Raw genomic sequence first — 144,179 nt, 5'->3', positions numbered from 1 at the left:
TGCTTTTGAAGTGTGGTGTTACAGAAGTCCCTTGGACAGCAAGGGGATCCAACCAGTCAATCCTAAAGGAAATCAGTCCTGAATATTTATTGAAAGGATTGATGCTGAAGCTGAAACTCTAATAATTTGGCCCCCTGATGTGAAGAACCGACTCACTGGGAAAGACCCTGATGCTGGGAAAGATTGAAGACAGGAGGAGGAGGAAACGACAGAGGATGAGATGGCTGGATGGCATCACCTACTTAATGGACATGAGTTTGAGTAAACTCTGGGAGTTGGTAATGGACAGGGAGGCCTGGCATGCTGCAGTCAATGGGGTCACAAAAAGTCAGACACGACTGAGTGACTGAACTGAACTGAACTGAACTGTGCTAATTACTCTACCATATGTAGGAACTAAACTGGGAATCGACATGGTTTCTATCTCCAAGGAGCTTATAGTTTCGTAGGGATTTGATGCAAAGAGGGATAAAATATGATGTGACAAGTCCTGTAAAGGGGAATACCATGGGAAAGCACTTGAACCAAACTATAGGGGTAGTTTACTACCCCCAAACTATGAGAAAGGGACACCTTGATTGAGATTTGAAGCCCAAGGAACAATTTGGCATCATGGAGTTATTATTTATTATTATAAATAAAAAATAAATAATATTTTAATATCACTCTGCTGGTGAATATTTCAAGCAGAAGAAATAATGCATACAAAAGCCTCAGAGTGAAGTCAAGATGCCATCCCCAAAATGGAAAGAGATGGAGAGGATAAAACTCATGCAGGAGAGTGGGGAGAGTTGAGGCTGGAAAGGGAGCCAGGTTCTTCAAGGTGCTTTGAATGGGGTGAAGATGTTTGGGCAGTGGGAGACCACTGAATAGATTTTATTTTCTGAAATATCCCTCAGCCTTCTATAGATGGCTGACATGACAAAAACTTGCTAACTATGGTGATACAGGGTGGAGTTGGACTCATGAAGGAAAAACAGGAGTTGAGGGTAACTCCCAGACTTCAGGCTTGGGTGACTGATGTCAAGACAAGGAGCCTAGGAGACTTCCTCGGTGGTCCAGTGGTTAAGACTCTACATTTCCACTGCAGGAGGCATGGGTTCCATCCCTGGTCAGGGAACTAAGATTCTTCATTCTGCATGGCATGGCCAAAAAAAAAAAAAAAAAAAAAAAAAGATAAAGAGCATAGGAGGAGAATCAGATTTTGATTAGCATTACTTCATTTCTGTTCTGGTTATCTATGGGACATCCAAGTGCAGATAGGCATAGAAAGCTGGATTTATGGGTTTGTTGCTCAGGAGAACAATCTGGGCTGGTGATGTGATATTTTTCAGAACTTCTAGGGAGAATTTCTAAATTACCACAACACATCTCAGAGTCTAATACTTACTTCAGTGTACCTCAGGAGATGTTTTCCCTCCTTCTCCCCCAATTCCCAATTAAAAGGTATTGTCCTGTTGATCCACTACCTTTGATGGTTTCTCAGCTGTGACAGGGCAAGAGAAAAGTGGTTGAAATGGTGAGAGGGAATGTGATTACCCAGGCAGAGTGTATGGAGTGAGAAGGGTACCCAGGGCAACACTCTGAAGACCCCCACATAAAATCTAGTGGCACTCCAACTTATATACAGCTGGGGGCAGGTGTAGCCTTAGGGGCCATCCAGAAGAGGTTAATTGCAGCCTCTTCCAGCAGAGCTACATAAGGTCAGACTCGGCTCTTACTGCCTTTGAGTCGATCCTGATCAAGGACGGGAAAAGTAAGTGGTTTCACGTCATCACCAAGTGAGTCTGGATTTAGTTTCACTCCCACTGACTTTCGCTTCAGACATTTGTAAACTCACTACCATGGTAGATTAGTGACGTCAATGGCTCTAATTAATGGCTTTCCTGTGTCCAAACCCTTTGCCCTATAACTTTGTAGTCCCATCCTACTTGGATGCTGGACTTGGACACATGACTTACCTTGGTCAATATGATGTTTGCAAATGTAATATAGGTAGGGGCTGAAAAGGTGCTTGTAGGTTTCAATGTCTTCTCTTGATCTTCTGCCTTCCCCATGATGAGCAGACTAGCTTTCTCTTGGATGCCTGTTGAAGGCTAGTTCTCTCTTGTCTTGATATTTCCTGTCTCTGTTGCTTGACCCCAGCTGCTGACTTGAGAAGATACTTGGGCTACCCTTTTGCAGAGATGTGGGAGACAGATGGAGGAGACCTGTGTTGTTACAGATGAGGCCATCTTATAACATCCAGCCTCCAGACTATGGCTGGTTCACAGTAGATACGTGAGTAAGTGCAGCCAAGATCAGACAAGCCTAGCCCAGACTGGCAGAAAGTAGACTCCAATCAACGGAAACAAGTAGACTCAAATCATAAGTCTGTAGATGACCTATAGACTTATGAGTAATAATAGATGGTTATTATTTTAAGCTACTACATTTTGGGATGTTTCATTACACAGCAAGAACAAACTGATATAGAAATGGTAGCTAACTTATGCTCAATCATGCAACAAACCTTTGTGGGGTAACTGCTTTGCTCCTGAGGGCCTGTGGAAAGCTCTGCAAAGCCTTTCCCATTGACCACTGTACTGGTTGTACTTACACGATCAAGGTTCTACCTCTGTGTCCTTGTCCAGAGCTTCATATCCCTACTAGAATGTGAGCTGTCCTAATACTCCACTGGTTTGGCTGGGGGCTCTTTTCACCCCTACTTGCCGATTTCCACCTTTGAATGGATGAATCACTTGGAATCAGTATACCTCATATAGATTTCTTATCGCCTAGCTGTCCACTGCTTTGCCAACCTGGTCACATTGGACCTGCTTGGTAATCAGTGGACACTGGCCTCAAGTATGCACCTGCCTATTGCCTTCCTTTGAACATTGCAATGATACCTGGATGAAGAATTCTCTGTTAGTGTTTGCTCCTTGGTCTAGTGTACTGTGGCTGCCATAATGAAGTACCAAAGACTGGGTGGCTTCAACAACAAAAATTAATTGTCTCACAATTCTGGAAGCTAGAAGTCTGAGATCAAGGTGTTGGCAGTGTTGGTTTCTGCTGGGTCCTCTCTTCTCAGCTGGTAGACGGCTATCTTCTCCCTGTGTTCTCACATGCTCCTTTTTCAGTTGTGTCTGTGTCCACATTTTTTCTTTTTACAAGGATGCCAATCATTGGATTTGGACCTACCACAATGTCTTCACTTTAGCTTAATTACTTCTTTAAAGATCATATCTGAAATACAGTCATATTTTGAAGTACTAGGGTAAGATTTTAACATATGAACTTCAGAGAGACCCAATTCTCTCCATAACATCCATCATGCTTGAACTTGGCTTTCCTTGTCTCTTCTGTCCTAGGTATCTGAGGTCTGAACTTTGTGGGCCTTCAAGCCACCCAAGCTGTGACTGTTAAGCTTACATGTATATTGTCCCCTACGTAGAGTCTCTTGATCATTGCAGTTTTGAAGTGACAATGCTTCAATTTCTTCTGTTCATGTCAGGGACCCATACATATGCTCACTGAAAGGAAGTGACCCTGATCTGGGAAGATATGAGATGCTCATGTTCATCTAAAACTTTCTGGGGACACTGATATCCCATGGAGTAGTTGAATAGCATCGGTCTGAAAGCCAGAAGTCCAGAAGTTTCTCTTTCCTTAATTTCACCCCTATGTGCCTGTACTTGCGTGCACATATGTGTGGGTGTGCGCACATCCATATATACACAAGATGCATGCTAAACAAACAAGAGCCATCCACAGGCTGTGGACATATACACGTGTGACTACACAGAGCGCGCACACCCATGCACATAAGAACTTGTACAGCCCCAGGCAGTCCCTCCACTATAGATAGACACATATAAACAAGTGCGCACAAACACACATGTTCCCAGTTCATAGTGGCTGCTTCTCACCATAAAGTAGGTCCCTGAATTTATCACAATATGGTGTCCAATGTATATCTAAATTTGGAGTCCCTATATGGAGTTCTCCCTCTTGATATATCTAAAATTAAATACTAAGAGAGGGAAAACCCAAGCCGAGAATAGGAAACCATACATACAGATTGCAATCACCACCCAATGTTGCTGGTGAAGAGAAATGGATGTTGAACACTGAATGTTAAAAATTGTGTTGAATTAGATAAGAAAATCCCATGTAGACTTTGTTAATGATTCATAATCAGCTAATAAGCTCATCTTGAGGAGAATAATGATCCGTGGACCTGTTGGCTCGTTTATCACTGTGTTTTACAACATTGGCAAAGAAACTAATTAAATCCCCGCATCATTACAGAGAATCCCTTTTAATAGAGATACAATGATGCACTAGAGGCTACAGATTACACTGCAAATTGTACCAAGAGATTTTGGACAGCGGGTTTTAATTAACATGTGAGCCAGAAGCAGCTCGCTTAAATAATAATCGGTGCTGGAACCATCTGTATGGAGGAGCCAGGCAGTAGGAGGAACCAGGCAGGGACCGAGGCCCAGGAGGAGAGGAGAGCATCAACCAGGGCTGGGGCTGAGATTGGGACAAGTTTTAGAGTCATAGGTTCTGGGGAGAGGGGAGAGATTGAGGCAGGATTCAAGTCCAGGAGCGGAGCGGCATGCAAAACCTGGTGCATGTCTAGGTAAAGAAAGGATGCAGCCTTTGCTGAAAAACAGCAGTTGGAAACCAGGTTGATGATGATGGCAGAGCCAGATGAGCTCTAGACAACCCTACCTCATGAGAGAGACCATGGTATGAGTGAGCATCCTTCATGGACCACTGTCTGGTGTGGATTCCATCTCTTGGCAGTTGGCTCAGCGAATTGCTAAGATCTGCTGTAAGGTGGGGATGGGCTGGGGGTAGGTGGGCTAGGAGGGACCCAGTGCTCTAGCTTCTGCCTGGGAGAGGGGACTCCTCAAGTGGCCCAGCCATTGAACCTTTGGTAACTGGAATCCAAGGCTGTTCCCACGTGATCTTCTGTGGTCTGGCTTTCAAAGAGAAACCTCAGAGGACAGACAGAAGGGCAATAGGCAAGGAGGCAACTGAATGAAGAATAAAGCAGGGAACTGCCTGGCCATGATGTGTGCATGCATTCTGGGAAGCGAGTTCTTGGCAAACATAGGGAGAGCTTTATCACTTTAAGCAAAAGCTCGTATTCTGGGAGGCCTAAGCCACTCTTCTGCAGAGGCTGTCCCTGCTGAGCTGGACTTGCTGAGGGCTCAGGCCTGGGTGGCGACTGCCCGGGTCACCCAGCAGCTGCTTGGCCTTAGCTTGAGTGGCTTGTCATCAATTTCTCTTGGCAGTTCCCAAGTGTGTGTACATTTTGTTCCCTGCTCGGGATCCAGGCTTCCCAGACTGAGAGGCTCATTGCCGAGGTGGCCTGTGCCACAGGCAGCATCACAGTCTTCAGAGAGGCTTTTCTGACAGTTGTGGGGAAGATCAAGTGCCTGTGCAGGCAAGAAGCAGCAAAAAATTCTCCCCGACTTCATGTCCTCTCGGAGAAAAGAAGCTGAAGGCCTCCTCCACGGAGACTTGTATATTATTATTTTTTTAAGATCAGCAGCAAAATGATTCATAAAACCTTGGAAACAGATTTCGTGTAAAGCCTCCAAGAACAATAGCTCATTGTGTACCCAGACTCCCACCCGATATTCTGCCAAAGGCGTGAGGCGGGCTCCTGCGAGATGGAGCTGCACCCAGCACTCATTTTCCAGCCTGCGGTTCTCCTGGGGTTCCATGGCAACACCATGAAGATCAACCCAGCATCCTTCTAGCATCCCCAGGCAGCACTCACCTTTGCGCCCAGGCCCTGGGATGACTGCAGGGCTGGGACACCATTCAGACAGCGGAGGTACTGCCAGCCCCATGCACACTGGCTAAGCTGACATCCTCCACCTCACAATCCCTCTCACCATCCTTCCACTCTTAAAAGTGAGAGTACTGAGCTACTGGGCCCTCCTCCTCTCTCTTCTCGGCCAGTGGTCACACATTGCACAGCCTTCCCTTCTTCTCCATCTCCTTACTTACAGTTGGGCCTGTCTCCCACAGTACACATGCCATAGAGCTCAGCCTCGGCATTTTATAGATGAGGAGAGGGAGGCAAATGTCAGAGAAGACAGTGACCATCATCATGAACGTCACAGTCGGGAGCAGGACCAGAAGGGTCCACTCACTCCCAGGCAGGCAACAAAATGTGTTCTCTTGTCTCCCTTTCAGCCACCTCTTTGAAAAGTCTCAAGGAAACTGGCACAGTGTCTTCCTATCTGGTCTCTCTCTCCCATCCAACTCCCTTCAGCACATCTTTGGGCTCCTGCCATGATCTTGTCACCCTGATTCTGAAGCTATCAGAACCTCCAGCATCACTTATTTATGTCTGGACTCAGGTCCGATGGCTTCAGATCTGGAAGGGACTTTTAAGGTTAGCTGATCCAATCTGTTCATTTTGATGGGAAATTGGGGCTCTGGGATGTTGAGGATGGATGGAGGGACTTGGTGGTCTGACTCTTGGGAAGAACAAAAAGTGCTGGGTCCCAGAGATAGGCTATACTACAGGATTGTTACAAAATCTTGGGCTTCAAAGCCTTTTATCCCTGGTCTCCAAAATCACTGCTGATGGTGGTTGTAGCCATGAAATTAAAAGACACTTGTTCCTTGGGAGGAAAGCTATACCAAACCTAGACTTTGCATTAAAAAGCAAACATATCACTTTGCCAACAAAGGTCCAAATAGTCCAAGTTATGACTTTTCCATTAGTCATGTACAGATGTGAGACTTGGACCATAAGGAAAGCTGAGTGCCGAAGAATTGATGCTTTTGAACTGTGGTGTTGAAGAAGACTCTTGAGAGTCCCTTGGACTGCAAGGAGATCAAACCAGTAAATCCTAAAGGAAATCTGTCCTAAATATTCTTTGGAAGGACTGATGTTGAGCTCCAATACTTTGACCACCTGATGCAAAGAATTGACTCATTGGTCAAGACCCGGATGATGGGAAAGATTGAAGGCAAAAGGAGGAGGAGATGGTAGAGGATGATATGGTTAGATAGCATCACTGAGTCAGTGAACATGAATCTGAGTAAACTCTGGGAGATAGTGAAGGACAGGGGAGCCTGGCGTGCTGTAGTCTTGGGGTCACAAAGAGTTGAACATGACTTAGTGATTCAACAACAACATTACAAAAGCTGCTCCTGGCTTTGATCAACAGAAGCAGGGAAGGTGACTGCTACCCCAGCTGACCCCAAACCTGGTACAGTGGAGAAGGGAGGCCCTGTTAAGTTTCTCTGTCGTGGTGCTTGTGGATCAGTGTCCCCCTCCCTTCTCCCTACCAGAGCCCAGGCTGACTAGCGATTCTAGGCAACCAGAGCCCCGCCTTGCAGAGCAGGCAAGAAGCTGGTGGTGGTGGGGACTCTGGAGTCAGCTAGACCAGGGTTTGAATCCCAATCCCACCCCTTAATTCAGCACCAGTTTAGTCACTACGATCAGTGGAGTGTGGGAGCTGGCTCATGAGAGCTGCTGCTTACATTTTAGTAAATTTGTGAACCAGTTGTTAAACACAGCCGTCATTATAAAGATCAGATTATATAAACTTACAGCTAAATAAATTATATTTAAAACAAAGGCAATCAACACTAAAAATGACATCATTTTCTAATTCTTTTATTATCATCTCTAGTCTAGAAATAGTATCCCAGAGGCTCTTTCTGTCTACTGGATCAGTCTGGAGGAAGTGCTCCACAATGGTGTGTTACCCCACGTCTCTTTCCAGTGCTGTGTTGAGTGATGTCACGGTTGTGCTTGGTATCAGCAGTGGTGGGAGTATCTGTACCAGGAAAATTGGCCAACAGCACGTATCCTGGCTTTCTTTTTTACCTTCTTTCTTTATTCGGGATAGCTGGTTTGTTAACCTTTTACCAGCACAACCCTGATTATATTTGACTCTTCGGACAACCCTACGAGGTAGGGATTCTTGTTCTTTAGAGGCTTATGGGTGAAATGATACCTCCAAGGTCACAGCTGGTGGGCTTTAGAGCCAGGAACTGGGCTCTCTCATGTCTATGGCTCCAAGACAAGTGCTTTCCTCTTTTCACTTTCATTTTTAGGTTTAGTGGTGTGTGACTTGATTGTTGCTTCCTTCCAGGCCCCACAGGCAGGGGTCTTCATCTGACCAACTGTGATGCAGGGACTGCAGTGTGGCTACAGTCATGGTACAGGTGGCTGGGGGTCCAAGAGTGGTGGCAGAGGTAAGATCTGGAGGAAGCAGTGCATCGTGTGGAGGGGGGTGGCCCGGCCACAGAGGGAAGAAGAACCTGGATTGAAAACCCCGTTCTTGGCCACTCTCTGTGGATGCTTGAGAACAGTCTAGAGCCCTGGATTTCCCATTACTACAGTTAGTGGGCTTCCTAAGTGGCGCTAGTGGTAAAGAACCCACCTGCCAATGCAAGAGACATGAATTTGATCCCTGGGTCAGGAAGATCCCCTGGAAGGGACATGGCAATCCACTCCAGTATTCCTGCCTGGAGAATCCCATGGACAGAGGAGCCTGGAGGGCTACAGTCCATGGGGTCACAAAGAGTTGGGCACAAGTGAAGCAACTTAGCACACACACACACACACAGTAAGGATAACTCCACCTCACCCAAATTCTTGGTTTGAGAATTAAACAAGTGAATATTCCCAAAGCACCAGGAGTGGTACAAATGAGACACCGTAGGTACAAATGAGACAAATGTTTCCTTTTTCTCTTGCTCTCTCCTCCACCCTCCCTCTCTCTCCCCTTCCCTCTGCTCCTCCATCCTATCAAATCCTCTATTGTCATCAATGGCACCCCACTCCAGTGTACTCTTGCCTGGAAAATCCCATGGACAGAGGAGCCTGGAAGGCTGCAGTCTATGGGGTTGCGAAGAGTTGGACACGACTGAGCGACTTCACTTTCACTTTTCACTTTCATGCATTAGAGAAGGAAATGGCAACCCACTCCAGTGTTCTTGCCTGGAGAACCCCAGGGATGGGGGAGCCTGGTGGGCTGCTGTCTATGGGGTCGCACAGAGTCGGACACGACTGAAGCGACTTAGCAGCAGCAGCAGCAGCAGCAGCAATCATCCAGGCCAGTGTGGCCAGGATGCTTCCCTCTAGAGATGGGAGCTTTTGTTTCTTGGTCCACATTCTGTCTCACCCCAGGGGCAACTTGGTGCTGTTCCTGCCAGCTGTGGGATCCTGTGGTGCTGCAGAGTTCTTAAAGCCAGAGAGTAGAGAAGGTAAGGGAAATCACAAGCAACTGAAGGGTAGGGAGCCAAAGACACCCACAGCCCCATCCTGTGCCCTTCAATCCCCTGCCCCAAACCCCACTTCGCAGAGCCCATTGGTGCACCTAGTCTCAAGGCATCACCACAGCTGCCACCGAGATCCCAGCCACCAAGCTGAGGCCTTCTAGGGCTTCCTCCACATGCAGAGGTTGATTTCTGGGGACCCACATTAACCATGATGTGGCTGGAGACCTCCTGCCAGGTGTCCCCTCGCCTCCGGTTCTCAGTGTAAACCTATCCATGCCCAGCTCCCTTCTCCCACCCAGGGGACAGAAATGTCCTGCCAACCCTGAGCACAGGCCCTGCATCCAGCCTCCCGCCGGGCCCCCCCACCCAGCCTGTTTGGCCAGTCCCCTCCTCCTGACTCATGGCACCAACCTCATCCTTCCCCTCCCTCTCTCCTGATATTTCTTCTCGGATTATGAATAAATGGAACATTTTTTCATCTAAAAATACAACTTCCCTCCCTCAGCCCAATGATTATCCCCATTGCCTTTTTTTCTCTCCTTTTCAGAGCCAGATTTTTGGAGGGGCAGCCCATCTCCACCTCCTTGTCTCTCCCTCTCTCTCTCCCCACCAGGCTCATTCTCGCTTACATGGAAACCCATCTCATGAGGGCCTTCATGTTGCTTCATCTACTTCTAATGGCTCTTTCCAGCCTTTCCAGGGTTTTTCTGAGCTACTGGACACCCTCTCGGTCGCCCTCTCCTGCCTAGAGTCCAGTATCGTTGGGTCTTCTTTTGTAAATCCTGGTTCTTCCCAGGCTCCTCTGCCTCAGCCCTTCCAGCACTTTCAATACTGGGGATCCTCAAGGCACTGCTCTCAGCTCTCCTCTCTTTACTCTTTGCCCCCCTCCCTGAGACCTCTCATCCCCCACCCCCAGGGGCCTCAGCTCCCATTGGTCTTCTGATGACTCAGCAACCCAGGTTTCTCTCTTGAGCTTCAGACTAGCATGATTCCTCAGTGACACTCAGCAGCTTAAACTCAATAGATCTGGAAAGCTATCATTTACCCCTTAAATCTCCGCTTCCCTCTAAATTCTGCTCAGTACCAGCATCTCTCCAGGTACCCATGTAAGAAACCTGAGTGTTATCCAAAATTCCTCTTTCTTTTCTCCTCTAACAGACTACCCACTTCAATTACCCACTTCAATTCTACCTGTTAAAAATCCTTCAAGGTCTTACCTGGTGGTCCAGTGGTTAAGAATCTGCCTTGGAGAAGGAAATGGCCACCTACTCCAGTATTCTTGCCTGGAGAATTCCATAGACAGAGGAGCCTGGCCAGCTACAGTCCATTGGGTTGCAAAGAGTTGGACACGACTGAGTGACTAACACGACTACTTGATAGACCAGGGTCAATCCCTGGTCAGGGAAAGAAGGCCCCTCATGCCCTGGAGCAACTAAGTCTGCGTGCCCCAGCTAGAGAGCCCATGGGCTGCAGTGAAGGATCCTCATGACACGAGGAAGCTCCTGCCTATGCAGCTAAGTCCTGATGCAGTCAAAGACATAAATTAATTTTTAAAAAGCCTTCAAATTCTTCTACTTCTCTCCCACCTTACCCAGCCCCTCTCATTTCTCACTTAGAGTCCAGTTGCCCCTTAACTAGTTTCCACTGTCAACTTACAGCCTTTCTGATTCATTGAGATGCTCCAGCTTTGGGGGGTGAGCCCCAGACTCCCTATCAGGGAATACAGGCCCCTCCGATTTCAGCCCTCACACCTCCTCACCCTTGTCTCTTATTACTTACCCCTTCAGACCTTTGGCTCTAATTGTGTTAAAAAGCTTGTAATCCCCTGAATACAGTCTGGTTGCCCTTACCTAGGGTGTAAGCTTGATGCAGACAGGGATTTGGGATCATCCTGGTTCACAGTCATATCTCTAGCCCCTAAAACAGTACCTCACAGAGACTCAGTGAGTAAATGAAAGAATACCATTTTGTCTTTTCTTCTGGATATCTCCTTCCACTTGTCTTTCCTCTCCTCCGAAAGTCTTCCCTGACCTCCCAGGACTGGCTCTGTGGCCTCCTCTCTCCTCCTGGAGCACCCTTTCCATTTATCACCATAGCACCCACATTGAGTGATTTATTTTCAGAGCTGTGTCTCACTTATTGAGGAATCCCTTCCCCCCTGCTAAGCATAGACCTTGCCACTCTGTAGTATTTGCTAAATAAATACTGGTTGAGTGAATGAAGTGCTGAATGGAGTGGGGGGACCCATTCCAAGCCCCCTCTCCTCACACCCACCATCCTCCTGCTTGCTCAGTGACCACAACTCCCAGCTCAGGCTTCCTCCCCAGTGCCTCCAACGTGGCCCTTCATGACGTCATCATCCCCGCAGGGATGTGAGCTCTGGCTTGGTGCAGCTGAGGACGTCACTGTGGACAGGTTTTCTCCCGGACAGCTCCTGAGGCTTGGTCAGTGGTCTTGGGTCTCTCTGGTGTCTGCCTGAGAGGATCCAACATAAAACCCCATCTTCCTAAGGGAAGGACCCACAAGATCCACATAAAGAAAGGGTCAAGGCGAATCAGCTTCTAGAGGTTGAGATCTGAGACTGGTTCTGTTCTCACAAGGACTCAGGATGTTGCTCATGAAAACAGGCAAGAACCTGCCAGAACTTGTGGAAGGCTGAAACTTAGGGGTGGGCACAGGCGAGTCAGAAGTTCACCCCAGCAATACCAGATATAGGGCTTAGTGAGTCAGTACAACTAACTCTGACCCCCATCTGCTAGAGGAAATGAGGAGGAGGGTTATGGCCTCCCTTCCCCAGCCACGATGGTCTCAGGGACTTTGAGGAACCCAGCCTTGGGGAAGGGGCTTGATTGATGTCAGTCCCTGGGCAGCCTCAGTGTGGTCAGTCCTGAAGTTCTACTGAACCCCATATTCCCTTGGCTTACCCATATTTTGAGTCATCCTTCTAGAACCTTCTCTTCATCTTCAACAGGCTCTTCGCTCCTCCCCTATCTTTCTTGCTTCTCTTCATCCATCCTCCTCCTCTAGACTCCCAACTTTGACCCCATGTCAGCCTTCCCATCAACAGTCTCACAATCTTCAAGCATCTAAGGTGCCCTTGACTGCCCATGGCTGCCTGATAATTTTGAAATTTGGGAAAATTCCATTGGTTCTTTTTTTCTTCCTGGGCAAAGCCAAGAAGCTTTGCTGATTGAGTTTCCTGAAGATGGTTATTGGGAGGATCAATCCGTTTATTCTGAGTGACCTCTGGCTGAGAGCCCAGGTGGCTGCTCCAAGTCTTCTCTACTCTCCTCCAGGCTGAAATGAGCAAGATGTCCTGATCTTCTCAGAGAACAAAAGGAGTAGAGACTGGGCCATCCTTTGTTTCTCTTTTTCCACTTCAGAAATGCTGGGCATCTTCATTGCTTTCCCTTTGCTATTGGCCCAAGTGTCCCTCTCTTATTCTGAGGCCAGTCTCTCTTACTCTTTCTGTTATTCTGTTCTCATCCCACTCTTGATGCCTCTGAGACCTTACTCCATCAGTCACCGCCCCTTTCTTGCATTTCCAATCTTTTCCTTTCAGTTGACATCTTCCTAGAAACTTATAAATGTGCTCAGGTCCTCCTGACCCCCTTGAGTGACTGCTCTATCTCTCTCCATCATTCAACTTGTCACTGCTGCCACTTCCTCACCACCCACTCCTTCCTTCATCCTTCTGCAATCTGGCTTCCACCCCCACTTCTCTATGGAAACTGCTCTTCTAATTTCTCCAACAGCTTCCTCATCTCCAAATTGAATGCGTTCATGGCCCATGGGAAGCACTGAGAAAGGTGAGGCCTCCCTCCCAGGATTGGCTAGGGCACCGGGCAAAGTCAAAGCTGCTAGGAGAGCACATTAGCCATCGATTCACCTGTGAGTAGATTGGTCCTCAAATAACTGCCCCGCTAAGCCTTCCACCTGGTGATTCTTGTGTGACACCATCGGGTCAACAAACAGATGGCCTCCCTTGGTGGCATCCCTCCAACCCACCCATCCAACCAGTTCAGTTTTCTCCAGGCTTAACAGTTCCTTAATGTCCCCATAACCTGCTCCCACAGGCTCCTCTCATTCTCACCAGCCTCATCTGATGGAAGACTGGCTTGATCAGCCAAGCTGGTCCCTGCCCTTTCAGGCAAACTGATCAACAGCAGCTTTATCTGCTAAAAAGAACAAGGTGCTCTTAAGCCACCTAGTGTATGGACTCTGATCAGAAACGTGTCAAGTAGGTCCAGCCAGTTTGGGATCTATGTATAGAAATATCATCTTTGCAATGAGCTTTTATGCAACGGAAAGTCATACAGGACACTTCTTCAAAAGCATTCTGTGCATTTAGGTGCTCTTTTCTTCTTTATTCACCTACTTGGTGAGATGCCTTTTTACTTTTCCCTTTCTTTGGTGCATTTTATCTTTAGTGGGTACTTGCTACATGCTGCATAAATGGATCAATGCATGAATGAGTGATTAACTATTACAAATATCAAGTTTTTCTTTGTCAGTTTATCATTAGTCAATTCTCCTTTGCTAATGCTAAGATTATCTGTTGAACATCAGCCTCAGTCAGTGTTGATCTTTGGGTATATCACATATGAAGAAGTGTCCCTCATGAATAAAAAGTTTAAATCAAAGAGTGCAGCATTTCCCTAAGCTTGGAGGGGTCACCACTTTGTGGATGATACCCCCCTGGCAGGACCATGACCTGAGCTGGAAGAGAGGTCTGTAGAGACACATCCTGCTTGGACCATCTACAGCGCTTCCTTCTGCCAAAGGTTGTTACAGGGGAAGTCACAGGGCTGGCTGGAGCACTGGGCTGATGCCCATCGGAGTGTCCAGCCTTCTGCGGAATCCTGCTGCCTTCCTCCCATTGATTTGGCCGGGATCTTTATTGTCTGCTCAAATGTAATTAAAGAGTCCTCTGATGGTGCCAATTAAAGACTCGGAGGGACTGGAGCGGGTGCTCACAGCATCACATGGTGCGGCACGGTGAAGCTGTAAACATCCATTAGCCATTACAGTTCTCATTAGTCCTTGAAAAACAACTCATTAGTGTCCATAGAACTGACAGGTAAATACAGCTAATGGGCTAAATCTATCAATAAATTCATTGTGTGCAAAATCAGGGTTTCTGTCATTGTGCTGCTTGCGGTGACTAATCAGAAGGTTAAATACTCCTCCTGCAAAAATATATATAAGTTGCAAAGCACTTAGCCTGATAGACTGTGAAAAAATGGCATGTGAGAAACTAATGAAGACATCAAAGGCTTTATTTATACGTAGGGTGGGTTCATTTCAAGTTCAGGTTGCTATGAACTGTCACAGCTGTTTAGCTGAGACTAAATTTTAGAAAGCATATTGATTTGTTTTAATTTAAACGGGGCAGTTTACAAAAGCTGCTTGAATCTGAAGTTATTCCAGAAATGATTGCTCAGTGCATGGTGGTGGTGGTGGGGGCGCGTCTCAGCTTCCGCTGTGCCCCCCGCCCCCTATAAGGCATCTCTGGAGAGGCTGTTCATCCTACAGTTGTTGGAGTAGGGGGATCCTGACAGCATAGGATGGCCGGGCTAGGCAGGCTTTTAGGCCTCATCCACCCCATCCCTTGATGAGGCAGAAGGACAGGCTGAGGCCCATGGTGGCTGGTGACAGGCCCAGGGTCATTTGATACATTAGTGGCAAAGCCCGGGTCTCAGGCCACTGCCTCCTCCTCCTGGTGCTGCCTTGCTCTCTCCAGAGGCACTGGGATGCTGCAGGACTGGGCAGGGCTGCCCTCAGATGAGGGCTGTCTCCCTGGAGATTTGCTCTCCTTCTCCATCTTGGTCTTCTACAGCTATGCTCCTTTAATCTAGAGCTGCCAGAACTTACTTTTCTCTGAATTCAGCTCAACCTCTGCCCTTGGACTTGTGTACTTTGGGGAGCAGCTGAGACCTGGTTGCCTCCTTTTAATCAAGCAACTTCTATCTCCAGCTGCCTGTTCCCCAACTCTCTGCTAAAATGCTCCCTTTTCACCTTGTTAGATGGAATGAAGGACTTTCTCATCCCGAAAGTTTGATACATTAGGAAAGGTTATCAGCTGGTCACCAGCAAGTTCTGTCTGACCTTTCCGCTCTAACCTGCGGGGCTTTAAAATTTTTAATGTGTAATCAGCATAAGCATAAACACAGGGAGATTTATGTAAAATTTTGGCTTTTCAGCTTCTTCTGGAAAATGGAAAGCTCTGGCCACATGGGGCTTGACTTCCAGCCAGGCCCCAGTTCTAGGGCTGAGCAATGGTTGGGGCCATGCTTTCCTGAACACCCCGTGTCCTCCAGCCCACGCCTGCATCAGAGCTGAACAGCACCTCCTCTGAGGGTCACGGTGAATGCCACCATGCACTCCCACGTCCGCAGTGGAATGACTTCGGATTGGTTGTTCTGTGGCATTGGCTCCAGACTCAAACCCCAGGCAGGAGCAGTGAAGTGGCTGTCCCAGCTCCTTCCCCACAAGTTTCTGTTGTTTTAGCTTCTGGCATGGAGAACTGGCCCACAAGGCTCAGAATGATGGGTCCCCAAATCTGAGAAGGGCTTTCAGAGGTTCATAAAAATAGCCAGTACCTGCTCCAGCCTCCTAACCTGTCTCCTTCAGCCTGTTTATGATTTCCTCCAATTCATGCTTCATGTGGCTTCTCTTAAAGATGTAAATATATGAAGACATGGCTTCCTGGCATAAAATCCTTCATCGTCTGCCCCTTGTTTTTATGATAAAGCCCAGAACCCTTTCAATGCCAGACCGGGCTCTGTCATTCTAGCCCTCCTCCCTCCCCTGCCCTCAGCATGCTCCATCCTCCTCTTCCCTCTGCTTCAGCATCAGTGGTCCCTTTCGGTCCTCTAACTAGCCTTGTAGGCTCCCCTGTCCTGACAGCCTGCGCATCTACTGTTCCTTCAACTGGAATATTCCTCCCCAGATTTTTGCACATCCAGCTCCTTCCTTCAGGCTCCTTGGGCTTCTTCCTTTCCTTCAAAATTGCCAAGCTTATCCTGGAGCTTCTGAGCTTCCTGTTCCTTCTGCCTGGATTGTGTTTCCCTAGGTCTTTCCACTGCTAGCTCCATCTCATGGAGCTCAAATCTCCTCCTCTCTGCAGAAAGGGTTTTCTGTGACAACTCCTCCCCCTCCCCCCCGCCTGCCACTCTTCCTCATGGCACTGAGTGTGGGCTCAACTGATACCATTTACTTGTGTCCTTGTTCATTATCCGCTTTACCTTCCTTCAAAGATACAAGCTTCCTGCAAGTAAGGCTTCATCTCTGTTGTTCACAGAACAGCCTCAGGGCCTAGATGAGGGCCTGGACTGGAGCTGCTTGGTAAATACTTGCCAACTGAGTTACATTAGAGAATACGGCTGGCGTGGACCTTCTCAGTTGTGAGTTGAGGCCTAGAGAGGCTGGCCTGATGGAGAAAATGAGACAAGAAGATGAAAGGAAGGTATTAGGAAAGAAGAAAAGGCACTCACTTTACTAATAACTGGGGTATACACATTAAAACAACATGCTACCATTTTTACCCACCAATTTGGCAAAAATTTTAAGTGTTGGAGAGGATCTGAGAAAATGACAAGTTCACTGCCAGGCACTTTGGACAACAGCTCAGTTGTACCCAGGAAAGTTGAAAATGTATGCACTCTATCAATGAGGTGTTGTGTTCCTGCATCTGACCTGGAGCAAGCCGGGTATAAACAGTGATGCACATACAAATGATCGCTCTTTCATTCTACAATTGTTTACTATCCACCCGTTATGGGGTCTCTGTACTGGGGATAGAACGGTAAACAAAAAAGTGTGGGAGACCCTGCCTTTATGCAGCTTGGGTTCTACTTGTGGAGGCTGATGGTGATAAGGGCTGCGGGGAGAGTCAAACCAAGTAAGGTGGGAAGGGTGCCCTGGGAGAGGGGCCGCCATTCTGTTTTGGGCAGTTGAAGGAGGCTCTCTGATGAGGAGACATCTGGGCAGAGTGAAGTACGTGGATATGGCTGTGTGGGAAGGGGGACCAGCCAGTGCAAAGGCCCTGAGGTAGGAGCAGGTGAAGGGAGTTTGAGGCAAGCAAGTGGGTCAGGATGGCTGCAGCTGGGAGAATAGGGGCCAGGGTGGTGAGAGATGGAGTGGGAGGGTTAGGAGAAGTATAGCCAGGGCTCAGCTCATATAGAATCCTGTAAGGCCCTTGTAAGGATTTTGGCTTTGACTCTGAGTGAGATGGGGAACCCTCGGGGGATGTCTTTTTGTGAAGATTACTTTAAGCTGCTGTGTCTGTGTTAGAAATTAGACTAGGGAGGGGGTGTGACAATAACACAGGAGAGGGATGACGTGGCTTGTCGTCACGGAGAAGTATCCAGAGTCAATGCTGGGTACACGTTGGAGGTGACGGGACTGGCTGGAGGGTTGAACATGGGGTGTGAGAGGAAACGAAGGTCCAGGCCAACCCTGTGACTTTTGGTCTGAGCACCTACCTGCAAGAATGGAAGTGCTGTTTGTGAAGGTGGGGGAGACCTCTCGGGTAACAGACTTTGGGTGTTTATGTGTACATTACCTTTAACAAGCTATTAAACATAAAAATGATGGCATCAAGAAGGCAGCTGCATGTGCAATGCTGGAGGGATTGGGTGGGGGGTTGAAACTTGAAAGTCCGCAGCGCGTAGCTTGCATGTCGAGCTGTGGGGACAGAGGAATCACCCAGAGATTCAGTGAGTTGGGAAGAGCAGTCTCAGGAGTGAGTCCTGGGATCTGCCATTGTTTGGAGCACAGGGAGTTAAGAACAAGTCAGCAAAGGAGATTAAGAAGAAATAGCCCTTCTTAGAAAGGACCAAGAAAAAAGGAAGCGCACAGAGTTTCCAAAGAAGCAGTAAGGATGCCACAGGATACTCGCGATTAAAGAGGAAGAGTGAGCCTGGATGTTGCCTGTCAGACGCGGCCATACGGAGGTCACTGGTGACCTTGCTGCATGCTGCTTTAGTGACGCCGTGGGTGAGAAGCTGATGGGAGTGGGATGAAAATATGGGGACTGAGTGAAAGCCACGCTTTGAAAAGTTTTGCTTTAAAAAGGACCAGAGAACTGAGGTGGTGGCTAGAACAGAGTGCAGAAGGACAAAGCTGTTTTTTTTTTTTTTTAATTTTTTAATTACCTTTTATTTTAAAGAGAAATACTGATGTGTTTGTTGGCTGGTGGGAACAATCTGGTAGAGAAGGAGCGGTCCGATGATGCAAGAGAATGAAGAGATAATGACTGAATTATTTGTCACAGCAAAAAATTAGAAACAGCCTAAAATGTCCATCAGGAGAAGAATAGATAAATATGTTATATGCAAAAGGATGAGATCCTCCACCACTGGCTCATTGCCCCGAGGAACGAATTCCAATAGCAAAAAGGGGCCTCAGTGGATGCTTGTGCCAAGGTCCCTTGTACTGTGGACCCCCACTCAGATTGCACAAGTCCCTTCCCGGCTGTGAGAGCGGGGCTGTGTCTGAGGCGTGCCTGGAAGATCTTCCTTCCGTTTGCCTTGATCAGAAAAATCCTCTGTCGTGGTGATGACAAATGTTCTAAATAGCAGCTCTTCACTATGAAGTTGGAGAAGGCAATGGCACCCCACTCCAGTGCTCTTGCCTGGAAAATCCCATGGATGGAGGAGCCTGGTAGGCTGCAGTCCATGGCGTTGCTAAGAGTCGGACACGACTGAAAAACTTCACTTTCACTTTTCACTTTCATGCACTGGAGAAGGAAATGGCAACCCACTCCAGTGTTCTTGCCTGGAGAATCCCAGGGACGGGGGAGCCTGGTGGGCTGCCGTCTATGGGGTCGCACAGGGTCGGACACGACTGAAGAGACTTAGCAGCAGCAGCAGCACTATGAAGTGTTTCATCAATCCCTTGTCCTCATGAAGATTATATTCTAGATAGACATGGCATAATTAATTATAAAAATTTTTAACTTGGGTTATGATGAATGCTATCAAAGAGAGTATCAGAGAGGAGCCAACTCCCAGCTATTGGTTGGCCAGAAAATCTGTAACATCTTATGGAAAAACGGGAATGATTTTTTTTTTCTTTTTTTTGGGTGAAGAAACAATTTGAAACCAAAAGAATGAACACAAGTCAGCTAGATAAAGCTGGGGAGAGAGGAGAGCGAAGAGAAGAGAGGTGGGGAGGAGAGGATTATAAGCAAAAGGAAAGCCTCCCTCCGTTCATTGATTCAACCAACAGTGATCGAGCATCAGCTGTCCTGAATGAAGAAAGCACAAATCCTGCTTTCTTGGGACTGCCATTCTAGTGGAGGGAGGCAGAGACTGAACACATAAATGACCCATGACTTCAGTTAATGACGAGTGCCATGAAAATAATAAATTAGGATAACAGAGTGGGGAGAGGGATTGATGAGAATTATAGTTAGAAAAGGTATAGAGAGGGACTTCCCTGGTGGTCCAGTGGTTAAGAATCCACCTTCAAATGCAGGGGACCAGGGTTCGATCCCTGGTCTGGGAGCGAAGATCCCACATGCCTCGAGGCAACTGAGCCCACGTGTCACAACTAAAGAAGCCCTCACTCGCCGCAAGGAAGAGCCTGCATGCCATCAGACCCAGTGCAGCCAAAACTAAAAACATCTTCAAAATTAAAAAAGGATGCATGGAGAGAGAAGCAATCTCCCACCTGAGACCCGCCCTGGGCATTGTGCCGAAGAGTGTCCCGAGCACAGGAAGGAACAGGCACAAAGACCTGGAGGTGGGAATGAGATTGTCGTGTTTGGGGAACAGCAAGGCGAAGGTTTCTGGGCCTGTGAACGAGGTGGGGACCTGGTGAGACTGAGGTCAGAGAGACAGGTAGGAGCCAGATCTCATAGGACTTTGTGTTTTAAGCTTTTCTCTTCTCCTAGGTCTTGGCAGGGCTGCAGATTCACATGGGCTATTTCTTGGAAAAAGTCCAAGATCCCCGGGTTCTCAGGAAGCAGGTGGGCTGTGGCTAGCAGGGTTTGCCTCAGCTGCAGAGACCAAGAGTTTTTCCGTGCTCGCCCCTCTCCCAGCCGTAGATCTTACCTTATCACTCCCGTCGGTTTAGCACGAGCCATAGACTCCACTCCAGAGGAGAACTCTCACTTAATTAATTTTAGATTTAAAGCAACAAGAAGTCCTTATATTAAAAATGGAGTGGGGAGGGGGGGAGAACAGCTTGTTAATTAAAATGTCAGTTAGGGTGTTCCTGGCGAAAACTATGATTAGTGGGTGTTTCCTTTGGTTACAAGTCCTTGTGCTTTGATATTTCATGTGTGAATATAAAGAACCTCTCACACGTGCCCAGCTTCCAGAGATCAGCTACATTTCATCGTGGTTCCAACAGGCCGTTCTGTTCCAAGAACTCCAGCGAATGTCTGGGATTGTACCCCAAATGGGTCTTTAACCTCTAGCCTCTGAAATGTCCTCTCTCTGTCTCTGTCTTTTTCTCACATGCCATTCCCACGGCAGCCTCTTGCTATCTTTGTCTTTGGAAAACCTACTCATCCTACAGGGATTGATGTGACTTTTTGCAAATCTGTACTAGGTATCCCAGTCAGAAATATGTCTTCTCTCCCTTGTACCTGTTGTGTGACATCCAATGCCCTTCACCTTGGGACATGGAGCCTGCTGTTCTTTGCCCCCCATCCTATTTCCTGACAGCTCCTGAACTTTGGTCCTACCTGTACACTGTCTGTCGTGTACTTATCCTAATTCTCTTGCTTAGGTGTCCCCTTGATCTCCAGGGAGGGATGAATATGGACACATTTATAATATCTTTGTTAGAAAAAAAGTCATTTATTATTTATGCCATTTAGCTCCTTCCAAGAAAACTGGGTGAGTGATTGGTATAGGAAGACTGGACTGGCTGAACTGTGGGGTGCCATGCTAAATTTCTCTGTTTAAGCAAAGGAAGAGCTGTAGACAGACTTCAGGGTGGGGGTGTATATCTGGGGGGCTGACTTCGGGGTAGGATGGGGAAGGGTCTATAGGGCAGGAACCGCCCCCCCACCCTCACCCCTGGGCTGCACAGCAGGAGGTGAATGGGGGCACAAGTGAGTGAAGCTTTCATCTGCTGCTCCCCATCGCTCACATTATTGCCTGAACCACCCCTTCCTCCCCACATGGAAAAATTGTCTTCCACAAAACCAGTCCCTGGTGCCAAAAATGTTGAGGATCACTGCTATAGGGGGAAGAGGCGGTTGACGGCTGAAGAGGAAGTTTGGAGGCCCATGTGGAGGGAGTACAAGTGTCATGGGAGGTTCGTGTTGAGTTTCAGGTGTACTGGGCTATAAACCTCTCTGTTGTCTTCCCATGACATTTTCAGGAAACCCTGTGACTCACTAAGTCTTTGTGGATTTAGGTTAAATTGTTTCTGGAAGGGTAAGGATCACGCACTGTCAAGGGTCTGAGACTCACCCTGCTTGCAAGCTGACCAGTGAGCTTTCTGCAGTGTCATGGATGCTGGCAGGACACAGAAGCCCCTGGAATAAGACCCAGAGCTCGGTGTGACTCATGACAAAAGCGGTAGCTAGGGTGTTATGTTCGTGCTCGTTTCCCAAGCTTCCTTTCTTGCAGGGTGACTCCAAGAGGGTCAGCCAGCATCTGTAGCACGTGCAGCGGCTTTTGTCACAAGAAAGGAACCCCTAGCTTACAGAACCCAAGTCTTTTATAATGAGCGGTAAGCCCAGTTGGAACTTTCCCTGGAGAGAGGTGTATGTTATGCTGGACAACAAACAAACCTTGCCTTGGTTCTGGAGAGAGAATGTCTCCAGTTTTCAGGGCTGTTTGCTACACAGATATATTTAAAGGATTGTCCCAAACAAAGGCAGTTGCTACATTGGCTTACAAAATGTGCAGAAATGCAAGAGACCCATGGAGAATTATTTCCTCAGAATAAAATCTAGTGCTTATGTCTCCTTCAAGGTGGGTGTGGAATGAGACCAGAAGCTGTTTGTGTTGCCTTTGTGACACCTGGGTTATGAGATATCTACTTTTGAAAAGAATTAATTGATTCTATGTCTATCAGTTAGTTATGACCATAGAACATATCACCCAAAACTTGGTGCTTAAAATGACTTTTTATTGCTTGTGAATTGGAGTCATCTGGGAGATTCTGCGGATTTGGCCGGGGCTAGGCTGATCTTAACTGTGTTCTCTTATACTTCCTTCACCCCAGCTAGGGCGCTGAAGAGATTTGACTCTATTCTAAGCGGGATTTATGACAAGGGTCCAAGAGACTGGGCATCAGGGTCCCTGACACTCCTAGGCCTGGGCTTGGAAGTGCTAGATGGTCTTGTCCACAGCAAATCACAGAACAATCCTGACTCTTGGCATAGGAAATAGACTCCTGCTTATATGAGAAGACCTTCAAAGTAACTGCACAAAGACATCTATACTTATAAGAGAGGAAGAGTTGGGGCCATTTTTGCACTCAGTCTATTGCATTTGCCTTTTCTATTGGACTCTGAGCTCCTAGATGGCAGTGATTATGTCCCATTTACATCTCTCTGTTGGTGACTAGCCTGGGCTGGGTGGTCATAGAGAAGGCATCAATCGTGTCTCTCAAATGGATGAATGATACACCATAAGATGAATGAATGATGCACAATAAGGTGGTGTTCTCTCTGTGAACCAGATGACAGGGAGTTCTCTGGCCTCTGCCCCAGACCACAGCTGGCCCTGCCCAGAGTGTGCCTGGTTCTCTCAGCCTCTTCTCATCCCCACTGCTATAGCCTTTGCTTGGGACCTCATGACATCATGCCCAATCTGTTCTGCAGCCCTAGTCCTCTCTGCTGGCTTCAATCCATTCATTTCCAAGTTATCCTCCATATCACCTCCAGACACTGTTCTCAGAAGCACGCCTGACTCTGTCATGCCCCCATTTAAATTTGTGGTGGACTCCCCCAGATCTAGAAGATAAAGTCTCAGCTCTTTTGTGAGGCATTCAAGGCCCTTCACCTTTGGGTTTGGATCCTGCTCTTCCTTGTCATGCATCATCCATACATTCCTGTTCCAGCCACACTCTCTGCCTGCTGTGTACTTGCCTGGATTCTCCCTCTCTGCTCCAGTGTCCTCTTGGCCTCTAGGGAAGGATACTGACCTACACTGTGCTCTCAGACCACTCTGCAGATACGTCCCTTTTCCCATAGATCTGGCTGCCTAGGGCTTTGTGGGGCCTCTGTCTTCTGTGGATTCAGATTCAGAAGGCACCATCACTCCAAGAATTCCTTTGGTGGTTCAGTTACTCAGTCGTGTCTGACTCTTACAACCCTATGGACTGTAGCCTGCCAGGCTCACCTGTCCATGGATTTCCCAGGCAAGAAAATGGGAGTGGGTTGCCATTTCCTTCTCCAGGGGATCTTCCCAACCCATGGACCAAACTTGGGGCTCCTGCATTGCAGACAGATTCTTTACCAGCTGTGCTACAAGGGAAGCCCTCCTGTGGATCCGGGTTCCTTAAAGACAAATGTGCTTCTCCTGGTTTCCTTGGGACCCCACCGCCACTCCACAACTGCAACTCACCCTGGCATCTGTGAACTGTGGGGTCTCAGTGTAGGTTGATTCCCATGATGTTTATTGAATTGAACTGGGATTGGTAGAGAGGAAGGAAGACAGGAGAGGGGAGGAGAGACAAAGGAAGAAGGGCGGCAGGAGACAAAGCCAGGTAACAGCACAGCCACTCGATGTGTCTGGGAACCTGCCCTGCGGCTCCTCTCCTAGCAGCCTTTTCTGGAACAGGTCATAGCCTGTGGGCTGAAGACATTCCACCCTAAGGCTCCTGTTGAAAGTGGAGACCAGGTCTCTGCCCCCAGTCCAAGGACCCTGCCTGTCACTGCTGGGGTGTGGGGAGGGAGCTCTCCCATTGTTTTCAGTTTTCATCACTTGAGTCTCAATTACAAGCATTATTTAAATTTGTCACTTAGTTATTGTTTATTGAGCATTCTTGTAGCTAAGATGTATTTATTTGCTGTGCACTTTGTCTGATTTTAGTAGGTTTTTTTCCCCTTCTCCTCTCTTTCTATCTGTGTTCTTTATTCTAATAATGCATGTTCAGGTTAAAAAAAAATTTTTTTTAAAGCACAGAGGAAAATAAAGCCCCTGGATATTTCATCCTTTAGAGATAAGCACTGTTGACAGTTTGGTGTGTATCCTTTCAGATTTTTTTAATGCTTATACAAATGTGACCCAAATATACCTAAGGAGCCTTTAAGGCCAGTCTCTGCCCAACAGCACATCCAAAATAACCCACAGTGATTCCAGAAGCCTGAAGAATATTGTGAATTGTTATTGTTGGTTTCCTTAAAAAGTGGTGCCGGGGCTTTTTGCAGCTTTGAAAAAGTCAGCTTTAAACATCTCTCCTTCTCCCCCAAGTGTCTCACTCTCAGCAGCTGTGAAAAATTTCTTCTCGCTTCCTCCCACTCATCCCTTCTTTCTTTGGGCTGTGCCCTCCTGAACCCTAATCAACATGGGGCCCTCACCCCAAGTATAGCTCCCAGCAAGTGCTGTTCTTCCGTGACTGCAGTACTTGTAAGACAAAGCCCTCCTGGAATTTAAGAAAAAGAGGCTACATCTCTCTATGGCATAAATAGGATCATGTTATACACGTTGTTCAGTAGCCTTTTTTTTTTTTTTTCACACTCTGCTATCTCATGGATGCATTTTCATGCTTGTGCATTCAAATCTACCCTTTCCTTTTAAATTGGGGACAGCTCCAGGGAATGGATGGTTCATAATTTGTTTAACCTGTCCCTTGCTACCCGATGTGAAGAACTGACTCATTGAAAAAGACCCTGATGCTGGGAAAGATTGAAGGCAGGAAGAGAAGGGAACGACAGAGGATGAGATGGTTGGATGGCATCACCAACTCTATGGACATGAGTTTGAGTAAGCTCCAGGAGTTGGTGATGGACAGGGAGGCCTGGCGTGCTGCAGTCCATGGGGTCACAAAGAGTTGGACACGACTGAGTGACTAAACTGAACTGTCCTTTGCTGCTGGACATTCCAAGACGTTCCAGTTTTTACCACTAAAAGCAATGCTGCAATGAGCACCACTGTAATATTGAGTTTTTATACCTTTCTTTCTTTTTCACCTGTCCCAAGGTTTGATGTTCTAGCAAATTTTATGACAAAGCTGGTTGGTGTTTGTTTGGTTTTCATCCAGCACGTGGTTTCATTGCATTCCTTCTGGCTCCTTCAGGAAACTCTCCCCTCACTCCATGTGATCCTGGGGGTGTTATCTTGATGCCCCATCATCCCCTGGCACTGGGCGGGGGGAGTAGTCACATGACCAAGTGGCTGATTGGAGCACCCCTTCCTGCCAGCCTTGGTGATAACTCCATCAGTTTCCACTGTCCATGTCCCCTGTCTCTGCACTAGCCACAGGCTCATCATCCCTGGCCCGGCCACTGCCACAGCCTCTCTCTGCTGTCTCTGTGTCCAGGGCTGAAAAGTACTCATGCAGCATCAAGGGCTGTCATCGTCCCTGACTCTGTCACTCCTGTGCTTAAAAGTCATCCGTGGTAACTCCCTTTTTCCTATAAATAAAGTCCCATCTCTTTATTTCTATTTATTATTTATTGTACCAGAAAATCATCTTTATTAGGGGGACTTTCAGATTCCTTTTAAAAGAAAAGAAAAATTGGAAGATAATTGCTTTACAACATGTTGAATTGGTTTCTTCCATCCAACAATGGGAATCAGCCGTAAGTATACATAAATACCCTCCCTGTTGAGCCTCTCTCCTCTCTCCCCTCTCCCATCCCACCCCTCTAGGTCATCACAGGGTACGGAGCTGGGCTCCCTGTGTTATATAGCAGCCTCCCATTAATTATGTCCTGTCTCTTTAATCTGTCATCTAGAACCTGCAGGACCTGGCTTCTGCTTACCTCTCCAGCCCTGGGGCTCCCCACTCCCTTTCACACATACCAGATTCCTGAAGGCTTGTATGACTTCTCAGTGTTTGACATGTGTCAAACTGCATTTTCCAGTTTCCATTCTTTTGACCATGCTTTAATTCCATGGAAGCCTCATCCCCAAACAATGTTAAGTCCAATGCCCACCTAAGCGTTAAGTTCCTGGCCCCCAACCTCCCTCAGCACCAGTGAAAAGTAATCACTTTCACCTTCCCCAGGGCTCCCAAAGAGTGTTGATGATCTTCTAACATTTTTGCTTTCTTCACATATCATTAGTTACAAGGAGGCAGAAATCCAGCTCAAACAAGAGGGCAAGATGGTGCTCTGTTGTAAGGACATGGAGCTCTCAGAGAGACCAAACTCTGCCAGACCTCATGGGACTTGAAATGGGGTCCCAGGATGTCATGAGGGGTTGAGGGTGAATCTCCATCTCCCAGTGAGATGCTGTCCTGCCACAACCCTCTCATTGATTTAAACCTGAGGTGGCAGCTGAGGTATAGTACTTGCCTCTCCTCCATGACTGGAATTACTTTCATACTTGTACCTCCCCTGCACCCCCAACCCCTGCCCAGAGTATAACCCAGGACCTGGTACTTTGTAAGCAAGAAAGAGCAAACTAACAACATCACAGCACTTACACATATAACACACAGGGTTTTGCATTTTCACTTTATTCTTGTTAAACCTCCAAATGTCTCCCCAAAACAGGTACTATGATCTCCTCATTTTGCAGATGGAGAGACTAAGTACCATTTTGCCCAAACTGACAAAGCCAGCAAGTTGGAGAACTGGAACTTGAATCCAGGTGTGTTTGAATGAATACATGAACTTATTCACCAACAGAAGGGATCTTGAGGTCATTCAGACTCCAGCCTCTAGACCAGGAGTATAGACTGCCCTCCAGAGAGGTGGCCAGCTATTTTCATCTTAAACACCTTCAGGTTGAACCCACCTTTTACCACTCCAGTGATTTTATCCCCTCCCCAACAGCAGGCCATTCCTCTTTGTGTCCAATCATGGTATGTTTTTTTGTTTGATTTAAAATCTCTTTTGTTTGTCAGGCTTCCTTAGAACTGAAACCAACCCTTGAGAGTCATCTGTTGTTTGGGCAATGACCCTATGAAGTAGACATTTTAAATTTGCACTTAATAGATAAGACTCTCAAGGCCCAAGAATGTAGAGCAAACCACCTAAGGTTGATCACATAGGCCAGACATGGCAGCTCCGGAACCTGAACCTTGATCCTGGATCCTAAACGGCCCCTCTAGCCCATCACTTTATGTCTCCCATTAACTTTAAGGCACAGTGGTCTGTGGGACCATGGAGGAGAGACTTGGCTGTTTCCAACATGGATAAGAAGAAAGAGGAATAATAGCAAGGTTGGGAGATGGAAAGAGCTATGTCTTAGGTTCAGGGTGGAGTGTGGGAGGATCAGAAGGACTAGTCTGGATAATCTGGCTCAGAATCCCTCATGTAGTGGCAGTAATGGTACTGCAGCAGGAATAGTGGAGGGCAAGAGCATCTGGAAGCTAGCTGGGCATGCCTTTCTCTCTGTTTATGTAATTTGGGGGCCTCTTAATGTGGTCTCGAGAGAGAGGTTGATTTGGGCTTCCTTACAACACGGCAGCCTCAGGGTAGTTGGTCTGCTTTCATAATGTTCAGGGCTGCAGGGCAAATGCTTTATCACCCAAGGTAGAAGCAGGATCGTCTTCTATGGCTAGCCCAGGAAGTCATCCAGCTTCCTTCTGCCACATTCCGTCTGTCACTCGTGAGTTACAAGCCTTCCCATATTCAAGGGAGTTGGAAGAGAATAAGACTTTAATTCTTCATGGGGGTGTGGCAAGGTTCTAGAAGGAAACATGGAATCAGAGATATTGTGGCTATCTTCAGAAAATACCACCAGCCTTACTGTCATGATAACTGTGAGACTTAGAGGACCTGAAATTGCCTTGATTGTGTATTTTTGACTTGTTTATTGTCTGTCCATTCTCCTTCACTCTCACTCAACTAGCAAATAAGACCCTTGGATAAAGGGGCCTTTTCTGTCTGGTTCACCTCTGTATTCCTAGTAAACATTTCGTTCAAGCAATGAATGAAATGCTTCAAGGTGGGTTGCCATTTCCTTCTCCAATGCAGGAAAGTGAAAAGTGAAAGTGAAGTCACTCAGTCATGTCCGACTCCTAGTGATCCCATGGACTGCAGCCCACCAGGCCCCTTCGTCCATGGGATTTTCCAGGCAAGGGTACTAGAGTGGGGTGCCATTGCCTTCTCTGATAACAGAACCTGAGATGGTCTCTCAGGGCTCCTCCAGCTCTAGATTTTGAGCCACCACTCAGAAAGCATCACTAGAAGTTCTGAAATATATTGTCAGAATGGTTCTGTGGCCCAGGTTCTCTGCGAAATGATTCATGCTAGTCTTTTGAGTCTAAAAGAAAATTATATTGAAGTTTTCTACAAAGGCCATCTATAAACCCCACCCTGAACTCATCTAATAAACACCCAAAATCACTGCAGATGGTGACTGCAGCCATGAAATTAAAAGATGCTTACTCCTTGGAAGGAAAGTTATGACCAACCTAGATAGCATATTCAAAAGCAGAGACATTACTTTGCCAACAAAGGTCTGACTAGTCAAGGCTATGGTTTTTCCTGTGGTCATGTATGGATGTGAGAGTTGGACTGTGAAGAAGGCTGAGCGCCGAAGAATTGATGTTTTTGAACTGTGGTGTTGGAGAAGACTCTTGAGAGTCCCTTGGACTGCAAGGAGATCCAACCAGTCCATTCTGAAGGAGATCGGCCCTGGGATTTCTTTGGAGGGAATGATGCTGAAGCTGAAACTCCAGTACTTTGGCCACCTCATGCGAAGAGTTGACTCATTGGAAAAGACTCTGATGCTGGGAGGGATTGGGGGCAGGAGGAGAAGGGGACGACAGAGGATGAGATGGCTGGATGGCATCACTAACTTGATGGACGTGAGTCTGTGTGAACTCTGGGAGTTGGTGATGGACAGGGAGGCCTGGTGTGCTGCGATTCATGGGGTCGCAAAGAGTCGGACACAACTGAACAACTGAACTGAACTGAGCTGACTGAATGGGTGTATTAGGACAGAGGAGCCTAGCGGGCTATAGTCCGTGAGGTCGTAAAGAGTCAGACATGACTTAGGGACTTTACCACCACTACCATAGATATATAGATCAATATATAGAGAGATTTATATTTATTTTAATAAATTGGCTCACACCGTTGTGGAGGTTTAGCAGGTCCAAAATCTGTAGAATGGACCATTAGACAGGAGACCCAAAGGAGCTGCAGTTTGAGTCCAAAGGTCATCTGCTGGCAGAATTTCTTCTTACTCAAGGGAGGTCAATCTTTGTTCTATTGATGCCTTCACCTGATTGGATGAGGCCCACACATTGTGAAGGGTCATCTACTTTCATCAAAGTCTACTGACTTATACATTAATCTCATCCCCAGAAAACTGTCACGGAAAAACCCAGAATGATATTTGATGAAAGAAACATCTGGGGACTTCCCTGGTGGTCCCGTGGTTGGGAATCTGCCTGCCAATGCAAAGGACACAGGTTTGATCCCTGGTGCAGAAAGATTCCACACGCAAGTAGAAAGGTCCATGCACAGCGATGTAGACCCAGTGCATCCAAAGATAAATAAATAAATAAAAATTTAAAAAAATATCTAGGCACCGTGGTCCAGCCAAGTTCATATGTAAAACACAATGGACCAATGCAGAGGAAAGACCCAGACCTTGTGAAATTTATATTCTAACTGGGAGGTAAATAACTGCTGAAGTGAGGTGAAGTGAAGGTCACTTAGTTCTGTCCGACTCTTTTCGACCCCATGGACGGTAGCCCACCAGGCTCCTCCATCCATGGAATTCTCCAGGCAAGAATACTGGAGTGGGTTGCCATTCTCTTCTCCAAGGGATCTTCCCAACCCAGGGATCGAACCCAGGTCTCCTGCATTGCAGGCGGGTCTTTTACCTGAGCCACCAGGGAAGCCCAAATAACCACTAATGGTTCTTACCTTCTAGTGCATACGCATGCATATTTCAGAGCCACGCCCTGGGGAATTCTGATTTACAGGCAGGTGGCACCTCTTTGGTCTGACAGTGTGTAGCCTGGGCTTTGATGAAACAGGGGTGGGAGAGAAGTGTGTGGTTCACTGGGGAAGGAGAGAAGGTTCTTCTAATAGGTGGTCATAGTCTGGCCCAGAGAGGTTCACACTGTAAAGATGAGTGGGGAAGGATGTCCAGGCAGCGAGAGCAGAGGAGGAAAGACATGAACTTGGCTGGAGTACAGAGGGTGGGGGAGAAGGTGGTGGGAGACGCAGCTGACAAGGAGCCCATGAGGCAACGTATTCGGTGGTTAAGGACAGGGGTTTTAGAACTAGCAGGCTTAGAACTGAATGCAGACTTGGATACTTAGAAGCAGCATAACTCTGGACCAAGTTATTTAACCTCACTGAGACCTGTTCTCTGCAACTTGGGGAAAAAATCAGGAGGGGGCAGATAAGGGGTATTTTCAAACTGTATTAGGTCCCTATTACTGTTATAAAAAATGATCACAAGCATAGTGTCTTAGTACATCATGAATTTATTATTATACAGTTTGGAAGTTCCAAATGGGACTTATGAGGTTTAAATTACGGTGTGGACAGAGTTCTTCTTTCTGAAACCCTAAAGGAGAGTTCCTTCCTTACCTTGGCTATATTACTCCAACCTCTGCTTCCATCATCCCATATCCTTCTCTGACTCTGGCCCTTCTGTCTCCCTCTTATAACAGCTGTTTTGAGATGATGTTGGATCTACCCAGACAATGAGGGCAATCTCTGCATCTCAAGATCCTTAATGGCATCTGCAAAGCCCTTTTTGTCATATAAAGTAACCGGTTTACAAATTTAGCAGATAGATTGTGGGGACATCTTTGAGGGGCTATTAGTCCACCTAACATACCTACTTGCTTCACTATATGAAAATTAAATGCCCGGTATAAGGTACCTGCTAGCTAGGACCAGCCATATTATTCTTATAGAGCTTGGCATCCACATCAATAAGCTTGAACCTCATCCTGGGAGGTACAGGGAGTACATGGAGATTCATTTCCCTTAAAAACCTTTCAGGTTTTAAGCCCTGGAACAACATGTAGACAGTGGTTTGGCTGGGATGGAAAGCAGGGAAAGGAAAGATACTAAATTTTGGACTTTTTTTTTTTTTGCAATGAGGCTCAGTTCCTTTTAGAAGGACTTGCCATCTCTTCCCAAGATAACCCAGGCCTTATAGAGGAGGGAGGCCTGGACCCAACAGGTGTTTTCAGAGTTAGTTCTTGACGTTCTTTCTGTAAGAAACACAGGGACTGCCATTCTCTGACCTCCCCAGCTCCTTCTTTCTCTGGTTCCCTAACACTGGTTTGATCCTCAGTTTGGCCAAATTTCCAGTCTTTCTTCTTTGATGCTTAGAATCTAGTTAGTGCTTGCCTATCTGCCCAGAGTCTCTAATTACAGGGTGTGGATGTTTACAGGACTGGGCTCTCACTTCCCTCCCCCCCACTCCCCACCCCCACCAACCCCAGCCACATGCACTCATAGGCAGCTCCCACCAAGGACACTGGTTCCAAGAGTTGGCCTCACACACACTCTACTCTGGAAGTCAACCTCCAGATCAGTGTCCAGCATTAAAGAGTCATGGCATTCTCTGTTTAAGATCACCAGCTACCTTCACACAGAGCAAGAGATCTAACCCTAGTTGGCCACAGACCCAAGAGGAGGCGTGGTTTCTCATGAAATGGTAGGCAGGATTTGAGCATGAAAGGATATATATTTTTCTAAGGACTGGGGCTACAGTTTTCATCAGAATCTAAGACGGATCTATGAACCCCAAAGTAATCACTACCACGGACAGACACATCATCATATACATCCTTGACCCTCATTGATGTTGCTTTTCCAAAGGGCTCAGACAATTCTGTGACCCAGTGGTATCAAGCTGAACTAAAGGCGGCTTCTTCTTGGTTGGGAGAGACTCCTGCCTGCTCGGCTTTTGAGGAATCTAATTGCCCAGCAGACCCAGAGCTTTCTCCATTCTGCTGAGCTCCGGCGCTCAGACCCACACTCATTATGTGGAGGCTTATACACGGAGGCCCCAGGAGAGAGGGCTGGCCTGACTCCACTCCAGCTGCTCACGCTCCCCCTGGTCGTGCCCTCTATTAGAACACGGCTGGGCAGACCCCTCGGCCTTTCTCCAGGAATTTGAAGGGATCAGGATGAAGGCTGAAGCTTAGATTTTTGAGCAGAGGTAATTTCAGAAGGTGGAATCATAGCTTAAGGAACCCTCCGGAGAATTTTCCTGATGCAAAGCTAACAAGACATTGTGATAATTTCTCTGGAGCTGGCCTCATTCCAAGTTGGATTTTAAACGCAGATTATAAAGCAAACACCATCCCCCACAAGTATTAAAGGAGGGGAAAATAACAGAACGGGGGCTGCAAAAATGGTCTCTATTGTGGGACCAAAAGCCGTCAATCACGCCAGCTGACAGGCGTCAGAGATTGACAGACAGGCCCTCGCTCCTGACTTCAGTTATCAAGGGGAATGGAAAAAGTGTCTGAGAGAACATGTTAAATTGCCAAAGTCATTACCAGTCACCAATTACCAAAGAAAAGATAACAAGGTGTATTTTAGAAAAATCGATGCAACAACATGCATTTCAATACAGCGAGTTTTTTAGAACTTTTGAAAACAAAACGAACTATTTAGGGAATACACAATGGTTTTCAGTGAATACCAAACACTGGGTTTTGTAAAGTCATCAATATTCACGTTAGATTTGGCTCTGCTTAACGGGAGCAAAGATCAAGCAGTAAACTAACATACTTCGTTTTTTTCCCCCTCTAGTTCCACCCAAAGGACGAAATGATGACTAGGGGGCCAGCTGGCTCTCCTGCAAACGCCTCCAAAGAAGGGCCTGGCTGGTCATTGATGGCACCTCTTGGGACCTTGGACCTGCCCGGGATGCAGGTCAAGGAGGCAGGGGGTAGGCAGCTGTCTCATGGGGTCCTCTGGACGAAGCAGAAATTCCTCATCACTTGCTCTGAGCCTGCTTTGGGGTGAACTCTGGGGATAAAGAGATGAAGGATGCAATTCCTGCCGTATTGAGTCTTACAGTCTGGGTTGGAGGTGAGAGGCACATGACCCCCACGAATTACAGGACAAACAGATGGTTGAGAGTTCCAAACCCAACTATGACTAAAGCGCAACAAGGGAACAGGAAAGCTCGAGGCTCCTGCAGCCCGGAGGGATCAGCAAGCTGCAGAGAGAAGGGAGCATTTGCGCTGATTCTTGGCGAATGAGACCTTCTTCAATTGGATATGCAACACCTGAAAGGAGGAGAGTGCATTTTACTGTGTTGTAGGCAAGGGGCGCCATTGCCAAGTTCCTGAGTTGGAGAGCATCCAGAACTGTGTTTTAGGGAGATAGCTCTGGCATCAGGGCAGAGAAGGGACAAGAAGATGGTACTTGGGATTGTTGGAGTATGTCCTATGAGAGAGGCTGAAGTCCTGGGCAAAGAGAGGGGTAGCAGGGAAGACCCAATGGGCTGCTGCCATGTGGCATGCATGAGTCAAGAGGTCTCTCCCTGGTCTTTGCTCTTCTCACATCTCAGGCCCTGCCCAGGTACCGTGTCCTCATGCTGCTCATCCACATCCACTGTTAGAACACCTTCCTCCTTCTCTGAGCTCCAAGGTCCTGTGTCGAGTTACCCCTCCCCCGATCCATGTGTGGGTTACCCAGTGGCCATGTAGGTCCAGGTTAGAAGCTCTGCAAGGACAAAACCTTTGTCACATAGGTCCCTGTGGCTCTTCCAGTGCAGCCCCCCTCCAGCAGAGGGAAAAAATTAATCAGGAAAACATTGAGCAGAGAATTATTTCATGGTAATGCTCAAGAAAGATCAGGAGACTTATCACAGCAATCATTGCAAAATGAACGCAAATGTCAAATCACTGTGTAGCCCAACTGAAACTAACATAATGTTGTACATCAGCTATATTTCAATTAAAAAAAGAGAGAGAGATCAAGGCTTGTAAATTTGCCCAGTAGGCTGCTAATTTTCAGCTTTCATCCAGTTGGCCAAAGGACCTTATGCATCTGTGTGTGCTCAGTTGGTTCTGACTCTTTGTGACCCCAAGGACAGTAGCCTGCCAGACTCCTCTCTCCAAGGGATTCTCCAGACAAACACACTGGAGTGGGTTGCTATGCCCTCCTCCAGGGGATCTTCCCAACACAGGGATGGAACCCACATCTCCTGCCTTAGCAGGCAGGTTCTTTACCACTGAGCCACTTAGGAAACCCAAATGGACCTTATGTGACTGGTTGAAATAAGACTTACAAACCTCTCCTGACCCTGCAGTGCGTGCAGGAACCGGAGGCAGTAGATTGAGTACCCACAGAGAAGGAACTGCTGGGCCTCAAAAACAAGGCAGTAATTGGTGAGAAGCAGAGGCATTTGCTATCAGCATTGGAAGAAAGCAAACTTCTTTCCATATGATTGGTAGGCAGCATGACCATATCATTAACTGTCCAAACAGGGGCAATTATGAGGGTGTTAAAGGGCACCATTTGCGATTATTACATGACAGCCAATTTAAACTGAGATTGTCCCTGAAAGAACGTGGTGTCACTGCAATGATGAGCACTGCTCCCTTGCACCACAACTACTTAAATTTTACAGATGGCGGAACTTCCACTCTTAGTCTCTCCCAATTCCTCCTCATCTTTCCCAGGATTTAGCTAAATCTGGGTACTTTCTGTTGAAGACTGAGTACAGCTTAGCCCCTGCCAGATCCCCTGTTTTATGGAGCAGCTCTGCTCAGTACCCGGGATTCTTGCTTCCTCCATGGGGTTAACTTTACAGGCAGGCTTGTACTTGTGGAAAAGGCAGAGACTGTCTAGTGACCGGATGGAGGCAGAAATATTAGGAACCTCAGGGGACCACTGATCTAAACTTTTATCAATCTTAGCAAAGCTCTGTCTGTCTGATTTCAGTATCTCCTTCTCGGTTCTTTCTATATGCAGAGCAGAAAGTCAATCTCCCTCTATCAAACCCAATAGCTGTCCCATCCTCTGCTGGGAGTTTTCAGAATTAGATAAAGGCCCTCATACAAGACCATGGGGTGCCAGTGCAGGCCAGTGGGAGATGGGGACTGGGGAGAATCTGTATTAGAGGATCCTTGTATGCGAACAAGAAAAAGAAAAATCTGGGCTGAATTCGTCTTTGTGTCTAAATCTGAGTGTGTTTTCACCAGTCTCTTTTGCGAGGAGCATATGAAAATTAATTATTCCAACCCACACAGCACACACACACATATTTAAATAAACTTTATTGAGAAAATTAATTACACACAGTAAATAAACCCACTTGAGTTTTGACAAATGGATGCACTTGTATAGTCACCACACAGATCAATATATAGAATATTTCTGTCTCTCCCCAAAGTGTCCTTGTCAATCCTCCAAAATTTCTTTCCCCAGGCAACTGGTGACACGCTCTCTATGACTGCAGATTAATTTTGTCTGTTCTAGAACATCATATAAAAGGATTCACACAGTGTGTTTTCTCTGGCATCTGATTCATCCATGTTGTAGAATGTATTGGTAGTTCTTATCTTTCTTATTGCTGAATAGTATTCCGTTGTACAAATTGCCACAGTTTATTCATTTACCTATGGATGGACGTTTGGATTATTTCCAGTTTTAGGCTGGTATATTTGTGTACAAATCTTTGGGTGACCATGCAATTTTCTTGGGTAGGTATTGTTGTGTCCTAAAGTGTGTACTTAAATTTATAAGAAACTGCAACACTGTTTTCTAAAGGTGTTCTATAATTTTTCACCCTCCATCAGAAATATATGAGAGTTCTAGTTGTCCTGCGTAATTCCTAACACTTGGTATTGTTCTTTTAGTTTTAGCCATTGTAGTGGGTCTGAAGCAGTACTTCATTGAGATTTTAATTTGCATTTCTTTGGCGATTAATGGAGAAGGCAATGGCAACCCACTCCAGTACTCTTGCCTGGAAAATCCCATGGATGGAGGAGCCTGGTAGGCTGCAGTCCATGGGGTCGCTAAGAGTCGGACATGACTGAGTGACTTCACTTTCACTTTCACTTTTTGGTGATTAATAGTTGATCACCTTTTTATGTGTTATTGGCCATATGTGTATCTTCTTTTGCAAAATGTTTAATTTTCACATTTAAAAATATTATATGTATATGGTGGTTAATTTTATTTGTTAAATTGACTGGCTTAAGGGATACCCAGATAACTGATAAACATTATTTCTAGGTGTGTCTGTGAGGATGTTTCTGGAAGAGATTTGCATCTTAGGAGACTGAGTAAAGAGAACTACTCTAATTAAAGTGGGTGGGTATCATTCAATCCATTGGGGGAAGCAAATGAAATAAAAAGGTAAAAGAAAGGTGAATTCTTTCTCTTTCTGAGCTGAAACTCCATCTTCTCCTGCCCTCAGACATTGGAGCTCTTGATTCTTGGGCCTTTAGACTGTGGGACTTAATACCAGAAACTCCCTGGTTTTCAGGCCTTTGGATTTGAACTGAAATATATAACTGACTTCCCTGATTGTCTGGCTTGCAGATGGCAGACGGTGGGCCTTCTTAGCCTCTGTAACTGTGTGAGTCAATTCCTATAATAAGTCTCCTCTTACATATTTTAATATGTATCATATTGGTTCTGTTTCTCTGGAGAACCCTAATTAATACTATATATAAAGCAAAGGACAAGGTAGTTTTTATGTCCTGGTATTTGTTGTGATCATAGGCCTAAATGTAGTTTTATGTTTATGATCCATTCAAGTTAATTTTTTGTATGGTGTGAGGTAGGGGTCAAAGTTTGTTGTTGTTTTTCCCATAAAGATACCTAGCTGTTTCATCACCATTTGTTGAAAAACTACATATTTCCCTATTAAATCATCTTGACATTTTGATAAAAAATCAACTGATCTGTTTCTCGATTCTATTCTGTTCCATTGGCTTATCTGTATATCTTTATGCAGATAACACATTGTACTGATGACTATAGCTTTGTAATAAGTCTTGAAATCAGGTAGTATAAGTCCTCCCAGTTTAGAATGCCAGACTATGTATCATTCGTGATTGTTGGAAATAAATGTACTTGAATTAGATGTATAATAAATTGTATACATTATCCTTTCCTAGTGTGGGTTGTTCAATCATTCAGTCAATAATGTGGTCTTCTGAGAATGCTGAATTAAAGTACTCATTTGGGTTTTGCAATAAATAAAGGTCGAGACTGATGACGTCTCCTGCTACAGCAGTCGTGATTCTTTTTGCAAAGTAGATAACTAGCCTTCCTTACAGGATGTTGCCTTTTAGCAAGGTGGATTTCTGGGTAGGTTTGCTCCTCCTCACGCTAGTACATCCAAGGGCATCAGCACATCTGTGGTCTGGTTTCTGCAGCTGTGCTGTGGTGGAAAGAATGCTGGAGTAGCTGGCTGCAGAGCATCCCTCTCTGGCAGTCACCACAGTGCTGCTTGGGACTTTCACAAGGGGCTTGAAAAGACCTACATCAATGAGTTGTCTTCAGGGCACACAAAAGCCCCAGCTCCTGGGTAGGTCCAACCCCACAACTCCTACCCAGCAGATCTGGAACAGCCAGGAGCTGCCCTCAGATGGGGTCTGCCAGCTACTTGGACCCTGAATACACAATAAATTCTCATTAGAGAGTGAATTTGAGTCAGGCATGGCCTGGGGACATACTCAGTATTATTCCACTCCTAAGGGACTACTTCCTAAACTACAATTTGGTTCCAATCCTCCCATTCTGCTTGTTTCCCTGCAGCTGGTGTGTTTAGCCCAGCCCTCAGCTTGGACTACTGTATAGACTTGAAATCAGACCATCTGGACTCAAGTTCTGGCTCAGATACCTACTAATAGAGTGACGTTGGGCAAAGCCCTTCTCATTTTGGAGTCTAGTTTGTCTTGTATGGAATAGACTCTACATCTTCCTCATAGGCTACTGTATGCATATAGAAGTGTTTTATCAATAGGAACCACAGGGTGCACTTGGTAAGAGGGCAGAATCCATGGAAAGGATCATCATGACTATTCTTTTAGCCAAAATGTAGTTACAGAGACATGAAGAATGCCAGTACTTCCTATAGAAGAAAGGATGGCTGCTCTAACAAATGACTTCAACTTGGTGAAGAACAAAATTTATTCTCTCACAGCTCTGGATGCCAGAAATCTGAAATCAGTTTCCCTGGACTGAAATCAAGGTGCTGGCCGGGCTCTACTTTCTCTGGAGGTTCTAGAAGAGAGTCTGTACCTTGCTTCTTCTGGCTTCTGGTGGTCACTGGCAATCCTTGTTCTGTGGTTGCATTGCTCCAATCTCTGCCTCCATCTTCACATTGCCTTCTTCTCTTCTTCCTCTTCCTTTCTCTTACAAGGACATCTGTGATGGCATTTAGAACACATCTGGTTAATCCAGCATAATCTCCTCATCTCAAGATCCTTAACCACAGTTACAAAACTTTACCATACAGATTATATTCGTAGGTTCCAGAAACCAGGACCTTATCTCATGAGGCCATCATGTGGCCCACTGCAGTGTGTATGTCTGTGTGTGTATATGTGTGTGTGTTGATGGGTGTGATAAGGAGCAAGAAAGAAAAGCACATCCTGTGTCACATTGATACAAATCACCTTTCAAGCAAAACATCCTCTCATTCAGTCTAAATGTCTTTCATGAAAGCTTGCTCATGCTCAAAGTTTTCTCCAAATTCCTGGTAGAAGAATAGCTCTTTTACAGATTCATAGAACACAAGAGATACCAGGGCTTTTATGATTCACCTGGGCCAAGAGTCAACTAACTATAGCCCAGGGGCCAAAATTTGGTCCCCTGCCAGTTTCTGAGTTGTGTTTCTCAGTTCAGTTTAGTTCACTCACTCAGTTGTGTCTGACTCTTTGCAACCCTATGGACTGCAGCACTCCAGGCTTCCCTGTCTATCACCAACTCCCAGACCTTACTCAAACTCATGCCCATCAAGTCGATGATGCTATACAACCATCTCATACTCTGTTGACCCCTTCTCCTCCCACCTTCAATCTGTCCCAACATCAGGGTCTTTTCCAATGAGTCAGTTCTTAACATCATGGCAAAAGTATTGGAGTTTCAGCTTCAACATCAGTCCTTCCAATGAATATTCAGGAATGATTTCCTTTAGGATTGACTGGTTGGATCTCCTTGCAGTCCAAGGGATCTCAAGAGTCTTCTCCAACACCACAGTTCAAAAGCATCAGTTCTTTGGTGTTCAACTTTATGGTCCAACTCTCACATCCATACATGACTACTGGGAAAGCCATAGCTTTGACCAGATGGACCTTTGTCAGTAAATTAATGTCTCTGCTTTTTAATATGCTGTCTAGGTTGGTCATAATTTTTCTTCCAAGGAGCAAGCATCTTTTAATTTCATGGCTGCAGTCACCATCTGCAGTGATTTTGGAGCCCCAAAAAATAAAGTCTCTCACTGTTTCCATTGTTTCCCCATCTATTTTCATGAAGTGATGGGACCAGATGCCATGATCTTAGTTTTCTGAATGTTGAGCTTTAAGCCAACTTTTTCACTCTCCTCTTTTACTTTCATCAAAAGGCCCTTTAGTTCTTTGCTTTCTGCCGTAAGGGTGGTGTCATATGCATATCTGAAGTTGTTGATATTTCTCCCAGCAATCTTGATTCCAGTCTGTGCTTCATCCAGGTTGGCATTTCACATGATGTACTGTGCATATATGTTAAATAAGCAGGGTGACTAAGGATGACAGAGACACTCAGAGGGCTCAAACAAAACCTTGTGTGCACCAGGAGACCTCTCAGAGACTGAGCCAGACCAGCCTTTGAGTGTTTGAGTGTCTCCTGCGGAGGTACGGGTCAGCAGTGGCCTGCCGCAGGGGCAGGGGCTCTGGGTGCAGCAGACCTGGGTATGGCATAAGCCCTCTTGGAGGAGGCCACCATTAACCCCATCATAGAGCCACCAGAACTTACACAGGACTGGGGAAACAGACTCTTGGAGGGAACAAACAAAACCTTGTGTGTACCAGGATCCAGGAGAAAGGAGCAGTGACCCCAGAAGAGACTGACCCAGACTTGCCCGTGAGTGTCCAGGAGTCTCTGGCGGAGGCATGGGTCAGCAGTGGCCTGATGCAGGGTAGGGAGCACTGAGCGTGACAGTGCATGGGACCTTTTGAGGGAGGTCGCCATTATCTCCATTACCTCCACCATACCTTGGCCTCAGGTCGAACAACAGGGAGAGAACACAGCCCCGCCCATCAACAGAAAATTGGATTCAAGATTTACTGAGCATGGCCCCGCCTATCAGAACAAGACCCAGTTTCCCCATCAGGAAGCTTCCATAAGCCTCCTATCCTTCTCCGCCAGATGGCAGACAGACTGAAAACCACAATCACAGAAAACTAATCATACTGATCACAGGGACCACAGCCTTGTCTAACCCAATGAAACTATGAGCCATGCCATGTGTTTCTCAGTTTATGACAAAGACTACATGGCCCACAAAGCCTAAAAAACTTCCTATCTGGTCCTTTACAGAAAAAAAAAAAGTGCCGACTCTTGGCCTAGACCAATGTCTTCACCATGTGGATGGGGGAAGAGAAGTCCAGGAGGGCACATGACTTGCCCAAGCTCCCCTGGAGACTTGCATACAGACAAAAAGAGAACTTACTCAGGGATGTGGGTGGGTAGAACCCAGTGCCCCAGAAACGAAGCTCAGGCAGGTCTCAGCTCCCTTTTACAGGGCTGCCCCCAGCTCCTGGGGAGATTCAGGCAAATACTGGATACCTTCTCAGTGAGTGTCCCTAATATGGCAAATAAATGAATGGATAATACAGTGAATAAATGATGTGGTCAAAGTGTATGAGAATCCTAAGCTGATATAGTACTTCCCAAGCCTATGTAACATTGGAAACCTCAAGCCAGGCAGCAAGAAGGATCCCAGAGACCTGACTCAGCATTCAAACCTCTGTCCTGAGGCCAATCTGTTTTTTTTTTTTTTAGGGGTTCCTCCTAAAAGGCCACAGGAAAACTGGAGAGTTTGCAGAAGCAGTTGAGTTGGTGAAGCCCACAAGTGACTCTCAGAGAGGTGGAGAGGGACTATGGGGCCTTTAATGATGACTAATTTGCAGCTTATTAATGCAGAGGTAATTAAGAATATTCATTTTATTAAAAGCCGTTTATTGTAATAGTGCATGCAAATCTGGAGACTGGCATTGTGCTCATGTACCAATCGACACAGGTCTATTGTGGCTCTGTGGATGGCAGGTCGCTGCGTCACTGATTGTTAAGAGTTTAGGGTCTAATTTTAAACCCTTTTAATTCCATTTGAAATAATTGCCCTAATGAAATTCAAAGTACTCAGAGGCAGCCCCAGAAAAGGTGGATGGTGCCCCTCCCCCGCCCCCAGGGAACTGGGCTTTGAGAGCCGTGGCAGGCACCGTGCTTGTCTTGGGGCTACCCTGACTGCCGCCTCTTCCCCTGAGGGGCAGCTGCCCTGGTCCCCTGAGAACCTGGCTCCTGTCTGCAGCACTGACTCCCGCTGGGGAGCAGGAAGGGCAGGCCTGGATGGAGAGGCATTACAGGCGGAGGATCCCGTCCAGAAAAAGTCATTTCTGGAAGCCACACAAGGATAGAGAGGAAGCAGTGCCCCCACCCAGAGACAGTATCCCCATCCAAGCTCCCATGGCATCATGTACATACTAGAACATGCCTCAGAGCAGCTGAACCCAGGACTCATCTTCGGTAGGACAAAACTCTTACTGAGAGCTTCCTGTGTGCCAGGCACCCCATAGGCAATTTACATGTTTGAACTTATCTAATCTTAATAAACACTCTAGAGAGTGGGTTGCATCTTTTTCCTTTTTTTTTCCCACATTTTACCAATGAGGCAACCGATGCTGGGAGAGGACCAGTATCACTTCAAAAGTCAAAGAGGTTAAGGGACAGAGGCAGACGGAAGCTTTTCCATCTGTCTTCTCAGAGGTTATCTGTCCAGTTTACATCATGCAGAGGTGGGTCTGGAACCAGCTTGGGGTAACTCAAGTGAAATGTCACCCTCATGATTATATTACATTTATAAGACTCCATCTGGCTAGCTGTCTTGCTCTCTCTTCTGTTGGCTTAGAAGAAGCAAGTATCCATATTATGAACTGCCTGTGGGGGCACCCATGTGGCAAAAAAAGCTGCAGGAGGCTTGTTTGGGGATGAGGGCTATAGTCCTTCAGCTTCAAGGAACTGAAGTCTGCCAACAACCTTAGCGAGCTTCAGAGTGGACCCTTCCCAAGTCAAACTTCAAGATGAGAACACAGCCCGGCCATACCTTGGTTGCAACCTGGTCATATTCTGAAGCAGGGAACCTGGCCAAACCATGCATGGACCCATAGAAACTGTGAGATAATAAGTGTAGGTTATTTTAAGCTGCTAACTTTGTGGTAATTTGTTAGTGACCAATATAAATGAATGCAACATGTCAAAAGAATGGCAGGAAAAGCAGGGTGGCTAGGATAGTTTTCAATCTTTTTGTTCCTATGGGACATCTTCCATCAGAAACAGTGACCACCAATAACAATGCAGAAAGTTAACTGCAAAAAGGAGACAAGGCCATTGACATCAAGGACATTTTGGATCATGTTGAGAAGGTTGGATTTTCTCCTATAGGATACAGGTGGAGTTTTAAGAGAGGGTGATACAGTCAGATCTGCAGTAGAAAAAGATGGCTTCGGTGGCCAGAACCTAGGATGGGTTACGGACACTGGAGCCTAGGAAGCAGGGAGACCTGAAAGGTATTGCAGTAGTTCAGGCAAGAGATGGTAAGAGCTGGAACCAAGGGAGAAACAGGGAAGATACAGAGGAAGGTACTTTGAGATTTGGAGACAGAAAATAGAACATCCAGTAATGTCACATTTCTTCTGCTCTTAAAGATCTTTAAGAAAGACAATATTCTAGCTAACACTTCCCTTGTGTCCAAAACTCTAACAAAGCTGACTCACGAACTTGGTTTCAGTATTGCCTTATTAATAATATTGCTATAAACAGATTCTGTATTTTAGGGTGCCCTTCCTTACCTGACACATGGCATGGTAGTCTTGCTTTCTTGGGAACAGCTATGATTCTTTTTATTTTGCAGAGCCTCAGAGAATGGCTGCAGTGAAATCACTTCCATAGAGTTTTTCTGGTTAAGTGCCACTTACCAGATCATCTGTCACCACCTAAAGGATTTAGTTTTTCCTCCTCTTTTGCAGAGAAATTACTTGGATCTTAACAAGATCTTACAGAATGAAAGGTAAGTACAACAACAGACATCTCGACCCTTTTCCATCTACTCATCCTTTCAGTATTATTGACACTAGACATAGGAAGTACCAGAGTTAGATGAGGAATAGCCTTACCCTCAAGGCGTTCACAATCTACTGAGAAAGACAGATGTGCAAAGCAAAGAATTAGAGCAAATGATTCCTGCACCAGGGGCAAGCACTGAAGAATCTGGGATTCAAAAAGAAAGGACTAATGCATTACTCGAGTTGAGGAATTTTCCAAGTAGAAAGTTCAACTAATGTAAATATGGAAGGGCATGGAAGGATACAACATTCCCAGAAATGAATTCAGTACATGATTGAAGTCAGGGAGGGAAGGAGAGTTAGGGAACCTGAGGTTGGAGAAGTCACAGGGTCCAGATCATATGGGGCCTCCTGTGTCTAAGAGGCTTGGACTGTTGTTGTTTTTTAAACTTTTAATTTTGTATTGAGGGATAGCTGGGAAAGATTGAGGGCAGGAGGGGAAGGAGATGACAGAGGATGAGATGGTTGGATGGCATCATCAACTCAATGGACATGAGTTTGAGCAAACTCCAGGAGACACGGAAAGATAGGGAAGCCTGGCTTGCTGCAGTCCATGGGGTCACAAAGAGTTAGACACGACTTAACCACTGAATAACAACAATAGAGATTAACAATGTTGTGACAGTTTCAGGTGGACAGCAAGGGAACTCAGCCATACCTACACGTGTATCCATGCAGGTCAAGCAAGAAGTGACAGAACCAGACATGGAACAATGGACTGGTTCAAAACTGGGGAAACAGTACATCAAGACTGTATATAGTCACCCTGCTTATTTAACTTATATCCAGAGTACATCATACAAATGCCAGGCTGAATGAAGCACAAGATGGAATCAAGACTGTCGGGAGAAATATCAATAATCTTGGATATCCAGATGACACCTTCCTTATGGAAGAAAGTGAAGAGGAACTAAAGTGCCTCTTGATGAAGGTGAAAGAGGAGAGTAAAAGAGCTGGCTTAAAACTCAGCATTCAAAAAAATGAAGATTAGGGCACCCGGTCCCATCACTTCATAGCAAATAGACGGGGAAACAATAGAAAGAGTGGCAGACTTTATTTTTTTGGTCTCCAAAATCGTTGCAGATGGTGACTGCAGCCTTGAAATTAAAAGACACTTGCTCCTTGGAAGAAAAGCTGTGACCAACCTAAACAGCATATTAAAAAGCAGAGACATTACTTTGTTGACCAAGGTCCGCTTAGTCAAAGCTATGGCTTTCCCAGTAGTAATGTATGGATGTGAGAGTTAAACTATAAAGAAGGCTGAGCATCTAAGAATTGATGCTTTTGAACTGTGGTGTTGGAGAAGACTCTTGAGAGTCCCTTGGACTGCAAGGAGATCCAACCAGTCAATCCTAAAAGAATTCAGTCTTGAATATTCATCCGAAGGACTGATGCTGAAGTGGAAACTCCAATACTTTGGCCACCTGATGTGAAGAGCCGACTCATCAGAAAAGACCCTGATGCTGGGAAAGATTGAAGACAGGAGGAGAAGGGGACAATAGAGGATGAGATAGCTGGATGGCATCACCGACTCAATGGACATGAGTTTGAGCAAGGTCTGGAAGATGGGGAAGAATGGGGAAGCCTGGTATGCTGCAGTCCATGGAGTTGCAAAGAGTTAGACATGACTGAGTGGCTGAACAGCAACAACATTCTCCCCCAACTCCCCTCCCATCCGGACTGCCACATAACATTGAGCAGAGTTCCCTGTGCTGTACAGAAGGTCCTTGTTGGTTATCCATTTAAAATATAGCAGTGTGTACATGTCCATCCCAAACACCCTGACTATCCCTTCCCCCCAGCAACCATATGTTCGTTCTCTAAGTCTGTGAAAGCTTGGACTATATTTTGTAAGCAAAATGAGAGTGAGCAAGGAAGGCCTGCAAATGAGAGTGAGTAGGGAAGGGACGCGGTTAGAACTTTGCCCTGGAAAGCTGACTTGTGCATCATGATCTCTTCTTACAAACCGGAAACTCCTTTGGGTTCTTCATTTCAGTGCATGAAGCCAAAAATTCTGAGAGTAATCCAAGACATACCTTCTTCCTCTAATCACCAAGGCCCATTTATATTACCTCCTCAACATCTCATAACATTGCTCACTTTTCCTCAACTCCTCTGCCACTGCTATATTCCAAGTGCCACCATCTCCCACCTCGTCTACAGAATAGCCTTCTGACTGTTTCCCCAGAGTTCACTCTACACTTCCTAAAACCCAGTCTCCAAAACAGATCATCTTTTTTTTTCTTAAGCTCAAATTTATCTGCAGTGAACTGCACAGATTCTAAATGTATAATTTGATGAGTTTTGACAAATATATATACCCATATAACTACCCCTGCAATCAAGATATAGGACATACCCATTACCAAAAAGTTCCCATATTTTCCCCATCTGGTCAATCTCTCTCCACCATAGGCAACTACTGATCTGATTTCTATTTTCAAAGATTAATTTTATATCAAGATTCTTTTACTCAATGTACTTTTGAGATTCATCCTTGCTATGGTATGTATCAGTAGTTCAATCTTGCTTATTCTGGGTAGTATTAAACTATGTGAATATACCATAATTGATCAATTTACATGTTAATGGATATCTGGACTGTTTCTAGTCTGGGGGCTATTGTCTCTAATGCTGCAAAGGATATTCACCTATGGGTCTTTTAGAAGATATATGTCTTCATTTCTTTAGGTTAACTACCTATGAGTGTAATATCTGGATCATATGATAAGTGTACATTTAACTCCTACCAAACACTTCTCCATTTCATACTCTGACTAGCAAGTCCAGTCTACCCATACCTTGTCAACAGTTAATATTTTCTATCTTTTTAATTCTAGCCATTTAGTGTGTGTAAAGTGGCATCACATTGCAATTTTAGAACACTTTCCTAGTGACTAAAATATGGAGCAAATTTTCATGTGCTTATACTCATTCATAAATATTGTTTTGTGAGGTATGTTCAAATATTTTGCTCATTTTTAGTAGATGGCTTATCTTTTAATTATGACTTCTAGGACTTCTTTACATACTAGCGACATATATATTGAGAATATTTTCTCTTAGTCTGTGTCTTATTTTTTATTTTAGTAATGGCAGAACATTTTTGAAGTTTTGGTGAAGTAAACTGTCTTCTAGGTACTGTAATGTTTTAGCGATTACATTTAGGTCTGTTATCCATTCTGGGCTTCCCAGATGGCTCAGTGGTAAAGAATTTGCCTGCCAATGCAGGAGACACAAGGGACTCCGTTTCAATCCCTAGGTCAGGAAGATCCTCTGAAACAGGAAATGGCAACCCATTCCAATATTCTTGCCTGGAAAATACCATGGGTAGATAAGCCTGGCAGGCTACAGTCCATGGGGTCGCAAAGAGTTGGCTGTGACTGAGCATGCACCCATACACATATCCGTTCTAGTTAATTTTTGTGTATGGTGGAGGTAGGGATTGAAGCTGATATTTGTCATGTTTTTTTCCATGAGGGCGTTATCTGTGAGTTGAATGGGCGCTGAATTTCTCCAGTGATTTTTCTGCATCTATTGATTATGTTTATCCTTTTATTTTTGTAATGTAGTTAATTACATTGATTTTCAAAAGTTAAATTATCCCTGCATTCCTAAGTTATCATATAGCCTCCTTTTTCTAGATTTACTTTATTAATTTTTTATTCAGGAATTTTATACCCATGTTCATGAAAAAAGTGTTGCTCTATGGCTTTTTTATTTTTTCTTATAATATCATCATCTAGTTGTGGTACCAAGGTTATGCTGGCTTTTTAAATGAGAATTTTTTCATCCCCGATTTTTCTGAAGCATTTGTGTAAGATTGACATCACTTATTTCTTAAATGTTTAATTGAAGTCACCAGGGAAATCATCTGGGTCTAGAGTTTTTTTTTATGGGAAGTTTTTAAAATTATAAATTAAAATTATTTAATAAACAAATACCTATTCAAACCATCTATTTCTTCTTGTGTCAATTTTGATAAGTTGTGTTTGTGTGTGTATTTTCAAAGAGTTTATCCACTTTTATCTAATTGCCAAATTTATTGGCAAAATATTGCTCAGTTTTTTAATTAGCTTTAGCAGGGGTCACCAACCTCCAGGATCTAATGCCTGATGATCTGAGGTTGAGCTGATGTGATAATAATAGAACTAAAGTGCACAATAAATGTAATGCCGTTGAATTATCCAGAAACCACCCTCCACTCCAGTCTGTGGGAAAATTGTCTCCCAAGAAACCGGTCCCTGGTGCCAAAAATGTTGAGGACCACTGATCTATAGTATCTGTGATGATAGCTCTTTTATTTCTGATATTTTTTCTTCCAGCTTATCTCTGTGAGCATGGGCCAAGTATTCTACAGAAAATAACCAAAGGAAACACACCATGTTATTCTGAGTAAAACCCAGGAAGAGGTGGAACCTGTTTAATACAGAAATGAACGAAGAGAAGAAAATAAAATGAAAAGAGCCTTAGGAAATGTTCCTCTGTGGGATGGTTGGCCAGGGATGGATGAAAGGGAAACCAGGTACTTCTGATGAAACTATGCATTTTAACCACTTTAAAAATGCATTGTCCCTACGTATTAGGTTGAAAATGTTATTGATTTTTCACTTAAGCCCATGGTTGTCAGAGAGCACATCTTGAAAATTTTCAGTCTTTTGTAATTTACTGGACATATTTTATAGTCCTGTATATGGCTTATTTTAGAGAAGGAAATGGCAACCCACTCCAGTATTCTTGCCTAGAGAATCCCGTGGACAGAGGAGCCTGGTGGGCTGCTGTCCATAGGGTCATACAGAGTCGGACACGGCTGAAGTGACTTAGCATGCATGCATGCATGCATTGGAGAAGGAAATGGCAACCCACTCCAGAATTCTTGCCTGGAGAATTCCAGGGACAGAGGAGCCTGGTGGGCTGCCGTCTGTGTTCGCACAGAGTCGGACACAACTGAAGCGACATAGCAGCAGCAGCAGCAGCAGCATATGGCTTATTTGGAAGAATATTTCATATGCACTTGAAAAGAATGTATATTCTACAGGTGTTGGGAATAATGTTCTAGAAATGTGCATTATGTAAAGTTGGTTGATAGTCTTGTTCAAATATTCTATAGCCTTACAGATTTTTTTGTCTAGTTGCTCTATTAATTATTGAGAGAGTAACTTTGCTGGCCTATTAAATTTACTCTGAGGATCCATTAATAGATGCATACACATTTAGAATAATCATGTCTTTCTAATGAATTAACCCTTTTATCATTATGAAATATCCCTCTTTATCTCTGATAATACTCCTTATCTTGAAGTCTAATTTGTCTAATATTAGTATAATCACAACAGCTCTCTTGTACTCAGTGTTTGCATGAGAAAGAGTCTGGTCTATCTTTCCTTTCCCTTTTCCTTTCAACCTATCTGGGTCTTTACATTTATTTTATTTTATTTTTTTTTAATTTTCAAAAAAATATTTATTTGGCTATGCTGAGTCTTAGCTACAACCTGTGAGATCTAGTTTCCTAACCAGGGGTTGAACATAGGTCTTCTGCATTGGGAATGTAGAGTCTTAGCCACCAGACCATGGGGGACGTCCCCAGGTCTTTACATTTAAATGCACTTTTTTTGTGTGGACAGAAAATAGTTTGATCTTGCATTATTATCCAGTCTGATAATTACTGAACTTCAGGTTTTTAAAAGCTGTACAATGAGCAGCTTCAGCCAGCTGATTGAAGAGTTGTCTTCAGTCCCAGATACTATGCCTCTGCTCAATGGGGTAAGAGACCCCGAGTATCTTTCTTAGGTAAGGAACCTGCTTGTCACCTCACTTGCTGTGGTTTGGAGCCAGGATTCAAGCCAGGATTCCTCCTGAGGGGAGGGGAAAGGATCTGGGGTAGAGTTTATGGTATTGATAGGTATAAGTGTATAAAAAAAGAGATTGACCTTTGAGTATTCTCTGTCTCATGTTCTGCTTTTGTAATGTTTCTTCTCATCATAGTCATGTTTCCTTAATTTTGTCTTTGGCATCACATTCTCTTATCTGTAATGTTCTTTTGGTTGAAAAGGGGCTACTTTGGAGAATATATTCAAGGAATGATTTCTCCTCTCTTTTGCTTTTAGTTCTTCCAAAGCCCAGAGAGTTGCTTTGAATAACCTGCTGGAGGATTTCGTTGAAGGAAAGGATTTCAGGGAAAGAGGAAAGAAAGCAGGAGGAAGAAACTAGAATGTTGGGGAGAGGGCTGCCATGCTTTATAGATCTGTATTATGAAATCCTCATAATAAACTTAGGAGGTGGTGCTTTTATTATTCCCACTTTATAGACAAATAAAGTGAGCTTAAAAGGGATATATAACTTGCCACACTTACTGTAGTAACCACTGCAGTGTAATGTGTCTACACCAGGGAGTGGACCCATGATTTAAGGGAAGCAGGCTCCATCCCAGCTCTACAGACATAGATTCTCATTAGTCTAGTAGCCTCATTAGTCTGGGTAGCCTTCTCCTGGAGTCAATTTTTGCTCCAGGGGTGGACCAGTAACTTGATTGGCTGAGTCATACTGAAGGGAAAATTTTGTATTCTATGTTAGGGAGAGAGGCTCACTCCCTCTTCTGCTAGATGAGAACTCATGGATTGTAGCCCACCAGGCTCCTCTGTCCATGGGATTCTCCAGGTAAGAATACTGGAGTGGGTTGCCATTCCCTTCTCCAGGGGCTCTTCCCAACCCAGGGATCGAATGTAGGTCTCCTGCATTGCAGATGGATTCTTTTTGTCTGAGCCACTAGGGAAGCTCTGAGGAGAACCAGGGAACTTAAGTTCCTTGCCAGGGAAGGGGAGGACCAGCGTTAGGACAAAACAGAGTGAAGAGACAAAGTAAACCTGGATCATTGATGATACTGGCCCATCAAACAAAGTATATGTTTGTATTGTTTAAGCCAGTTTCAAATGGCATTTGATGTTTCCTGAAGTTAAAGACACCCTAACTGGAAAAGTCACAGAACGAGTAAGTTGTGGACCCAGGGTTCAAAGCTGAGTATGTCCAGCTCAAAAGCTAATGCTTCTACCACGCTGCTCGATGCTCCCTCCCTTCCAGCTGGAGCTGGTGACCTCTTGTCTTACAGATGAGAAAGCTGAAGTGTAAATAGGGGAAGTGATTTGTCCAGGGTCATAGAGCCAGCAAGAGGTTCACCCTGGCTCAGAACTCCTGTTTATCTGACTGCAAAGCCCATACTCTCTGCACGCCTCCAGAGGCTTCCCACACTTCTGGCTGCCACCCTTCCTGTACCTTTGACTCCAAACAGAGGCCTCTCCGTCACCAAATAATGTGATCAAATCAAACCTTCTTTCCATACAATTAGAAAACATAACAGGTTACAGCAAAAAATGCAAAAACCTCCAAAGCTGCTCAAAGCTAATTAATTTCTATTACTAGTGAGAGAAGAACCACTTAACATGTCTTTTCTTATTCAAATTACCATTGACGGCACCTGCTTTTTTATTCTTGGGAAATCCTGCTACAATGCGGGTAAATTATGTAAGACTGTAGAATTTATGAAGATAAGGCAATTAGCATTACAAAACCGAGTCCGGGTTACAATTTCTGGGGAACAGAAAGAGTTATGATGCTCCCTTAAATGGCCCAGTGAAGTCTCGCAGATTGAGTTAATCCTTGTGGTCGTCAGGAAAATTGAAGGCTAAACGGCGCCATGATGGTGGGTAATTAATTGTCTGGGCCCTTTGGTGATGGGGCTGTCTGAGCTGAGGAGGAGGAGGCCAGGGTTCTGCCTGCTCCTTCTGGAAGGAAAAGGGACAGAACAGGGTTTCTGGGCTTGGGAGGTAGGGAGGGGGAGAAAAACTTTCTTCTGAGGTTGCTGGTCACTTGAGTCAAGCAGCGTCCAGCACCATGGGGCCGCCTTCCCTAATACTTTCCCGAAACCTCCGTCCTGCCCTGCAGCCCCAGCCCCCCAGGACAGCTGCCATGGTAGTGGAGGCAGCTGCCACGAGCAGGTGCTTCCTTGGAGTGTTTAGATGTGCTGCTTCGATTTGGCATCTGAGCTGATAGGTCTCTTTGAAACATCCTGGATTACCAAGGGTACTTGACTTAATAGCCACCGGTAGGAGGTGGAGTCGATGGGCGGCGTGGGTCCCCATGGAGTGTGCACACAGCTCAGGTTGTATGTGTTCTTTTCTGCAGCAGGGTCTGAAGCTTTCATTAATTCTGAGCCGGTTTGCGACTACCCTTACCCCTGGCCTGGTTGGAACTCACAATAGGTAGTTGGAAAGGCTGAGTCAGGGCTTTCCCATCACCCACCTAGCTGCCTAGCTTTGGCCTCTTGCTGGTTTCCCCACTGCTGGGCCTGCTCAGCTTCTACTGTTTCCAGGATCAGGACTCAGGCTGACTCACCTGCCTTCTAGACCTTTCACTTGAATGTCAGCTACTTCCCATCCAGCCAGCCCTGGAAGTTGGGGCAGCTTCCTAAGCACGCCGCTGCTTCCTTTTGGGGGGCTGCAACCCTGCCCGGGGGAGTACCCCTTGGAAAGTTCGGCAAGCAGTGCTTAGGCTGGATTCCAGCCCCTACTGAGCCCAGTGGCTTGTGCCCTTGTGCAGTGTACAACCTATGCAACCATGCTTTCTCAAAGTCCTTACTACAGGGGTTGAGTCCCTGACGGTTACTGGCTTTTTCTTCTGAGGGGACCTGAATAAGCTATAAGCAGGCCTGGTCAGCAAAAGAACCAGCTTGGGGTCCAAGAGACCATTTAGCTAGAAACAAATGATGACAAAGCAAAAGCTTCAAGTATAACACTTATCTCTGGCTGACTTCAGAGCTAGGCCACAACTTTCTAGAAATGCCCAAGCAGAAGGAAGAGCTCGTGCAGGAGCCTCACGGTGAGACACAGAGCAGCGTGAGGAATCGTGGGCAGGCTTCAGCAGGCCAGAGCAGCAGGAAAGCAGTGAGTGAGGGGGACACTCGTCAGCAAGAGTGGGGCCAGGAGTTCGGGGGCCTGGTCTGCCACTGCAAAGACTTTGTTCGAATGAGTTGGGAGGGCAGGAAGCACTGAAGGGTTCTGAGCAGCGGAGTGACATGATCTGCACTGACTTTTTAAAGGAACTGCTGTGGCTGCTGCGTGGGGAGAAAATGTGGGGCAAGACAGAGCAGTTGTGGAAACTGTTGACATGAGAGGTGCCAGGGCTTAAATCCACATGGAAACCATCATGACGGAGAAGTAATTGCATTCAGGATGTATTTTTTTGAATTTTAAAAATTGTACATGTATTTATTGAGGTACAGTTGACGTATATTACATTTACATTTCTTAAAGTGTACCATGAAACTGTGACCACAATCAGGGTGAAGAAGATACCCATAACTGCAAAAGTTTCCTCATGACCCTTTATAGTAATTTTCTCCTCTTTCTCCCTCTCACTCCCCTCCCAGGATGTTGTCGTCATCATTTAGTAGCTAAGTCACTAAGTCATGTCTGACTCTTTGTGACCCATGGACTGTACTTTTTTAAAAGTACTGCACATTGAAGTATAGGTGCTTTACGATGTTGTGTTAATTTCTGCTGTGCAGCAAAATGACCCAGTTACACACACACACACACACGTATGCACACACACACGCATGCACACGTACATTCTTTTTCATATCTTTTCCATTATGGTTTATCCCAGGATATTGAATACAGTTCCCTGGGCTATACAGTAGGACCTTGTTCATCCATTCTATATGTGATTGGTTTCTTTTGCTATCCCTCAGACTCCCAGTCCATCCCGTCCCCACCCCTCCCCACCTTGTCAACCACAAGTTTGCTCTCTATGTCCATGAGTGTTTCCGCTTCGTAGACAGGTTCGTTTGTGTCATATTTTCGATTCTACATGTAAGTGACACAGGATGTACTTTTAAAATGGAGACAATAGAGACAACAGGATCTGATGATATATTGGATATAGGGTATGAGAGAAGAAAGGAGTCAAGAATGGATCAAGGTTTTTGGCTTTGTAAATTGGAAGCATGGGGCATGGACCTAGATGTTATCTGAGAGTTTGGAAGCACCAACATACTGGATTTTTATTTTATGGTCTGATTCCAGGTCAAAACCACCCCATCTACATCCCTCCCCAGGTCTACACAGAGGTGGAGGCAGGACTACATCCAGGTAGGCATTGTCCTTCACTAAGGGCAAAGTCTGACTGCCCAGAACCTCTGATGAGGTCATCTTTGGGAGTCAGGACACAGCTTGGAAGATGCCCAGGTGTTGATGGCCTTGGACTGCCCGTGGCTTTGAGATTTCAAAGGCCGCTATGAACCATTAACTCGTCACTCTACACATTGAGCCTTTGAACACTATTACCCCTCATTTTATAAGCAGTTGCTTAGCGATTAAGTATCTGGGGCTCTGCAGAGCTGGGTGGTGGTGGTGGTGGTTTAATCGCTAAGTCATGTCTGGCTCTTGTGACCCCATGGACTGCAGCCCACCAGGTTCCTCTCTCCATGGGATTCCCCAGGCAAGTACTGGAGTGGGTTGCCATTTCCTTCTCCAGGGGATCTTCTTGACCCAGGGATCAAACCCACGGGCCTGCCTCTCAGGCAGAGCTATAAGTCCTCCTGGTCTTGCAGCCCTATAGCTGCTGCTTCTCCTAATGAATCTTGTAGGCCATGCTGCCTTGAGTGGGAAATAGTCTGGCATCTACGCAGCTAGAAACTGGAAATGAGCCCCCAAATCATCCTTGAGTACCAAGCCTTAACCACATGGCGTGCCTTCAGGCGTCAGGACTACAGCATCTCATTTAATCCGTTGTGTGAGGCAGGCATCATCACAACCATCTCCCATTGTACTGAGAAAATGGAGACTTAGAGAGGTAACATCACAGCTTCACCCACCCTCTCACTGGAATCCATAGATATGACTCAAATCTTGGTCTGACCCCTTACAAGTGAAGTAAGTTGAGAAACGTTTTTGATGCTCAACTTCTTCAACTGTGAAATTTGCTAAGAATACACACCTAGGAGGGTTGTGAGTGCACTCTCAGTCACTCAGGTGTGTCTGACTCTTTGTGACCTCCTGGACTGGGGCCTGCCAGGCTCCTCTGTCCATGGGATTCTCAGGCAAGAATACCGGAGTGGGTTGCCATTCCCTTCTCCAGGGGATCTTCCCAACCCAGGAACTGAACCAGAGTCTCCTGCATTGCAGGTGATTATTTACCTCCTGAGCCATCGGAGAAGCCCAGGAGCATTGTAATGGGGATTAAAATGACTTAGAATACAGTAGTGCCCTCTTTTTGACAGTAGATATGTTTCAAGCCCCCCAGTGGATGCCTGAAACTGCTGTTAGTACCAAACTCTGTATATACTATATTTTTTCTCACATGGCATACCTATGACACAGTTTAACTTATAAATTAGGCATAGTAAGAGATTAACAACAATAACTAGTAATAAAGCAGAGCAACTGTAACAATATACTGTAGATCTCTTTCAAAATATCTTACCGGTTTAATGCCTTTTCCATCTTAACTAACCACTATCATGTTCCATGGCTGTAACTTTTGCAGTTTGAGGCGCAACAATAAAACTAGCACAGATTTCTTTTGCTTTTATTACAATCTCACGGGTGGATTTGTTCTTACTGTAGCTTAGTAATCTCAGCATATAGTTTTTTTCTTCTCTTAGTAAGTCAAAAACATCTACCTTTTCACTTAAAGGAAGCTTCTCTTTGGCATCTCTGTATCACCAGCATCACTACTCTTATGCTCTGGGGCCATTGTTAAGTAAAATAAGGGTGACTTGAACCCAAGCACTGTGATACTGTGATAGGCCATCTGATAACCATCTGAATGACTAACAGGTGGGAAACTGGAGAATGGGATGATTCACATCCCTGGCTGGACAGAAGGGGACAGTAAGAGATTTCATTATGCCTTACTTGGAATAGTGTGCAATTTAAAACTAAGAGCCTGTTACACGGAGTGAAGTAAGTCAGAAAGAGAAAAACAAATACCGTATATTAACACATATATATGGAATCTAGAAAAATAGTACTGATGAACCTATTTGCAGGGAAGGAATGGAGATGCAGACGTAGAGAACAGACTTGTGGCCCCAGGGGGAAAGAAGAAGGTGGGATGGATTAATAAAGCTGAATTTTGCATATACACTATGATGTGTGAAATAGATAGGCTGTGGGACGTTGCTGATAACACAGGGAGCCCAGGCTGGTGCTCTGTGATGACCTAGAGGGGTGGGATGGGAGGTGAGTGGGACCCTCAACAGGGAGGGGATATATATACATATGGCTGATTCATGTTGTTGTAAAGCTGAGACCACCCCAACATTGTAAAGTGATTATCCTCCAATTAAAAAAAATCTTATGAGCTGTTTATTTCTGGAATTTTCTATTTAATATGTTCAGACTACAGTTGACTATGGGTAACTGAAACCACGGAAAGAGAAACCACGGATAAGGGGGACTACTGTGTGTGGAATACCCAAGGGAGCCTGGCATTTAGGCATTATTCTGTATCTGGGCCCCACCAACCCCACAGATTCTGGGGAGCCCAAACCATGGTGGGGGGGCCCAAGGGAGAAAAGGCATTATTACTCAAGTGATCATTCACAATTTGAAGGTGCCAGGCAGCAGGGCTCATGGGAAAGGGTTGTGGCATGTAGGGCTGCTAGATTCAGCAAATTAAAATACAGGATGACCAGTTAAATTTTAATTTCAGAAAAACAGCAAGTGATTTTTTAGTTCTGTAGGTCCCAAATGTCCCACTTGTGTTTTATGTGGCAAAAAAGATGGGCGGCAGACCAGACTGGGCCTTATTGTTGGTGTCTCTTGGAGCTCAGCAGCTTTGTTCCTGGTTCCCAGCGAGAGATCCTAGAGGAGCCAGGCAGGGCAGAGTTGGGCCTGCAGGCACCACCCCCTCAAGGTGCTCTGCCAGGCTCAAGGGCTTCACAAAAGAGTAATTGGCTAGTAATTATCATCAGTTAGAAGCTCTGAGCCCAGGCCTTTTCGGCACAGAAGTGGATTCCAGTTCTTTAAAAGGATTTGCCGACTTGAACAAATGCCTTTCCTGCTCAATACAAATTGTTCCTTTAACCAGGACAGAGCTGAGGGTCCAGATAATGAGCAGTCAGCATCCTTTCTCTCGACGCTCACTCTTCCAGAGTCCTGCCTTTCACAAGCTGTCCCCATAGGACAAGTTCTTTCTCCCTCTGGACATGGTTTTCTCACCTGTAAATGGGAAAAGGGATCAATCCTAGCCTACTTCTCAGAACTGATCTATCAAATATGAAAATGGTGTGTGTTGTCAGGCTTCCCTGGAGTACAGGCCCCCTCCACGATCCTGCCTCTCTCCCACCATCCCATCCTCATTTCTAGAACTAGAAACAAACTGGCCCAACCAGCAAGTGTTGAAAATGACCAAAACAGAACTCAAACCCAGCTGAGTCTCTATTTACATCCCTCCTATAGAATCTGCCTGCAATGCGGGAGAACCAGGTTCGATCCCTGGGTCGGGAAGATCCCCTGGAGAAGGGAATGGCAACCCACTCCAGTCCTCTTGCCTGGAGAATCCCATGGACAGAGGAGCCTGGCGGGCTACAGTCTGTGGCGTCGTAGGGACTGACACGACTGAGCGACTACCACTTTCACTTTCTCCTGCTTTGTACCCGAGTGCCCACAGCTGTGTTTATCCTTTTGGGTCCCGACCTCAGTTTAGGTGCAGAAACACATTTGTCTGTTTATGTCAAGCTGGAACTGCTCTGATTTTCTCCAGTTTCCAGCTTTGTCATCAGGACAGCTTGTTCACTCTTTCTGTCCGAGGCTGAGCCCGGCCTTGACCATTCCCTGCAACCCACCCCTGTCCCACCTGGCTCCAGCCATGCCTTTCTTATCTGTGGCCCTTTGCTTAGGGCCAATGGCAGGAGTGAAGCAAGGCTAGAGCTTCTGATGCAGTCCCGAACCTCGGGGAGCCCTTCTAATCAGAGAGGCTGATTACCTGCAACACCGTCAGGCTTGCTTCTTCAACAGTGCTGACCAGGCTTGTTAAGTACTCCTAATGAGACTCCTGGGTGGTCTAGAGTGAAAGTCCATCTTTTGGTGCAAAAGGAGAGAGGAGAGGCAAGGAAAGGGGAGAAAGGAGAATGTGGGCAGGAAGCCTCTGGGTTAGGACTCTTTCAAAGACAGGGGAACTTTCACTGGGGAATTAAAGTCATTCTAAATCTGATAAAGAGGAAACATGACAGAATGTCCCAAGAAAATTCATAAATAAATTACTTTCACTCCAGTAGAGGATAAGACTATGAGACGTCCTGAAGGGGAGGGCCTGCTTCCTCCTCCAGCTCTCAGTACTTGTTCGGTCTTACTCAGAGGTCTCCCCGCATCTCCCAGGACAGAGAGAGAAGTGTTAGCAAAGGTGGCCAGGAGGCTAATGTCACCAATGTGAAGCCCTTATGGCTTACATCCATCATCACATCAGAAACCCTCATAACTCTGTGAGATGACTAGAGCCAGAATTTTGATGATGATCATTCCTATTTTCCAGATTTGGAAACTAAGGCCCAATTTCCCAAGACCATTTAGTTAGTGAGCAGCAGAGCGAGGACCAGAACTTGGTGCCTCACCCAGGGTATCAAGACTGCCTTCCCATGATCAGTTAATATCTTCAGATTTTTTTCTCGAGGCATTATCACTGGCTTGACCTTATTTTAAACAATGAGCTTTTACTGAAAAGAAAGTTTCCCCAGAGGCTCAGCAGGAGCCAGGGTTATTCAGATTAAGATCCTACTGAAAATTATCTAGTGCCTGCTGAGTACAGACACAGGGGGTGGGAGGGGGGCTGGGGGGGGGGGGAGTATTTTCACAAACACAGAATACTCCTGATGGCTGTAAAGTGAGGATGATTATCCCCATTTTACAGATGGCGCTGGAAGAGGCCTTGCACCCTTATTCAAGGTTGTGCAGAAGTCCAGTGGCAAGGCCAGGACTTAGAGTCACTTTATATGTTCCCTCACACCCACGCAGTTTCTCTGCATCCCAGAAGAAAGCCAGCCTTTATCCTAAGAAATATTTATTTACATATTCAAAGAGCAAAGAGATTTTGCAGGTACATAAAATCTAACACCTTATCACAGTCCATAAGACTCTGCAGGATGGGCCCCTGCACACTTTTCCAGACCTATCTCAGCTCTCTTTCCCCATTCAGAACACCGGCAGCTCCAAAGTTCTTCTTGTTTTGCCTTAATGTTCGACACTTGCTATACTCTCTCCTTGCAAATCCCTTTCCCAGAAATATTTGTATGAATGGCTCTTTCTCATCAGTTAGTTGTCGACTCTCATGCTATCCTATAAATGAAGCCAGCCTGTCTCCATTGTGTCCCAGTCCTCTAGCCTGCTATCCAATCTTATTTTCTGTATATCTTCTTATACCTAAAATTAACTTACCAACTCTTCACGTGTCCCCTACATATCTTCCTTACTAGATTGTGAAAAACCTTGTCTACGTTGATACCTGCTTTATTCTAGTACCTAGAATAGCACCTAACACATAGTATGTGCCCTGAAAATATTCACTGGATAACTTCTGAATGGACAGTATTTCATATCTTATGACAGTGTTGTTCCTGATCTCCATTATGACCAGAACTATTCTTAGCAATGAGATTTTTTTTTCCTTTCTTAGCAAATCTCATTAAAAGTCATTCTTACCTCTGAAGTAGGTGTCTTTAAACAGGTGGTTTAATCAAAGCAGCGATGCAAAGGTTCTGGGCAGCTTGGATGCTCCACAGTGCTGTCTTATGCAGGTCTGGAAGCAGAGGGAGTATGTACATAGGTGTGGGGCCCTCAGAAAGATCCATCCCCGCTTTCTGCAATAATGTAAAAAGAAAACTTTCAAATACCACAATTTGCAAATGAAGACCTTTAAAATAATGGGACGGCAGCTCTGGAATGGGATTATTAGGATAATGCGATGTTTAAGTGGGCGTTTTCCCTCTGAAGAACCTGCTTGAATTCTGCTGAGCTCATTCCACGAGAGACCTCAGAGAGATCAGTTATGACTTTTATTAAAGTCAAACCAATACCTGTATTCGCAGCCGCCTGGAGGAAATTTCTTTCTGTAACTCTGATTGAAGTTTAATGGAAACTACACAAAGAAAATTTACTTAACCTCCTCACCCATCTCTTCCACGGTGGAAGTCTGTTCATCACGTGCTCTGCTCCCAGGAGACACTATCAAAGATAGCACTTCTCAATTTCATAATATTTTTCAGAGTGAAATGGGGAAGACAACTGCAGACCCCAACTACTTCAGATCGCAATGTGGTCATGTCTGATTTCACTTACGGGAACAAGGCAGACGTTTTGTCAAGAGTTTGCAACATTAGTATTTTGTGGATTACAAAATAAAAGACGCATGAACTACTACGAAATTATATTACATGCACATGAAAGATCATAGATACAGAGCCTGGCTAATATGCTCCTGATTGGTTCATACTGCTGGTCAACCTCAGCTCCCACCACACAGAACAAGACAGACACCTGCTCTTAACAGAAAATAAAAACCATCAGTGGCATCAAGAGAGACTAAACACCATATTATTTCAATACCTGTCATGTCTATAGCATTTTATAGATGGAAAATACGAAAAAACTCATTTTTCTTATTGAATTTACACACATGCAGAGCAAAACATAAAACCCCAAATGCACAGCGTTTATAAAACATTGAATAGTGACTATGTAACCATCAGGGAAGTAAAAAATGGATGGTAAAAGCACCCCAGGCTCCACTACAAACCTGTTTCTGGTCACCATTCCTTCTTGTCTTCTGACTTTCACTGTAGTTGCTGGTTTGCTTTATGTGAAAGCCTTCCAAGACAATACAGTTTAATTTCAACAAATCATAGGTAATACAACATATATTCCTTTGTGTCTGGCTACTTTTGCTGAACATTTAAGATTCAGTTATAAATCTTAAAAAATGTCATTATATGTACACAGAGGTCATTGGATTTGCTGTTTGATATTCTATCAATACACATACCACTGTTTATTTATTGAGTTTCCTGTTGATGGACTTTGGGTTTGGGTTGTTTCCATTTCAGAGCTATTGCAAATGATGTAATAATCTTATACCCATATTTTGGTACACATCTGCATGAGTATTTAGGGTAGGAGTTGACCAACTATAACCCCTGATCTAAATCTGACCCATCCCTTGTTTTTGTAAAGTTTTATTAGAATATAGCCATGTCCATTTGTTTACATACAGTCTGTGGCTGCTTTTAGCTATGAATGCAGCATTGAATAGTTGCAACAGAGACTGCATGGCCTGCAAAACTGACATATTTACTATCTTGCCTTTTTCAGAAAAAGTTTGCTGACCTCAGCTCTAGGGCATATACTTATGAGGGAATTGTGTGATTATAGGGTTTTTAAACTTTTAAAAAAAAATTACTTTATTGAAGTATAGTTGATTTATAATGTGTTAATTTCTGCTATACAGCAAAGTTATTGCATTATACATACATATGCATACTTTTTCATATTCTTTTCTATTATGGTTTATCACAGGATATTGAATATGGTTTCTTGTGCTATGCAGTAGGACTTTGTTTTTTATCCATTCTATACATAATAGTTTTCATATATTAATTCCAATCCATCCCTCTCTGAATACCCCTCTTGCTTGGCAACCACAAGTTTGTTTTCTATATCTATGAGTCTGTTTCATAGATAAGTTTACTTGTATCATATTTTAGATTCCACATGTAAATAATATCATATGATATTTGTCTTTCTCTTTCTGACTTACTTCACCTATGATACTCTCTAGGTCTATCCATGTGGCTGCAAATGGCATTATTTCATTTTATGGCTCAGCAGTATTCTACACACACACATATTTTTTTTTTTCCATTCATCTGTCGATGGACATTTAGATTATTTTCATACCTTGGCTATTGTGAATAGTGTTGCTGCGAACACAGGGACACATATATCTCTTTGAACTATATTTTGTCTGGATTATGCCCAGGAGTAGGATTGCTGGATCCATATAGCAACTCTATTTTTAGTTTTTTAAGGAACCTCCGTACTGTTCCCCATAGTGGCTGTACCAAACATTCCCTTTTCTCCACACCCTCTTCAGCATTTGTTATCTGTAGACTTTTAAATGATGGCCTTTTTGACTGGTGTGAGGTGGTACCTCATTGTAGTTTTGACTTGCATTTCTTTAATGATTAAGAATGTTGAGCATCTTTTCATGTCCCTATTGACCATCTGTTTTTCTTTGGAAAAATATTTCTTTAAATCTTCTGCCTATTTTTCAACTGGGTTTTTGTTGTTGTTGTTGTTATTGACTTGTATGAATTGTTTGTATAATTTGGAAATAAAGCCCTTGTTGGTTGTATTGGGTTTGCATACTTTCAATCCTAGTAGGTAATACCAATTAATTTTTTAGCAAAGTTCTTTTTACAATTTCTAAAGTGTTTTATTATGACATGAATGCTTCAAAGTTTTATTATATTATTATTTTGTATTTTTGAAATTAAGCCTGTGTTAGTTGTATCATTTGGGTTTGCATACTTTCAATCCTACTGCTGCTGCTGCTGCTGCTAAGTCGCTTCAGTCGTGTCCGACTCTGTGCGACCCCATAGACTGCAGCCCACCAGGCTCCCCCGTCCCTGGGATTCTCCAGGCAAGAACACTGGAGTGGGTTGCCATTTCTTTCTCCTCAATCCTACTAGATAATATCAATTAACTTTTAGCGAAAACCCCCTGGTTTTTCTTTTTAACTATTTTTAGTATTTCACTATGAAAAGATTGTTTCAAACCTTAGTATTGCATATTCAAGACATGATATTCCTATACAACTTTAGGATTCACCAAAAAAGGATGAAAATGTACTAATTATGTTAACTACACTCCATGCTAAATCTCAGAGACATCACTGCACCCTTAATAGAAAATAAAGCTTATTTATTTAGCTTTTTCGGAGAAGGCAATGGCACCCCACTCCAGTACTCTTGCCTGGAAAACCCCATGGATAGAGGAGCCTGGTAGGCTGCAGTCCATGGGGTCGCTAAGAGTTGGATACGACTGAGCGACTTCACTTTCACTTTTCACTTTCATGCATTGGAGAAGGAAATGGCAACCCACTCCAGTGTTCTTGCCTGGAGAATCCCAGGGAGGGGGGAGCCTGGTGGGCTGCTGTGTATGGGGTCGCACAGAGTCGGACATGACTGAAGTGACTTAGCAGCAGCAGCATTTAGCTTTTTATGGTCCACCAGGTCTTTCAAATCCTGTATTATAAATAGAAAGTCCTCATCATCTGATCTGGTTGGCGGGATTCCCAATCTCTTCCTATTTTAGTTATTTTCTATATTTCAGATGACTTCTATCACAATTTTGTCATGTTTTTGAGGGTCCTAGGAGGCCTTACAAATAGCTGTGAAAAGAAGAGAAATGAAAAGCAAAGGAGAAAAGGAAAGATATAAACATCTGAATGCAGAGTTCCAAAGAATAGCAAGGAGAGATAAGAAAGCCTTCTTCAGCGATCAGTGCAAAGAAATAGAGGAAAACAACAGAATGGGAAGGACTAGAGATCTCTTCAAGAAAATTAGAGATACCAAGAGAACATTTCATGCAAAGATGGGCTCGATCAGACAGAATGGTATGGACTTAACAGAAGCAGAAGATACTAAGAAGAGGTGGCAAGAATACACAGAAGAACTGTACAGAAAAGATCTTCACGACCAAGATAATCACGATGGTGTGATCACTCACCTAGAGCCAGACATCCTGGAATGTGAAGTCAAGTGGGCCTTAGAAAACATCACTACGAACAAAGCTAGTGGAGGTGATGGAATTCCAGTTGAGCTGTTTCAAATCCTGGAAGATGCTGTGAAAGTGCTGCACTCAATATGCCAGCAAATTTAGAAAACTCAGCAGTGGCCACAGGACTGGAAAAGGTCAGTTTTCATTCCAATCCCAAAGAAAGGCAATGCCAAAGAATGCTCAAACTGCCACACAATTGCACTCATCTCACACGCTAGTAAAGTAATGCTCAAAATTCTCCAAGCCAGGCTTCAGCAATACATGAACCGTGAACTTCCAGATGTTCAAGCTGGTTTTAGGAAAGGCAGAGGAACAAGAGATCAAATTGCCAACATTTGCTGGATCATCAAAAAAGCAAGAGAGTTCCAGAAAAACATCTATTTCTGCTTTACTGACTATGTCAAAGACTTTGACTGTGTGGATCACAATAAACTGTGGAAAATTCTGAAAGAGATGGGAATACCAGACCACCTGACCTGCCTCTTGAGAAATCTATATGCAGGTCAGGAAGCAACAGTTAGAGCTGGACATGGAACAACAGACTGATTCCAAATAGGAAAAGGAGTACGTCAAGGCTGTATGTTGTTACCCTGCTTATTTAACTTCTATGCAGAGTACATCATGAGAAATGCTGGGCTGGAAGAAGCACAAGCTGGAATCAAGATTGCCGGGAGAAATATCAATAACCTCAGATATGCAGGTGACACCACCCTTATGGCAGAAGGTGAAGAGGAACTAAAAAGCCTCTTGATGAAAGTGAAAGAGGAGAGTGAAAAAGTTGGCTTAAAGCTCAACATTCAGAAAACGAAGATCATGGCATCTGGTCTCATCACTTCATGGGAAATAGATGGGGAAACAGTGGAAACAGTGTCAGACTTTATTTTTGGGGGCTCCAAAATCACTGCAGATGGTGACTGCAGCCATGAAATTAAAGGACACTTACTCCTTGGAAGGAAAGTTATGACTAACCTAGATAGCATACTGAAAAGCAGAGACATTACTTCGCCAACACAGGTCCGTCTAGTCAAGGCTATGGTTTTTTCAGTGGTCATGTATGGATGTGAAAGTTGGACTGTGAAGAAAGCTGAGTGCCTAAGAATTGGCGCTTTTGAACTGTGGTGTTGGAGAAGACTGTTGAGAGTCCCTTGGACTGCAAGGAGATCCAACCAGTCCATTCTGAAGGAGATCAGCCCTGGGTGTTCTTTGGAAGGACTGATGCTCAAGCTGAAACTCCAATACTTTGGCCACCTCATGTGAAGAGTTGACTCATTGGAAAAGACTCTGATGCTGGGAAGGATTGGGGGCAGGAGGAAAAGGGGATAACAGAGGATGAGATGGCTGGATGGCGTCACTGACTCGATGGACATGAGTTTGAGTAAATTCCGGGAGTTGGTGATGGACAGGGAGGCCTGGCGTGCTGCAATTCATGGGGTTGCAAAGAGTCAGACATGACTGAGCGACTGAACTGAACTGATATATACTTCTTTAGAAACATGTGAGCCATTTGACCCAGTGGCAATTTGAAGTTTGAAGATGCACAAATCTTTAGTTATGAAGGGTTAAGGAAATACCATGTTTTTTTAGAACTAGAGGCAGAGAGACTCCTTTACTCACTGACGGTTTTCTCACCATCTATAAAAGCTTCTTCTCTATCATTAAGTATAGCTTCTTCACACTACTGGTATTACAACACCAGACGATCATGTAATTTCCAACTTTCATGAATTCCACCCCATCCATCCCTTTTCCTATAAACCAGTGAATAAAGGTTTGGTGCAACCATTATAGAAAAACTTTCCCAGATGCATTTTAAAAACTCATGAATAGTGGTGCTGTTGCCATAGCATGGATGTCAACTTGAGGCCCAAGAAGAAATTCCTTCCATGACCACCTAAAGGCATCAAAGAGGGGTGCCCCACACAGCCACCTTGATGCTATTGGGTAGCCACCCCTCAAAGAATCTCTCTTCTTGTTATAGGTGGTCAGAACCTGCTCTTTTGCTTCTTCTGTAGACATGGAACCTTGGAAGGAAGTGACCAAGGTAGGGAGGGCCCATGTCTCAGCTCATGGGTTGCCAAGACATGCTTAGCAAATGAACCATCTGCCAAGTGAGTTCTGGCTCTGTGAGGGACTTTTATTGCTGACTGCCTGTAGCTCTCAATGGAACAAAGTGGACATGAAGAGTTTGTTTTTCTTTCATTAAAAGAAATTGAGAGGCGGGCAATCTCAGGCTAGTATAACAGCTTGATTGTCATCAGAGATGGTATCTGCTCCTCCATTCTTAGCTAAGAAATCCACCCTTAAACTAGGGCATTAGCCATCAACTCTGTACTGCACGTTGCAGTTAGAAGGAGAGTGGAAAGGGCAAAAAGTACACTCCAGCTGCATTTAAGCCCTTTTAAAAGAGTTTTCCAGGAAGTTCCACTCAACAATTTCCACTTAAGTTCCTTTGGCCAGGATTTAAGCTAAGGCTATTCTTACTGTAAGGGAGGTGGGAAATGCCCTCTTTTTGTTGTGCACATCACACAGAATAAAACCAAGAATGGGAGAGAAAGGTTTGGATGGGAAAATCCTATCATATGGACGGACATCACAGGATCCAGGGCAAGAACTCACTGCGACTACAACGAGGGTCAGTGATATTAGGGATGGAGGCAGCATCTCTCTCTGCATCTCCTTTCCAGGGAACACATTGTTCTTGCTTTGTTATCCTCTTCTACTGGCCTATTCCCTCTGCTGCCTTTGTGATTTCTGCTCCCCGTAACTTCAGAGTGCATGGGATATTTCATATGGAATCTGCCCTATCCTTGACTGTAAACTTGAACTCAAATTCCTGTCACTACCAACCAAGTGTTGACTTTTATTTAAATTCTGGCGTAATATGGTTTCATTGATCCATGACTGGCCTTGGGACAAGTGTCCAGACCTGGTCCAAACACATGTTGAAGAAAAGGAAAGACAAGAACATGCAGAATGTGGGACAATCCTTTTGCAGTTGAGCAGGCTTCCCCAAATGCACTCTTGGGAAAGGCTAGTAATGACATGTTCTAGTTCCTGGGTACCTTTGATGGCAATGATAACTAAAGATTTTATAGTATTCTGTCTCAGACCTCACACAGTGGAGATACTAGCTTAAAGTTGCTAACAGAAAGTTTACCTAGAGTTAGTTCTAGATTTTAAAGTTGGTAGGGTTGGGAAGCTCATTTGGAAGTCTTGAAAAGTGTCTGCTTTGAGAGGGAGACAGGATCGTTTTTTGTTTTTGTTTTTTTTTTTTTTAATTGAGAAGACCAGCCTTTCATTCTGAGAAGAGCCGTTAAGGGGAGGTTTTCAGTCTATACTCTTAAACAGCACACTGCATTGCAGATGCAAGGCCAGTAGATATGCCCCACAGTACAACCACTGCCATGGTTCAAATGTGTGCTGACATTGAGTGTTCCATTCAGTGTTGTGGGTCAGCTGTACCTTTAGCAGGACCAGGGCTCTGTGGAGAGATTATTTTTCTAAAAGCAAAACTTTAGGACTTCCCTGATGGTCCAGCGGTTAAGAATCTGCCTGCCAATGCAGGGGACACAGGTTCAATCCCTGGTCTGGGAAGATTCCTCATACCATGGAGCAACTTAACCCATGTACCACAACAACTGAACCCACACTCTAGAGTGCGTATGCTGCAACTGCTGAGCCTGAGCCCTAGAGCTCATGCTTTGCATGAAAAGAAGTCCCCACAATGAGAAGCCCAAGCACCACAACTTGAGCACCACCATAATAAGATAGCCTGCACGCCTCAGTGAGGACCCAGCACAGACAAAAATAATAAATAATACTTTAAAAAGCAAAAATTTAAAGAACTACCCAACAATGTCTTCACTCATGTGTGTGTATTTTTTTTAATATTTGCTATTGAGTTTATGAGCCTATATTCAATAAGGAGGGATGTACATGCCTAATATTCTTTTCAATCCACATTGGAGATGAAGAACTAAGACATGGAAGTGAAGGGGGTTTGGTGTTATCTTTAGGAAATGCACTGGGGACCATGTGACTGACTACCAGGTCATAGGGCCCAGTCTTGCCTGGGGATGGAGGGAGGGTATCTAGTCTGTAAGAGTTGGAAGTTCTCACTGTTAATCCCCTGGGAAGGAAGTGAGGTAGGCCTTGGATGGGGAAAAGAGGCTCTCACAGTCTTTCCAGGGCCTGAAGTCCATTTAGAAGAACATGATCAAAGGGGCTTCCCTTCTGTGGAGGTAAGTTGGTCCAGAACAGGGCAGTAGTTCTAGAGTAAGAAGCAGAGATGGCCAAGGATGACCATGACGTCCATGACTATTGATGGACCCTAGGAATAGGTATATCTGATATTCAGTTTTAATTTTTCCTTTACTTTTGTTAGCTTCACATATGTTCTCCCCCACTCCTGACACCTGCCCCTGCTCCCATCACCTCCCCACCCCATCCCGCCACACACATACCCTTACCGTGCTGAGTGTTCTTTGGAAAAATCAATGAAAGTTTCTGTATCTCAGCTTGGGGCAAAGCAGTAAAGAATAACTCAGAGTAGCATGGGGAAAGAGCTATAGAATAGCAAAAACTGACCTGGGAGGAAACTCTAGTAAGAGGTGGAAATCCATAACTATTATTAGCTAAATACCTTTAAAAGATAATTAACTGTTAAAGAAAAAAATGCATTGTGAGGTATGATATAGGATTTGAATGTATGATGAGAATAGCACAAGAGCTGGGGTGAGGAGAGAAGGAAGCGTATTTGTAAGGTTCTTACCCTGTGTGTGTAGTAGTATATGTGTGTAGTAATCTTATGCATGTATGCTATAAACTCTAAATTAACTATAGGTAGACCTCACAGACACTGCAGGTTTATTTCCAGACCACCACAATCAAGCAAATATTGCAGTAACATGAGTCACATGATCTCTCTTTTTTTTTGTTTCCTAGTACATATAAACATTATATTTATACTATATTGTAGTCCATTAAGTGTGCAATAACCTTATGTCTAAAAAAATGCATATATTTTCATTTTAAAAGTACTTTATTGCTAAAAATGCTAGCCATCACCTGAGCCTTCAATGATTTGTACGAGTAACATCAAAGATTACTGATCACAGATCACCATCACAGATATAATAACAAAGAAAAAGTTTGAAATGTGGTGAGACTTACCAAAATATGATGCAGGGACATAAAATGAGAAACAGCTGTCAGAAAAATGGTGCCAATAGACTTGCTTGACACAGGGTTATGATAAACTTTCAATTTGTAAAAAATGCATCTGTGAAGTGCAATAAAGCAAAGTGTAACAAAATGAGGTATGCAGCTATGCCTATCCTAATGTAATACTGCAAAGTTACAGCTATGCCTATCCTAATGTAATACTGCAAAGTTACAGCTAATAAACCAGAAAATGAGATAAAAGAAATCATAAAACATAATTAAGTCAAAAGCAGGGAGAAAAAGAAGAACAAAGGATAGCTGGGATAAATAAAAAAACAAAATAGATAGTAGATTTAAATCCAACCATATAAATAAAAATGCTAAATTTAGAAATAGTTTACAAATTCCAATTAAAAGGCAAAGATGATCATACTAGATTTAAAAAAATTCAGTTCTTTATAAAAGACTCACTTGAAGTTTCTTCCCTGGTGGTCCAGTGGTTGGGACTCTGTTTTCACTACTGAGGGCCCAGGTTCAATCCCTGGTCAGGAAACTAATATCTTGCAAGAAAGACATGCAGAGTGGAAAAAAGAAAGAAAAGAAGCTCACTTTAAATATGAAGACACAATGTATTAAAAATAAAAGGACAAAAAAATACACTATGCCAACATTAATCAAAAGAAAGTTGGGGTGGCTACATCAATATCAAAGTACATTTCAAAGCATAAAGTACTACTAGGAATAAAGAATATGATTTTATACTGATAAAACAGGAAATTTATCAAGAAGACAAAACAAATCTAAATACTTATGCACTTATTCACAAAGTAACAAAATATTTAAAGTAAAAATAGATAGAATTTCAAGGAGAAATAGATAAATCCATAATAATGGTCAAAGGTTTCAGTACTCCTCTCTCAATAATTGCTAAGACAATAAACAGAAAATCAATAAGGGTATAGAAGACTTGAAGAGCACTATTAACTATCTTATTGACATTTATGGAACATTCTGCCCAATAACAGAAGAATATATATATAATTTTCAAGTGTACATGGAACATCGACTATGACTGACTACATTCCAGAACACAAAACAAGTCTCAATACATTTAAAAGAATTCAATTCGCACAATTATGTTCTCAGATCAAAATTGAGTTCAGTTAGAAATCAATAACAGAAAATATATAGAAAATTTTTGGAAGTTAAATAGCATACTTTAAATCACCCATAGTGTAAAGAAGGAAAAAGGAATTTAGAAAGTATTTTGACTTGACCTGATTATAAGTGAAACAGGTGCCATATCAAAATTATAGAATGCAGATAAAACAGTACTTAGAGGGAAATTTATAACACTAAGCTCCTACATTAAAAAGAACATTCTCAAATCGATGGCCATGGTTTCCACCTTAAGAATCTAGAAAACAAAAAGTAAATGAAACCTAAACAAAACATAAGAAAGGAAATAATAAAAGTCAGAGTGGAAACTCTTGAAATAGAAAACAGAAACAATAGAGAATATCAATGAACTCAAAAGATAGTTCTTTGAGAAGATTATAAATTAATAAATCTCTAGCCAGACTGATCAGGGAAAAAAGAGAGAGAAAAGACACAGCTTCATTAGATATTAGGAAAATTCAAATTTAAACTATAATGAGATATCTCTGCACATCTGTTAGAATGTCTAAAAATAATAACCGTACCAAGTATTAGAAAAGATGTGGAACAACTGGAACCCTTATATACTGATGACAAAACTGTAAAATAGTAGCATTATTTTGAAAACAGTTGGTGGTTTCTTAAAAGTTTAAACCCTGTCCTACCATATAACATGATCATTCCATTTTCAGGTAATAAGTAGAATTAAAAGCATATGTCCATTCAAAGACATGTATAAATGTTCATGGCACCTTATTTGTGATAGCTCTAAACTGGTAACAACCCAAAACAACCCAAATGTCCATCAACAAGTGAATGAATAGAGCATGGCTGTGTAGTCGTAAGAGTAGAATACACTCAACAATAAAAAGGAATGAAATGTTGATACATGTAAGAATAAAAATAAATCTCACAGTAACTATACTGAGTAAAATAATCCAGACAACAACAGGGCTTCCTGATGGCTCAGATGGTAAAGAATCTGCCTGCAATGCAAGAGATCTGGGTTTGATCCCTGGATCAGAAAGATCCCTTGGAGAAGGGAATGGCAACCCACTCCAGTATTCTTGTTTGGAGAATTCCATGGACAGAGGATCCTGGAGGGCTACAGAGAGTAGCCATGGAGCTGCAAAGAGCCAGACACAGCTGAGTGACTACATTTTCACTTTTTCAGACAAAAACAGCAAAAAGAATACCTATGATGTTATTTTATTAATATAAAATTCTAAGAATGTAAACTAAACTATAGTGACAGAAATCAGATCAGTGGTTGCCTGGGAATGGGAGGTGAGTAAGGAGGGACAGAAAAGGGGGTTATAGAGGAGAAAAAGGAAACTTTGTGGGGTGATGTATAAGTTCATTTTCTGGACTGTGGTTATGATTTCACAAGAGTCTACTTAGGTTAAAACATAAAATTTTAAACTAAAAACATGTTTATTTTATTTTATCTATAACTCAGTAAAGATGCTAAATGCTTGAAAATATCATAAAAGAACAAGTGGATTTGAAGAATCAAAGAAAGACCTAAAAATAAAAATAGGAATCAATGAACAAAAGACAGAACTGAAGATATTCTCTGAAATGCATCAGAAATAGTAGATGGAAGAACCAAATAAAAAGAATATATTAAAGAAAATTTAGGTGAAATGCATATCAACCTAGAAAACATAACTTATCAAGAAGAAATAGAAACTGAAAATAGTCCTAAAATCACTAAAGAAATTTGAAGAATAGTTAAAAGACTTCTTATAAAGAAAACTCCAGGTCCAGAGGTTTTATCAGTGAGTTTCTACCAAACATTCAAAGGAAAAAATAATTCCAAACTTTCATAAACATTCCAAAGTGTCAAAAAAAAAAAAAAAAAAAAAAGAGTAGTTTCTAGAATAGTTAAAAGACTTCCTATAAAGAAAACTCCAGGTCCAGAGGTTTTATCAGTGAGTTCTATCAAACATTCAAGGGAAAAAAATAATTCCAATCTTTCATAAACATTCAAAAGTGTCAAAAAAAGAGTAGTTTCTACCTGCTTTATGAATTTAGCATAATCGCACACCAGAACTTGACAAAGACCACATGATAAAGGCAAATTACAGATCATTTTCACTCGTGAACCACAGATGCAAAAATCTTCAAGTGTTAGCAAGTGGCATCCAGCAATGTGTATAAGTGATAATGTATTTGGCCAAGTTGGATTAATTCCAGGAATTCAAGGTTGGTTTAATGTTCGAAAAAAGTTTTTCATGTTATTCATAACAGTAACATAAAAAGGACCCGATTAGCTAGGAAAATCCATTTTTGTTCTTCCAGCTGTCATATGGACATGCAGCTCTGGCTCCAGCAGCTATCTTGAACCATGAGGTGACCTCCTGAGGATTGCAAAGCAGAAAGGTAGGAGCCTGAATCCCTAATGGCACCAAGGAGCCACTGTACCAGCCTTGGACTATTGACCTTCTGACTTTTACTATGTGGAAGTGAAGTAGAGTCCTATCTTGTTTAAACTACTGTCATGCTTTAAAAAGGATTTTAAAAAAATTACATTAGCAGAAGCAAAGCCTAATGAATTCTGACACCTGAGCAGATTAGTGGAGGTGAGAGGTGTCAGAAAAGGCTTCACAGAGCACATGCTATTTGAGTTGGGACTTGAAAAAGGAGTAAATTCTTACCAGATAGAAAGGATTAGAAAGGATAAAGACATTCCAGACACAATCATATTGGTTGGAAAGGTGCAAGACATGAAAAAGCATGCCTTGCTCAGAAAAATATTAAGATGTATGTAATGTGTATTTCTTGAATATTCTGTTTGGGACTTAGACTTGGGCTGGGACTAGGGCTGAACTGAGCTAGAGGAGAGGAGGGTCACTTTGTAGCTCCATTGCATGCAAACCAGCACCTCTGGGGGAAGGCAGTGACCTTTGGTGAAAGCTGTGTGAGTAAACAGATATTAGCCAGTCAGGACACAGCTCAATGAGGGGCAGTGAGTCCTTGAGTTGCAAGAAGGTGATTTGAGCTCAAGCCTTTGCCTCTAGAGCTGAGACCATGCTTCAGACAAAAGTGACCACATAAGTCCTTTCCCTGGTGGCTCTGCACAGGTGATCATGTCTAAGCCCCCCAGACCACTTGGTTGAAGTCCCCAGTGATGAAGTTCCTCAGAAAGGAAGTTTCTAAAGAGGAATGGAGAAAGGCTGTTTACCTGTATTTTTTTAGGTGATCAGTTGCCTAAAAATTTCCCCTTAAGAATCAAGATGCTTTAGAGGAAGTCAAGACCCTATGGCATGTAATAGCATAATGCCATACACATTCCAAGTTTCCTGGGAGAGTCATGGCATAATTATTGATATGCCCCTTTCTTCTCAAAGGTATCCTGCTTTGGTTAAAAAATTACCCAATTACAATCACCTTAATCATGACTATAAGAACTTTAAAAATGAATTGTTACATTTGCTGTTGCTTTCTACTATTTGGAGAAAAACCAAATCACTATCATTTCTTTACCTCCAAAAGAAATTTGAATCATAGAGAAACTTTGTCAGGTTGGGGATGTATTATTTGATCCTAATGTTTCAGAAAGAGACACTCAGAAGGAGGAAAATACCTCTGTGGCATAGTAAGACCAGTAAAAAAATAGGGTTGAAGTTATAATCACAGAAAAAAAATATGCATTTCTCAGATGAGATTAGACTGTGTGGTCTTGGGAAGAAACTGAAACTTGCAATAGGAAGACGTGATTACCTCTGGTAATGCAAGAGAAAACTAGCCACAGGTTTCCCTGGGGGAAAAAGACTGAATTATGTTTTAATATTCCCTTTCTCTTCTTCTCCCCCACGACCAAGACAACCAGAGGAAGGGAGCCTAGCAGAAACCTGGGCAGCAGAGACCTCCCCTCAGACTCTCCCACCAACAGGAGCTAGTTTCAGGCGTCTGGGTTTGTAAGGCATATACTGGATTAGGGATTATTATGCCATTTTCCTGAAGGAGATACTGAAACTCAAAAGATGACTCGCTCAAGTTATAGAGTTCATAAATGGCAGAACTGGAGCTTGAGCTTAGGAGATTCCTCAGTGAAGAAATAGGATGGCTAAAAAGATTTCACATTCCAGAGAGAAAAAAAACTATGATCTGAGAAATGGCAGAAAGAACTGGGGTTTGGGATCTGAAGATAGAGGAGGCTTGGGGAACAGGATATGATCTCTGTCATCCAATCCCTGATTAGCTGTCCCATGGGAAAGAAATCAACCCATATATGTTGGAGCCAGAGAGCAAAGCAAGGGCTAATGAGGGGAAGATAAAAGGAAGCCGATGCCAATTCAACATAAAGAGAAGGAAACTAATACTTCTTGAATATTTATCTATGCCAGGCATTTTACATGTGTATTCCTATTTAATTCTTGCACAGAGGAAAAATAAACCTATGAAGTAGATACTATCCGCATTTTAAAAACAGTTGTCAGGAGACTTCCAACTTAGGGTAATGGTAGTTTGTTCTGTGTTAGCTTACCAAGAGTAATTATAAACTCTGCATAAAATAGAAAAAAATGAACCGTTTGAAGGTACGGAAAAATGACACCAAATCAGGCAGAAACTAGAGGGGTTCTGACTCTGAAAAGAAGGGAACCACACAAGGTGATGTCCATGTATCCAGCTTTTCTTGAGAGGGCAGTCCCAGTCTGCGTGGTGTGCTGGGGCACTTCAGAGAGAGCTCAAGCAGAAAGCTGCAGTCATATAGGCTTGAGGAGTTGAAGGGTGAATATTGGACCTGCCAGAGCATTTGGAAATTGAAGGGGAAATCCCAGAAAGGAGCCTTAGCGAGAAGAGCCCACCTCCAGTCCTTGGCTGACAATTTAACCCTGAAACAGTGGATGAGACTCCAAGGAGCCCATGCGGAAAACGATAGCTAGAAATCTGAGTCAATCCTAACAAATGGTAGAGTTGGTTTTTGGGGGAGTGTTTGTTTTTGGTTTTCATCCATTAGACGTATGCTTGTCGGAATGTTCAGTCAAGTTTAAATAGTTTTATAGCTGTTATTTTGTATGTTTTACTTAAAGCAATCTCAATTCTGGTATAACTCTGAAAGAGAAAATCAATTATACAGTTGGAAATTAATTTCTGCTCAATAAAATATAAAGAGTAGCATGCACACACACACAATTAGACATGATGAAGAGACAGAAAAATATAACCCAGTGAAGAGAAGAATCAGCTGACCAAAACAAAGTGACAAATGAACGAGATACCAGCATTAGCAGAAGGAAACACCAAAATGACTGGAAAATGTGATAATAAATCCTTAAGGAAAGGTGTATTTAATGTGTGAAGAGATAGGGAATTTGAGAAGAAATATGAATATTATTTAAAAATCTAGAACTGAAAAATGTAATATTAGAAAAATTTAAAATTTCATTAGAAAATATCATAGTAGATAGGATAAAGAAGAGGACAGGATCAGTGATCTGGAAGACAATTTAATAGAAATCCTTTGAACTGAAGCACAGAGAGGGGGAAAAAGGTTGAAAAACAATTAACAGAGCCTCAGTGATTTGTGAGACAGCATCAAATGGCTGAACAAAGGAGCAACTCCAGCCCTAGAAGGAGAAGGGAGGACAGGGCAAAAAAAATATTTGGAGAAATCTTGGCGAAGTATCTTCCAAAGTTGACCCTCCCCTCAAAAAGAAAGAAAGAAGTCCACAGATTCAGAAAGTTCAGCACACCTCCAGTAAGATAAATACAAAGAAATTCACATCGAAGATAAATTCTCCCTAAACACAAATAAACAGAAAATCTTAAAAGCAACCAGAGGTAGCTGATTTCTCATCAGAAACAATTGAGGCCAGAAGACATCACTAAAATGCTAAAAAAAAAAAAAAAAAAAAAGAGAGAGAGAGCACAAAAACACCTGTCAACCTAAAATTCTATATCAAGGGAAAATATCTTATGAAAATGAAGATAAAATAAAGATAATTTCAGATAAATGAAAAGCAAGATATTATGTCTTCAGGACACCTAACTACAAGAAATGCTAAAGAAAATTCTTCAGGCTGAAGAGAAATAAGACCATATGGAAATTTAGATCTAAAGAAAGGAAGAAAGGACACTGGTAACTGTGTGAAAAATATAAAGGAAAAAGTTTCTTGCTTAAACATTTAAAAAGTGAATTGCTGGGACTATGACTTCTGCTCAGATGGAGTAACAGGAGATGGATTTTAACCTCTCACTTGAAACAAATTTTAAAAAGTGAACAAAATATATGAAACAATGGATCTCCAGATATAGGACATCAGAGAAATGAAGGACAGTGATCCCTAAGTGACAGGAAACAAAGAGAGCTTTATTATTGACCCAATTTACTGCCTGGAGAATGTTTTCAGGCAATGATGCACAATGGCAGGACCCTGGCAAAGCCTCACCCTATTCCTAAGTTGAGAGGTCTAAATTTGAGGGCCAAAAAACCCAAGGCATCTAGAATTCTCAATGTAGTATTTTGAGAGAACTTTCAGAACAGTGTCTGAAAATCACATAAGGATGGAAATAGAGCTTGTTTCTAATAGAATGAAAACCTTTACAAGTTACAGGACATTGGTTGGAATAATAACCGATGGGGTCTTACCTTAGAGTTGGGAAAAATTAACCCTAAGCTAAATACTGCTCTGGTCCTACCCCAGTTCAGTTCAGTTCAGTCGCTCAGTCATGTCTGACTCTTTACGACCCCATGAATCGCAGCAAGCCAGGCCTTCCTGTCCATCACCAACTCCCGGAGTTCACTCAAACTCAGGTGCACTGAGTCCGTGATGCCATGCAGCCATTTCCTTCTCTGTTGTCCCCTTCTCCTCCTGCCCCCAATCCCTCCCCAACGGAAAAGCATCAGAGTCTTTCCAATGAGTCAACTCTTCGCATGAGGTGGCCAAAGTGTTGAAGTTTCAGCTTCAGCATCAGTCCTTCCAATGAACACCCAGGACTGGTCTCCTTTAGGATGGACTGGTTGGATCTCCTTGCAGTCCAAGGGACTCGCAAGAGTCTTCTTCAGCACCACAGTTCAAAAGCATCAATTCTTTGGTGCTCAGCTTTCTTCACAGTCCAACTTTCACTTCCATACATGACCACTGGAAAAACCATAGCCTTGATTAGACGGACCTGTGTTGGCAAAGTAATATCTCTGCTTTTCAGTATGCTATCTAGGTTGGTCATAACTTTTTTTCCAAGGGGTAAGTGTCTTTTAATTTCATGGCTGCAGTCACCATCTGCAGTGATTTTGGAGCCCCCAAAAATAAAGTCTGACACTGTTTCCACTGTTTCCCCATCTATTTCCCATGAGGTGATGGGACCAGATGTCATGATCTTCGTTTTCTGAATGTTGAGCTTTAAGCCAACTTTTTCACTCTCCTCTTTCACTTTCATCAAGAGGCTTTTTAGTTCTTCTTCACTTTCTGCAATAAGGGTGGTGTCATTTGCATATCTGAGGTTATTGATATTTCTCCCAGCAATCTTGATTCCAGCTTGTGCTTCTTCCAGCCCAGCGTTTCTCATGATGTACTCAGCATAGAAGTTTAAGCAGGGTGACAATATACAGCCTTGATGTACTCCTTTTCCTATTTGGAACCAATCTGTTGTTCCATGTCCAGTTCTAACTGTGGCTTCCTGACCTGCAGATAGGTTTCTCAAGAGGCAGATCAGGTGGTCTGGTATTCCCATCTCTTTCAGAATTTTCCACAGTTTATTGTGATCCACACAGTCAAAGGCTTTGGCATAGTCACTAAAGCAGAAATAGATGTTTTTCTGGAACCCTCTTGCTTTTTTGATGATCCAGTGAATGTTGGCAATTTGATCTCTGGTTCCTCTGCCTTTCCTAAAACCAGCTTGAACATCTGGAAGTTCACAGTTTACATAGTGCTGAAGCCTGGCTTGGAGAATTTTGAGCATTACTTTACTAGACAACCTGTAAATAAATACTAAAAATGTTGTTTCTTTGTAAAAGGACAGAAAATCTCAGAATAGTTTATAAGAAGCAGATAAATAATCATCAAACCAGGAACAGGGGTGTCTCGAGGTTTTAATCAAGGAGGGAGAGAAGGCAAGAGATAGATGAATCCACAATAAGTGGTTAAAACAAATAGAGACCATGGAAAAGAGACAATTCTGCATAGATGATCAACTCATAAAGTTGGTGCTTATCAAATACTCCACAAGTGTGCCCCACATTTCTCTGTTTCATTTACATCCAGGCGGGGACAATGTGATGACCGTAAGTTCCCTACATACGAATCTCCATATTTGGAACTTTCAAAGATGCGAACCTGGCCCTGTATGCCAGCTGTTGTACAGTATTACTGTACTTCTACAGGTACTGTACTGTTAGATTAAAAATGTTTTCTTTAAAAAAAAATCATTTCCCATGGGGATAGGAGTTAACAATTCTGACAGCAATAAACAGGTACACTGGAAGTGAACAATTAAGTAAATGGATGATGTGAGTGAGGTTTCTCACTGTTGCAGTGGGAGGTTACAAATAAGCAAAAGACACTAGAATGATCCATGAGGTAATGGATTAAAGCGGGAGACACCATGAATTCATGTTTAGCTTAGATTAGACACAAATAGTTTCATACAGAAATATTTATAGATATGCATATATCCATGAATTAGTATAAACACATGTTTTTTTGCTCTGTCAACTGAGAGGGCCTAGAAATAATGATTACACTTATTGCCCAAGTCTTTGTTTCTAATAACATTCTCCAATAAAAGGAACCAGAGCTCTTTGGGAAAATGGTTGATTCTAGGACTGGAACAGAAAATATGTAAGACAATCCTGGAGGATCTAGTAGTTCGAGGAAGTAAAGAAGTGCTTGAAAAAGCAAAAACTAAAACATAATGCTGAGGATATGTCAAAGGGTCTTGGGAGCCACTGAAAGAGCTCCCTGTGACTAAAACTGGAACAATTTGAGCCAAAAAGTAAATGAAGTAATATTAGAATATAACCCACTGAATAAAAGAAATATCCACAAGTCTATACTGATATAAACAATGATTGGATAAATTAACAAATGGGGCAGAAGAGAGAAACTTCCCATGCAGAAAAATTCCAAATAATTTGTGCAGCAGCTCTGTCCTCATGCAGAGGAGCACAACTGCCTACTCCCCATGAACAGACCCTGGGGAATGGTTGAAAGATTTTGGGCTTTAAGGTCAAATAATCATGAGTGGTAGCCCCACTTCTGACTCTTGTTAGCTGTGTGACTTCAGACAAGTTACCCTTTCTAAGCCTCTGGTTTCTCATTTGCAAAATGGGAAAGTAATATTGCTTAATTACCTGTCATAATTGCTGTGAGCATTGACTGTCTGTAAAGTTCTAAGAACAGTGCTTGGGACATAAAACTCAATAAATGACAGTATTCTTCTTCTTCTTTTTTTTTTTTTAAAGATAATGTATTAGTCTTCTCTGGCTCCTGTAACAATATACCCCTGACTAGGTGGCATAAGGGGCTCCCTAGGTGGCGCTAGTGGTAAAGAACTCACCTGCAGATGCAGGAGACATAAGAGAGGTGGGTTTGAGCCCTGGGTGGGGAAGATCCCTGGAGGAAGGCATGGCAACACACTCTAGTATTCTTGTCTGGAGCATTCCACTGACAGAGGAGCCTGGCGGGCTGCAGTCCATAGGGTTGCAAAGACTCAGACTGACTAAAAAGTGACTTAGCACACACACACACACACACAGGAGGCTTAAACAACAGAAATTAATTTTCTCACTGTTCTGGCACTGGAACATCCGAGATCATGGCCCAGCAGGGTTCCGTTACTGGCGAGAGCGCTCTTTTCCTGCCTTGGAGATGGCTGCTTTGTGCTCACGTGGCCTTTCATGGGTTTGTGCATAAGGTAGGGGGGTTGTGGGGAGATAGATCTCTTCCTTTTCTTATAAGGCCACCAATTCTATCAGATTAGGGACCCATCCTGATATTAATCTCATTACTTCTAAAGGCCCTTTCCCAAGTACAGTCACATTGGAGGTTAGGGCTTCAGCATACAAATTTTAGAGGAGACACAATCCAGCTCATCGCAGGTAGTATGAGATTTATAAGGCAATTTGAATGCTCATTTTAACTTCACCACATACTAGCTATTCTGAGGAAATGTCTCAAGTTCCTCAATATTTTTTTATTTTAAAAAATAAAGGTATTTTTATCCAATGAAATTTACACATTTTAAAATACTAAGTGAGCTTTTTATTTAAAAAAAAAACACCTTTTTTTTATTTTAGAACAGTTTTAGACTTGCAGAAAAATTGTAAAGATAGTACAGAGAGTCCCCATATACTCTGTACCCAGTCTTCCCTTCCTTAATAATCAACATCTTCAATTAGAATGTATATTTGTTGCAATCAGTGAACCAGTATTGACATATTATTAGCTAAAGTCCATACTTTATTCAGATTTCCTTGGTTTTTTACCATATATCCCTCTTCTGTTTCAGAATCCCATCCAGGATACCATATCACATTTAGTTTTCATGTCTCCTTAGGCTCCTCTAGGCTATGAAAGCTTCTCAGACTTTTCTTGTTTTTTGATGATCGTCACTTTTTTAGGAGTACTGACTATTTTATAGTATGGTATTTCATAGAATGTCCCTCCTTGGGATTTTTCGGATGTTTTTCTCATAATTAGACTATGGTTATGAGCTTGGGGGCTGAAGACCACAGAGGTAAAGTGCCATGTTTATCTCATCATATCAAAGGTACATATGATCCACATGACTTATGACTGATGGTGTTGGCCTTGATCGCCTGGCTGAGGTTGTGATTGTCAGTTTCTCTCCTTGGAGTCACTCTCCTCTCCCTCCTTTTCCTACTGTATTCTTTAGAGGGTCATATGCACAGTCCATCGCTAAGGGGTAGGCACAGTTATGCTCTACCCCCTTGTGGAAGAAATATCTACATATTTCTTCTACATATATTATTTGGACTTCTGCATGAAGAATTTGCCTCTTTTCCCATACTTGTTTGGTCAACAGTTACTTATATCAGTACAGCCTAATAGAAATTTATTTGGTGGTGCTGGTCGGGGTCGGGGCGGGGAGCAGCGTGGCTCAGATGGTAAAGAATCTGCCTCCAATACAGGAGACCTGAATTCTATCTCTGGGTCTGGATGATCCCCTGGAGAGGGGAATGGTTCCCTACTTCCATATTCTTTCCTAGAGAATTCCATGAACAGAGCAGCCTGGCAGTCTACAGTGAATGGGGTTGTGAAGGGTCAGATATAACTGACAAACACTATCTATAATCCAATACTATCATAAAATACTCTGTTGCTTCAGTTGTCCCAGTTTTGGCCATTGGGAGCTCATTCAGATTGATTCTTGTGTCCTTCTGACATGTTCCCATCATTTTTCTTAACTTTTCTTCCTCCCTCTCTGTCTCTGCCCTGCTCAGCTCTTCCTCACTTTCTTTTACTACAAGATACCCCAGACTCATCTTGTATTTTCTTGTCCCAGCCCTAGAATTTGCCATTTCTCCAAGGAAGCCTAGCTCTTTTTGTTGAAAACTGGTATTTAGAAACCAAGATCTGGCTAATAAATTTGCACTAATGCAAAACAAGCAAGCAGCCAACCAACCAAAGTGGAAGAGAAGGGAAAAGTCTTCCTTACAGTAGAATTTCAACTAAAAATCATAGAAGGAATGATAGAATAAGAAATTCAACATTTTGCCATAACTGGTTCAGGTAAAAATCATTAATAGATCTAAAAATCTCTCATTAGGGATCAAGATCAGAGTACTCCCACAGATCACCTACTAAATATCAAAGGAGAAAAATCCCTTCACAGTGGAGGAACCTGGTGGATCCCACTTTAACTGAGTGATCAAAGTGAATGTCACCAATGATGGGACAAAGCAGCGTCATGGTCTTATGAGGCACAGAGAACACATCATGACTTCTGTTTCTGCCAAGAATGAATCATCTGAACCTAACCATGAGGAAGAATTAGACATTCTACAAAACAATTGCTTGCTTTGGGTTCTTCAAAAATGTCAGTGTTGCAAGGCAAAGAAAAGCAGAAGGACACTTCCTGATTAAAGAAGAAACAAAATTAATACTATAACTAAATGCAATGCATACTCATGGTTTGGTTCCTGGATTGGATTTTTGTTTTCGTTATTGTAAGGATCAGTTATTGAGACAATGGGAGAAACTAGAATAATGACCATCTTTTAGATGTATGTATTAATGATATCTATTTCCTTGGTCTTAGGAAATATATGTGGAAGTATTTAGGAATGATGGGCTCTAATGTCTGCAACTTGCCCTTACGTGGTTCAGCAAAAATAACCACAACAATAATACGTTGAATTTTGTCAAAAGAGCTATCGGAAGGGTGAGAAACTGTAAAACAATAGATGAGTGTTTGCTAGACTAACATTGTAAATTTCTATGGGTTTGAAAAATTTCAAAATAAATGTTTAAAATATGTGGTCAACTGTACTAAATATTGCTGATGGTCAAATAAAATAAGCTTGGAGAAGTGGTCACTGGATTTAGCAACATGGCGGCCACTAGTGACCTGTGGCCACAAGTAGTCTTGCAGAAGTGAGGCAGAGATTCAATTGGGAGGGTCTGGGAAGAGAATGTAAACCGAAAGAGTAAAGAAGGCAACTGGAAATGTATTTTAAAAGAGTTTTTTTAGCACATTTAGGGTAGGACTGAAGGAAATCATTAGAGTGCTTTCATTCCGTTCTTTTCATTCTGTTCTAATCATTAGCTAGTATCTATGACTGTTTAAACCAATCTGGCCTGGATTTAGTCCCAGAACTGAGTAAAATACTTTTCACTGATCCTGAGTCCTTCACTCACTCCATGGGCTATGAATTCAAAGTCAGCTTGGTGTTAAAAAGTGAGGATCTCGTCCAGTGCTGACTGGACAGACACTGCCTCTGGGGGAACCCTCTGAAACCCCCTGGCTGGGTCTTGCCACCCAGTTTCTGGCCTCTCACTCTCTTAATTCACAAGGAAACTGATAAAGTGCCTTGTAGCCCCCACCACGTCTAGTCCAAACCGTCACTCTCCACAGTGGATTCCCTCTGATCCTATAACTTCCTCTCTGCTTAATTACTCCTTCACCTCTCTATTTTACTCTTTATTGGTATGAACTGATTCAAGATTTCATCTTTCCCATTTATTGTTGAAATTTGCATCTCCTGATGTATCATTGGATACTACTTTTTTTGTATAGAGCCAAGAATTTCCAAATTTTACATTCATATCTAACTATTGCCTCTAAGGAATATAATCTTCCAAATATACCATTTAAAATATTCCTGTTAACCCAACTATTAAAAACAGAGTGCTGTAGTGGTGTCTCCACATTCCAGCTTGTCAAATAATCTTCCCCTTCAATGCCGGGAATTGATGGTAATTCTTATGTTAGATTTTACTGCAAAGAGCCATGGCCTTCCTAATACAGTCTCCAGATCTTTATGGCTTTGCTAACCATGGTTAGAAAATGCCAAGAAAAACTCCAGATATGCTTGTTTCTCAACTTTCAAGTAATCTTACTAGCTTCAAAGGTTGTGAATTTGAAGTATCAATTCATTTCTTCCTTGCGATAGACCTGCCAGGTTGTTTTATTGTCCCCACTTTACAGATGAGAAAATAGAGACTCAGAGAGTCTAAACCTTCCTAAGACTCAAAGAATTGAGAAGCTGGGATTAAAAAAAAATCTGTGCTTTTTCTACTATGTTAAGCTGCTTTCAAAAAAGACTTTGCTTCCTCCAATTGCCCAAAGGAATAAGAACTCAGGCTGCCAAACATGTTGCTGATTTTTTAAACATTTTATTAAAGACTGATATATGAACTCACTGTACATAAGAGGGAAGTTACATAGAGGTCGCATGTGAAGCTAATGTTTATAAATTGAATCACATTGTAGATGCACTGGCTATTTAAATAATTCCTGAAGCAAATCATTTTGTATTTGCGAATCTGGATTTTCATCTATTTACCCTGTTTGCCTGCTGCAGAAATTACCTGTTCTCAACTTTCCCAAAATGGATGCAGAGACCATCACTCAGAAGCAGGGAATAGAATTTTATTTCAAGGAAGGGTCACTGGCCCCACAGAAAGCACTCAAGATAACAGGTGAATGAAGCCCAGTTCACAAGTTGCTTTAGTCAAGCCTCATTTGTGTATATAATATATTCTCTTTGAATATATCTTTGGCACAGGGAGAGAGACTCACAGAAACAGTGATGGAGACAGAAAGGGCAGGAAAACAGAGAGAAGAACCAAAGTAGAAAGAAAGAAGGTGACATAGAAGGAATAGGAAAGAAAGAGGATGAGAGGCTGAAAGAGACAAGAGAGTCAGGGATGGGAATGCCAGCCAAAAACTGTGATCAGAGAGAAAAGAAGAGCAGGAGGAAGGGGAAGAGTGAGGATCCAGGGAAGAAAGAGGGCAGGAGAGACTCAGTTAGCCCAGCTGCCTGGTTCCTATTTCCTGCAGTCAACCTCCTGCAAGGGCTCTCTGCTCCACGGCACTGTGCCTTATAGCTTCAGCTCTTTAACCTCCTCCAGGAGCCTGGTTTCAGGGCACAGCTGGCCTGGAATCCCTTCCCCCTTCCAGTCCTTCCCTGGCCTGAGGTTTCCAAGCTAGGGCTTTGCAGCTGCTGTCCAACCACTTCTATCCCTGGGAGGGCTTCTCACCCAGAAATTCTGCGATTTCTCTGAGGCTCAAGGCCTTGAGGCCTCCATTGTGTTCTACACAAATGACTGTGTGTAGAACCAGTCAAGAAAAGACCCAGACAGCTTATCTTCAGGCCTCTGATGGGCAGCCTTGTGGCATAAACTGTGCAGCTCCAGAGGCCAGAAATATGAACAATAAGGAGCCTATACAGATTTCATTATGAGAAAGACCCTTCTAATCAACTTGTTTGATCGACTGACCCTTCTAATCAACCTTCTTGGATAGCAAGGAGATCAAACGAGTCCATCCTAAAGGAACTGAATCCTGAATATTCACTGCAAGGACTGATGCTAAAGCTGAAACTCCAATACTTTGGCCACCTGATGCGAAGAACTGACTCATTGGAAAAGACCCTGATGCTGGGAAAGATTGAGGGCAGGAGAAGGGGACGACAGAGGATGAGATGGTTGGATGGCATCACTGACTCTATGGACATGAGTTTGAGCCAGCTCTGGGAGTTGGTGATGGAGAGGGAAGCCTGGCATGCTGCAGTCCATGGGGTCACAAAAAGTTGGACACGACTGAGTGACTGAACTGAACTAAATCAACCTGCTGCAAAATGTATCCACTGTCTCAGGAAGGAATGAGTTCCCTGTCACAGGAGGTGTGCAACCATGCAAGCAGAAGTTGGGTACCAAACCAACCTGTGACTGAACTGAATGATTCAAGATCTCTTCTGTGACTGATTTCTCCTAAAGCCTTTAAAAATAGCTTTAAAATGCATCATTACCTATGAAATCTATAATTTATATAATTATAAAAAAATCCATCTTTCACATCAAGCTTCAAGAAACAAGTTAATCCAAGTCCCTATTCATAGGATCACCGATTCTGAATCACTGAGTTTTGAATTAGTGGGGTTTCCCAGGGGAATTTAAATGTTCCACCCAAGAGACACGGAAAAGAAGGTTCGCGCCTTCCCTGGGAACACAGCCCAGGGAAAGAAGAGGAGATGGCAGGCAGGCTGCTGCCTCCTGTGCATTCCAATAGGCCCACTGCTTCGCAGAATCTCAATGTTCCAGCCCTGAACAGTTGGTGGAGCGGAATTTCAGGAAAGGAGCGAAGCAGAACTGCCAGTCACTCAGACATCCGATGCTGGGAGGACAGTTCCTCCTGGGAGTGAGCCAAGGCCAAGGTTGGCCTGACCCTTCCAGGATCATTCAGTCAAGTGTCATCGCTTCCAGAAGCCTGTCCTGACCCCCTCCTCTGCCCCGGCCTCGGGAGCTCCTTGCTTGCCTAACAAATGCTTTAACCCTGGGTGGTTTGTGTCTCTCTCCACAGCGCTGGGACAGAAGTCATGTGGACGACATTTAATACCTGGAATGGAGACACTGAATGAAGTTATAGGAGACCAAAGGCAGCAGGAGTGACCCTTTTCTTCTGGTTCCTTGGATGCTCAGATCTAACCAGTTTGGGCTTAATTTTAGGTCTTCACTTTCTTCCCACAACTCCCCACACAGCAGCCTTACTTATCCCATTTCCGATTGCCTGGTTCTTATTTTTGTAGCTATCTAATGTCCCACTCCCATCTGCTGGCTTAGACACCCCTTCCCATGGGGGTCCAGCCTCCTTGGGATTTGCTTGACTCCCATGAGCCCCAAGGAGAGTTCTCTGGCCATCTCAGGCTCTGGCTTTTGACTCTTGAACAGTTCTGCCTATGTTAGACCCTGGGCCAGCCCAGCTCTTCTCCCTGTCTTCCAACCATCTGGGCACACTGAGAACTCCCTGATGGCAGCGACTGTGTCTCATTCTTCTTTGGATCTCTGACCCCTGCAACAGCTGCCAGCAACCAAGAGGCGCTCAGTGAAAAATCATCAAATTAAAAATGAACTGAAAAGATAAGGAAAGTAAATGCTTTCTGCTGTAATCGGAGATTTTTAGCAAGCAGTGCTTAGGAAAACCACTTCTCTCTCCCACTTCTGCACAATAATTGATTAACTCTCATTATTACTTCTTAAAGTGGCCCTTGGGCGTGGTTCAGCAGAAAGCAATGCCCTGGTCCAGATGGATGCAGCTGCTGCATCCATGCATAGGGCAGTATCATCATCCTATTGCATCTGCTTCTGGATCTCTCTCTCTGGGATTGCCCTCTTAATCTAGGCACCATTGGCTAGCAATATCCAGCCACCATTCTACCTTTTGGACCTCTCACTGCATCTAGGTATTAAGGGAGCAGGATGGAGGGAGCCTGGTAACTTATTATTTATTTTTCCTACAGACATGATTTTACTCTAAATCTGATTTCCACCTGCTAGATGCCTCCCATGAACAGGCAGGAGATTGCAATGTTGTTGCCCATCATACTGAATTGGCCAATTTCAGAAACACCGCACAACAGAGGCCTTCTTGCTAAGTCACCAGCACTTCCGTCATCACAACCCTTCCAATGAACAGCACTGGGTTTATTCTCTTTAGCAGTCCTCTTACTTCCCCATAGAAAACAAAACCCATACAATCCTATGGAGACTGGTTTGGATGCTGTTAAATAGCCTTCCATCACTGATTTCCAGCTCCTTTCTCAATGCACAGGTCCAATTTAAGACAGAATAATATATTGAGGTCAAGTTCAGCTCAAGAAATGTCTGTTGAATACCTACTGAGTGCCAAACCTGGTGCCTGGAGCTGGAGGCTCAGCTTGTTTAGTGGCCGACTTTTCTGCAGCTTGTATTGCAGAGTCTAGGAGCTAGATTAAATCAGCATTAAGCAGAGAGTGAGTGTGAGTACTGTCCATCTAGGACTTGGAATTATTAGGGCCATCACTCTGGGTTTTTTATTCAACAAAAACACTTTATATTAGGCCTTGTCCTGGGTGCTAGGGAAATAAAGATGAATAAGATAATCCCTGTCCCAAGGAGCTCAGATTCTGGGGGTAAGGGAGATGGATGCACGAGAGAAGGTTATAGTATCGTGTGATGTGTGCTGTAATAGAAGAGAATGTGGGGTCTGGGGATCCCACTTGACAGAGACTAGGGAGGATGACTGGTTGAAAGGAGGCTCCCAGTGATTATGATGTTTAAGCTGAATCTGAGGGACAAATTAGCGCTTGCCAAGGGGGTATAGGCAGTAATGTCTAGGCCATACACACAAAATCACAAGAATAAGAGGAAGGCTGGCTGGTTCAGGAATGCTAATTAGTTCAGCTTCAAAGAGACGGAGAGATGCATCTGGAGAAGACAAGGGCCAAATTATAAGCAGTGTCTTAGGTCAGCTAAGGAATCAGGCTATTGTCCTAAAATGCTGGAGTCCAGATCAGTTAGAAAGCTTTTGTAATAATTCTGAAGAGAAATGATGAAGAACCAAACAAAGGGAGTATTAGCTGTGAGAATAGAGATAAGGTTGGTTCCAAGACATCTTTTGAAGATTAAAGCTACAGGACTTGATGATGCATTGAAATGGGAGGGGAAAGAGATAAGGATAAAGTCAGAGTTTGCACCCATGTTTCTGGCTTAAGTGATGGGTAGATTACAAAGACCAGCAAAATAGAACTAGTAATATAATAATAGTAACAATAATAATAGTATTTGAAAAGAATAATTAATGTGAGGGACTTGGGATTGAAGTTTTAAAAATTCCTAAGTAAAGGGGGAAAGCAAGGATTAAGCAGTGGGAAAAAAGAAATGTGGAGGACAAAAAGAAAACAGGAAATTCAATTGAAAAATTAAAGACGCTGCCAAAGATGCATATAGAATATCTATACCAGAAGTAATAATCAAAGACATTATTTTGAAAAAAGAAAAGAAAAATAAAAAGCAAAGTTTCTGAGCTCAAATTAAAGGTGAATATATACATCAAAAAGATTTACCAAGGTATGAATAAAAATAAATAAAATTTATTGGATATTTAGAAATTTATTTAGGAATATTGGAATCACTCATCATAGTTATATTCACAACCATTTATTCTTATATATTTGATAGCTTTTGCTCTATATCTTTGGATGCAAAGTTATTTTGTTCCTGTTGTCGTTCAGTCGCCCAATCACGTCCAGCTCTTTGCCACCCATGTACTGCAGCACGCTGGCCACCCTGTCCCTCACCATCTCCTGAAGTTTGCCCAAGTTCATGTCCATTGCATTGGTGATGCCATCCAGCCATCTCGTCCTCTAACACCCTTTGTTCCTTCTGCCCTCAATCTTTGCCAGCATCAGGGACTTTACCAATGAGTTGGCTGTTTGCATCCGGTGACCAAAATACTGGAGTTTCATCTTCAGCATCAATCCTTCCAATGAGTATTCAGGGTTGATTTCCCTTAAGATTGACTGGTTTGATCTCCTTGCTGTCCAAGGAGATTCTTGGGAGTCTTTCCCAGCACCACATTTTGAAAGCATCAGTTCTTTGACGCTCTGCCTTCTTTTGTGCCTAAGGGTGCTTGAAATTATACTTTCATTTTAACACATGCGTTCTGCCAATAAAACCCAAGTTTTCTAGTACTTATTGTATGTGGTAACAAACAACACCACAATTTCACTAGCTCTTGGTCCCACCCACTCATGTAGACTCCGTATATTTCCTAATAGTCCCTCTTTGTTATATACAGGAGTATTCAGGAGACAGGGGCTCACATTTGCTCATTAACAAGTTCCCTCTCCTAGATTGCACTCTCTGCCCCACCAGCAGTCCACTTGCGAGTTCCGTGTCTTCCAGCACCGTAATTTCTCATGGGGATGTTATAAGGGCTGACACGTCTACCTGGTGTTACAGCCTTTCTTCTAGGTTCAAGAATGATATTGCTCTATAGTCTGCTTTTATCATGATGTCTGTGTCTGATCTGAGTATCTGGATAATGTTGACCTCATGGAAGGAGTTGACAGGTGTTCTCCTGCTTTGATTTTTTTCCTTTTGTATAGAATTGTGTTTGATAGAATCCATTGTTGAGGCCATCTAGGACTCGAAATTTCTTTGTGAGAAGATGTTGAAATTATGAATTCTATTTCTTATAGAAATATAGAGGACAATTCAGATTTTCTATTTATTCTTCAATCAGTTTTAAATTTACATTTCAACATCTTTCAACAAAATCCCCCCATATTCATAGCAGCATTGTTTACAATAGCCAAAATATAGAAGCAACCTAAGTGTTCATCAACAGATGAATGGGTAAAGAAAATATGGAATATGCATGCAATGGAATACTGTTGTTTGGTCACTAAGTTGTGTCTGACTCTTTGTGACCCCATGGACGGCAGCCCGCCAGGTTCCTCTGTCCATGGGATTTCCCAAGCAAGAATATTGGAGTGGGTTGCCATTTCCTTCACCAGGGGATATTCTTGACCCAAGGGTCAAATCCACATCTTCTCCGTTAGCAGGTGGATTCTTCACCACCGAGCCACTAGGAAAGCCCAATGCAATGAATACTGCTCAACCATAAAAAAGAATGAAATTTTGCCATTTGCAGCAACATGAATGGGGGTTTCCCTGGTGGCTCAGTGGTAAAGAATCCACTTGCAAGGCACGAGACGCCGGTTCAACCCCTGGGTCTGGACGGTCCCCTAGAGAGGGAAATGGCAACCCACGCCAGTATTTTCGCCTGGGAAATCCCATGGACAGAGGAGCCCGGTGAGTTTTAGTCCATGGGGTCGCAAGACCTGGATGTGACCAAGAGATTAAGCAACAACAACAGCATGAATGGATCTGGAGGAAATTATTCCTGGAGGGAATTAAGTAAAATAAGTCAAAGAAAGACACCTACTGCATGGTATCACTTGTATGTGGAATCTAAAAAATGGAGCAAACTAAAGAATATAACAAAAAGAGACAGACTCACAGAAAAAGAGAACAAACTAGTGCTTATCAGTGGTGAGAGGGAAGGGTGTAGACAGGCAATACAGAGATGTGGCATTAAGAGGTACAAACTACTGTATATAAAATAAGCTGCAAGGATATAGTGCACAACACAGAGAATATGGCCAATGTTTTATACTAACTCTAAATGGAGCATGACCTCTAAAATGTGTGAATCACTATATTGTACACCTATAACTTACACAATATTGTACATTGACTATCTGTCAATTTTTAAAAAAATCTTTAAAAAGGGAAATGTTATGAAAAAATAAAAAATAGTGTCTTTCAAGAAATGAGTCCACTTTATCTAAGTTGTTGAAATTATTGTTATGGCATCACTGAAGTTCCTTCTTCTGTCTTCATATCTATAGGGTCTGCAGGGATGTCTTCTTTCTTTCATGATATTGATAAGTTGTCTCTTTGCTCTTTTATTCTCTATTGGTCTATCTAGAGGTTTATCAATTTTGTTCAACTTTTTAAATAACCAGCTTTTGATTTCATTAATTTTCTCTACTGTTTCTTTTCTACTTTGTTGATTTCCATCCTTAGTTAAAAAGTCAGTTTGGCTGATAGTGCTGTTCAGGTCTTATACACGCTTGTTTATAAGCGTATATAAGACTCTTTTTTATTATTTGTTGTATCAGTTAGTGAGAGAGGAGGGTTGAAATCTCCAACTGTATTTGTGCTTTTCTCTAGCTAGCCTTTAAGTTTTATCAGTTTTTGTTTTATATTTTGAAGCTCTGTTATTAGGGGCCTTTAGGATTGTTCTGTCTTCTTAATGAATTGACCTTTTTATCTTAATGAATTGACCTTTTTATCTTTGTGAATATTTATAATAACATCTATCTCAAAATATATTTTTTCTGATATTAATATATCTATTCTATCTTTTTATTAGTGTTTACATAATATATCTTTTTGCATCCTTTCAGTTTTAATATATTTGATTTAAAGTAGATTTCCTATAGTCATCTTATAGTTGGGTCTTGCTTCTTTTTATCCAGTATAACCTCTGCCTTTCAATTGTAATGTTTAAACATCTACGCTTTTGTGTAAATATTGGTATGATTAGATTTAAGTCTACAACCTTGCTGTTTGTTTTTTATTTGCCCTATTATTTGCTCTTTCTTAATCCTCTTCTCCTGCCTTCTTTTTGGGGCTTCACAGATGACTTAGTGGTAAAGAATCTGCCTGCCAATGCAGGAGACGCAAGAGACTTGGGTTTGATACCTGCATGGGGATGATCCCCTGCAGAAGGAAATGACAACCCACTCCAGTATTCTTGCTGGGAAAATCCCATGAACAGAGGAGTCTGACAGGCTACGGTCCATGGGGTTGCAAAAGAGTTGGACACAACTGAGCACAGCACAGTCCTACCTTCTTTTGGATTCAGAATGTTTTAATATTCCAATAATACCATTGGCTTGTTAGTTACACCATTTGTTTAATTTTATAAGGGTTACAGCACACAATAGTTTACCTTTCAATAATACTATATATGCCATTTTAGATGTAATATAGAAGCCTTATGACAGCATATTTTCATTTCATTATGTTTCTATATATGTAACAATACATTGTATTACTTTCTACTTAAAGACAATTAAGTTTTATAGAAATTTAAAAGTGATAGAAAGAGCATTTTTATACTTACTCATGTATTTACTCTTTCTAGCACTCTTTATTCTTTTGTGTATATCCACGTTTTCATCTGGTCTCATTTTCCTTTAGCCTAAAGAAAATTTTAAAATATTTATGTTGGCAATAAATTCTGTCCGCTTTTATCTAAAAAAATCCTTTATTTCACCTTGTTTTTGAAAGCTATTTTCTCCAGATATAGAAATTCTAGGCTGATAGTTTGATTGGCTGGCTGATTAAAGATAATCATTCCATTGTCTTCTGATTAGTTTCTGAAAAGAAGCTTGTGGTTATTCTTAAATATTATATGTAATGTGTTTTTATACTCCAAGTGCTTTAAAGATGTTTTTCTTTATTACGGTTCTTCAGCTATTTGATTATGAAGTGCCCTAGTGTGTTTATGCTACTTAAGGCTCATCGAGTTCCTTGGATCTGTGAGTTCATCAAATTTGGAAAATTTTGACAATTTATTTTCCTTCAAATATTTCTTTCCCCACCTCTTCTCAGACTCTTATTACATGAATGTTAATTTCATCTTGTCCCACAGGTCATTAAGCCTCTGTTCAATTCTTTTTCAGTTTTTTTTCTATTTATGCTTTTATTTGAATAGTATCTATTGCCATGTCTTCAAGTTCACTGGTGTTTTCTTCTGTAGTGTCTAATCTGTGGCTAATCCCATTCAGTGAATATTTCATTTTAGATATTGTATGTTTAATTTCTAGAAGTTCCACTAGATTCTTTTTATTTAAAAAATCATTCATTTATTTCCTCATTCTATTTATATTTTTATTTAAATATTTTAGCATATGCAAACATTCATAACTATTTTTAAATTCTTGACTACTGATTCCATTGTGTTTGTCATTTCTAATTTCACTTTAAATGGTTGATGTTTTTCCAGGTTACAGGTCACATTATCCTGTTCCTTAAATTATCTAATAGTTTTTTATTGCAAGCTGAAAATTGTATTATGCTGTTGGATTCTGAATTTTTGTGACTTCCCTCAAGGAATGTTAAACTTTGTTTTGACAGGCAGATAAGTTTTTGCAAAAGCTTGATTCTTTCAAGGTTGAAGCTTTGTTAGGAGAGGTCTATAATAGACTTTACTCTAGGACTAGTTTAACCCTTTTACTAAAGCAAGGTTTTCTGTGGTCTCTGTTGAATATCTGAAATATTTATAGTGCCTCTCCATCTTGAAAGGTCAGAACTCTAACTTATCCTAGACTTGTGTGAGTTCTGGGAATTGTTCAGCTTAAAACCCTTTGGTCATTCTTTGCCCAGCTTTGGGTAGCTGAGGATTCAGCAACAGATTTAAAGGGATTCTGTGGAAATTCCTGGATTGTTTTTAATGGATAGCATCCTCTTCTCTAGTATTCTTCCCTGAAAATTATAATTACTTAAGTCTCTTTCTCTCTAATGTCTATATATTTAACCAGCAAGATTTGTGATCCCTTTCATGGAACCATGATCCAGAAAACACCTCCAGACTGAAATATGAAATAGCTATCAAGCTTACCTTATTTGCTCCCCTTCTTTAAGGAAGCACAGCCCTGCACTGTCATTGTCTAATGTTTGATAACAGTTATTTCATACAGTTTGTCTAGATTTCTAGTTGTTTACAATGGAAGGAAAGTCTGATCCCAGTTACTCCATCATGACCATAAGTGGAAGCTCCACTGCTTCTCTTCCAGGCATCCACGGGATACAACTATGCATTTATATGTTAAGTGCCCATGTTTCTTTGCTGTGCACTTGGATGAGATGGCTGGATGGCATCACTGACTTGACGGACGTGAGTCTGAGTGAACTCTGGGGGTTGGTGATGGACAGGGAGGCCTGGCATGCTGTGATTCATGGGGTCGCAAAGAGTCGGACACGACTGAGTGACTGAACTGAACTAAACTGAATGATATTATGTTTCCCTGGAGGCTCAGTTGGTTAAAAATCCACTTATAATGCAGAAGACCCAGGTTCAGTCCCTGGATTGGGAAGATCCAGTGGAGAAGGAAATGGCAACCCACTCTAGTGTTCTTGCCTGGGAAATCCCATGGACAGAAGAGCCTAGCGGTCTGCTGGAGCCCTTTTGATGCCAAATTTCACTTCTGTCTTAGATTACTGTAACAGTGTTTTAAATGCCTATTCTCTCTAACTACAGACTTACTCCATACTGTTAACAGAGTAAATATTTTCCAAACACCAATCAAGTTGCATGGTACCAAATTCAAAGTAGAGGTGAATGAATAGCTCTCTTGACCTTTTGCACTATACTCTGTTATAGGGATCTCAAGGATCTAATACTGCTCTCTTTCTTTCTTTCATCAACCCACTCCATTACTCTTGCCTGGAAAATCCCATGAATGGAGGAGCCTAGTAGGCTGCAGTCCATGGGGTCGCTAGGAGTTGGACGCAATTGAGCGGCTTCCCTTTCACTTTTCACTTCCATGCATTGGAGAAGGAAATGGCAACCCACTCCAGTGTTCTTGCCTGGAGAATCCCAGGGATGGGGGAGCCTGGTGGGCTGCCGTCTATGGGGTCGCACAGAGTTAGACACGACTGAAGCGACTTAGCAGCAGCAGCAGCAGCAGCAGGTTAAAACTGGGATCCCTAGGGACTTTCCTGGTGGTCCAGTTGTAAAGAATCTGTCTTCCAGTGAAGGGGATGCAGGTTTCATCTCTGGTTGGGGAACTAAGATCCCATATGCTGGAGGGCAACTAAACCCACATGCGTAACTACTGAGCCTTCAAGCTGCAAGTAGAGAGAAGCCCATGCACCACAACTATGACCTGATGCATCCATAAAATAAATAAATAAATATAATTTTTCAAACTGGAACTTCATCTACATAAAACAAGATTCTTTTTCTTGTTTAATTCTTCATTGTTCTGACTTACACTAGGCCCAATTAATATTGTGGTCCCTTATTTCTTCGTGTTTGCCTGTGCGTCTGCCCATCCCTTTAAAAAGTTATTTTTTCTAACATTAACTTAGTTGATTGCCCAAAAGATAAAATATAGTCAACTTTTACTTTTTCTAAACTATGACAATCTTTATATTTTAATAGGGAAGTTTAATGCATTAATACACATCATTACAACTAGCTTTTTTTCTTTCATCTTATATTAACTGTCTATCTTTTTCTACTTGTCTATTGGTAGATGGATTCTAGTTTCTTTGCATTCATTTTCTTTAATGCATTAGAAGACAAATGTTGGCGCTAATACCACTATTCCCAATTTAATATTTTTCAAAAATAAATCTTAATTTACATTTTTCTAATTGTCATGTAGGAATCTTTTAAGATTTTTCTATTTAAGATAAATAGCTAAACATACTTTAATGTTCTCTTCTTCCAACTCCATGCGTCATCATTTTTTAGAAGGATTATTGTATTATATTATTCTATTTTTACATCATGTAAAATGTCTAGAAAAGCTCAAAGTGGCTGACTTATTTGAAAAGTACCTTCTTGTCTTTCTCCTTTTCCTCTTTCTTGGAATGAGGATACAAAGCCTGTAGCTCTAGCATCCACCACGTGACCATGAGATGATTTTGAGGATGGAAGGATACACTAAGGATGATGCAACAGAAAACTGGAAAGATCCTGGGTAACCTGATGATACTGTGGTCTTCCTGCTGAATTACTTATCAGTAAACTTCATGTTACATGAAAGAAAAGGAAGCCTTCATTTTGCTTAAGCTACGCTTCTTTGGGGCCTCTGTTAGCAGCTAAACACAATTCCCAGCTTTACAGTAAAGAATGGGGAAAGACATTTCAGATTGAGAAAATTGCAAGAGCAGAAACATAGGTGAGTGAAAATATGGTAAGGTCAGGAAATGACAGAAAGTCCATTCCACTGTGGTTGGAAACCAGGATATATGGTAAAATAGAGTTATAGACAATGTCAAAAACATAGGTAGGAGGGCATTTTTCCAAATCTACTCCAAAAGACAGGATAAGGCCTAAATCACTTTTTCTGGCCTTCAAAGTCCTTCACCACTTGGTCCTCACTCTTCCAGACTTATCAACTGCTTCTCATCTACCTGGCATTCTAGACACATGGAATTACTTGCCATTGCTGGAATTCATGAATTTTTTACCTTTGTGTCTTGGTCCTTTCCCTACCTCTCTATCTGAAAAATGTGTGCTCAGCGCTCCAGATAAAGCCCAGGATTATCCCTGCCCCTCTGCCCCACCAATCCGGCTGCAGTGTCTCCTCTGACTCCCCACAGCTTTCTATTACTACCTCTATGAGAGATCTTATACTCTACTCAAGGACTTACTTATCTGCCTCTATTCTGAGATCACAAGCTTCTAAAGGGTAAGAACTCTCTTGTGTTTAATTACTCTGCTCATGAGAGAGCAGGCTGCCTACTACATGCCAAGTTCTCAATAGGTAATTGCTCATTAGAAAATGATGGAGTGAACCATGGAATGAAGAGCTTTGATGCCATGTTAAGGAATTCAGACTTTATCCTGCAAACCCTGGAAGGCAACAGAATGGAATGGGAGGAATCCATGTGGTTTTGGAATTCTGCTTCCATGGCTGGTAGGAAAGAGGGACTGGACACCAGGGGAAAAGCCCAGAAAGGGGAAAAATTATCAAGAGCAGCTGCTGGGGCAGCTCCCATCAAGGGCCCCTGCCCTGTCCTGAAATGGTTAAGGTGGTCAAGGCATACTCCTCTGCAGAGGAGAAATTTCCCTGTCCTTGCCTAAGTGAATGGCTGGGATTAAAGTGACAGCCCACCTTAGTGATGGCGGCATAATTGGTTGTTCAGCTCTGTCCTTGTCAGAGCGCTGACAGTTCTGCAGATGTCCTGCCCGGCTCGCCAAAGGTTAGCCTCAGCTGGTGCGGCTGCTCATTAATCATTCCTCCCTGACAGGCCTCCGTGCAGCCCACAGCTGCCACACCGGCCCCGCAATCCCCACCCCACCCAGACAGGCTGGAGGCAGCCCTGACTCTCCCAGGGGCTGGTCCCCACATAGGGAGACAGGCGGTCTGTGTCCCTTCCACCCCGCCTGCTACTACTGCTGAATGAGAAACACTGATTAAGGAATTTCCCTGGGTTTTTCCCTTCCCAGAACTAGGGTCTGAATCACCTTACAAGCTAACCTGACATCCTTGACTTTATGTGTTCCTCTCCTCCACCCCCATAGAAGCTTCTTACTGAGCTGAGGGCAATCCTAGCCCAAGAGTTCTAGAAAGGCAAGAAGGCCAATGGGTTTGGGGTCAGTCATGCTGGGAAGATGCAGAACCTGGCTTAGGGCATGAGTCCTAAGTGCATTTAAGCTGTGAATTCCAGAAACTCTAGAAAGATGCTCATGAACCACCATTTATGACCCCAACCAGAGCATGTGCATTTGTGCGTAGGCTGATTCTAGCCCCAAATATATTAAGGAAAAGACTATCCTTCTGGTCCTTGGGGCAGAATAAGCTGGACTGGGGAGTTTTGATTCCCTGTGTTCAAAAGCAACCAGCTCCTCTCCTCTGCCCTCACCCTTTCTCTTTCCTTACCAAAGTCAACATGATGGATGGAGCTAAGGATGGTGGATGGGATTCTAGTCAGAGCAGAGAGGTTGAAGGAAGGGTTGGCAATCTAGGCATGGGGAAAAGAGAGAACAGAGGACAGGGCCTGGGTTGGGATAGAGAAGAGATTGCAGTCTGGGTTAGGAAATGTCAGCTGTGAGGGTGAGGTCAGAGTTGAGATGAGGTGGAAAGGACTGATTAGAAAAATTATTTCCCATCCCAAGACCAAGCGTGTAAAATGCCTTTTTGAGGATCTGCTGTCAGGCTCCAAAACTCCTCAAGATCTCTTCCTACTTTCCTTTTTCTTTTCCCTTTTAGTTCTTCTTGATTTTCCAGGCCCTAATTTCGACACTTCCTCATCTGACCCACCTTGTCCAATGCCCTGAATGCATCAGATTTTGCTCCCAGCCAACCAGACCCAGGACTTGGAATTCCACCTCCATTCCTGGCTCAGCCTTCCTTCAAGAGGAAGAACACGTTCCCAAGGCCCGGGCTTCAGCCATGGGCTGCCAGTCGGCATGTGCACAATGCAGGAGTCATCATTTCCGCCCATTGATTAGCTGTCCACCCATGAAGTTTCCAGAGGAGCAAACAAGGACACCAAGAGATTAGCATTCAGCTCGGCTTTTGGACTCTAAACCACAAACACCTGCATTTTTACATCCGAAGACCCCACACACAGTCAGTCCAGAAACTCAGAGAGTAGAAGCCAAGCCCCCTCAAACTCGCTCTTTGCGACCCATGCACTATACAGTCTATAGAATTCTCCAGGCCAGAATACTGAAGTGGGTAGCCTTTCCCTTCTCCAGGGGATTTTCCCAGCCCAGGGATCTAAACCAGGTCTCCCGCATTGCAGGCAGATTCTTTACAAGCTGAGCCACCAGGGAAGCCCAAGAATACTGGAGTGGGTAGCCTATCCCTTCTCCAACGGATCTTCCCGACCCAGGAATCAAATCAGGGTCTCCTGCATTGCAGGCAGATTCTTTACCAACTGAGCTGTGAGGGAAGCCTCTGATAAACAAGAGAATTTCCCAAATGCTTCTGCATGACCTTAGCTGGCACCCTTTCACATTTGTCATTCTGCTGCATTTTCCCCAATCCCTTCTCAAGGAAGATATAATTATCCCCATCTGTCATTTGAGAAAAGGAAGGCTTAGAGAGAGGCTACCTGACTGGGCCAAGATCATACAGCTGAGGTGCAGGCCCCTTAGCACTCAAAGCCGAGTACAATGAGTTTGCAAATCCTCGATCCTTCCCTTTCATCGCATGGCTTCTTGGCTTGCTGTGACTTGAAGCCAGGGCTCTTCAAGGGTAGTACTATTGATATTTTGGGCAAAATAATTCTTTTTGTGGGGACTATCTTGTGCATTGGAGAGTGTTTAGCAGCATGCCCTGCTTCAACCCACTGGATGTTAGTAACAGCTTCTCTCCCAGTTGTGACACCAGAAATGTCTCCAGATATTGCCAAAGGGGATGCAATTTCAACTTTAGTCAAGAATTGCTGTGTTATGCCTTTGGAGAAGGCAATGGCACCCCACTCCAGTACTCTTGCCTGGAAAATCCCATGGACGGAGGGGCCTGGTGGCCTGCAGTCCATGGGGTCGTTGAGGGTCGGACACGACTGAGCGACTTCACTTTCACTTTTCACTTTCATGCATTGGAGAAGGAAATGGCACCCCACTCCAGTGCTCTTGCCTGGAGAATCCCAGGGATGGGGGAGCCTGATGGGCTGCCGTCTATGAGGTTGCACAGAGTTGGACACGACTGAAGCGACTTAGCAGCAGCAGCAGCCTTACCTTTTGGTGACGCTTTTGAAATGATGTCTACCTGAGGCAAGGGGCTGTTTTCCATGTGTGGGTCAGAGATACCTCACTATTTGAGGGAAAGTCAAGGAATACAGAAAGGTCCAGAAGGCCATGCCTGCCAGTGATAATGAAGGTTGAGAAAGGTGTCTCTTAGCAGGGATTCAGGAGACAAACATGGGGGTGGGGCAAAGTGATTAAATTGGGGAATTGAGCCAACTCTCCATCTTTTCATGTATCCTTGAGTTTCTCTACCAGTTCCCCCATCAATCCATCCATCACATGTCTCCCTACCCATTCTGCAACTATTCCCTGGTATAAGGCCTATGCAAGGCACCATATGGAAGAATAAGTCACCCATGGATCCTTCAGGCAGTGCTGTGGAAGGTTGTTGGGGGTCTCAGTTCTGCCACTGAAAGCCCAAGTATTTTGAGCAGATCTCTGAGCTTTGGTTTCCTCAAGCTGAGGATAATCACAGATATCTCATAAAATCATAGCAAGGACATAAAGAGCTAATGCATGCAAAAAGCACTTTGCTAAGTCACTTCAGTCGTGTCCGACTCTGTGCGACCCCATAGACAGCAGCCCACCAGGCTCCCCCATCCCTGGGATTCTCCAGGCAAGAACACTGGAGTGGGGTGCCATTTCCTTCTCCAATACATGAAAGTGAAAAGTGAAAGTGAAGTCACTCAGTTGTGTCTGACCCTCAGTGACCCCATGGACTGCAGCCCATCGGGCTCCTCCATCCATGGGATTTTCCAGGCAAGAGTACTGGAGTGGGGTGCCATTGCCTTCTGCTATGTAAATGTTAGCTTTTATTATGGGGAATGTTGGACGGATACAAAGGTAACTGTAATATCAGGCATTCAGTGTTAAAAGATACAATTAAAAATGGACAAAGACTTGGACAGGAATTCACAGGAAAAGAAATGCAAAGGGCCAATAAATATAAAAAGATGCTCCAACTCACTAGTATTTATGGAAATACAAGTTAGAGCAATAAAATGCCATTTGTCAGTCAGCAGATAGGAAACTCTTTACTCATAACCTCGGTGACAGTGTGAGGAAACAGACATCTCCATATTGCCACTACACCCTATCTGGTAGTAACTGCAGGAATTAAGTATGTCACAGCCTTTGACCCAGAAGTCACACAATTGAGAATTTTCTGTAGAGAAAAAAAAGATATGTGTCCAAAGATTGCAGAACAGAAAACAAGGGGTGAATAAATGTATGGAACATAATAAAACCATTAAAATTAATTATATATATATGTGAACTGGCATGAAGGAATGTTCACAATATTTTGTCAAGTTAAAAAGAAAAGGTAATTGTGTATTTACGTAGTAAGATCCCATTTAAAAATTAAGAGAAGGACTTCCCTGGTGGTCCAGTGGTTAATAATCTGCTTTCTAATGCCGGGACTTGGGTTCAATCCCTGGTAGGGGAACGTGCTTCGGGGCAACAAAACCGTCACACTGTAATTACTGAGCCCATGTGCTCTGGAGCTGGTGTGCCGCAGTGAAGACTCAATGTAGCCAAAGTAAAAAGAAAAAAATTAAGAAAAAAAACCCTTTATGTATGTGAATATAAGGTTGAATAGGTCAGAGTGGGTATGCAATGGAAGGCACTGGAAGATGCAGACAAAACAAAACATTGGTTATCCAAGGGGAATGCAAAGGTGAGAGTGAAACAGGAGAGAGAGAAGAACGAAAAGAAAAACTTTTCCTTATATATTTCTGTATTGTTTGATTTTGTTACAGTGAACACTTTTGTAATGTGAAAAAAAGGATTAAAGGTCCTAATGAAGGAACAGGAGAAGGGATAAGGGAGGAGAATTGTTCCTCCATGGAGAAGATGGCAGGGCTGGGCTTGAAAGGATGAATCCACCCAGAGCCTTTCACAACTGGAGCTGGGGAGAATCTGGGCTGAGCCATGGGACAAGAGTGCCAACATTTAAGCCATACCTAAACTTGCATGAGTGCAAGGCAGCTAGGGCTACAGTCAGACCCAGCTGGGCTGGGCTTAATCACAGACAAAAAAATGAATGACTGCCCAACAACCAGCCCTGGGAGCTGACAGTCAAGGACACGGCAAAGCCATGGTCACTCTGCACTTGATTGAGGCCACACAGGGACTAGTCAGTGGATTTCTCCACACAAGAGCCTTTTGAAGGGAGCCTTCTCTGCATCCCCCATGGATGAAGGAGTAGAGGAGAAAAGAAAATTGCAAAGCCAGTTGGAAAACCTTCCTACTTTGTCGTTAGTATTAAAGAAATGCAAAGGTGATGAATTAGGCAAATTGATTGATGTCAAGTTGTATCCATCAGAATGATTCAGAGCCTGCAATGAGTAATAGTAATGGGGAATAGCTGTTACTAAGAGTAACCAAATTAGCATTATCGAAAAAGACAAAGGAAAAGCAGGTGGCCAGCAAGCACCCCATCCCTGAACCTGCCCCTACGTCTGCAAGTCCTGGCTTCTGCACCGAACCCATCCTGGACTGGGGAGCTGCTTCTCACTTGCAGGATTCTGTTTGGAGTGGGAGCTTCCACCAGATCAAAGAATGTTCACATCCACGTTCTTATCTGATTGCATTCTAAACAGGTCCACGGCGCTGGCTTCATTTCACAGGAGGGATACAGAAACTCAGTGAGGTGGAAAAGTCTAACCAGTAAGTACCAAAATCGAGCTTTAAACTCAAGACTTGGAAATCTGAATCCAGAACCCAAGTCCCTGTATTTTCCATAGAAATTCCATTAGTAAAAATGATCTACTTTTCTCCCCAGCCATTAGCAATGAAAATTAGGACCTAGGTTGATGTACAGAGAGAGAAAGGGGGGAAGGCAAAAGATCCCTTAGAGCAGAGCACAGCACCACAGAAAACTCTCTTCAGGCCCCGCCCATGTTCAGAAGGGCTCTGGAGCCAGGCACCTGGGTTTGATGGACATGCTTTAGGAGACTGGACATCTCTGGCCTTTTGAGCTTAAGGAGCCCTACTGTGTTCCATGCGACCCAACACATCGAGTTATAATTGACTGGCCCAGGGCACCCCGAACCATCAAGAGCTAATGGACCTCAGGACAGTCACAAAAGATGCCTGGAGCCAATTTACTTTTGTATCAAGAAGTTGAGCAGGAAACAAAGAGGATGCTGGCTGCTAGAAGGCCCATGTGGGTACCTGGGTGTATTTGTTTCCTAGGAAAGCTGTTATAAAGTGCCACAAAGCAACTGTCTTTAAGAAACAGAACCTTTATTCTCTCACAGTTCTGGAGGGTAGAATTCCAAGATCAAGGTGTCAGCGGGGCCAGGTTCCCCCGATGGCTGGTGGGAAGAATCCTTCTGTGCTTCTCGCTGCCAGGGGCTGCTGGTGATCCTAGCATTCCTTGACTTGGACTGTACCTTTCCAATTTCTGTCTGTCTTCACATGGCCTCTATGTGTTATGTGTGTCACTGTGACCCTTCTTATAAGGACACCAGGGATTAAATTTTTGGCCCAACCAAATTTGGCATGAACTCATTTTTCCTTGCTGACATCAGCAAAGACTCCATTTCCAAATAAGGGTACATCCACAGATACCAGGGCAGGTGGGAGTGTCAGGCAGGACTTCAGCCTACGTTTTGCAGAGACACAGCTGAACCCACAACAGTGGGCCACAGTGATACGGCAGAGAAGGCCCATGGACACCTGCCTCTGGGACCCCCCAGAGACACCCTCAACTTACAACTCCCTCCCCCGTCCAGCTGCAGAGAGGCTGAGCAGTCTGTAGTGGGTCCCTGTCAGAATTCTACTTTTGAGTTCCTCTACTTCACTGCAGGTTTCCTCCCAATGCCACCCTCTGTGTTTGTGATGCCTTGATAAGGGTTATTCCTGGCCATCAAAAATGAGCCCTAAATAAAACTGAAGTTCAATGTTTATTTTTCTCCCATAAATTTGCTTTATTTCATAATTAAAACCCTAAAAAGATGAAGACGCTTCAGAGATTCCTTTTGTTGGAAAGTAGAACATTTCTCCCTTGTGTCGGCCCAGCCTAGTCACTGTGATAACTTTTTCTGCTGAAACAGCCACCTCCTGTCACCAGGATAAAATGAGGATGCCCAAGGCACCCCAGGAAGCCTGGCTTAGAATCACTGGTGCATTCCTAAGAGGTCTTAGGTTAGACCCTAAAGAAATCAGACCAAGAAATACAGCATTCTTGGAGCAAGCCATGAAACAGTTGCCTGCCTCCAGTGGGGCTGGCCTGCCTGAGTCATCGCTGAGTAGGAAGGGACTGCAGCCAGCTGTCCCGCCGGTCGGGGTTTGAATTTCTCTGCAAAGTCGCACTTCTTTAAGTCAAACAGCCCCAAGGAGATGGCCGGGGTCCGGATGGCAGCTCTGCTCTCTCTCCCTTCCCTCTTGACCCCAGTCACCCTCTCAGGCACAGAATTCTCCCTGCTAAGAGTTCTCCCGAGAGGCAGAGACCCTGGGGGTGGTACTGGTATTATACATCCTGTCTGTAGGCAAGGAGATGGAGGCACAGGAGGGCCTTGTGATCCAAAATGATCAGCTGCCATGCCTGTTCTAATTATAGAAATGCACTCATATATGTGCCTATTGAGAAGGTTGAGGGGGCTCAGAATTCCACAGCTTTAAGGCTCACAAAACCCCTCTAGCTCTAGCTAGTGGGACGCTGCTGTATGGGACAGGGAGCTCAGCTCAGTGCTCTGTAATGACCTAGAGGGGTCGGATGGTGGGGTGGGAGGGAGGCTCAAGACGGAGGGGATATAAGTATACTTATAGCTTATTCACACTGTGTACAGCAGAAACGAACACAATGTTGTAAGCAATTATATCCCAATTAAAAAAAAAAAAACAAACCTCTATCTGGTTCATCCCCAGTATCATGACGTTCTCTCAGCACAGCTGGAGCACCCTAGAGGACCGCCCCCAACCTCCTGGAAATATTCCAGATCCAACATTACAGGCAACCCGTGCTCCGTCCCCTTTGTACGAGCTTGGTGCTTTTGTGGACAAATATACACAAGTCCCAGTGCTCCCTCACTTACAGCATACAACGCTGACATACCAACCACAAACAGAGCAATAGGGAATCTGAGAAGCCAGTCTGGGGAGCTTTCAAGCTCTGGGCCTCCCCTGTAATTTAGAAAGAAAGTGAAGTCACTCACTTGTGTCCAAGTCTTTGTGACCCCATGGACTGTAACCTACCAGGCTCCTCGGTCCATGGGATTTTCCATGTGCAAGTACTGGAGTGGGTTGCCATTTCCTTCTCCAAGGGATTTTCCCGACCCAGGGATTGAACCAGGGTCTTCCGCATTGCAAGCAGATGCTTTACCGTTTGAGCCACCAGGGAAAGCCACCTTGTAATTTAATGGCCCCCCCAATCCTCACTTGTACCCTCAGCATCCCTGCCTCCCTTGGAGAGGCCTAATCCTGAGCCCAGGCAGTGGCAACTTAAACTCCGGCCAGTACTTGGGACTCGGCATCAGTGTTGGTGAATCAGACCTCGACCCTCTTTCCTGGTTTTCAGCTGCACTAATGCTGTGCTTCTTGGGCTTGAGCTACTTATATAGTTGTGTGTACCATGTTAAAATGGGGCTTTCCAGGTGGCGCTAGCAAGAACCTGCTTGCCAGCACAGGAGACATAAGAGATGTGGTTTCGATCCCTGGGTCAGGAAGATCCCCTGGAGGAGGGCATGGCAACCCACTCCAGTATTCTTGCCTGGAGACTCCCATGGACAGAGGAGCCTGGTGATCCATGGTCTATAGGGTCACTAAGAGTCAAACATGACTGAAGCGACTGAGCTCGCATGCAGCGTATTAAAACCTCTTGGACTGGGGTCCAGCTTGTTTTTCCTCTCTCCCAGGGACTGTGGTCCTAGTGAAACTCAGATCAGAGGCCACCTAACAACAGGCTTCCCTTTTGCTTATAGAGTGAGTCAGGAGGGGTGGGGAGGACTGCCGGTCCTGTGCAGGGACCCTGAGTATGTCCCGTCACGCCCCAAGGCAAAAACATTGCATCATATATGACCAGCACAGAGGTGAGTTGTCCCTATGGCCCTTTCGGACCTTGCTCTCAAAAAAGTCCAGCACTGAACACCCAACAGCTGGTTATCAGAACATTTCCCAGGGTAGGAATAAACAGAAAACCCCATTCTGCTAATCCAAGTTTTCTGGGCTTAGAAGGACCCACAAAAGCATCTAGTTCAGTGTGCCATTTTACAGAAGAGAAAACTGAGGCCACCAACTCTGGACTGGGCAGGGAGGTAAGATCAGAGGCAGAAACATACTTGTCAACTGCATCTGTTGAGAGTTCCTTTAGACTAACCATTAGAGATTCAGCTTTTGGTTTTGGGGAGCACAATGTCTAGAGAAAGACAAACTAAATGCAGAAATGCAATCCAGTCAGGGAGAGGGAGGTGGACAGCACCTGATGGACTGTGGGGGTGAGAACAGAGCCCTTTAGCTCTCTAGGGTGCCAGGAAAGGCCGACTAGGGCCCAGGAAATGGGGTTTGCACTTCGGAGATAGTACTTGCCCAGCTAGCGGTGTGACTCCAGTGCATTTCACCTCTTCGTTTACAGTACTAAACCAAACTAAACACGGTAACAGATTAAACCAGAGAATTAGTTATGAAGGCTGCATATTAAGCAGTCTGAAATTGATGGCATAGAAATAATAAAGGGCTTTATTTTTCTCTAACCATTGCCTTTAAACATGCTGTTTCTAATTTCCCCTCCCTGTCCTCTGACACCATCTCTAGCAGAACTCAGAGCTGTCCTCTCCCTTATAGTCATGAGAATATTCTGTTTAATAATTAAGGCTTATTTTCAGGTATTAAAGAGTCCAAGGCTATCCAAGTCAAAACCTGCCAAACTGAAATTTTAGTCTTGCATGTGATTCAATGCCGCTTTCTTTCATCCAGCTCAGGACTCATCCCTGGGTCTAAGAAAGGGGTGTGATCTGCTGACTGTGGAGAAGGGGTGTGGTCCATTGACCACAGAGGAGGGATGAGGTCCACTGACCACAGAGAAGGGGTGTGGTCTACTGGCCACAGAAAAGGGATGTGATCTGCTGACCATGGAGAAGGGGGGTGGTCCACTGACCATGGAGGAGGGGTGTGGTCCACTTGCCGTGGAGAAGGGATATGGTCTACTGGGCACAGAGAAGGGGTGTGGTGTGGTGTTCTGAGCACAGAGAAGTGTTGTGGTCCATTGGCCATGGCTAAAGGGTGTGGTCCACTGACCATGGCTAAGGGGTGTGCTCCATTGGCCACGGAGGAGGGGTGTGTTCCACTGACCATGGCTGAAGGGTATGGTCCACTGGCCAAGGAGGAGGGGTATGGTCTACTGGCCACAGAGAAGGGATGTGATCCGCTGACCATGGAGAAGAGGGTTGGCCCACTGACCATGGAGGAGGGGTGAGGTTCACTTGCCATGGAAGAGGGATATGGTCTACTGGGCACAGACAAGGGGTGTGGTCTCCTGACCACAGAGAAGTGGTGTGGTCCATTGGCCGTGGATAAGGGGTGTGGTCCACTGATCATGGAGGAGGGGTGTAATCTACTGACCATGGAGGAAGGGTGGTCCACTGGCCACAGAGAAGGGGTGTGGCCCACTGACCATAAAGAAGAGGTGGGGTCTCATCTCCTTCCTTCTTCCATGCTCTTCCCTTTCTCATTCTCATCTCTCTGCTGCTTTTGGCTACTCCAGCATCAGGACAGAGATTAGAAGAAAAGAGAAGAAGTCTTCAACCTAACTGGTCCTATAATTTCCTCTCAGACAATGCTGTTGGCACTGATGCCCTTGATGTGACAGGACTTTGATGCTGAATCTCTCATTGGGAGGTTCCTTCTGGCATTTCCATCCCGAACAGTCTCTTGACGTGAGCAATGTGTCCTCTGGCTTGAGCTCTTGTCCTCCTCCCCCCGCCCCCCAGGACCTCTATTGATGGAATTGCCTTTCCTAGAAGGCAGAGTGTCTTCACCACTGACACGACTTAAGCTCAGCTACCTCCAGAGCACCCGCTTCCCTCTTGAGATACCTGTGTGTTCTTGCCATGTTCAACAGTGACTTGCAGGCTGGCCATCCATTGTCCTCCTTTTGGCCTCACAGATGACTCCTGTCCCCATTTGCCTGCAGAGTTCTCTAGGCATAGGTTTCCATACATTCCAGAGGATGGTATGTATGTATACCAGAGGATGCAGAGCAAGCTCTCCAAAGATCTCCCACTGTGCTCCACTCCCAGGCATCACCAGGCAGTCCTGGACATTTCTGCCACTCAGCAGTTGTCCAGCTGGTGTGTGAAATGCCCATGTGCACTCCTGCTGGCATCTTGGGCTCTGAGTAATTCACTTGGAATTGCTGCCACTTGGCTTTGGACAGGAGGATATCCCCTTATCTTGACCACAGGGCAGAGGGCGCCTGGAACAGCTCTCCTCACTAAGCCAACAGCTCACTACACTTCCAAATTCTCTCCTTCAATCCTATATGGACTGAAGATGGACGATGAGGAAAAGACTGGGGACCAGTCACACTTTCTTTCTGGAAGCCTCCAGAAAGGGCATCGGGTTGCTATGCTGCTGCTGTTGCTGCTGCTAAGTTGCTTCAGTCGTGTCCGACTCTGTGCGACCCCATAGACAGCAGCCCACCAGGCTCCCCCATCCCTGGGATTCTCCAGGCAAGAACACTAGAGTGGCTTGCCATTTCCTTCTCCAATGCATGAAAGTGAAAAGTCAAAGTGAAGTCGCTCAGTCGTGTCCGACTCCTAGCGAGCCCGTGGACTGCAGCCCGCCAGGCTCCTCCATCCATGGGATTTTCCAGGCAAGAGTACTGGAGTCGGTTGCCATTGCCTTCTCCATTTGGCTGCTATGGTCTCCACCTTTGGTACTTTTGCTAATATTTCAAGGCAGCAGATGTTGTCTTGAAAGCAAATTCAGCATTATATTTCACTTACATTACTGCTTTGGTAGATGAAGGTAATGCGTTTAATTCCTAGACTTTAGAGATCACCTGGGGCATTCCAGGTGGCTCAGTGGTAGAGAACCTGCCTGCCATTTCAGGAGAGGCAGAGGCGCAGGTTTGATCCCTGGACTGGGAAGATCCCCAGAGGAGGAAATGGCAACCCACACCAGTACTCTTGTCCAGAAATCCCATGGACAGAGGAGCCTGGCGGGCTACAGTCCATGGAGTCACAAAGAGTTGGAACAACTGAGGGATGGAGCACACACACACACACACACACATACACATCATCTAACCTTATGTTGGGGATGACACCCTGAGGTCCAGAAAGGGGAAGGACTCATCAGAATGTGGGTCAGGGCAGATCTGGGACCAACCCCAGGGCCCCTGCCCTGAGAGACCTATGTTGCACCCCATGCTTTGCCCTGGGCTCATCATTGCTCTGTGGAAAGCATGTCCAGGATGATTCCCTGGTTACTGAAAGTTAAGATGTTTGGAAGAGACACCAGGCCTGGAACTGTGATGCCGACTCAGGGCTGAAAGCAGGGAGTGGATCTCTGGCTCCAGGAAAGGGAGCAAAAAGCTAATGCCAGGCAGGTCAGGAGCCCTTATGGAGAAATGTGACAGTAATTAAGGAGGAAGCCGGCCTTCTTGTCCTGGGTCGTGACCACTCCCCTTAGTCTCTGTCGAGGTCACTTGAAGCAGAAGATTGTATCCGGCTGAGGCACAAGCTCAGGAAAGTGTTCAGGACAGCTTTATTTAATTCCCTGTCCATATGGAAATACCCTCCACTGAACAGTTTGGAAGCCACAATTGCATTAGCCGTCTGGAGCTCCCATAAGCTCAATCAAGCCATAATCAAGGATCTTCTGTGATTGTCCATTATCTGCCTCTCAGCCAGAGAGGCACGTTCTTGGGGGAAAGTGATCAGAGAGCTGCGTTCCTGGCACTAATTACATGCTAGCCTGCATCTGCGTCCCTCCCGCGGCTGTCAGAAGCCGTCGTGGATGGCCCCAGGATGCTTCTGTGCAGGTGACCCTCAGCAGGCTCAGAGCCCAGAATAGAGTCCACATAGACCGGTCTGAGGACGGCCTCCCAGGCAGACAAGGTCTCGCCAGTTTAAATGTGGCTGTATGTTTTACATTGAATACACCCCGGGTGCTCGGGGAAGGGCTACTGCTGGGTCAGCAGATAATTCACGGCAGGAACCCAGAGAACATCTGGAGATGTAGTGAAAACAACCAGATGGGCACCTCGTGAGAACGGCAAGGATGGAGAGGAGGCAAGCGCCAGATTCCCCAGCCGGCCCCCACTGAACAAAAGGCCATCCTTTGGGGGGCAGGGAGCTGGGGGGAATGGAGGACAAGCCCGCTACCACCTGACTTCGGCTCATTCCAGCAACACTCTCACTGCCTACGTAGTGCGTCCTCAGCCCCATCCCAATGGGCCTCTCTGGTCCTGAGCTTTCCTCCTCTTTGCCTGGTGGCTTGCTTGCCCCTCAACACAGCACACCCAAACTTGATTTGGATCTCATTTCCGGGACCAGCTTCTAATGACACAGCTGCCCCCAAAGCTTTCAAGTTCACCCAAGCATGATGTGACTCTTCTATATTCATCCCAACAGCGCTGTCTCAGCCTGCCTCCCAGCACCTAACCTGGGCTGCAGCCACACATCCAGCAAACTGAGAACCTGAGAACAGGAGCTGTTTCCAGCTTTAATTTTTTCTTTGTGTTTAGTCTCTCAGTCATGTCCGACTCTTTGTAACCCCATGGACTAGAGTCCACCAGGTTCCTCTGTTCGTGGAATTCTCCAGGCAAGAATACTAGGGTGGGTTGCCATTCCCTTCTGCAAAGGGTCTTCCCAACGTGCTGCTGCTAAGCTGCTAAGTCACTTCAGTCGTGTCCGACTCTGTGCGACCCCATAGATGGCAGCGCACCAGGCTCCCCCGTCCCTGGGATTCTCCAGGCAAGAACAGTGGAGTGGGTTGCCATTTCCTTCTCCAATGCATGAAAGTGAAAAGTCAAAGTGAAGTCGCTCAGTTGTGTCCGACCCTCAGCGACCCCATGGACTGCAGCCTTCCAGGCTCCTCCGTCCATGGGATTTTCCAGGCAAGAGTACTGGAGTGGGGTGCCATTGCCTTCTCTGCTAGGAATCGTCAAACCTGGGCCTCTTGCACTGCAGGCAGATACTTTACGGCCTGAGCCACCAGGGAAGTGGCTCAGGCAGTAAATTTTCAAATTTTTCATATTTCTTTAGGAAATATGAAAAATCACCCAAAAAGACAGGGAATAATAAGACCATCCTGTGGATACCCCCCGACCAGGGCATATGGTTGTTACGTTTGCTTCACTTTTTTTAAGGCAAAAAAATGTGGATAGATAAAGCTGATGTCACCTTAGCATAGTTATCAGAGACTGTAAAGCTCACAAGTGGCTTTGAAGCTTGAGTCTCTGGTTTAAGTGCCAGTTCTGCCACTTACAAGCCAGACAACCATGGGCAAGTGGCATCACCCTCTGTGCCTTAGTTTCCATCTGTAAAATGGCTGTGGAGTGTTGTCATGAAAACTCAGTAAGTTAATACACGTAAGAGTCTCATTACAGTGCCTGTGTGGCATACAGTCCGTGCTCCATAAATGCTAAACTGTCTTCCACTCCTGAACCTATTTCTCATTGCTCCTCCCGTACCATCCAACAGAGCCAACCCCATCACGGATAGAGGATGTATGCGTCCAGTCCCTGCTTTGTACTTTTACTTCTGTATGTACAGATCCTTGAAAAATAGCGAGTACGTTTTGTATGTGCTGTTTAATTTACACGAATAGTGGTCCTTTGAATTGCAAACACAGAAAGCCCAACTCTGTCTGACTTAAATGTTAAAGGATTTACTAGCTCCCATGGGCTTCCCAGGTGATGCTAGTGGTAAAGAACCCACCTATTAATGCAGGAGACGTAAGAGACGCTGGTTTGATCTCTGGGTTAGGAAGATCCCCTAGAGGAGGGCATGGCAACCCACTCCAGTCCTCTTGCCTGGAGTATCCCATGGACAGAAGAGCCCGGCAGAGGAGCCTGGTGGGCTGCAGTCCACAGGGTCACAAAGAGTTGGACACCACTGAAGTGACTTAGCACATACGTGAACTAGCTCCCATAGCTGAAAAGTTTAGTGGCAAGGAGGATTGCCAGGGTGATTAATCAGCTCAACAATGTCCTTAAGGACCCCGCTTCCTTTGTCTCCTGGATCTTCTTTCCCTGACTCCAGTTTCAGCCCAGGACGGGCTCCCCTTCAGACTGTAATATGATTGCCAGCCACCCCAGGACTGCATACCTCCTCATGCCCATCCCGGGGGAGAGGGAGTCAGTTAGGAAGTGCTCCAAGAAGAGAGAGGAAGCTTCTTCCCCAGAAGTCCTGACAAACTTCTCTTCACTTCTCGTGACTAAACTGGTCCACATAACTATCCCTGAATCACACAACAGTCGGGGGTGGGATTCTATTGGTCAGCGTTGTCTGCTTCACGTCTGCCCTGTAAGAGGAGGGGAGAGTTGCCTCTTCCAAAGCACACAGGCTGCACAGGTTGCTGTGGAAACCAGCACACAATTATATCAAGAGAAGGGACCTACAAATGGTATCTGCCACTTATTAGCCAAACTTATATTGTGCATCTTGCCTTTCTCACTCAGTGTTTTGTTTTTGAGGTCTATCCATTTGGTATAGAGAGACCTAGTTTATTCCTTAAAGTGAAGAATTTTATTCTTTCCTGTGAATAACTCATTACTTGGCATTCTCCCACTGATGGATTTTTAATTGCTTTTGTGGCAAACAAGGCTGCAGTGAACATCTGTGTCTGTCTTCTGATGGACCATCTCAGTCATCTTCTTGTCTGCATCTGGCTCCTTCTCCGGGCACCAAGCCCGTGGGAAACCTTGACAAGTACTTATAGAATGAGTGAGTGGGTGAATGAGTGAATGCTCTTTTCCCCCTCCCAGTTATCAGCTATTGAAATGGTCATTACAGGATGCTGGTCATGGAACCCTACAATGTTAGAGCTCAAGTGGGGCTTCTAATTTCACAGAGGAGCAAACAAAGGCTCAGAGAAGGAAATGGTGGACCTGAAGACACTCCATATGGTCTGGGGAGGAACATGGACTTGAACGCAAGGCCACTAACTTCAGACAGGATTCTTCACTCCACTCCATTGTGTCCCATTGTATTGCTCTGAGCTGGTCCCTTGCTCCTTTGTGTTGTGTGTTTGAAGTCACTTCAGTCATGTCTGGCACTTTTCGACCCTGTGGACAGTAGCCTGCCAGGCTCCTTAGTCAAGGGGATTCTCCAGGCAAGAATACTGCAGAGGATTGCCATGCCCTCCTTCAGGGGATCTTCCCAACCCATGGATTGAAACCACGTTTCTTACGTCTTCTGCATTGGCAGGCGGGTTCTTTACCACTAGTACCACCTGGGAAGCCCATTGCTCCTTTACACAACTTCTTTTACTCCTATGATCTATTCCACAAATTCACCTGTGAATTACCTGAAGCCTTGCCTGTGCTTCTCTTAGCAAGGGGCGTGTAAGCACCCACGGACAAGGCTGAGGTGTAATACCTCTCTGCTAGCCAAGGGCAAGGCAGCATCCAAACGCATCCCAGGCCCTCCTCGACAAAGCCCCTCCTGAAGGGCGATGGCCCAGAGTCACAGAACCTCTAGCAGGAGTTTCCACCAAAGATCTTCCAGCCCAGTTCCCTGGCAGGTATCACTGCACACACCTTCCAGCTTTTTCTTGGCCTCTCCAGTGATAAGGCACTTAAACCTCCCTTGGTAGCCACTGTGTTTTGGGGATAGTTCTGCTTGAAAGCCCCACTTGCCTGTAACACTCACCTGGGGCTATCACCTGCCTTCTGGAGCCACTGAGAATAAAGCCCAATTCATTTTTATGTGTCAGTTTTTCAAATACATGAAGGATCCTGAGTCCACTCTTTCTCGGGAAAAAAAATTGCCAGCTTCCAAATGCAACTTGCATAGAATGGCTTCTACACACACACACACACACACACACACACACACACACACACACACACACCCTGGCTTCCTCTGCCCCTGCCCCTTCCCTACCACTGCGGTTGTACTGTGTTCCTTATAGGATATAGGCATCAGGATAGGACCCTTCTCGAAGGTCTGAGTGCTTGTACTCATCCTGAGATATCAGCCTAACCATCACTTCCTTTGGAGATACTTCCTTGAGCTCCCAAGTCTGAGTTAGGTGCTCTGTAGGTGTCTTCCTATCACCCTGCGGTTCCCCATCCCAGCAGCCATCCTCCAGATTTCACAGCCTGTATTCTCATGCATACCTGATAGGACCATGTCCACTGCTTTACCCTTGGAGCCCAGAGCACTGCCTGTCAACCTAAAGGCACCCCTTGCATGTTTATTAAACAAATTAATGAGTGAGATCATTTTATGATGGAAGAGAAAGTGAAGAAATTAAAAAAAAGGGGGGGGGGAATCATTCTTAAAAACAGGCAGGGGCAAAAAGAAGAAAAAAGCAAAAGGAAAAACATGGTTTGATTTGTGAAAAATACAGGAGTGGTCCCTTCCTGCCTCCAACTTAGTGCCTGTTCATGACGCTTGAAACGCTTTTGGCTTCAAGGCATTCCACGGTCTCTCATACCTTCAGCTGCTCCTGAACTTTCAGGGAACTCACTCCCGGAAGGCCTTTCACTGGAACAGCTGGTCTCTTCATTTACTGTTGGGATAACCAAAACAAACGCAAGACAAAGAACGGGGTGGGAGGTGTGATGGTATGCCCAGCAAACAGGAGGCCACAAGATAGAGGAAGCATTGATTTTACTTGAAGATTTGGGTGGGGAGTAGGGGTAACATTATAAAACATCTTTTAATATTAAAGTAAAATTTGACATATTATAGAGAGAGTAGAATGCAAAATCTGGATTCCTTTCAAAGACAAAACATAAGACCTCAAGGAAATTTCATTGTTGTACAAAAGGAAACCAGGGTTCCTCATTCATTCGATCTTTTGATATAATGCCACTATTCCAGGTTCTGAATATAGAAGAATGAACAAAATAAATAAAAATATTGCCTTGGGACTTACCTGGTTGTCCAGTGTTTAAGAATCTGCCTGCCAATTCAGGGGACACAGGTTTGATCCCTGGTGGGGGAACTAAGATCCTACATGCCACGAGGCAACTAAGCTCATGAGCCAAATTTAAAGAAAGCACTCACGCTGCAACAAAGACCCAGAGCAGTCTCTTTCTCTTTCTCTTCCACTTAAATAAATAAATTTATTCCATTAAAAAATCATTGCCTTCATGGAGCTTACTTTTAGCAAAGACAAACAACAAACAAAATGAGAAAAATATGTGACTAGGTTAGGTAGCTGTAAGTGATGTGAAGAAAAATAAGCCGTGGAAGGAAAGGGACTAGACGTGTAGGCAGGAATGTGTGAATGAGTGTGTTTGGGAAGATGACACTTGGGGAAGATCCAAGGAAGGGAGGAAAGCGCAGAAGGCATGGGAGTAAGCTGCAAGGGAGGAGCCCCTTAAACCTGTTAAGTTTGAGGGTCCTGGGGGAAATCCAAGTGGGATCCAGAAAAAGTGTAAAAAAAAAATATGGAGCTCAGGAAACAAGTTTAGGTTGAGTTTGAGATAAAAATGTGTAGCTGTCAATGGAGAGGAGACAATAAAATGACAAGAGTGGGTGAACCTTATAAAATAATCCAGGCATGGATTGAGAACTGGAAACCCACGGATGAAGTCTGGCACATGTATATGTTTTGTTTGGTCTTATAACTGGCATGGCAAATAGATTGGGAAACAGTGACAGACTTAATTTTCTTGGGCTCCAAAATCACTGCGGATGGCGACTATAAGCCATGAAATTAACAGATGCCTGCTCCTTGGAAGAAAAGCTATGAAAAATCTAGGCAGCATATTAAAAACCTCAGACATCACTTTGCCAGCAAAGGTCCATATAGTCCAAGCTATGGTTTTTCCAGTAGTTATATACAGAAGATGTAAGAGTTGGACGATAAAGAAGGATGAGCACCAAAGAACTGATACTTTCAAATTGTGGTGCTGGAAAAGACTGTTCAGAGTCCCTTGGACTGAAAGGAGATCTAAACAGTCAATCCTAAAGGAAATCAACACTGAATGTTCATTGGAAGGACTGGTGCTGAAGCTGAAGTTCAAATACTTGGGCCAACTGATGGGAAGAGCTGACTCATTGGAAAAGACCCTGATGCTCGAAAAGATTGGGAGCAGGAGGAGAAGGGGGCAACAGAGGAGGAGATAGTTGGATGCCATCATCAACTCAATGGACAAGAGTTTGAGTAAACTCTGGGACATAGTGAAGCATGCTGGGGACACAGGGAAGCCAGGCATGCTGTAGTCCATGGGGTCGCAAAGATTTGGACATGACTAAGTGACTGAACAATAACTGATTAGAATATAGGGGTTAAGAGCTTAGGTGTTGGAACCAGACTACCTGGATTCCAGATCCTACACATTTACCAACCATGTGATTTTGAGCAAGTTGCTTACTCCTTTGTGCCTCAATTTATCTATCTGTAATAGCAGTACATGTCATGTAGAGTTGTTGTAAGGATTCAATTAGTAAATTCATGTAAAGCAATTAGAAAAGAGCCTGGATCTACAGATGTTAGCTGCTGCTATTAATGAATATGATTGCAATTGTACTTATTAGGTATTCACCTTGGTGCACATGCTTTCCAATTTACCCAGGTCCTGCAGGACCACTTCGTTTATCTGAATGACTTGCCTGGTCCTTGTCAGCATTTGAGTTTGTGACCAGTGGTGTGGAAAGAGGACAAGAACAGAAATTGAGGTTGACTATAATTTATGGGGATAAAGACAAACACCTTTTCCCAACATTTAGACCTTTAATTTATTTAGAAAAGTGTTGGTATAAGGCGTGAGGCAGTGCACAATACAACCTAATTTGTTTCCCAAAGAGCAAGCACGTTATCTTAATATCATATACTGAATCATTTGTGTTTCTCCACTACTTTTGAACGTCACATTTATAATACCACATATTTTTCATATATTTAAGTCCATAGTTGGATTTTCCATTCAGTTCCATTGATCTGTTTATGGGATCCTGCAAGAGTATTACAACCCCAAGAGGAAATGGATTTCTTTTATACTATTACTGTATTTGCAATGTTAGAGTTGCCTAGCACACAGTAAGTCCTCAAATACTCATTGATATGGTGAATAAGTAATTTAATAGGTTATTGTACTTTTGGAGTCAGATGTGCTACCTTGTGCTACAAGTTCCTGGTTATTGTTCAGTTCAGTTAAGTTCAGTTCAGTTGCTCAGTCATGTCCAACTCTTTGCGACCCCATGGACTGCAGCACACCAGGCCTCCCTGTCCATCACCAACTCCCGGAGTTCACCATCCAATCATCTCATCCTCCGTCGTCCCCTTCTCCTCTTGCCCTCAATCTTCCCAGCATCAAGGTCTTTTCAAATGAATCAGCTCTTCACATAAGGTGGCCAAAGTATTGGAGTTTCAAGTTTAACATCAGTCCTTCCAGTGAACACCCAGGACTGATCTCCTTTAGGGTGGACTGGTTGGATCTCCTTGCAGTCCAAAGGACTCTCAAAAGTTTTCTCTAACACCACAGTTCAAAAGCATCAGTTCTTTGGTGCTCAGCTTTCTTTACAGTCCGACTGTCACATCCATACGTGACTACTGGAAAAATCTGGTTATTGTAATTTTGTAATTACAACATATCTAGTTGGAAAAGTCCAACCTTTTAAACTCTATTTTACAAAACACTCAGGGTTAGACTCATACCTTTATATTCCACCAAAGTGAGGAATAGGAGTCTTCAAGAGATGAGGCTGGAGGGATAGCAAAGAACAAGCCAGGAAGGGTCTTGTATAGAAGCCAAGAAGTGTAGATTCTACTCTGTAAGCCAACAAAAGGCAGTAGGCAGGATAGAAATGATCAAATAGATGATTTCAGTAGTTCACTCTGCGGACTCTGGGGTGGGTTGAATTTGAGAAGATAAGTCTGGAGATCTAGGCTTGGAAGTATTTGGGAAGAGGAATAAATGGATTTGTGAGCTACTTATTGGGTGAGATTAACAGAGTACAACCTAACCTGATTTGAATGGTAAAGGTAGGGTTGAAGGAGATGAAGATGCTCCTCAGGGTTTGTGGAGAAAGTGGTGCCCTTTATCCATGAGAGGCTAGAGGAGGATTGGACTAGGGGGAAAATTCATCAGTCAGGTGTGGACTTGAGTTTGAGGTGCTTGTGGATCCTGTTTAGAACACATTTGAGTCTGGAATGCAGATAAGAGATTGTGAAGAGAAAGATTTTCAGGTTTCAGAGGTTGGAACCAGAGGTGAGGAGAGGTGATGATGAGGAAACTGAAGGAACATTCATTGCTTCTCATATTTCCCAGTCACACAGCTGGTAAGAAAATAGGTGTATTTTGTTGTCAAGTTCAAGCTCTTAACCATTAGTGCCAGTTCTTTGCTGATGACAGTATCTCCAAAGAGCTACTGTCAAACTCCTGGCCTGCAGTTGTTATCTGACTCAATACTCCAGGTTGGATTTATTTCAAAGCTTCAGAGATGAATCCCCAGCCCAGTGAGGGCTACTCTGTACCCCTTCCTTTTTAAAAGAGAGACTCCAAGTCCTGAAGTCTCCCCACAAGTTCCTGTATGATATAAACCAAGCCACCCTTGAGTAGGCTGGGTCTCTATGGGTTCCAGGGGAACAGAATCTGGTGAGAAGGGAACGGATGCCCCCAAATATCACCCTATTCTTCCAGTGATCCACAGCTGCCTGCCTCACAAATACTAGAATACCACTCCTGAGCATCCAACTTACTCATTCTTGCATTACACTTAATAGATGCAAATGCATGATTAATATTTTCCTCCACTGATGCTGATTTCATTCTGTTAGTGATTATCCTGATGGCAACAGTTGAGGGGATTAAAAATCCCATTTAATTTGTGGTAGATTTTTTTTTTTAACTTTGCTGATAAAATTTAAATGTCAAGTGCTTTGGCATCTTCTATAAGATGCAGAGGCCAAATCAGGAGGCCAACAGTAGTAGCAGGAGTTCAGAAATAGCTCAGACAAAGTAGAAATTCAACTGAATGACCCATAGCCCACATGGACCATGAAAGCAGAGCGCTGAGCTTGACCTGGGATGAGAGCTCAGCTCCCATTGGCTCCCAAAGTCCTAATATGAGCCATGTCTTTCCCACTTAATGATTCACAATAGTGAAGGCACTAGGGAGACCTTTCATTTGAAGAAACTCTTTAGGGAACCCTTTTGTAAGGCAATCCTCCTGGATTAATCTCTTTATGAATTCAGTATGTTTTTTTGAAAAACTGAGTGAAGCCGTGCAGATAGATAAAACCCAGGGTTTTCTCACTTCTACACCCCTTCCTTTCCACCTCAAACTCTGTTTAGTCCTCAACATGTGATGAAAGTTCTATGAGAAGAATCCAGATCCTCTATGCACTCTCCAAGTCCCCTACCCTAGGGCTTGTGATATGGGGGGGTTAATATAGCAAATGAATATCTAGGAAATGAGTTTGGTTTTGTTTTTCAGCTTGCCCACAAACCCAGGGCCCTGCTCCTACTTATTGTACTGATGATTAGCTGGAACTGCTGCTCTCCGTAGTGTGCCTTGCTCTTCCTTAGGCAATCATAGAGCATTTGTCTTAGAATGTTCCATCCCTAGTTCTTCACAACATGGGTTCCTTCTCTTATTTCCAGTATCAGCTCAAACGTCAACTTCTCAAATAGACCTCCCCTGACCCGTTAATCTAAAGACCCCTACTCATACTGTCACGTGACCCTATTTTATTGCCTCTAAAACACTTCTTACAATCTGAAATTATTTATTAAGCTGTTATTTATGTATAATTATCTTTCTCTCATCCACTGAGGTAAGCTCTAGGAGAGTAGGGACCTTACTTGCCCGGTTCATTGTTGTATTCTACTTGGTGCCTTGCACAATGCTTGGTACCTGGTAGGAGCTCAATAAAATGTTTGTTGGACACATAATTAATGTATTTTGGACAAATATTTACCAATATTTATTACTGGTAAATATAAACTACTCGACAGTAACTCATTCCATAATACTTTTAGCAAAACTTGGAAAATTTTCATATTTAAATTGCAAAGGAAAAGAAATATAATTTTGCTAATTTCAAGTCTATACTTTGTTAAACAATATTTCTAAGTAGAAGTTCTAACAATGTTACTTTAATGAGTAGACAAACTTGTCTATAATTAGAACATCAATTATATGCAAATTATACTGCCGATACCCTTGGATATGTTTTGTCCCCTTAAGCAGTTGAAACATCCTCTCCCCACTGTGTAATTTTGTTTATAGAACTATTTTATTTGGCAGTCTTTTAATTCATAAACAGTATAAAAATAAACATCACTCTTGCACCAGCTGAATTATCACACACTGAAAACCCAGTTATTAAGTGGTGGAATCATCTCTGAGCATATGATGAGTATAGGATAGATTAGTCACAAACCCAAATCGCACTTTGGAAACATAAAGCTGTTTTGAGGCCAAAATTTTATTCTGAGAAACCAGCATCTTCTTCAGATGTTGGTGGTAGCATTGAGAAATACTTCTTAAAGAATGACATTATAAATAGGTGGAAGCACCGGGTAAGAGATAACTGACAAGCAATCACTGCATAAGAGACATCTTTCTGACTTTGAAGTTTAGCTCACACCAAACTGGAACAAGCCTCCCAACTCTTGAAAGCCAAGGATTAACTAAAGAAAATTCTTAGAGAGTGCAGACTTCCAAACATAGAAGAGTGAGCATCAGGCATATGGAGGAATGTGATTTCCCAAAGAGGATCCAAATCACGGGGCCATTACAATATAACATTATATCGGAGAGATAGTTGCACATCTATGTCCATAGCAACATTAGTCACGGTAGCCAAGAGGGGGAAGCACCCAAATAACCATCAGTGGATGAATGGATAAACAAAATGTGGTAGACACATACAATGGAATAGTATTCAGCTTTAAAAAGGAAGAAAATTCTGACACATGTGACAATATGGATGAAGTCTGAGGACTTTTAGGCTAAGAGAAATAAGCCAGTCACAAATATACTGTATAATTCCACTTATATGAGATAGCCAAGGGCTTCCCAGGTGACATTAGTGGTAAAGAACACACCTGCCAATGCAAAAGACATAAGAGACTTGGATTCAATCTTTTGGTTGGGAAAATCCGCTGGAGGAGGGCATGGCAACCTGCTCCCGTATCTTGCCTGGAGAATTCCATGGACAGAGGAGCCTGGTGGGCTACAGTCCATAGGGTCCCAAAGAGTAGGACACGACTGAAATAACTTAGCATACATGCACATACATATGAGATATCGAAAGTTGTCAAATTTAGGGAAACGGAAGGCAGAGTGGTAATTTCCAGGAGCTGAGGGAATGGGCAAATGGGGAGCTATTGTTTAGTGAGCACAGAGTTTCAGTTTTGCAAGATGAAAAAGTTCTGGACATCCATTGCACAGCAGTGACAACAAGAGGAATGTATTTCACATCAGTGAACTTAAAAGTGTGTAAAGAGGGACTTCCCTGGTGGTCTAGTGGTTTTAAACCTGCCCGCCAATGCAGGGGACGTGAGTTTGACCCCTACTCCGGGAAGATCCCACATGCTGTGGAGTAACTAAGCCCGTGTGCCACAATTGCTGAGGCGGCTCTCTCGAGCCTGTGAGTCATGACTACTGAGCCCATACACTGCAGCTACTGAAGCCTGCACACCGAGGGTCTGTGCTCCGCAACAAGAGAAGCCATTGCAAGAGAAGCCTGCGTATTACAACGAAGAATTCGCCCCAACTAGAGAAAGTCCATATGCAGCAATGAAGACCCACCACAGCCAAAAAATCAAATAAATGAAAAAATAAATCCTGAAAAACAAATACTCTGCCCTTCCAACGCAGGGGTTGTGGGTTTGATCCAAGGTCAGGAAACTAAATTCCCACATGCTATGCAGTGTAGTCAAAAAATAAAAAACAAACAAAAATGAAGACATTGTCTTTTTTTTTTTGTCTCCAAGAAAACTCTTGTTTTGAAAAAGCCCACAATTTCTATAAAAAAAAAACACAAAAATAAATCAAAAAATTAAATACATGAAAAGAAAATATTACTGATCGTTTTTCTACCTACATATCAGCTGTTCCCAATTTTCATACCTACCTTTCCAGCCCTCAACCAAATGTAGACGTATTTTCACACCATTGTAGTCCTGGTGTACATACCATTTTGCATGTTTTTTTTCCATTCGCTATTATGTTGCATTTTCCCAAGTTTTATATTTTCATTGAAATTATCATTTTTAATTGCTGCCTAATGTTCCATTGAGTCATTTACCACAATAAGCTTAGCCATTACTCTATTTTTGAGTAGTTGTTTCTATTATGCTAATACAGATAAAGCAGCCCTGGATATTTAAGTCCCTCATGATGTACCCAGTGTTTTAGATGATTGCTGTTTGAGACAATCGATTGTACAGATATTGCTGGAAGGTCCCAGGGAGCACCCAGCTCTGTTGCCATTGAGGAAGACTGATCCTGTACACTGAACACCATTCATCACTCCAGTATCTTCCTGGCGGTAAGTTCATGGACCCACATCATGCCAAGTAGGCTGTGGAGCCACGGATGGTTTTAACTACACTTTTTGGTGGCATTCATCCAAATGGCAGCAATAACAGCATGTTCCTGTTTAAATCACATATACAACAACATTTGAGTGCTTCAATTAGTGAATTCCTCAATTTTTCTGGCTTCTGGGTAACTTCTGAAAGCAGAGAATCCATTTGTAGGACTATACTTGCTTGGCTATTTATTCTTTTTAATATTAAGAGTAGATTTTATCCATGTTATGAGGTTTCAGCACATGAGGGTCCCCTCTGCCTGAAAAGCCTCCTGACTTCACTGATCTTTCACATCTCAGAGCAAAATGTCACTTTTTTGGGAAAGCCTTCTTTGATACTTCTTGCTCTAACCAGCTCAATCTCCCAAGTGTGTATTCTCATCATTTTCTGAACTTCCCTTTCATTGCATTGATCAGGTTGTAGCTATATATACTTATACAAGTATCTGATGTCCGTCTGTCCCTCCAGATGTAAGCTCCATGGGACTAAATCTGTTCTTGATCACTGTTCCCAATGCCTACCACATAGTATATGATAAATAGTATTTTTGAATGAATTAAATGTCATCAGGGACAGCCATGAGCCATCGGGTTAATGCAAGAGTAGAGAGGAGGAACCAAAGGACAAGGCTTGGCTATCTTAGCATGATCCACTTCTTCATATTCAGCAAAGCATTATGATGACTTTAACAATGAATAAATCAAAGACTTTACCATAACTTTCTTTCTACAAATAGTATAGAGCATTCACCTTCAGTTTTTCCTCCCTTCTCTACTCTCTCATAATACATACATGCTTAAAGCACTTAGCCACTTCTGCTTCAAGTTTATTTATTATATTTTACCTTTTCTTATAAAGCTGTGTTATTTCAGGGGGCAAGGCTTGCTTTTTTCCCTATCTCATCTTTGCATTACCAACAATGCTTAAGAGAAAATACATCTTCAACAAACGTTAGTTCTTTTATCCTAAAATTCATATGGAATCTCAAAGGACCCCAAAGAGCCACAATAATCTTGAAAAAGAAGAAAAAAAATTGGAATATCACTCTCCCTGACTTCAAAATTGACTACAAAGATGTAGTAATTAAAACAGTGTGGTATTGGCATGAAGATAGACATATAGAGACAAATGAATAGACTAGAAAGCCCAGAAATAAATCCTCATGCTGCTACTGCTGCTAAGTCGCTTTAGTCGTGTCCGACTCCATGCGACCCCATAAACAGCAGCCCACCAGGCTCCCCCATCCCTGGGATTCTCCAGACAAGAGCACTGGAGTGGGTTGCCATTTCCTTCTCCAATGCATGAAAGTGAAAAGTGAAAGTGAAGTAGCTCAGTCGTGTCTGACTCTTAGCGACCCCATGGACTGCAGCCCACCAGGCTCCTCCATCCATGGGATTTTCCAGGCAAGAGTACTGGAGTGGGGTGCCATTGCCTTCTCCGAAATCCTCATACATATGGTCAAATGAGTTACAGCTGGGATACCAAAATGGCATCAATGGGGAAAGGACAATTCCTTTGACAAATAATGTTGGGGAAATTGGATATCTATATGCAAAAGAATAAAGTTGGATCCTTACTTCACACAGAAATTTCTTAAAACAAATCAAAGACCTAAACATAAAAACTAAAACTGTAAAACTCTTAGAAGAAAATATAGGAGAAAGCTTCATGGTATTGGATTTGGCAATGATTTCTTGGCTGTGACAACAAAGACACTGGCAACAACAAAAATAAATTGAACTTCATCAAAATTAAAAACTTCTGGACGGAAAGGATACAACCAACAGAAAAAAAGGCACCCCTTGGAATAGGAGGAAATATTTGCAAATCATATATCTGATAAGGAGTTAATATTCATAATATATAAAGAACTCCTTAACTCAACAGCAACAAAATAAACAATTTTATTTTTATTTATTTATATTTTTAACAGTTTGATTTCTGAATGAGCAAGATACTTGGATATACATTTCTCCAAAGAAGATATACAGATGGTCAATAAGTACATTAAAGGATGTTCAACATCACTAAATCATTGGGGAAATGCAAATTAAAACCGCAATGAGACACCACAATACACCCATTAGGATGGCTACTCTGAAAAAGCACAATAGCAATAAAACAGAAAATAGTAAGCATGGAAAAAGTAGAGAAATTCGAATCTTAGTGCACTATTGGTGAGAATGTAAAATGGTGTAGCCACCATGGAAAACAGTATAGCAGTTCTTCAGAAAATTAAACACAGAATTAGCATTTGATCTAGCTATTGCACTTCTAGGTACATACCCAAAAGAATTAAAAGCATGGACGGAAACATATATTTGTACACCCATGTTCACAGCAGCATTATTCACAAGAGCTGAAAGGTAGAAACGACCCAGGTGTCCATTGATGGATGAATGGATAAACAAAATATGGATATACATACACTGGAGTATTATTCAGTCATGAAGAGCAAAGAAAAATCTGACACGTGCCACAACATGATTGACCATTCAGTTCAGCTTAGTCGCTCAGTTGTGTCCGAATCTTTGCAGCCCCATGGACTGTAGCACACCAGGCTTCCCTGTTCACCACGAACTCCCGGAGCTTGCTCAAACTCATGTCCATCAAATTGGTGATGCTATCCAACCATCTCATCCTCTGCTGTCCCCTTCTCCTACCTTCAATCTTTCCCAGATCAGGGTCTTTTCTAATGAGTCAGTTCTTTGCATCAGGTAGCCAAAGTATTAGAGCTTCAGCTTCAGCATCAGTCCTTCCAATGAATATTCAGGACTGATTTCCTTTAGGATTGATTGGTTTGCTCTCCTTACAGTCCAAGGGACTCTCAAGAGTCTTCTCCAACACCACAGTTCAAAAGCATCAATTCTTTGGCGCTCAGCTTCCTTTATGGTCCAACTCTCACATACAAATGTGACCATTATGCTAAATGAAATATCCAATCACAAAAGTACAAATACTGTATAGTTCTGCTTATATGGGGTCCATAGCATTGTTAGATTTAAAGAGGAAGGAAGTAGAATGGAGGTTGCCAGGGAGTTGGGGGAAGGGTAAACAAGGGTTCAATGGATAGAGGGGTTTCAGTTTTGCAGGATGCAAGCACCTCAGTGGATGATGTGGTGGTGTTGGTTGCACAACAATGTGAATGGTTTTAATACCACTGAACTGCATGCTTTAAATGGTTAAAATGGTACATCTTACGTGTATTTTGCCACAATTGAAAAAAACAGTTGTTTTTCCACTATTTATAACAAATGTGAATCTTTCCCTTGCCTAGAATGGCACCTTGCTTCCAGTATGTCCTCAATAAATGTGAGAGTGAATGAGTGGCCAGAATCCCAGAGTTGGAAGGTGCCTTAGAAGCCATTCATGGAACCCTGTAGTCAGTGGACAAATATACCATTCCCATCTCTGCTGAGAACCCCTAGGTTGCAGGACACTCCCCGCCTCTCAAAGCACCTCACTCCATTGTTGTATGCATTTTTTTTTCACTAGAAAATTCTCCTTTAAGCCAAGCTGAAATATGATTTTCTTGTAATATCTCTCCAACCTCCATGGTCCTACCTTTACCTTCTGAGCCCAGAGAGAATAGGTCAAATTCTAGCTCACCTGACCACCATTATTCAATAGAAGGCAGAGCTCTGTACACTAGGAAAATTGAAGCTTCCCCCAAATTCCTTCGAACTGTGGTGCCGGAGAAGACTGTTGAAAGTCCTTTGGACAGCAAGGAGATCAAACCAGTCAATCTTAAGGGAGATCAACCCTGAATATTCACTGAAAGGACTGATGCTGAGCCTGAAGCTCCAATATTTTGGTCATCTGATGTGAACAGACAACTCATCGGAAAAGTCCCTGGTGCTGGGAAAGATTGAGGGCAGAAGGAGAAGATGGCATCAGAGGATGAGATGGCTGGACAGCATCACTGAAGCAATGAACTTAGGCAAAACTCTGGGAGATGGTGAGGGACAAGGAGGCTTGGTGTGCTGCAGTCCATGGGGCTGCAGAGAGTCAGACACAACTGAACAACAACAACAAGCCCAAATGCAAATTTTCCAGCCAGGAAATACTCTTTTTGTATTTAGACGCACGCTAAAATATCTCAAAAGGAGTAGCTGACCTTGATTCCTTTTAGAGATTCACCAAGTGTCAGGAATATGGAAGCAACAAATGGGTCTGATGGAGTCTACTTGAGGAGGGGACTCTGCTAATCAAAAAACAGGAAGTATTTAACCTGGAACAGAGACGTCTCAGAAGATGCTACATGTTCTGAGGACTGTTCTATGTAACAGGAAGCCGTGGAGTGTGTAAGTTCATGGAAGGCAGATTCAGCTCAATTATAAGAAAATACTCTAGAACTATTCAAGCACATGAAAACTTAAACATTAAGTGACATATAGTAGATGCTCAATAAAGTGTATCAACCATTATTATCAGGCCCCAGCTTGAACATCATTTCCCTTTCGAATTCAGAAAATAGACACACACACACACACACACACACACACACACACACACCTCATGTATCACATTGGGCTTTCTGTCACTATCCAAGCCTGGCACAGAGCAATTCTAGAAGCATTTTTGTTTTTAATACAAATGCACAGAGCATAGCTAGTTAAAAACCAAACAACTGTAAAAATGGTAGCTATTGAGGAGGGACTATTCAAAGACCTTTAGTCTCAGATCCTGCTCATTCCAGAGTACCTTAAGACCTATTTCTTCCCATTGAGCTGCAGCAATTCTAACCTGGTTCCTCCCAGGGCTGGAATTCTCTGACCTTTTATGTCCTGGCAATGACTTCTATGCATTTTGGCAGTGACTGTCTGCATTTCTGATTCAACCCTGATCTCAGCCTCTCGGGTTTTCTCTCTCTCTTTCCATGGATGGCCAAGGTTTCTGCCACTCCTTCCGTTCCTGGAGCAATCCATGCTTTTGAAAAATGACCATGCCGATGGGAAGCTAATACTCCCAGCCTGCAGCAGGTCCTGTCAATCTGATTTTTAAATGATGGAGGAGGTTTGGGGACGAGGCTCAGGGTGGCATTAGCAGTCTCCAGGCTGATGCAACGATCCATTGAAAAGGAGGAAAGGATCTTCTGAAATGTGAGCACATTCACAGACCCAGAGGACAGAGAGGTATTTAGAGTGAACTGGAACAAACCTGCAACATCAGGTGCGTTCTGCCTTCAAAAATAGCTGCCAGTTAGAAAGGGTTATTTACATATTGATTTCATGCTAACTTTGTAAGGGAATGTGCTGCCTGCCTGCCTGAGACCTAACAACTGTCATCATAATTTTTTCTAAAAATACAGTCAGAGAAAAACACTCAGTGAACCCTCCACTGGAAAGTGGCTGCCAAAGACCCCAGATCCAAAACTGACTGCCTCGACCACATCCAAAGGCAAGGACACTCAACATCCATCTCGAAGGGAACATATCACAGCTGACCCTCCCTTCTTCCAATCAGCCAGCACTCCAATTTTTTTTTTTTTTTTTTTTTTTTGTCATTCTAGAAAACCTGACTTGTCCTAAGGTGAGGGAGATGAATCCCCCTCAGAGCAGCCTTTGTGGAAATGCCAGTTGGCCTCTTATCAGAAATAATGGATGAGAAAGGGGTCGGAATCAGCCCACCAGCCCCAATGCCATATCTTGGGTGTGTTTCTGCCTTGGTTTCTCTCCATGGCTCTTTCCTAAAGATCCTCACTTCTCCTGTCTGCTAACAGCCAGCTTTCCTTGTTTCTCACTCAAGCTCCTTCTGAACCCCACAGGTTTGTCTCCATGGATCCTACAAAGCTGATCCTTGGCAGGGTTGACATAGCTCCCCAGCAAAATATTAGCAATTTAAATGCCTTTTTGCCAGGCCTGATGGAGCTGATTCGGTTGTGATCCTGGGCATATGGATGGCATATTTGCTGTGAGCTAGGTGAGACGAGTCCCAGAAGGACCCCGCCAGCCCCCACGCCCCACGCGGCCTTCCCCAGCGGTTCTGGGACCGGCGGCCGTGTGAGCAGTTACCTCGGCCGGAGCCAACCATAACTGCTGTCCACTTTGTTTCCAGCCGGGCCCCCACTGCTGGGGACAAATCTTTCATTCATAAAGAGTAGCTTGTTAGGGCAACTTAATTAAATTGGGGAAAGTCGCTTGGCCTGGGTGGGAAATTTGCACACAAAGGCACGGAGTCTGGCGTTTCCCTTCGACCAAACCGCTCACAACAAAACCACGACCTTACCCGTTCCCCAGGCCCCTCTGCTCTCAGCACCCCTCGTTAGAGGGCATTTGTTTGGGAATGTTTTCCCAGCGATTCACTGACAGGCCTTTCATTCCTCCCTGGGCAATCAGGGGTGGCAAGTACAGGCTAAGAGCCCTCCAAGGCTGATTGCTGAAAGAATTTCCAAAAGGAAAGAGTGTAAACAGGTACATTGAAAAAGCCTCTTTTGAACAATTATGTAAACATTCCAAACACTATTTGAAAACTTTCACAGTGGAACTGTCAGATCGGAGCATTCTTGTCTAATTGCCCGCACACAATGCGCCCTGCAGACCCAGTTCTGAGAGAGTTTAGCTGGACATGTGGGGCGTCAGATAAAGAAAGTCAAGGGAACGTGGTCGTGTACAACTGCGTCTTTCTGTGTACAACTTTCTGTGTACAACTGCGTCTTTCTCACTCCCTCGGCTTCCAGAAGAATCTCTTGGGAACGGGAGGTTCCTTCTTCTGGGAGGATTTCTCCAGGACCCGGTCCAGTGCTCTGCACATGGGGTCAGTTGATGAGCCTGGAGATGAGATATTCCCAGGTTCATTTCCACCAAAGCATCAAATAATCATCTGGTGATACCAAGCAGAGTTGTTGGCAATGTTCCCCTCACCATGGGAATGGCTCCTTGCTTGCGTGTCTTATCCTCCTCCAACAGGGCTTCCCTGGTAGCTCAGATGGTAAAGAATCCACCTGCAATGCAGGAGACCCTGGTTCCATTCCTGGGTCGGGAAAATCCCCTGGAGAAGGCATAGGCTATGCACTTCAGTATTCTTGGGCTTCCCTGATGGCTCAGCTGGTAAAGAATCCGCCTGCAATCTGGGAGACCTGGGTTCGATCCCTGGGTTGAGAAGATCCCCTGCTTGGCCTGGAGAATTCTGTGGACTGTATAGTCCATGGGGTCACAAAGAGTCAGAGAAAACTGAGCAACTTTCACTTTCTTTCTTGTCCTCTAGTTTCCTGTTTTCCTCTTTTTCCAAACAGCCCAGATTCTCACAATTAAACTGAACTACTTTGCTGCATGCCGGAAACCAATATGACATTGTAAATTAAGTATCCTTCAAGAATAAAAAAATTATAAAAGGAAGGTCATATATGAAAAGTCATCTGAAACTTTGGTATTTCCATGATCACATTACTAGGAGTTGGGAATTTAGGTGGCATGAGCAAACTGCTTCATTTCATATTTCAGGGAAACACCAAAGTTTCAGGTGACTGGTGTGCTAATTTCTGGTGTACAGCAAGTGATCATTTGCATACATACACATAGATATATTCTTTTTCAGATTCTTTTCCATTATAGATTATTACAAGATCTTGAATATAATTCCATGTGCTCTATAGCAGTACAGTGTTATTTATCTATTTTATATATAGTAGTTTGTATCTGCTAATCACAAACTCCTACTAATTTATCCCTCCCCCACCCTTTCCGTTTTGGTACCCACAAGCCAGTTCCCTATGTCTGTGAGTCTGTTTTATAAATAAGTTCATTTGTATCATGTTTTAGATTACACGCATAAGTACTATCAGGCAGCATTTGTCTTTCTCTGTCTGACTTCACTTAGTATGATAATCGCTAAGTCCACCCAATACATGGCCTACTTTGAGTCAATGTAGTCTCCAGTCATCTGGGGTCCATTCAGCCTCTGACTGTCAAGCCTTGAAGGGTTTATCTCAAGAAAACTTTGGTGTGGGGTGGGGTGTGACTTATTTTTGTATTTTAAAATCTGTTTCTTAAGAGTCAGTAGGAAAAGACAAAATGTTCAACAAAGAGGATTGGCGTATCAACACAATAAAGCCTTACAAATGTGTGACATGAGGGCTAAGTGGAGACATGGGAGATATTATGAAAACAATAAAAAACTCAGGCCACAGAATCATATTTGCACTCTACCTGCAAAGACAAAAACAAAAACAAAAACACAATGTATCTGCAGGTGGCAAGTGGAAAGGGTCACAGCAGAATGAAAACACTTGCTCTGGGGAGTGGGAGTGCCAGCATGTTTCACTTTGCAAGCCTATCTTTAATGTCATTGCATTGTGTCATCCAGGCAGGGTCTGGGAATGCTAGAAAGCACCCGTGTGCATACACAGTTGAACATAAAAGGCTACCCCAGTAACCCGCAGAGAGAGGTTCATATCAGCCTGCAGCACCATGCATCCTTCCCAAGAATGTGGATCAGAGCTTCTGAGTACATTCCTCAGGTCTGCAAGGAGCTCAGGCTGGCCTGCTTGCTGAGTCCCCAGGAGTCAGACACAGAATCACAACTACAAGGTAAGTTAGATGTAGTTGGGAAAATGCTGATGCTCAACAGGGCCAGTTAGAGAGCAGGAACCAGAGAGGAAAGTTACCTCTATCTCTGAGCTCCCTAGATACAGAAGGGCTCAGTATCAGAATGTGCCTATCTAGTAGGCTTACTCCATTTGACTGGTCAACATCATTTGGCATCTACATTGTGCCAGGGTCTGTGCTATTCACTGGGCATACAAAGTCATAGGATAATTTTGATCCCAAAACTTAATTCACAATTAAGTGAGGAACCATCATCTTCAAAAATGCACATGAGTCAAGTAGGTTTTAACAAGGGTATTGCTGCTGCTACTAAGTCACTTCAGTCGTGTCCAACCCTGTGCGACCCATAGACGGCAGCCCACCAGGCTCCCCCATCCCTGGGATTCTCCAGGCAAGAACACTGGAGTGGGTTGCCATTTCCTTCTCCAATGCATGAAAGTGAAGTCGCTCAGTTGTGTCGGACTCTTAGCGACCCCATGGACTGCAGCCCACCAGGCTCCTCTGTCCATGGGATTTTCCAGGCAAGACTACTGGAGTGGGTTGCCATTGCCTTCTCCTAACAAGGGTATTAAGACAATGCATTTCCAGGTGGTGCTCTTGGTAAAGAACCCACCTGCCAGCGCAGGAGACAAGAGATTCAGGTTTGATCCTTTGGTCAGGAAGATCCCTTGGAGAAGGAAATAGCAACCCACTCCAGTATTCTTGCCTGGAGAATCCCATGGACAGAGGAGCCTGGTGGGCTTCAGTCCATAAGGGTCGCAAAGAGTTGAACAGGACTGAAATGACTTAGCATATACACATAACGGGCCAAGAATAGTCTTTTCAACAACTGATGCTGGAACAAATGGATATCCATATGGAAAAGGATGAATTTGGACCCCTACTTCACACCATGTACAAAAACTGCTTCAAAATAGACCATACATAAATATAAGAGCTAACACTATAAGGCTTTTGGAAGAAAGCATAGGTGTAAATCTTTATGACCTTGGATTAGGTAATGGTTTCTTAGATAAGACACCAAAAAGCACAAGCAATAAAAGAAAAAAATATAGATTAACTGGAGTTGATAAAAATTAGAAACTTTTTTTCTAAGGATGTTATCAAGAAAGTAAAAAGGCAACTCACAGAACTAGTGAAAATATTTATGAATCATATACCGAATAAGGGTTGTTGCTACTGTTTAGTTGCTAGGTCATGTCCAACTCGTGACCCCATGGACTGTAGCCCACCAGGCTCCCCTCTCTATGGGATTTCCTAGGTAAGAATACTGGAATGGGCTACCATTTCCTTCTCCAGGAAATCTTCTCAACCCAGGGATAAAACCCACAGCTCCTGCTTGGTAGGCGGATTCCTTAGTATCCAGCATATATAAAAATTCAACAATAAAAAGACAAAAAATCTAATTTAAAAATAGCAAAGAATTTTAACAGACGTGTTTTTCCAAAGAATATATACAAATGACCAATAAGCGGATATAAAGATGCTCGACGTCATTAGTCATTAATGAAATTCAAGTCAAAACCACAATGAGATACCACCTTACACCTACCATGATAGCTATAATCAAAAAGATAGACAATGAAAAGTATTGGCAAAGATATACATACATTGGAACTCTCAAAGATTGTGGTGGAAGTGTAAAAATGATGCTGCCATTATGGAAAAGAGTTTGGCAGATCCCCAAAAAGTTAAACATAGAGTTACCATATGACATTGCAAGTGCACCCAAGAAAGTTGGAAACATGCTGTGCTTAGTCGCTCAGTCATGTCTGACTCTTTGCGGCCCCAAGGACTGTAGCCTCCAGGCTCCTGTGTCCATGAGGATTCTCCAGGCAAGAATACTAGAGTGGGTTGCCATGCCCTCCTCCAGGGGATCTTCTCAACCCAGGGGTCGAACCCAGGCCTCCCACATTGCAGGTAGATTCTTTACCATCTGAGCCACCAAGGAAGCCCAAGAATACTGGAGTGGGTAGCTTATCCCTTCTCCAGGGGATCTTCCTGACCCAGGAATTGAGCCGTGGTCTTCTGCATTGCAGGCAGATTCTTTACCAGCTGAGCTACCAGGGAAGCCTAATTGGAAACATATGTCCACACAAAAACTTGGATATAATCATTCATAGCAGCATTATTCATAATAGCCCAAAAGTATAAATAATCCAAATGTTCATCATTGATGAGTGGGTAAACAAATTACGGTATGTCCATACAATGGAACATCATTTAGTCATAAGAAGGAAGTACTGTTACATGCTGTGAGCAAGACACAAAAGACTACATATTGTCTGCTTCTATTAATATGAAATGCCCAGAATAGGTAAAGCCATAGAGACATAGAGTAGATTAGTGGATGCCAGGGGCTGAGGGAAAGGGAGAATGAGGGGTGACTGCTAAAGAGTACAGGGTCTCTTTTGGGGGTGATGAGAATATTCTAGAACTAGATAGAAATGATGGTTGCATGGCTTTGGGACCATACTAAAACCACTGTACACTTTAAAAGGATGAATTTTATGATATGTGAATTATACTTCAGTTATTATTGTTTTTTCTTTAATGCATTTGAGAAGTTCTACTAACTGTAAAGCGCCACACAAGGATATAGAGAAATTGGAACTCTCACAGATTGTGGTGGAAGTGTAAAATGATGCTGCCATTATGGAAAAGAGTTTGGCAGATCCCCAAAAAGTCTGCAGCAGGAGCAGGAAGTATTGCATGGAATCCAAAATGCTCATCAGCCTAATTCCTGAGGCCCACTTCAGCCTTCACACCAGTGGTTCACCAGAATGAGTTGACACTGGAGCCAGCCCTGGACCTCAGGAGCCTAACTGGGGCTTCTGTGTGGCCTTGGTCTTCTGGAACAGGATGCAGCACATGGTCCCTAGGTCTGCTAAGCCTTCTAGGAAGGGAACATAGGGAATGTGTACAAATAATCTGCCTGGAAAGCCAGCACACACGGGGAGGCCAATGGCGCTGAGTCAGAATCAGAGGACTCTGGCCAAAATCCCAGCAGCAGGGTAACCCTGAGCAGGGACCACATATACACTCCACTGATTTCTTTCATCAGATTGGGTTAGACTGTGCCTTGACATTCCAAGGAGAGAATCTTCCACTTATTCTGTGGTTCTGCAATAGCAACCAAAGCAGGCAGAATCCTTATACCCCAAGCACAGCCCTGCTAGAGATGGGTTCTGTGTTTCCCAGAGCAGGCCTGCTGTAGTGACTGGCTTGGGGCCATAGGAGCTGGACCTGGTTTCAGACTGCTTCCAGGCCATGCACACCCATGCCCACTAGATTCCTGGGCCATGCCCCTAAGTCTCCAGGTTGATACCCCCATTCTCCGTATGAATAGTTGTTGTGACTGCATCCAGGATCCAATATACATTTCAAATTGCCCCCAAGGGCCTCATCTATCTTTGGCCGTAGTCTTCTGAGCTCTAGACTGGGCTGGGCTGAGTGGTTGGTACCCAGTGTTCAAAGGGTGGCATGGGCTTCAGAGCATTCCTACATTAAGATAATCTCCTGAGCTATATGAGTCTATGGGAACAGGCTCAGTTTGTCTCTCTGACCTCATCCCCTACCATTCCCACCTTTCTTCATTCCACTCAGGCCACTCTGGCCCCAGGGGTCCTGCAATCCAAGCATGGTCCTACTTCAAGCTTTTGCAAGCTTTCTTCTCTGGCTGGAATGGTTCTTGCCTTAGTCACATGGCTGGCTCACTCACTTCACTTAGTTCTTTCCTCAGATATAGCCTTACAGAAGTCTCCTCGGACCACCCTTTATAAATTAACATCCCTGTCACATAGTACCCCCATATCCTGCTCTATTTTCCTTTTTTATATGCCTTTCATCTATAGCCACCTGCAGAAGGGAAGCTGGGATAGAGGCTTCATAAAGATTGGACTTTGTGGTCTTTATACCAAACCTTGTATCCTCAGCATCTGAGAGTCCTTGGCACCTCACTGACTATACATATCTGTTGAATGAATGAATGAGCAGATGATAAATAAATGAATATTTTATCTGATTTGAACCTCCTGACAGCCTTATGAGAAAGGCAGGTTATGAGCTTTGTCTCAGCTCTGAGAAATTCAAACACAGGGCAATAAATTCCTTGTCCGTGTTCACAGATAGTCAGGGGTGAAAAAGGAACTTGTGTGCGGGGGCTGGTCTCAAGGCCCTCTTTACAACTCCAGGGCCCTCCCTTTGCCCATGTGAAATCCTCTGTGTGGAGACCTCTTGGAGGGTTTATGGAAGCTCAGGCCAGCCTAGTGTACCCGGCCTTAAGGGGAGGCAGGTCTGGAGAACTGGGATGATGAAACATTCAAAGAGAGGAGCTCAGAGTCTCCTAGCACTGGCCTGAGTGCGCCTTCCATCCCAGCAAAGCCCCTGCCGGAGACTGCTCCAGATATACCTGGGGCCGTGTTCTACCTTGCTGCTACTGGCAGAAGTCAAAGAGTCTTCAGAAATTTCTGGACACAAAGCTAGCGCCTATGTCCCAGGCCCAGCCTCACCAATTCCTAACACTTACAACAACAAGACAAAGACACCTGCCCTACAACCTCAGAGAGGGGAGGAAGTACAGATGCTCAGCACTTTGGAAATGGCCACACCCACACATGCGGTCCTGCCTGCCTTGGGAGGGTGCTGTGGTGTAGGGGGAAAGCACTAGGCTGGGCGTTTGGAGATTCTTGTTGGAATTTCAGTTCTCATTATTTAGGGGCTCTGGGTGAACAAGGCTCCTCTGAGCCTAAATATTCTCAACCATTAGATGGAACTAATAAACCCAGCCTCAGAGATGCTGTGAGGATCTCAGAGACTGAAATTTCAGGGAGAATGACTTAAGCATTGTCAGCTGCGGGTCGGTGTGGCCTGTTAGAGTGTGATACGTGTGCAGCCAACAAGCCTAGGAAACTGCGTGAGTGATGAGAGAAGAAGGAAACCAACCCATCAAGAATAAGAACACTGACTCTCTGTGCCTCAGTTTTCTCAGCTGTAAAGTGGGGATAATAATAGGGCCTTTGGATAGGATTGTCATGAAATATATTAGCATATGAAGTGCTCAGAATCCTGCCTGGCTCATGGAAGGCTCTTAGGAGACATCAGTTATTATTGTTGTTGTTATTATTATGAGTGCCATGGATCACTATTATATTCTATAAATAATGAAATATCAACCATGAGGTGTTGACACACTTGTCTCCACTTGGGCAATGTTGATTATCCATTACACCTCTACTCTCCATCCCAGGATCCCTGTCAAGAGTGAATGACTCATTTGTCATTTCAGCTCCTTCCCCCAACATGCATCTCAGGAAAAACCCGGGTTCAGTTCTTATACATAAGAAGTATTTAAGAGGAAAATAATACAGTGCCTTTCCATGACAAGAAAAGTTTGCTGACTGACATCTCTCTGTGAATCAGGAAGGATGTAGGAAGCTGTGAAATTATTGGTTTAATAAAAATTAACCACCCATGAAGTATCCAACCTAGAAATTCCAGTGGTCCCTGGAGGAGGGACAAATGTCTGCACCCACAGGTTGCTTTTAACTGTAAGAGAGAGGCAAATGTTTTTTTGTGTGTGTGCAAGAGGCTGTGCCAGGCCAGGGCTGCAGATATAAGAAGGCCGACTGCAATTCAGTATTTTTAAAAAAAACACTTTGCGTCCAAAGAGCTGCCTGAAAATGAAATAGCCTGACTCAGAAGGAAGGGGGTTCCCTGTCACTGCATGTGAGTAAGTGGAAGCCTCTGCTGCAGAGGAAATTAACTCACTGGGTAAAGATCTGAGTTACATTACTTTTAAGGTCTCTTCAACTCTAAGTTTCCGTGACTCTTTAAGTGTATGAATTGCCTAGGAGGAGCAAAGGAAGACTTGAGGCCTGTATCTCAGATCAAGACCTTATGCACAGAAAAACAAAGCGCTCAACAATTACCTTTGGCCACCTCCAATACACCAGCCAAGGACATATGGAGCTAGCTCTCTTTCCTTCCCCCTCCAGTTTTGAGATCACATCTCTTTGCCACAGGAGATCAACTGTAAACAACATTCCACCAGTGAACTTGCTACAGATGGGGAGATCACAGAGAGCCAGGGTTATGCTGCTCAGCTCAGCTTGTCACAGCTTCATTCATTCAGCAAATGTTTACTGAGCCCCTACTTTCAGCTGGGCGCTATGCTGAGTGCTGGTGATTCTGAGTCAAGTAAGTAAGCATGGTCCCTGTCTTCAGGGAACCCACAGTATGGCTGAGCATTCACAGAAGGCAATGAGTGGGAAATACACACACTACTATGTATAAAATGGAAAATCAATGTACTGTGTAGCACAGGAAACTCTGCTCAGTATTCTCTAATATCCTATGTGGGAAACGAATCTGAAAAAGAATGCATATATTGATATGCATAGGTTTAGTTGAATCACTTTGCTGTACACCTGAAACTAACAACATTGTAAATCAACTACACTTCAATATCAAATAAAAATTAGAAATTTTAAAAACTAATGAAATATAAAGTTTCACATAATATAATTAGTAAATAAAGACAACAACAAAAAAAACCCCAAAGAAGTCAGCGAGGTGCATCACATAGGATAGTGGAGGCAAATAAAGGATGCAGTGAGGAAAAGTCTAAACTAGGCTGGAAACAATCCCCTGGAAGAGATGGCAAGGGCTGAGTTTCAGAGATCACGGAAGAGTTAGCAAGATCTATAGAGTTTTCTGCAATAAAGGCAATGTTCTATATTCTACCAATATGGTAACCACTGGCCACATGTGACTATGGAGTACTTGAAATGTAGTGTTTAAGGATGTAGTGTGACTAAGGCACTGAGTTTTTAATTGTATTCATACTAAAACATGGCTGGATTGGCTAGGACAGATAAGCCAACGACAGGGGAAGGTGGTGGATGCCATGATACGGAATTTCAAGGGGATGAGATGGGACAAGGCCACTCAGAGTGCGTGAATAGGACAAAGAGAGGAGAACAGGAGAACAGAGGATGGAGCCATGAAGAAGGCCGGCCTTTAAAGGGTGAACCGAGAAAATCAGAGAAGTGAAGAGAACCCTAGATGCTTAGTGTCACTGAAATAGGGGAGAGAGGGCTTCCAGAGAGGAGTCATCAAGGGTGTCAAATGCTATAAGCACTAAAAAGGTGATGGTGAATCCGGCAGTTAGGAGACATGAGGGTATGGGGTGAGGAGAGCAGACTGAACGGTGTGTTGGGGGGTTTTCACGCCCCCCTGGATTTGGCAACTCAGACCTGTTGCTCCCCGAGATACCCCACTTCCTGGAGACTCAGAGCCCTGTGCGATTTTTGTCTATTCTTGGTAGTAAGGGGGGCTTTCTCTAGTTGTGGCAAATGGAGGCTACTCTCTATTAATAGTCTTGGTGCGTGGGCTTCTCATTGTGGTGGCTTCTCTTGTTGCCAAGCACGGGCTCTAGGCATGTATTGTGGTAGTTGAGGTGTATGGGCTTAGTTGCTCTGAGGCATGTGGAATCTTCCTGGATCAGGGATGGAACCCATGTCCCCTACACTGGCAGGCCGATTCTTAGCCACGGACCACCAGGAAAGTCCCAAGCCCCATGTCTTGAAAACGTGTTGGAGTTGCAAGTGACTTTGATAATCTGTGTGCTGTTCTGTGCTTAGTCACTCAATCATCTCGGACTCTGTGACCCCATGGACTGTAGCCCGACAGGCTCTTTTGTCCATGGGGATTCTCCAGGCAAGAATACTGGAATGGGTTGCCATGTCCTCCTTCCCAACCCAGAGATCGAACCCAGGTCTCCTGCATTGCAGGAGGATTCTTTACCGTCTGAGCCACCGGGGAAGCCCAAGAATACTGGATTGGGTAGCTTATCCCTTCTCCAGAGGATCTTCACGACTCAGGAATTGAACCAGGGTCTCCTGCATTGCAGGTGGATTCTTAACCAGCTGCGCTACCTAAGGAAAGTTATATATTCCCTCTCCAGAAAAATCCACCAAAATGAAGTGTGGATTTCATTTTAGGCACCTCTAAAAGCTTATCGATAGACCCCCTAGTTTTTAGAAGTCTAAATTATTTAGTTCTTACTTGCTGAGTTCTTGCTGCAGCTATCTGAACTGTAGCCAGGAATGTAAAGGGATAGAAGCCTACAGCTCCACCCCTGAGGCCCTCCGGCCTCAGTGCAAGTCTGGTTCATTCACAGTTCTGAGCTTTATTGTCCTGTGGCCTCTCGATCCATTACACAATTAGCATCTCTAAAGCCGCCTCAGCAGCCTCTGCCTGGAGATGTGTAACTAGTGTTTCCCAGGGTGCTCAGCTTGGATACAAAAAGATCACAAAAGCAGTTACAAAACTGGGGGGACTGTTTGCCGCACCCCTCCCCCGACGCCTGTGGGGCTAATTGTGGGCCCTGTTCCCAGCTTTTGCAGGCTTGTGGCCCAGCACCAGTATGCCACTTTCTCTTTCCATCCAAGTCTTGACTCACAGACTCTTTATGGACCACTCTTCTAGTTTTTGAACATCCTTAGGAATAGGGCTTCCCTGGTGACTCAGATGGTAAAGAATCTGCCTGCAATGCAGGGGACCTGGGTTCAATCCCCAGGTCAGAAGATCCCCTGGAGAAGGGAGTGGCTACCCACTCCAGTATTCTTGCCTGAAGAATCCCATGGACAGAGGAGCCTAGCCAGCTACAGTCCATGGGATCACAAAGAGTCAGATACGACCGAGCAATTAACACAGGAATAAAATAGTTGAATTAGCTGACATTCCACAGCCTTGTCCCAGTTTGGAACTCAGATATAGTTTGGGCCTTTAACCTGAAGAAAGAATCTGAAATTAAGCAATTTTTCAGGAGAAAAAAAGAGAGAACAGGTGGATAGATGGAAGGGAAAGAAAGAAGGAGGGACAAATCACCTAGTCTCTTTATCTTGGGCTCTTTTTTCTTTTATCTTGGGTTTTTTTAATCAGTCTTAGTTGTAAAAACTTTACAGAGGAAGATAAATCAGTTGCCAAAATCCACTACTACTACTACTACAATAATTATAACAATAATGGCCTTAAATATTAAATGCTCCCTGGCTAGATGATTGTGTTCTGGCCGAGCTAAAGTGAATGGTGATTCCTGTCCACAAGCTTATGCTTGGCTACTCTTCCTGAAAGCTTGGAAAGTCAGCAAGCCTCCCCACAAACCCACTCCCAAGCAATTGATACATTAGTTCCAGAATGCTATCTGTTACCACTTCCAGTGCATCGATCCAGGATGGGGCTCCCCAGACTGGCGCTGCTGGTTTTCAGTGCCACAGCGCGTGTCATATGGCCCTTTAGATTTCACAGACACCCTCTCCAAGTACAAACACACACTCACATACACACAGACACACACGCACGCCCACTCTCTCTGCAGCCTGCGTGATGCCTGCAGTCAGAAGCCGTGTGGGAAACGTGCCATCACACCTCGCTTTCCGAGGCAGCGAAATCTTTCTTGGTTTGGGAACTGCAACAGTTTGCACGTTAAGAGGGTACAGGAGGTTTCCAAGCATGCCGTGTGGAGTTTGGTGTTCTGGCACAGTTCACCTAGCTCCTATTTTGCCAGATCCTTCCTGGAAGCCCCCGCACAGCCTGGGGAAGGCCCTCAACAGAGCATAACATAAGTCTGTGGTTCTTGTTAGTTTTCTCAAAGATAGTACATAGGTTTGTTCAATTTTTGACAGTTTGCACACATTACTTATAATTCTTAGCCCATTTGCTTCTCCCACAGGCACTGGGAGGGATCCCAGCAGGAATTATTGACCTTGTTTTACAGGAGAGGAAAACAAAGGGCAAAGATGTCAAATGATTTGCTAAATATAAAGAATTTGCTTCATCAGAAGAGGTACTTATTTGGAATCTTTTAAGGAAGTCCCATCCCAGGAGATGAGCTGGGGAGATGGACACCAAGAAGAAGGAGAGATGCCAGGTCAGAGGGTCATAAGTGGTAAAGGTCAACGTGGTAGTGCTGACCTTTAAAAAATTATTCCATATATAATTGTAAAAACCAGTATATTAAAAAAGACTTTGTTCCGTATACTAAAAAAGACTTTATTTTACTGGGAGAGAGAGAGATTGAGCTCAACTACAAACACAGCAAAGATAGCTGACCAAGGAACAGAGTGAAGGGGTCAGTGGATGAGAAATTACCAAGAAGGTATACAAGGGTAGGGGGATTCTTGCTAACCAGAGATGGGGGATAAAGCACTTGATCAGGTATCTAGGGTGGGGCATTCTCTCTAAACTGATTTACCAGGATTCTCACTAAAATCTAGCTGTGTAGGGACAGACAGCCAAGGTCAAGACCTAATCAAAAAGAGAGCTCAGTGGAGCCTGCGTAAAGTTTACTCAAAGACAGAGTCTTTGTCATAGTGGCGACATGCTACAACTACATGCTCAGTTGTGTCCAACTCTGCATCCCAGTGGACTGTAGCCCGCCAGGCTCCTCTGGCCATGGGATTGTTTTTTTAGGCAAGAATACTGACTGGGTTGCCGTATCCTACTCCAGGAAATCTTCCCCACCCAGGGATCGATCACGTGTCTCCTGCATCTCCTGCACTGGAAGGTGGATTCTTTACCACTGCATGTCATGGTGGCAAAGCAGAGATTAAACCCTGGTTCTAGGCTGTTGTTCTCTGGCTGTGCTGTGCTGTGCTAGGTCACTTCAGTCATGTCCGAGTTTTTGCAGTCCTATGGACTGTAGCCTGCCAAGTTCCTCTGTCCATGGGGTTCTCCAGGCAAGAATACTGGAGTGAATTGCCATTCCTTTCTCCAGGGGATCTTCCTGACCCAGGAAAAGGCTGAATTAAGTGCACCTTCTTACACACACTGCAGAACGATTTGCCAAGTATATTGTGGATGTAAGTCTGATTGTAGGAAACATTTTCATTTAATAAACCAGTTTTTAAAGGGAAAAAAAAAAAAAAACCTGGTTCTGAGGTTGGGGCTTTCCCTTGAGTTGCCATTATAATAATCATCATCCCAACCCATCCCTACATATATTAGTAACTTTGCAGCATGTCAAGTTACATATAGAAGTCCATATACAGCAAGTAATTCTTCTTCTTGAATTAATGCTAAGCCTAGGTTATGTGTTCTTTGTAAATCCTAAGTTTTTCCAACCCTAAGGATTAAGGAACTGTTCATTGGGAATAAATTTTTATTGAAAGGCAGTGCTGATTGATGGACTTCCCAGGTGGCTCAGTGGGTAAAGAATCCACCTGCAATGCAGGAGATGCAGAAGACGTGGGTTCAATCCCTGGGTTAGGAAGATCCCCTGGAGGAGGGCACGGCAGCACACTCCAGTATTCTTACCTGGAGAATCCCATGGACAGAGGAGCCTGGGGGGCTATAGTCATAGGGTTGCAAAGAGTTGGACATGGCTGAAGCAATTGAGTATGCACACATGTTGATTTAAAATACCCATGGGGAACAAATGATGATGTCATATTTTGGTGTCAGATTTCAGTTCTGTTTTTCGATTCAAGTGATCTTTAGTGATTCTCTTCATGTCAATGAGGGAATAGCCTAGAGGGTGGTGTTTTACCACTTACTAGCTGCGTGACCTTAGACGTACATGATCCTTGCCCATAATTAACCTCAGCTTCATCATCTGTAGAATGGGGATAATGGTAGTACTCTATCTTGAGGGTGATGAGAGTTGAAATGTTCTATTTAAGGCACATAGCACAGCGCCTGTCAATTAGTGCTCCAGAGCCATCAGCTATCAGGATCTCAGTGTCCTTTTCTGTAAAATGGAGACAATAACACCTCTCTCACGGGATTGGTTATGACCATTGATGAAGATGTGCTTTGTAGCCTTTGTACAAATCATGTGAGATAGTAATACTATGTGCCAAGGGGGTGGATTAAACTGGTCAGATGATCTGGAAATACTAGGATAGCCCATGGGCTTCATGGGTATCCATCTCTGCTGCTCTCCTAGCGGGGAGAGGATAGGTTGAGGGGAGAGCCTCTTTTGGTTCTGGGTGGAGCAGCATGGTGTTGGGATACGATTAGTTCTAGATGGTAAGAAATAAAGTGATGCTCTCCATGTGAAAATCTAGAACTTGAATAGAAGTTCAGGCAGGGGGCTGTGCCTCTCCAGTCAGCAAACAGCTGGAATTTCGTTTTGAGGTCACTGGGAGTTCAGAGAAGATCTTCACTGTTTCCCTGGGACTGGAAGATTATTCGACTTAACCATATGAAATTGCCAATATTCAAATGGTTTTGACCTGTAAAACCAGCAACTTGCGATTCAACCTAATATTAACCTCTTCATGTGAATTCATCTGTCTGTACCACTTTATCACGGATTGATTTCCAAGATTCAATAATTCACCGGTTCAGTCTTTCTTTCCACAGCATTTACTGTTGTCTACTATGCAGGCTGTTTTGCTAGGGATTAAGGAACCAACCAACCTCCCTCTCTCCTTCTTACCAGAGTTCTGCCGCTGCTGCTGCTAAGTCACTTCAGTCGTGTCTGACTCTGTGTGACCCCATAGACGGCAGCCCACCAGGCTCCCCCGTCCCTGGGATTCTCCAGACAAGAGCACTGGAGCGGGTTGCCATTTCCTTCTCCAATGCGTGAAAGTGAAAAGTGAAAGTGAAGTAGCTCAGTCGTGTCCAACTCTTAGCGACCCCATGGACTGCAGCCCACCAGGCTCCTCTGTCCATGGGATTTTCCAGGCAAGAGTACTGGAGTGGGGTGCCATTGAGTTCTAGACCACTTCAAAGAGGCATGGAGTCCGGCCGCTGGGACCTGAAAAGTTGACTTGATTACTGGTAAGATTGGTTCTGGAGTGTGTGGCTTGGTCAGGGGGTGATGATAGACTTCCTAATGCTGAATCCCAGGATTGGGCAGACAGCCCACTTGGTCACAAGGAGGGGTAGAAAACTGTCACCCTTGCCTTTACTGCCAGGGCTGTCCATGTAAGGTCCTCTGCTGAGACAGAACCCAAAATGAAGCGGGGGAGGAGCTCCAAGCCAGGTTCCTATCCAAACTCACCAATCAAGTCACCTGCCTCCACCCTAGGGCAAGGTGAGTGCCATCTATAAAGGGCAAAGGTACAATGTGCCGTCCTTCTCCAGGGAGACTGAGACGGGGAAAAGAAGTTCCCCCCAAAAATAGTAACAGCAGCAAAACAAAAACAAACAGCCCTCCCCGCTCCCCCCACCCCACACACTCACTAAAGACCTGCATGTGTGCTGAGACGTTATTAAAGCTTTGGAGGGGATAGAAATAGGTTTATATTCCAGCAAAGCTGACAAATTATAATTCGTTATCAGAAATCTTTTTCTTAATAGGCTGCACTTTGTTCCTTTCCCCCCTTCCCCTCCGACTCCTTCTTCTGCCCTCTCCCCTCTCTCCTCTGTGCTTTATCACTCAGGAGCATCCTTGACTCCCTTTTTCCCATTTAATAAGTAGAACATCAGGGTTGTTTTCAACTTCTACCCCTCGATTTCAGTTAAACCGTTTCTTCACATATTTCATCTATCTCCAAAGATGTACCCCTTTCTATAATATAGAAGCTAACTTAAATACATAAATAAATTTTCTAAGTCCTAAACACCCCAAACCTCATTACCTCCATCTTTCCTGCCACAAAATAAAAACCTAAAAAAAAACTTCAATTATACCGACATACATTCCCCAAAACGTCTTTATCTAAATACAACTATTCTAAGTACTAACCCCAGCTAAGCTTTGTG

This window comes from Bubalus bubalis, chromosome 6 (genome assembly GCF_019923935.1).
Source record: "Bubalus bubalis isolate 160015118507 breed Murrah chromosome 6, NDDB_SH_1, whole genome shotgun sequence".
NCBI classification, from domain to species: Eukaryota; Metazoa; Chordata; class Mammalia; order Artiodactyla; family Bovidae; genus Bubalus; species Bubalus bubalis.
The sequence above is the reverse complement of the archived record's forward strand: the minus strand, read 5'-3'. Positions refer to the sequence as shown.